Source organism: Equus caballus, chromosome 20 (genome assembly GCF_041296265.1).
Source record: "Equus caballus isolate H_3958 breed thoroughbred chromosome 20, TB-T2T, whole genome shotgun sequence".
Taxonomy (NCBI): Eukaryota; Metazoa; Chordata; class Mammalia; order Perissodactyla; family Equidae; genus Equus; species Equus caballus.
Genome location: NC_091703.1, coordinates 49,486,497 through 49,610,839, shown reverse-complemented (window position 1 = coordinate 49,610,839; position 124,343 = coordinate 49,486,497). Strand labels below are relative to the sequence as shown.

Genomic DNA, 124,343 nt, shown 5'->3' with positions numbered 1-124,343 from the left:
CCTGCCCCACTATTGGTGACAAGCTGATCAGCAGATATCTAAGAATGTCGTTCAACCTCTCTAAAAGACACGGATTTAACCTCTGCCTAACTTCCTATTTACAACTTAAATAGGTCTTCTCAACTCACAGTGACCCTCATGGTCCCCAGTTGGCCGAAGCTGCTGTCCACTTCCACATACAGTTTGAGGGCAGTCACATGGTTAATGTTCAAAGTCCTTCTTCATGGGAACTGTAGGAGTGGAGCTGCAAGGAGAAACCTCTGACGGCCAACCCTCCCCCTTTTCAAGACTTGCCCCAAGTTCAAGTTTATCTTTAGAACTCCTAATTCCCCTTTGATTGTCCCTCCTTCTGGTAAATTCTCTCCTCATTACAGATTCCCTATGCATGCCCATTGGCTGTTCAGTCCTATCCTCCACTTTAGATTCAGAATCATAAGACAAGGGTTTGAGTCCAGCTCTGATACCCACCCTCTGATCTTGAGATTATTTTGACTCTCTGGACCCCAAGACACTTCATCTGTGAAATGGGTAACATCGTTCTTACTCACCACTCACACTTTATGTCGGAACAATAGGATATTGGATTTGAAAGCATGTTGTAAATGGGGAGTCTTATCCAGTTATTATTACTTGTCCCAAATTTGCCCATCCATGAAGGCATAGCTATTGCATGACAAGTTTCCTCAGGGTCCTATGCTAAATAAATGTATGCTTGTGTAACAATTGAAGTATTTATTGAACATCTACTATCGACCCAGCACGAGGAGGTAGTATAAGAGATATGGATCGTGTTACCTGCACTTAAGGAGTATAACTATCATTTTGGACAGAAAAAAGATACAGCTAATGTTCAGAAAATAATAATACAAAAATATAAAACAGCAAAATGCTGCCTTGTTTGGCTTTAGACAATTTTTTAAAGCAAGGAAATAATTAAATGACCTGAAAAGTTAACTAGTTTGTGTGTGGTGTCTTACTATCAAAAAATGTCCTTTCTATATCTCAAGGTCCCCAAGGCCTTAGACAACATAAGACTCAATACACTGGTATTGATAATGATGATGTAAAACTTCGGCTGAGCCCTGAGGGACTGTAATAAGCAAGTAAGAACTGTGGAGAGTATTTTTCAGGGGGAAAATGACATGAATAAAGATTTGGAGACAAAATGAACATAAGGCATGTAAGGGATGGAGGAATACTGTCTCCAAGGACACAGAGTCCACGATGATGAGATGTGGTAGCCACCCTTTTTTGGTAATACTTGGCATAAGGGTTGCTTTTGACATATTATATGTGGGTTTATTTTTTTCCAGATCCACTGATCAAAGTTTGTGCTATTGTTGAAGTTTGACAATAAAATATTTGAGGGTAGGTGTTTCCAATTCTTTTCAAAAACATGACTTAGGTAGTTTCCTGAGGTAGCGTGAGAGAAGGAGGTAGAGAATCTTAAATATATTGGTTATTTGGGGGCTTTTTACTCTTCTTCATACACTACAAGCTCATTTTCAACCCCACACTTTGCACATGTTGTTCCCCCTACATGTAATATCTGTTCCCTGTCTTCCTAGTCTACTCAAATTCCGCTTGACCTTCAGGCCCCTGTGCAAAGTCTCTAACTTTCAGAAGATAAATCTGGCTCCTTCAATAGCTACTTGAGAAAAGAGCCTCTCTTCTTTCCACGCCCTAAAGTACTCTGAGGCATACTTAATCATGTTTAATTTACTTAATTCTTCCTCTTATTTACCTACACATGCATAGAATAACTTTTAATTCTAAAGAAAAAAGGTAGAGGTACCAATGCATAGGCAGAGAGCTATGCTATGGGATCATTATCATCACTTTGGCGGTGTGGTTTCGTCATCAGAGTAGGATGACAGCAGGATGCAGCAATGTGACCATCACAAGTGTTTCTGCAGAATAACGCTAACTGTGCTACTTAAAATAATAAATGCCACATATAGTCCAGAATCTCTTTGTTCAGGGACCCATTTTAGAGAATTCCTTTATCAATACTGAATGGGACTGAGTTACCTCATTGGGCAATAAAATAAGATTGTTTGGTTGCTTTCGTCCTGTTTTACCTCCTGTGTTCGAAGGCTGCCTACGGCACAGAGTGCCCCATTCTATCTTCCCAGGTGCTCAGAATCCTCATCACCCTGTCCCCCAGTTCCCGGCAATAGCATCCTACAATCAACACCAGTGGTTCTCAACCAGCCGCACATCCCAATCACCTGTACTCTTACGTTTGCTTTTTTGTACGTTAGTTGTTGATTGTGTTCTAGTTGTTCTTTGGGTACCATGGTCTGGGGCAACTTCCAGAGACTGTGATAGCTACAAAAAGATCTTTTCCAAGAGCATCCCACAGTAGTCAGAGTTTGCCAAATTTCGTAACCATGGAAACTTTCTTTTCTTTCACAGCATCTCATGGTACTAGTACTCGAAGGGACAACATCTGTGGGGGAATGCTGCTTTAGTAAAACTACACTAAAGAATCAAGAATTACATTTGTGATTGGGAATTCTAAAGGTATATTGCATCTAGAGAAACTTAACTTTAAATTCAAATGAGGGAGATTTTGGTTACTGTGGAAATACTGCCTAACACTGGAAGTGCCTCTTTGAAGAGGCTCATATTTCAGGGAATGAGTGAGAGGGTTGCAAGAGAAGCTTTCCCTCTAAAAGTAGAGAATAAAATAAATGACTTCTCAAGATTCCCCCTGAAATGAGGATTCTATGCAAAAATACAAAGTAAACTTCTTGGAGAAATTGTACGTGATTATTCACATTATTCATGTTAGCCTAATCCTTTAAGCAATAAAATATGCTCTACTGACCTTGCATTTGCTAATTAATGGTCGTTATGGCCATGAATAAAGCTTCTTAAGAGCGTTCTCATAACAGCTTATCATAGAAAAGTCTGAAAACATCCTCACTCCACATCACCCACAAACGTTTTAAATGTCTTTTGAGTTACTAGGATTAACTTCAAAAAAATCCCCTATGATTCCACAAGAAAAATTCAGGAGTAACTTGAGGCAGAGCCAGACCCAAGTCCTCATGTCTAAACCGAATAGACTTAACGCAATGGCTACTTAGCAGACATGGAAAGGAGAATGGCAAAGCGTCACCTCCTAAGAGGAGAAAAAACCAATGAATCAATATCAAGGATGAGAGTCTAATTCTGTTCAACCTTATCTAGCCTTAGAATTCTCTTCAAAAAGTATTAGGCAACAAATTTTCTCTTTCCCTGCTAAATTTTCAGTGGTTTACAGCAGGAGTTAGCAGAAAGCATGGGCACTGTGGATAGCTACTCAAGCAAAGTGTCAAAGAATTCTGCTCCAAATGATCTTCCCCACTGGCCTGCTCTGGTCTCTGACACTTTTACTACTTTTTCTCTAAGGTGTTAGTATCCCAAAATTTCTTTCTAGTTAATATTATCTGAGAACGTAAGACTCGAATTTATCAGCACCCATGAAAACATTAACATGAAGGAGTTACTTGAGACCTAGCAGAAACCAGTGGAGCTGAAAACAGGTGTCATACAGGTGATATCAATGATGACAGAGGAGGGAGCTGGAAACAACGTAATCCGTGCATATCCTTGAAAGAACATGGAAGGCCATGAAATGTCCAGAAAGTTAACAAAGAAGCGTTCAAGAACAAGGAAAAGGACGTCAAAGAAAGACGAGCAGCAAGAATTGAGCTACCTAGCCTCTAGGGGTAAAATGTCTTAAGTGGTAAGCTAAAATGTAAGCAAGGAAACACAATTTTTTAAAAAATTTGGAAGTCGTATGGCTGGCTTATATAGGTCTTTGTCAAGTGGAAGTTCACCCATTTTTACTCCTGTCTTCAACAACTACCCTCAGTAAATCTACAGGAGAAAAGGTCTCTGGTTAGATTCATTTTTACCTCAACTCCAGAAATGTATGCCACCTTCCAAGCTAGTGTTTTAGGGTGAGAGACCAACAGGACAAACTTCTTTCCACCTCAACCCCGACGATCAGCCAGCATGGGTCCCTCATTGTGTGCAGGAACAACGTTATTAAAGACCAGGAGGTGGAGTTTCCTTTGGCTCCTTTGTCCTAGTCTCTCCCCTCTCCTCTTCAACCTGAAACGCTCTGTTCCCCATTTGAGCACCGTAATGGTCTCATGCCATCCCCACCCCTCCCTTTCCTGTCAAATTCTTCTCTAAAAAAAATGTTGATAAACTTTGTTGACATAATAGGATGTTCACAATATATTTAGTGGAAAAAATAATTATCAAAGAGTTATGAAATACTTTTTTAAGAGAAAGAAAAGTATGGAGAAAAATACATAAGACAGACATCAAGAGATTGAATTTTTTTGTTATGAATGGTGATAGTATAGTTTTTACATACAGTGATGTTAGGAGTAATTTTTTTCTTCTTTTTATTTGGAGGGTAATTGATGATATAGACATTTTCTGATTATATAACATCAGTATATTACTTTTATATTTAGTGTCTGTATTTTTAATAAAGGATTTGTTGCAGATTATTTATAACATTAGTAAAAATTTTACACCCATCCATTCATTCATTCATGTAAATATTACTGACTGCAGATTGTGTGGCAGGTCCCTACTGAGTCCATGAGTTACTTCCGTTGGGGCTTTGCTATTAATGGGGGGTGTCATAGGAGCTGAGATCGAAGCTATGTCTGCAAGGGATCCTGCTCACAGCCCTGAAATCTCACCGCACAGGTCGCAGCTCACACCTGTGTTCCTGATCATGTGCCTAGCACTTGGCTATGTGTGGTCAACACAGGTCGGGCCCCAGGTGACACCTTGGGGATTTTCTCCCCAGTAATTGTGTCGCTTGTTCACTGAGTGTCCTGTAAATTCAATAAGCATAAACTGTGCTCTTCATAATGATTTTCTTGCTATGTCAGCAGCTGTAGGTACTTAACGTGCATCAAGCAGTAATATTACCAGTATTAAGGTGTTGTAGATCAAATCTGTATTCTAGTGAAAAGATTCAGATTATCTTGGCATAGATGAGAATATAGTATTTTTCTTTTATGCATTAAAAAGGAACCTGTAAGCACTTTGACAGGTAAAGCGGCAATCAAAAAATGAAATAAATAATTTGGGGGCTCAAATACCCCCAATCCAGGTCTCCAGAGGGGTAACCTTCATCTATCAGTTAGTGCTAATGAGATCCTTGCTTTCTCTGCAGGGGAAATGTTCACAGTCACAAAGAAAACTAGTGCTCACTGAGGCTGGCTGTCACACAGAAATGTACATACACTCCAGGTTGTTCTGCCACAGTTCAACATAATGCTAGAGAAGAAAATAAAATAGACATTTTTTCAACCCATGAAATATGGCAGGAAACATGGGAATGAAGGGAGGATAAAAGGAAGGAAAAAAGAATATTTTCCTCTGCACAACCAAGCCAGCAAGACAGCAGTCAATTCAACTCATTATCTTGTAAGTTATGTAAATAAGGGGCAGAGTTTTCTGTTGAGAAAAATAACCTCCGTGTCAATTTATTCCTCAGCAGTTCAGCTTGAAGCAAATTGACCAGTCTAAGGTATTGGCAAATAGTAAGCAATAGAGAGGTTTTCTTTAATATTGTCTTAGATCGTTAATATAATCTTTTTAAGTGTCAACTGTTATGTAACTCCTATTTCAACCGTCTCCTCTTCTGAACTTCTGAGTAATGTTTCAAATTAATTTGTGCCCACATTCTGTCCAACCCACTTCTCCCAGGCAAAAGGGATGAAGCATAAAGTTCACAAAATAATTACGATTTTAATTGCCAGCCCTCAATTTTTTTCACTCACAGAACGAGAGGCTCCTCCAACCCAGGTACCAGACAACATTGCCTAGCTCTGTCGTGGGGTTCATTCTTCTCGTCCTTCCCCAGGGGACCTCCCATACCCCGAAAAGCCCTTCCTAGGGAAACTGTTAAACAGCCCAAACCTCTGCTGACAATCAAGGCAGCACCTGGCCTAGAAGATTGGCTGAAAAGCATACAGCACACTGTAAACCCCAGAGATGGAACTGGAACCTCAGGATTCCCATCAGCATCGTTACAGAACACCTGACCTGCAAATCTTTCTCAAGTTGGAAACGTCTTTTCTCTGCGCCTTCACTGTGGACATTTCATTTCGTCCTCTAGACCTCAAATTCTAATGCAAAAAAAACTTGGGCAAAATAACATAACTTTGAAAAAAAGGGCCACAAGTCCCCTACTTACTTCCCAAATTCAAGCACTCCAGCCCTGAGCTCATACCTCTGTACAGATCACGTTGGCTGGGATTTGTGGTTACAAAGTTGCCCTCGGTAACAATAATGGTCAAGGTGAAGTACAGGCAGAATTTTTAGCAAATGTATCTATTCATTCCTTCTCAAAAAGAAGGAAACCACAAGGCTTATTTAAACATACAAAGTTAAAAAAAAAAAAAATCTAGAAGAAACAAGTGGGCTAAAGACGCACATTTACTTTGGCAAGAAACTTTGAGTATTTCGGACAGATCAGAAACTGCAATTTTACAGTCTGTCATTATTGTACTGCTGGGCACATTTCTTGTTTTATTCCTGATCTGAAATTCTGTTTCTGAAACAGTTTGAAGTATTAGTTGATAGATTTGGGCCTAAACGCCACAGGGGGAAAAAATCCGATTAGCTTTATCAATTACGTAGTGATATTCAGAGTAAAGATTCAGACAGAGCGGCTCTAACGTGCTCTTAGTTCCAACAAAGACAAAGAAAAAGAGAGAAGTCCCCTAGAAGTGAATTAAGAACTGTTGTCTGTGCCCCATAAATCATGCCCCAGCTGCTCTCCCAGTTCCCTCTAGCTGACCATTCAATTCAAAGTCGTATTTTCCAGACAGTCTTAGAATTTGTTGTTTTTAGTTATTTATCTGCTTGTTCAAACTCACCAATTTGAGGACCTGCCAAAAAGGAGTGTCTTTCCCCGGGCTTCTCAGGCTGGGTTTGCTCAGATCTTGTGGTGTCTTCCTATCGGTTCTCTCCAAACCAGCACTCCAGTTACTCTGCGCTCCAGCTGGTTTTAAACATTATCAAGTGAAAGGTATTCATTTTCTAGACTTCCCTGCTCTCTCCACCCCTCTGATGAAAGGACCAATCACATCTTTGGGAAAAATAATCTCATCTTATTGAATTGTGAGGAGAGATGCAATTTTTGGAAGCTTAATTTATTGATGATTAAAAAACCACCTGCAGCTACTTGGTCCTTATATTGATCAGAAGCCAGAATAATGCTGTTTGCTGACTGGACTTTAAGACACCATATACTTGCTTTTCTTCTTTACAGATTTAAAAATCTCAAATTAATCTTTAAATAGTCAAGAATTAAATCCTAAAGCTTTCACTAATTGTCTTCTTAAGCTATTTTTTTAATCAAAAGATACTCTTTAATTACCTAATAGAACTGCTTCAGAAAGATCACTAAAATGGAAAAAGAGAAGCTCACATGTAATTTTTAAAACATAAAAGTTAACACTTTGTCCTGACCTGGTTTACAGCCCTAAAGCTTTGTCAAGAATGAAAATGAGGTTTCAGTTCTTTGGCACTAACCAGCCACAGGATCTAGCGCCGGGAGTTGAACAGGTGTACGCCCTATAACTGGCACTCTGTTTAGTGTTTTACGTGCATTGTTCCATTACAACAATAATGCTATGAAGTAGATTATTGTTGTTATTATCACTATTTTGTTGGTAAGAATACTGAGATTCAGAGAAATTATGTAGCTGCACAAGGTTATGCTACTTCGCTCCTCGTAGAATCTTATTAAATGTTTGTTGACTAAACCGAGGAACAAACCCTTAACCCACACTTAACATTGCTTCAAGTAAGTTTGCATGGAGAAAAGTGGGAAAAGCATGGGAAAAGTGATTTGGGAGAAAAAAACGTAATGTATCAATAAATACGATTATTTTAAGAAAGCTTCCTAACAGATAACAAGATTATTTCAGACCAGCCCTCAAAAAGAAATAGTCCCAGGTTTTTCACTATAATCTCAGTTTTAAACATCCTACCCTATCAACATTATCACTGTACTTTTCCAATCATATGATCCCATTTTTCTAAATTTCAGCTTTATTAAGGCACAACTGACATATAAAATTGCAAGATATTTAAAGTACACATCATGATGATTTGATATATACATACATTGTTAAAGGATTCCTCTCCATTGAGTTAATTAATACATCCATTACCTCACTTATTTATTTACTATTTGCTGAGAACACTTAAGTTCTACTGTCTTAGCAAATTTCAATTATACAACACAGTGTTATCAACCGTACTCACCATGTTATACATTAGATCCTCAGATCTTATTCATCTAATAACTGAAAGTTTGTACCCTTTTACCAACCTCTCCCTATTTCCCCCAGCCCCAGTCCTGGCAAGCACTTTCTACTCTCTATTTTTATGTTTGACTTTTTTTCTTTCTTTTATTTTTAGATTCCACATGTAAGTGATACCATGCAGTATTGTCTTTGTCTGGCTTATTTTACTTAGCATAGTGTCCTCAAGGTCCATCCATGTTGTCACAAAAGAATTTCCTTCTTTCTCAAGGCTGAATATTATTCCTTTGGGTATATATACCACATCTTCTTATCCATTCATCCCTTGATGGACACTTAGGTTGTTTCTATATCTTGACTATTGATATGATCCCACTTTTTAGAAGATTCTCACCGTAAGTCATGCCTCAATTCATCTCCCATTCACTCACTTACCCTCCACCTGGAGAGAAGAGACCTTGTTTTCAAAAGCCTGGATTTGGAGGACAAATTTATCTTTCTTGGAGGTTTGTGATTTACTTTTTAAAACTTAAAAATCATTATGTCTCTCCAAAGAAAGATGCTGAGAGGAGAAAAGTAATTTAAAGCTGCTTACATGAGTTGGGGGAACAGTACAAAGAACACTGACTTCCTTAATTTTCGTGTGGATTCTCTACTAATGCGAAACCATGTCTTGTGTATAGATTCATGCTTGCCACAAAATGAAATCTCTGACTGTGGATTCAGCAGACCCAAGTTCCAGGATTAGTTGCACTTACAATCTATATGAAAACATAACCAATGGCCACAGAAAGTCAGAATTAAGTATCCAAGGAAAGGCCCAAAGGCTAGAACTTTGAGGAGGAAGGCACCAATCATTAGGAAGATGTTGACATCTTCTATGTAATACAATAGAGTCCAAGGACTATAAGGGTAATATTACCTATTTAAAAGAAAAGAATATCAATTTGCCCACTATAAGCCAGGAAAGCTACTGGGCACTGGGGATACAACAGAAAAATGGCAAAGTTTCTTCCTGTCTTTGTAGAGTTTCCATTTTAATGGAGGTGCAAGGTCACTACACAAAATTTATTAACTATTATTGGGATAAGTATCTGTCCAATAACCATTAATAGGAATTACAAATGTCTCCAACATTTTGTGGCAGCAATCCCTATTTTAGAGATGGGCAACAGGCCAAGGGAAGTGAAAAGATGTGCTTGAGAAGGGCTCTGAGGTGGGTAACAGCATCAAACCCAGGACAAGTGTCCTTTTACCAGAGTCAGCACCTCACTTCTGGTGGGACTCCTGATTCCAACCCAAGACAAGAACCTGTGAAATGCACATCTCACATATCACAGGGTCTCAGCCAAAACGATCAATGCCACCGCCAGGACAGTAGTAGTGCCAGCATCTGTCCACTGAACTGTGTATAGATTCATGCTTGCCACAAAATGAAATCTCTGACTGTGGATTCTCTCTTACATACTCCCAAATAATCTCTATTTCTCCTTTGTGAAACTGGTGACTATCTTTTTAATGTGCGTCTCTTTTGCCTGACAGAAAAACTCGTGAGAACAAGGATTATGTCTCCTGCTCACCAACGGTGCTTCCAGGGCCAAGCACAGTATCAGAAGCAACTCAGTAGGCACTCAGTAAATATTTGTTGAATCAATTAATGAAAAGCGGAAGGAGAAGAGTTCCATATCAGAATAGAACCAAAAGGCAGGGAATCGGGATGGCATTGCAGAGGTCCTGTACAGTAAACTTGAGTGTTGAGTTTACTTTTACCTCTTCTCTCTTGCTTCTAAATTTTCAGATTATTAGTCATGGTGCTATTTTTCTGATGCTTCAATACTACGTTTTACTTATAAGCTCTTTGTTAATCCTTGGGCTCAGATTTTGATAAAGGAAGATACTCTTGTCTATTCACCTCCTTTGTCTGTCGTTTTGACTACCACCAAGAACACTCAAGCAGATGGTTGTAAGCTAATGCTGCTTCCCTGGGATTTAACATATAAACCTGAGCATTAGGAAAGATGCAGAATTGTTCCTGTTTTTAGATAAGGAAAGTAATCATTGTAAAAATCCATCGCAGTGAATGTTCCTTCCACATAGGAAGAAAAAACTATGCGTCAACTAAACTGAAATAATCCAACTTGTCTTTTGAGCTACAACAAATAATACATCTTGCAACATTTTTTCCAGAATATTAGCCTGTGTCCAGCTCCCCAGTTCTGTGCTTTCAAAGGATTGCTTCCATCTTAGCTAGGAGCAAACTAGAATTTATCTAAATCATTTTAAGGAATGTACAATAATTATTTTGAATATCCCTGCCCCATAACAAATTACTTGATAAATAAATTAATTCAACATTTAAGTTTTATTATAGCTAAGTATTTTTAATTTTTCTTATTTCTTCTTTAGGGCCTTGCTTCTTTCTCTAGGTGGGAGAATCTTACCCCAGATATTTTTGAGGATTTCCCTCTCATTTCCTTCATTCTCTGCTCCAATGATACCTCTACGCTGTGTCCTTCCCTGACCACCTTATATATAATTTTCCAGCTTTCTGCCTTGAGAGAGTTTCCAGACTCAGGGAGGAAGAAGTCAGACTCCCTAAATTGAAGAGATGGAGGTGGATGGTAACAAGAAAAAGCAGGAAAATGCCATCTCTAATGAGGAGATAAATCAACCATTGAAACTGACCAAATCTGATGCAGATGTTAGAATTAGCAGACTAAGATATTAAAACAATTATTATGACTGTATTCCATATGTATGTTGAATGTTAACTAGAGACGTGAAAAATGGTAAAATATAAAAATGTCCCTAATGAAACTTATAAAGATGAAAACTACAATGTCTGAAATAAAAAACACTCTAGATGGGAGTAATAGCAGATCAGGCAAACTAGATCAGAAAAGACAGGTCAACTTGAAGAAAAAGCAATAGAAACTTAAAAATAAAACATACAGAGAAAACAGAATTTTAAAATTAAAAGTGAATCAGTGAGTTATAGGAAAAACGGCCTAATACACATTTCATTAGTTACTTTAGCAGAAAAACATTCCAAGAAATAACTGGATTGTTTCCAAATTTGATTAAAATTTCTAAACTCAGAGATCCAAGAATTTCAACAAACTGCAAGTATAAGACACATGAAGAAAAACTACACCAAGTCTCATAAGAGTTGATTTGCTTAAAACCAGTGATTAGGAAAAACTTTTAAAAGCAGCCAGAGAACAAAAGACACATCACACCCAGAGGAACAAAGATAGGATGACAGGAAATTTCTCACTAGAAACAATGCAAGAGAAAAAGCAATGGAACAATGCAGAAAAGCAATGTAGTAAATGGGGGGGTAAAAAACATTTACCTAGAATTTTATAACCAGAGAAAATGTATTTCAAAAGCAAAGGCAAATAGAGACATTTTAGAATATACATAAACTGAAAGAATTCATCAACAGTAGACCTGCACTACAAGAGATGTTCAAGGAAGTCTTTAAGGCAGAAGAAAAATGATGCCAGATTGAAATATAGATCTACACAAAGGAATGAAGAGCAACAAAAATCTAATTATATGGGTAAATACTTAAGATTTTTTTCTTATTTAAATCTCTTAGAAATGTAATTGTTTAAGCAAAAATAATAAAAATGTAGTATGGGATGCATAGCATATGTAAAACTAAAGTGAATGAAAACAACACAAAGATCAGGAGTGAAGAAATAAAAGCATAGTATTGTGTGGTTCTTATGCTATATGTGAAGTGTCTATCACTTAAAGGTAGACTATGAGCTGTTAAAGCTGTATATAATAATTTCTAAAGCAACCACTGAAATAACAAAACAAAGATTTGTAGCTAAAAAGCCAACAAAGGAAATAAGATGGTACCGTAAATGTACAAGAGCAAAGATTAGATGGTGTATTAGTCAGGGTTCTCCAGAGAAACAGAACTGTGTGTGTGTGTGTGCGCGCGCACGCGTGTGTGTGTGTGTGTGTGTGGAGAGAGAGAGAGAGAGAAAGAGAGATATTTATTATAAGAGATTGACTTACATGATTATGGAGGCTGAGAAGTCCCAAGATCGGTGGTAGGTAAGCTAGAGACCCAGAGGAGAAGATGATATAATTCCAGTTGAGTCTGAAGGCCTGAGAACCAGGAGAGCTGATGGTGCAAGTTCCAGTCCAAATATAAAGGCAAGAGAAGATTGAAGTCCCATCTTAAAGACAGTCTTCCTCTACTCCATGAAGGCCTTTTTGTTCTGTTGAGGTCTTTAATTAATTGGATGGAGTCTATCCACATTAGGGAAGGCTATCTGCTTTACTTAGTCTAAAGATTCAAATGTTAATCTCATCTGGAAACACCCTCTTAGACACACCCAGAATAATATTTAACCAAATATCTGGCACTCCATGACCCAGTCACGTTGACAAGTAAAATTAACCATCACAGATAGGACAGGTAGAAAACAAATAGCAAGATGAGAGATATAAACTTAGCTATATCAATAACCACATTAAATGTAAATGGTCTAAACACCAAAATTAAAAGTCAGATATTGCCTGATTGGATAATAAAGCAAGAGCTAACTACATGCTGCCTACAAGAAATACACTTTAAATATAAAGACATAAATAGGTTTAAAAATAAAAGATGAAAAGGAGATATACCATGCTAACACTGATCAAAAGAAGGCTGTTGTGGCTATATTAACATCACAAAGAGTAAATTGCAGAGCAAAGAAAATTACAAGTAATAAAGTAGTCCATTTCATAATGATAAAGGGATAAATTCTTCAAAAGGACATAAACACATAATTTATAAAGAAGTTTCTCAAATCAATGACCCAAGTTTCCATCTTCAAAAACTAGAATGAAAAAGAACAAATGTAAAAAGAAGAAAGGAAATAACAAAGATGAAAATGAGAATCAGTGAAATAGAAAACAGAAACCAATGGAGGAAAAGAGTCAATAAAACCATCAATGGTCATTAAAATATCTCCTGAAAGAAAGAACAGTCCATAGAATTGTGTATCCAATGGAATTTGCTTGAGTGAATGAATAGTAGGAGTATGTATATTTATAATTGTGTAAGTTTAGATAAGTGACTTAAAACTTTAACTGGATGTTAGGATCACTTATCAAGCTTGTTAAAATGCATGTACCTGGGCCCCATTGGGGATTCTAATTCAAGTCTTATCATGAATATTTAAAACCTCTCTGAAAACTCTCATGAACACATATCCACAATTAAGAACTATTGACTTTTGTCATATGAGACTATATTTGTCTTTGATTTATTTTCCATATTAATATGAAGAGATAATGAGTCAGAGTTATCCTAAAGCAAAGAATTCCTCAGAAATGAATGTGTGCGAGCAGAGGCAAAGCATCAGGAGAGTAAGAAACGGGAAGTACATGAGACCCTTTCCTTCCACATCACATCAGCCCCCAACCATAATGTAAATGCCATCTCTGAGCACCCTACATGACAGCCCAGTGTCCTCCAGGTAATCCCTCCAAACATGATAGAATATGACACACAAACTAAACACAAAACCAGCTACATCCATTATAAAACATCAGAAAGGGTCTATAGGCTCTAAAATAATGAGAACAGGGGACCAGCCAGTGGCACAGTGATTAAGTTCGTGTGCTCCACTCCGGTGGCCCAGAGTTTGCGCATTCAGATCCTGGGTGCGGACCTATGCACTGTTCATCAAGCCATGCTATGGTGGCATCCCACATATAAAATAGAGGAAGCTTGGCACAGATGTTAGCTCAGGGATAATCTTCCTTAAGCAAAAAGAGGAAGATTGGCAACAAATGTTAGCTCAGGGCCAATCTTCCTCACCAAAAATAAATAATAATAATGAGAATAGGACAAATTTCTTACCAACAGAAACAAAGATTAAATAGCACCTTATGGAGAAATTTGTCACTACTACCTAAAAGAAATTTTTTTCACCTGATGACTAAAGTGATAGTTAAAAAAAATAATAGTGATGATGGTAATAATAATAATTCCTACCATTTATTGAGTGGTTACCATATGCCAAATCTACACTATTTGTGTATGTGTGTGTGTTGAAGGAGAGAGACTATATTTGCCTAATAGTGGTGTTTACCTCTTAAGTATAAGTAAGGAAACAGTTGCGAAAGCTAAGTTCACAAGAATTTTTGATCCTAGACCAACAAGCCAATCGTGTCCATCAGAACAATATTTTAGGGTATTAAAAGTTATTATTGCGTGATTGAACCTCATAAAATTCTGTGAACTACTCTAGCTTATCAACTGAAGACCCGTTGGGGTTTAGGGGAAGTGGTGGGGGCTGTTCATATCTTCTGTCCAAAAATCCCCAAGAGGAACTTCTAAAAGCGCTCGGAGAAAGTGAAGTAAGAGCTACTGGCCCACCTTCACTCTGCAAGGTTTCCTGCCCAAGTGAGGCAGTGAGGAAGACGGGGAGTCAAACCAGCTGAGGAATTACTGGGCAAACTGAGGAGTTCTAGCGCAATTCCCTGGAAAGTGCGTAAATGCTGGCCGTTGTGATGAAATGAAACATAAGGCATGTGAGATAAGAAAACTTGAAGAAAGAGCCGTGTGGGTGTGTGTTTTGAAGGGCATTTATGAGTTCTTATTGAAATGGCTCTCTGGAGATTTACAGGGAGCTACGCACAGAAATATTTCCCTTTACAGAGAGTTTCAAAGAGGGTAAAAAGTGAGTGAGGCGAAGTAAATGATATTTTAAGACGTAGTTATTTTGGTACCAACTGAAATTTCCATTCAGATATAATTTGAGAACCCCTCAGGTGACATTTTCATGCAATGAAAAAATATAATAATACAATGGCAGAATTTTTAAAATCTATCTACCCTCAAAATTTATTTTAACAGCAAACAAAATTTTCCCAACCTATCTCATGTCAGTCACGGGCATAAATATGACAGCTGGTCAGCTCATAGCAGAGGGCATCAGGGACCTCTACATAATGACATATGAACAACAGATTTCATTTACAAATTCTATATAAACTGTTATTGCTGTTCATTATTTTCAACTCCCAGTTTGTGCAAACTTTTTTTGACTTATTCCTGTCTCCTAGTTATATTCTTTATATTGACTGTAATAATGTAACAGTATATATTTTAAATAATAAAAAATAGAAAAGAGGAAAAATCAAGAAATGTCTCTAAGGAGATACATACAGACATGGGTGAGTGCATCACTGAATCTGTCTGATCAGATCCATGCATCTATTTATTCTTACTTTAGACACAATTCTAACAAGCTTAGTTATCTGGCTTCCATGACTGCAGGGTGCTGTAAAGAAGAAATTAAAAGTACAGAGGTAGCACCGTGTCCTCAAAGTTCATCCACATTGTAGCATATGACAGAATTTCCTTCTTTTTTATGGCTGAACAATATCCCATTGTATGTATACACCACAATCGCTTTATCCATTCATCCCTTGATGGACATTTAGTCATTACCACTGCCTGGCTATTGTGAATAATGCTGCAATGAACTCTGGAGTGCAAATCTCTTTGAGATCCTTTTTGCAATTCTTTTGGATAAATACTCAGAAGTGGGATTGCTGGATCACATGGTAGTTAAGGACAAATACTGCATGATCACTTACATGAGGATCTAAAGTAGTCAGACCCACGCAAGCAGAAAGTACAACAGTGATTGCGGGGGCTTAGGGGAGGGGAAATGGGGAGCGGCTGTTCAATGGGTTTGCACTTTTAGTCAGGCAAGGTGAAAAAGTTCTAGAGACTTGCTGTACAACAATGTGCATATGGATAACGATACTGTTCTGTACACTCAGAGCACTCAGAGTTTTGTTAAGAGGAGACTCTCATGTTATGTATTTTTTACCTCGATAAAAAAAAATGGACAGAGGAAAACTCGAGATACCAGAGAAGGAAGCAGGAAGTGATTGCTACAGCCACTTTAGGAGACAGTCTGGCAGTTTCTTACAAAACTAAACATATTCTTATCATATGATCCAGTAGTCATGCTCCTTGGTGTTTACCCAAGTGAGTTACAACTTACATCCACACAAAAACCTGCACACACCTGTTTATAGCAGCTTTATTCATAATTGACAAAACTTGGAAGCAACCAAGATATGCCTCAGTGGTGAATGGATAGATAAACTGTGTGCTAAAAAGAAATGAGCAATCAAGCCATGAAAAGACGCGGAAGAAATTTAAATGCATATTACAAAATGAAATAAACCGACCTAAAAAAAAAAAATACATGCTGTATGATTCCAGCGATACAGCATTCTGGAAAAGACAAATCTATGTAGACAGCAAAAAGATTAATGGTGGCCAGGGGTTAGAGAGGAGGGGGCACTGAATAGGCAGAGCACTGAGGATTTTTAAGGCAGTAAAACTATTCTGCACAGGGGCCAGGCCGGTGGAGCAGCAGTTAAGTTCACACATTCTGCTTCTCGGCGGCCCGGGGTTCACCAGTTCAGATCCCGGGTGTGGACATGGCACTGCTTGGCAAAAGCCATGCTGTGGTAGGCATCCCATGTATAAAGTAGAGGAAGATGGGCATGGATGTTAGCTCTGGGCCAGTCTTCCTCAGCAAAAAGAGGAGGGTTGGCAGTAGTTAGCTCAGGGTTAATCTTCCTCAAGAAAAAAAAAGTAAACAAACAAAAAGAAAAATTATTCTGTACAGTACTAAAATGGTGGATAAATGTCATTATACATTTGTCAAAACCCATAGAATGTACAGCACAAAGAGTGAGCTGTAATGTAAACTATGGACTTTAGATGATAATGATGTGTCAAGGCAGCTTCATCGATTATAACACATGTACCACTCTGGTGAGGGATGTTGATGGTAAGGGAGGTTGTGCGTGTGTGGGAACAAGGAGCTATATGAGCACTCTGAACTTTCTGCTAAATTTTGCTGTAAACCTAAAACTGCTCTAAAAAAATAAAGTCTATTATTTAAAAAAAAAATGAGGTGATTTCAGGCCACCAGTCAGCAAGGGAAAATCAAAAATATATAGAATAAATAAAATAAAGAATTCACTAAAAAATTAAAATGCAGAGATACTCAGGGTCAAGATAAATAGCTCTGTATATGGTGATAGCACCTGGGAGCGTCAATGGATTATAGCACAAAGCAATAATGAAAAATTGATATTCATAATTATGATTTTAACTTAGTCATTACACTAATATTTACTAAGCATTTTCCAGGCAACAAATATTGAAGGGAGAGAACATGTGGCTTATGGTGATGCCAGTCATAGATGCTTACCTCTATGGGCTTTTAGCCTGGTAAGAGTAGAACAATGAAGAGGTGCAGCGCAACAACTACACAGCAACGGAGAAAAGTTTCAGCGCCATAAATTAGGGATATAGCGGTGCTTGGGAGCTCAGCCGGAGACAGTCAGACAGCTGAATAGGCAAGATGATCTCAAGTGCAAGAACTTGCTGGGGAGCTAAGATTTAAATAGGAGTATCCTGTAGTGATTATGAGCATGATTTCTGTAGTCCTACTTCCTGGGTTTAGATGCCAACTCCACTACTTACTAATTGTGTGCCTTTGGGCAGTTACATAAGATTACATGGGTTAATATAGTCAAAGTATTTAGAACAGGGCATAAAAAGGCTTGCAGTCAAAATTTAAATAGGAGATTAATGAGGGTTAATGAGTCCAAAGGATGTGTCAGGGAGGGGAAAGTCCCCCTTCTACCCTTCTTGGTTTCTTACAGCCGGACTAATAAAAATTGATAAAAGACCAGATCAACAGGAGGAAAACCCAGTTTAATGTGCATGTATTAGAGATCATAGAGAAACAATGCTCTGGGAGTTAACAAAGACAGTATAATATTTTTTACACAAAGAAACAATAAATTTGTGAGGAATGGCAGGACAAAGAAACTTAGGTTTGAGGTGCGTAATTAGTGAGGAATTTAAGCAGATTTAGGCTTGAGGGAGTAAACCAGCGAAGTCTGTCTGTGCAGCTTCCCGGCCGTGTAGCTCTGGTGTTAAGGACGCAGGGAGAGCACCTTTCACGTGGGAGATTGATTTCCTGCTTTCAGAGGAAACAGAGACGGGAGAGTCAGGATGCCCTTTTTGCTTCTCAAGTAACTTTAGTTTAAAATAATCAATACGCCATTGTGGGATATTCTGGGTGGCCTGCCCTGGGCCCCAACACGTGCAAATGAACAATATGATCCATGTGGTCAGACAAGAATAAACAATGATTGTATATATGCATCCACCCATCCATATCTGTTCACTAAAAATAAGTCTAACAGTGTATGGAAAAGCTCACAGTAAATGGTTAGAAAACAAACAGCCGTTGAGAGAATGCTCTTACAAATAGATGCACGGGTTCAAATCTCTGGTCTGGCTGAGAGATCTTAAAAAGATACTGAAACTCTCTAAACCGTACTTCCCCAGAGGCCAAATGGGGATAACAATATGATGCCTATGTTATAGAGTTGTTGTGAAGAATAAATGAGATTGGATCTGTAATGTATACTACTCAACAAAATTATTAATAATTTTCTGGCTAACTAAAGGAAGAAAACCTTTTTGATTGCAATCACTTTATTAAAAAGACCTTTGAAATTTACCTACTTTCAAGCCTTAATAGACTCCTCAGCTTCGTGACTTGTTGACTACCTAGAATATGACTTTTGTTAAAGAAACTATCTTTCTCTGCCTTTTCATATGCTGGCACTGCTTTCTGGAATGCTTATCCTCTGTCCTCCAAAATCAGCTGTCACCTGTATGTATCATTTCATTCTTATCATCACACTCCAACATAGAGAATCACTTATTCCTCACTCATTTCAGTTCTCACGGTTCCTTATACTGACACCATTATAGCATACATCCCACTGTGTCTTAAAAATATACTATCTACCTCCAGATAGATCAGATTCCACAGGTTAAGGGTTCAGTCCTACAAGACTGTTCCTCCTCTCCCCCTTCAAACACCAGTTGCAAGCCCAGGTTGTTATCTGTGTTTCCGACCAACTGGCTACAAACCAGAGGTTCCAATGACCCCCTCCAACTCAGAATGCAAACCTCAAGTTCAGGCTATATAACCCCTACTTCTGACCTACTGGCTATAAATTGGCGATTCCAGCAACCCCCTCCCCAGGTGAGATTACTTTGCTGGAGCGGGTTGGAGAACTCAGAGGAACATTTCACTCACTAGATCACCAGTTTATTATAAAAGGATTTAACTCAGGAACAGCCGGAGGGAAGAGATGCATAAGGCAAGGCACATTGGAAGGGGCACAGAGCTTCCACGCCCTATCTGATCACGCCACTCTCCTCAAATCTCCATGTGTTCACCAAGCCAGAAATTCCCCAAACTCTCCCCTTTTGGGGGGTTTTTATGGAGGCTTCATTACATAGTTACGATTGATTAAATCATTGGCCATTTGGCAATTGATTCAACCTCTAGCCCCTCTCCCCTTCCCAGAGGTTGAGGGTGGGACTGAAAGTTCCAACCCTCTAATCACAGGGTTGGCTCCACTGGCAACCAGTCACCATCCCTAAGTGCATCCAAATGTCACCTCATTAACATAACAAAAGACACCTTCAGCACTTAGGAAATTCCTAGGGTTTTAGGAGCTCCACACCAGAAACGAGGATGAAGACCAAATATACATTTCTTATTATAAATCATAATATCACAGGTCACAACTATCGTTTCAACAAGAGTCCAATTAAATTAAGCACCTGGGTGCTTTTCTTGTCAGCTCTTCAGGTATCTTACTAGTACTTCTTATTCTTTTTAAAGTAAAATATAAATTAACTTATTAAAAGGACTATACATATATCCTTATTAAATTTTCTTTGTTTCTAGTTAATATTCTAAACTGTAAGGATCTTTTTAAATCACTATATTGCAACCTCACTACCAACCCCAAAAAAAGGGGGTAACCCATAAATCCCAAAGGAGGTAAATGATTAATTAAACTATGGTATACTAGTATCATGGAATACTGGAAGCCATTAATTGGCATTTATGAAAACGGTATGGTAGCATGAAGAAATGTTTAAGATATAATATCATGCATCTAAATTAAACTTTAAAGCTTTTATGAATGCCAATATGTCACAAATACTTAAGTAAATATTTGTGGAAGAAAACACAGCCAAAGGTTGATTCCAGGTGGTAAAACTATGGATGATTTTTTCTCTATTCTTGTTCTCTTTTCCCAAATGTTCTATACTTCTGTACTGATCTTTAAATCAAAGAAAATATCTAAAGAAAAAAAATGAGGATGAAGATTTTAAGTTATTATTTCAAGGAATCAGAAGAAAATAACTTTTCCAAAGATTATTCCCACTTTCTGCCGCACTGCAGTCTTCCCAGCCCGGCATGCAGACTTTAGCTATATGACCTCGAATGTGCTTTCCAGCTGATTCTCACCTCCTATGGAAAACCTATGGTCCAGTCAATCAGGTGCTTCACTGTTTCCTAATTACTGGCATGCTTTTGTGCCTCTAAGCTTTAGCACATGTACTTCGGTCTGGAACTCTTTCCCCCATCACTCTTGTAATCTTACATGACATTGAAGGTTCATTTCAAGAGCCACCTACTTCATGAAGTCCTTTCAGCTTCCCCAGCTGGAGATGTTTGCCCTAACCCTTGTAACTTTCCTCTGGACTGTAGTCTGTTTTGCCTTACTTTTTGCTTGTGCATTTTTCTTATGCCCTGTCCCCATCCTCCCATCTCAACACACACATACACACTCACATGCTCACACGTTTATGGGCAGTAGTTTTGCTCTAGAAGAAAGGCTGCTGGAAGAGTGATTCAGCAGTCTGGTTTCTCTGTTAACTTGTAAGATGGTCCTACGTTGTTGAGAGTTAATATGGTTATTCCAAGTGGAAGAAAATAAATTGAAGTTACTTGGAATAAAATGAATAACAGAGAAAACTCATTTGATCCTCTCAGGGTACATTGTTTATGGAGAAAAAAATCAAGAGCCTAGGCTATAAACCAAGAGGAAAGTGGCCTGAGCCAGCCCTCTCACCCCCCTCCCTCCAATTCTCGGGCTTCAAATTACATGAGCACATGCCACCCTGACATGCCACTCCCACTTATTCCCACCAATACTGCTCTTTATCTCCAATTCTTTGATGATTCTTTCCAGTGTCTCATCTCTGATCTGCCCTGATTCTGTTGACCATTTCCAACTCCTCTTCATCTGCTCTTTCACCTCCAGCATTGATGACTGCCTCATTTGTCACTCCCTGACAGTCTCACCTGCTTCTACCCTCACACAGCAAAATGTTTCCTCAGGTGGTGCAGCTCTCAGCTGGTGATCTTAAATCACCCAGGCTCTGAGTGATTTGTGTCTTCAAAAGGTAACCCTTAACTTTGAACTGTACATCTCTTTCCTTTGAGAGACAGTTCCCAAGTCCCATAGAATCTGAGTCAGAAAACTTTCAAAATGACATTTCCTAGCAGACTTCTTCTATAAACCCTGGGCCAATCTCCAAAAGAAAATACATATCCCTTGACTAACCCCAACCAAGAATAAGACCCTGATCTTCTGGGGGTACCATTCTGCTCCTCTTCCATATGTATGGAGTCTTAATCCTTCTAGTTTCCAGGTACATGACCTTGAGCCCAAAGTCCCATTTTCATGTTTCCCTCTTCTCCCAACCTTTCTGGGGTTCCCAAAGAAAAATTAAGGTACTACTGTGACATTTCAGAGCTCCTGAAGTAAGGATGTAAGTTTAGCCCCACAATTGTTCAAGGCTATTTGTAATACAGAGATCAACTGGACTTCTAGAAGTTTGAGGCTATTGTATATTGAAGATATAGAAAATTGAAAAGGCAAATACTTGGAGTGGGAAAAAAAAGCCCTAATACCTACTGGAGTTCCCTAACGTGTGAGAATGAATTGTTTATTCACTATTGAAATTAAGAACCAAATCATATTCTTAAAAACTTGCTGAAATGGTGACATTAGATTCCAGATACTTAGAGATTCATATACTATTGTCTCTACTTCTTTATATATCCAAAATTTCCCAGAATAAAAAGTTTATATGTACATTAAAAAAGCTTATATACACATAAGCTGTTTACTTATTTAGGTGCATTGTACATCTAAGAGCCTTTCATGAGGAAATAATATGAGAAATACAAAATTTTATGCATATGTATCTTCATCTTAGCATTATTTGAATAGTAAAAAGTTAGAAGGAAATCCAATTGCATTCATTCATACTCTGCAGTTATTAAAATATGTAGTGGAATATTTAATAACACAAGAAAATATTTGATATATCACTAAATTTGAATGAATCAGATTATAAAAAATATATGGAATTTCATTTACTCAAAAAACAAGATATGTATATAGCAAAGATAGTGACTGCATATATGTATGGTCAACTAGGGCTGCCACAATAAAATATCATAGGCTGGGTGGTTTAAACAACAGAAATTTATTTTCTCACAGATCTGGAGGCTGGAAGTCTGACATCAGGGTGTGCCAGAATGGTCAGGTTCTAGTAAGAGCTCTCTTCCTGGCTTGCAGACAGCTGCCTTCTTGCTGTGTCATCACACACTGGGAGGGAAAGACATAAAGTTCTCTGGTGTCCCTTCTTATAAAGGTACTAATCCCATCAGACCAGGCGCCTGCTCTCCTCATTTAACTCCCTCCAAAGGCCCTATCTCCAAACACCATCACTTTGGGGAGTAAGGCATCAACATACAAATTTCAGGTGGACACCAACATTCAATCCATAGCATATATCAATGTTAAAAGTAAGTATCTGTAAGGTTAATTACTTCTTTTAATATGTTCTGGGTCTTCCATATTTGCTACAACAAGTATGTACTCTATGTAATCAAAAGAAAAAAATCCACAGTAAGTACTATTTTCTATGGCTTAGAAAGGCTTTTGCTTCCAGCTATAAAGGTTTAACTTGGAGAAAACCAATTCCCCCACTGAGAATAACAAGAGAAGTCTGTAAAATACAAAAAAAAAAAAGAAATATGAATGAAAGTATCAAATACTACCAAGAGAGCCAGGACATGACAGGCTGAGAGCACTGAAGTGAACCTGACATTTTTCAACACTTTTCCCTTCAAGGCATTTGCTAATTCATAAGTATGTGGATGTGGAGGCTCAGAAGCTGATCAAAAACTGGATAATAGGAGAAAATTTAAGGAGAATTTTCAGCAGTGACATATTAGCAGTTTAGGGCTACCAATGCAGGACTTGAGTGACCGAAATCCAATAGAGAGGAGAAGCTCAGAAAAGTGAACCTGTTGTCAAAAGTCAACAAAGAGTGCCTGCTAAGAGACTGAAAATCTCAGCAAAACTATTGGCAGTCCCATTGTGCTGAGCAGATAAACCCCAGAGTTACATGTCTGCTTATTTAGAGGAATACTGATCAACAATCCAAGGCTTCAGAAGGACTGCATCCTAGAAACTAAGGTGAGGTAGAAATAGATCAGGTCTTTAAAAAAACTAAATTAAAGCTTAGAATCAGTTCAAGCCCTGAGTGAATTAAGATGATCCACTCTTCTCTGGAGGAAGATAATCATCTGGAGCCTTGACAGCATTTCACACACAATGTCTGACATTTAATCAAAAATTACTAGGCACACATATCAAAAGAAAAGAAAAGGCATAGAGCAGATGATAAAAATATGTGGATAAGGATGTTAGAATTAATAAACAGTCATTTATTAAAAAACCTGTGATTTACATGTTCAAAATTTAATAACAAGACAAAGAATTCCACCAAAGAGCTAAAATCAAGAAGAAGTATAAAATGGAAATTCCAGAACTGAAAAATACAACAGAAATCAGAAATGCAATAAGTAAGTTAAAGAACAAATTAGACACTAACATAGCTTCATATATATAAAGCCGACAGAATTAAAAGGAGAAAGAAACAGTTTCCCAATCTTAGTGGGAGTTCTTAACATACTCTCTATTTTTGATTAAACAAGTGCAAAAAAATAAGAATATAGAACTTTACTGTCCAATTTAATAGGCACTAGCCACATACAGCTATTAAACACTGGAAATGTTGCTGGTGCAACTGAAGAAGTGAATTTTTAATTTTATATATTGTTTTAATTAATTCAATACAAATTTAAAAACTGATGGTCTATAGAAGTTTTTATGTTAAACGTGGTTCTATCATTTTGGTAAGGCTGCATTTCACTTTAACTGTTGCATTGAGGAAGATATTATTGCTGTAGGTAGTAAATGTGTCCGGTGCTTCCACCAGTTCTAGTGCTACACATAAAGATATCATCGATCTAATTGGGGTTAACAGGTTAAGTTGGAATGATTTTTTCTGCATATCAATGTAAGATTTTAATGTATTAATTTTAATATCTTATGCAGACTGCAGGAATTAAAGACTATATAAATTGCATTAGTAATTAATTAAATATTTATTTTAATTATAATGAAATTAAATTGTTTTTCTAACTTAAAAAATTAATAAGGATAAATTTTTAATTTTAAAATTAAAGCACCCTATAGATGTAGACATGAATGGAGATGCAGAAACTAGTACTATAACTGATATAACAACTTTGTAAAAATACTTGGAAAAGGGATGCTGTAAATTTCACAATAAATGGCAACTTTAACTTTTTATGAAAGAACAAAGCAAAATAACTCTTCGCTTTGTAAAAGAATTTTAAAAATAAAGTGAATACTATTAAAAGTCATGTTCAGCATATAAGAAGTTTACTTTCGGGGCCAGCCCAGTGGCACAGTGGTTCAGCACACACGTTCCGCTTCGGCAGCCTGGGACTTGCCAGTTTTGATCCCCGGTGCGGACATGGCACCACATGGCAAGCCATGCTGTGGTAGGCGTCCCACATATAAATTAGAGCAAGATGTTAGCTCAGGGCCAGTCTTCCTCAGAAAAAAGAGGAGGATTGGCAGATGTTAGCTCAGGGCTAATCTTCCTTGGGAAAAAAAAAAGAAGTTTACTTTCAACAGTCAAAAAGGAATTGGCAAAACTAGTCACTTGAAATCAGAATTGAAGGTTGGTCCAATAAAAAGTGTTAAAAATTTTTGATAGGAGCCAGCCTTTTAACTTTGTCCAGCTGTAAAACAACTTGGATTTTGCGCAAAATAGAAAACCATTTTTAGATGGAGACATGAAGAAATAAATTATCATTTGAGATATGGAAATTTTGCTAGAAACTTATGAGAAAAGCCCAAAAGAGATATTTTACAGAAAGTAAAAGATCTTTGATTAAGCCATCAAACCGTTGCCCACAAAATACAAGAGCTTTCTAAAAATATAAATGAATACTTGATTGAAAATTTGAAAAACTGCAACTACTTTTCTTTACCACTAGATGAGTCATACAGTATACCAGGCTCTGCCCAATTAATATTTTGGGTATGTATTGACTCAAAGGACTTCCCAATTTTTTTTTTTTTTTTGAGAAAGATTAGCCCTGAGCTAACATCTGCCACTAATCCTCCTCTTTTTGCTGAGGAAGACTGGCCCTGAGGTAACATCCATGCCCATCTTCCTCTGCTTTATATGTGGGATGCCTGCCACAGCATGGCTTGCCAAGCGGTGCATAGGCCCATGCCCAGGATCCTAACTGGCAAACCTTGGGCCACCAAAGCAGAGCATGAGAACTTAACCACTATGTCACCTGGCTGGCCCCAGGACTTCCCAATTTAAAAAAAAAAAATATTGGAAATTCACAGCCTAAAACTTTGAACTGGCACCATAGATACCTTTAAATCTTTTTTATCTGTCAAGGAAAAATTTTAACTAGACATGAAAAAATTAGTTTCTGTCACAACAGATAGTGCTCTGGTTATTTTAGATCAAAAATCCGTATTTATTGGAATTTTGAGTAGGAGACACACTTTCCTCATTACTTCATTCCAATATGTGATATATATTGAAAACATTTGTGCACAGCTTTCTGAAACAGTCTCTATGAAAAGTGTCATGCACACACATGTTTAAATTGTGCAGTATATATATGCAAATACTAAGATCCATCACCAATTTGTGGACCTACTGAAAGAAACAGAAGACAGTGAATTTAATTATCTTGGGTTCTTTGCCAATGTTCATTCGTTAAATTGTGGAAGGCTTTTACAACTATTTATTGTATCATTAACTCATTTCAAATATCCAATAATCAAAAGGAATGCCTTTCAAATATCCAATAATCAAAGACAAAATATCATGAGTTTGATTTACGTTCACTCACTGGTATCACACTTCATGTGAACGAACTAAAATTTCAAGTTCCAAGGAAAGAAAAAGCTTATTGTAACCTAGTGAGACAGATATGATAGTTTATGTTACATCAAAATTTTCTGCGATACAAATCAGTAATATTTGCTTTTGCACATTTTGCTAACGTGAATCAACATAGAGAAGATTTTCGTTGCAATTGACACTATTATATAAATGGGCTACAAATATTATAGGAAAATTTGAATGATACTTTGTTCATGTTGATAAATTTAAAATTACTTTTCAACTTTAACAATATGCCTTTGAAACTGGTATTAGTAGTACTGAGTTGGCACAAAAGATAGTAAATTTGTTAAATTTGAACAGATGTAGTTTTGAAAACTTTTTGCTTCAAAAATTAGATTATTCTAAAAGAGATAAACCAGTTTTCTCAATGTAAACATAAATATTAAAGGAAAATAACTTTTTTGGCATCTGATTCAGGTATTGAGACTTTCAAATTTCATTGAAACAATCTGGATATGTGAGTCTGTGTCTATTTTTTCGACAGTAAATTTTATGAAATCTAAACAGGAATCAAAATTTAGCACTTGAGATGTGCTGTACATATAAAATATATATCAGACATTGAAGGCCAAATGTGAAAAAAATATTAGTAGTAATTTTATACTTATTATATATTGAAATGATACTGTTTTGGATATATATGACTGAAATTAATTTCACCTTGGACTTTTACTTTGTAATGTGGCTACTAGAAAATTTAAAATAAGAATGTACGTAGATAGCATTATATTTCTATCAGGCTGTGCTGATATAGAAGATTTGAACAGCAAGAATGATCAGCTTGACCTGATTAACATGTATAGAACACTGAATTCAACAACTGCAGAACACACATATTTTCATGCATACATGGAACATTTATCAAAATTGATCATATGCTGGGCCCTAAAGCTAGTTTCAATAATTTTCAAAGAATTGAAATTACCAAAAGTATGTTCCATGTCTTATATTTGCCCTACATTTATAACAGTGGGAAAAAAACCCAGAAGAAATAAAAATACCCAATGCCAATATAATACTCAAGGAAACAAAAATATGACAGGTAGACTTACATTATGCAATCATTAAAATGAGAATTATGAAGAACACAAAGATTTTTGTGAAAAATAAACATTGCATAAAAACATAGAGCTCAAAATAGCATATATAGGGGCCAGCCCTTTGGCTGAGTGGTTAAGTTCACATGCTCTGCTTCAGCGGCCTGGGGTTCACTGGTTCAGATCCTGGGTGTACACCTACACTCTGCTCATCAGGCCACACTGTGGTGGCATCCCACAAAAAAGAACTAGAATGACTTACAACTAGAATATACAACTATTTACTGGGGCTTTGGGGAGAAAAAGAAAAGGATGATTGGCAACAGATAGTAGCTCAGGGCCAATCTTCCTCACCAAAACAAGAAAAACATACCTTTAAAAAGTAATAATAATAATATACACCTACACATATAAACAGTATGTATTTTGTTGTTTATTTTCTTAATTTTGGTAACATTGGTTTATAACAATATATAAATTTCAGGTGTACATCACTATATTTTGATTTCTATGTAGATTACATCATGTTCAACACCTAAAAACTAATTACAATCCATCGACATACACAAGTGTCTAATCACTCCTTTTGCCCTCTTCCTTCACTCCTTCCCCTCTGCTTACCACCGCTCCAATCTCTGTTTCTATGTGTCAGTTTGTTGTTGTTTTTATTATCTTCTGTTTATAAGTGAGATCACAGGGCATTTGGCTTTCTCCCTCTGACTTATTTCGCTTAGCATAACACCCTCAAGCTTCATCCATGTTGTCACTAATAGCCAGATTTCATCGTTTTTTAAGACTGAGTAGTATTCCATTGCGTATATCTACTACATCTTCTTTATCCATTCCTCCCTTCATGGGCACCCAGGTTGCTGCCAAGTCTTGGCTATTGTGAATAATGCTGCAATGAACATAGGGGTGCATATATCTTTACACATTTGTGTGTTCATGTTCTTTGGGTAAATACCCACCAGTGGAATAGCTGGATTGTATGGTAGTTCTACTCTTAATTTTTTGAGAAATCTCCATACTGTTTTCCATAGAGGCTGCACCAGTTTGCACTGCCACCAGCAGTGTATGAGGGTTCCCTTTTCTCCACACCCTCTCCAACACTTGTTATATCATGTCTTGTTAATTACAGCCATTCTGACAGGCATGAGGTGATATCTCACTGTAGTTTTGATTTGAATTTTCCTGATAATTAGTCATGTTGAACATCTTTTCATGTGCCCTTTGGCCATCAGTATATCTTCTTTGATGATGTCTTTCATATTGTTTGCCCATTTTTCAATTGGGTTGTTAGTTTTTTTGTTTTTGAGATATATGAGTTCTTGATATATTTTGGATATTAACCCCTTATCAGATATATTCTCTGGAAATATCTTCCCCCAATAGTTAGGATGCCTTTTTGTTTTGTTGATGGTTTCCTTTCTATACAGAGCTTTTTAGCTAGATGTAGTCCCATCTGTTTATTTTTTCTATTGTTTCACTTGACTGGTCAGACATAGTGCTTGAAAAATATGCTGCTAAGACCGATGTTGAAGAGTGTACTGCCTATGTTTTTATCTAGAAGTTTCATGGTTGAGGTAGGGCTGTATTGCTATAAACTTCCCTCTTAGAACCACTTTCGGTGTATCCCATAAATTTTGGTATGTTGTATTTTCATTTTCATTTGTCTCCAGGTATTTTTTTATTTCTTCCTTGATGCAATCATTGTTAAGTAGCATTTTGTTTAATCTCCACATATTTGTGGCCTCTCTGATTTTCTTACTGTAGTCGATTTCTGGTTTCATACCATTGTGGTCAGAAAAGATGCTTGGTATTATTTCAATCTTCTTAAATTTATTGAAACTTGTTTTGTGGCCTATACTATGTGATTAATCCTGGAGAATGTTCCATGTGCATTTGAAAAAAAAAATATATTCTGTGGGTTTTGGATGGAATGTTCTGTATATGTCTACTAAGTCCATCTGGTCTAAGGTGTCATTTAAGGTCAATGTTTCCTTATTGATCTTCTGTTTGGATTATATATCCCTAAGTGTAAGAGGAGTATTAAAGTCCCCTACTATTATTGTGCTGCTGTCTATTTCTCCTTTTATGTCTGTTAATAATTGCTTTATATATTTAGGTGCTGTTATGTTGGGTGCATAGATATTTACAAGTGTTATAACTTCTTGTTGGATTGTTCCCTTTATCATTATGTAGTGCCCTTCTTTGTCTCCTGTTACAGTTTCTGTTTTAAAGTCTATTTTTTCTGATATAAGTACTGCTACCTCAGCTTTCTTTTCATTGCCATTTGCATGGAGTACCTTTTTCCATCCCCTCACTTTCAGTTTGTGAGTGTCTTTAGGTCTGAAGTGTGTCTCTTGTATGAAGCATATGTATGGATCTTGTTTTCTTATCCAATAGGCCACCTTATGCCTTTTGATTGGAGTATTTACTCCATTGACATTTAAAGTAGCCATTGATAAGTATGTACTTATTGCCCATTTTGTTACTTTTTTCTGGGTGTTTTAGTAGTTCTCTGTTTCGTTCTTCTTCTCTTGCTCTCTTCCTCTTGTGGTTTGATGACTTTTTTAGTATTATGTTTAGGTTCCATTCTCTTATATTTTTGTGTATTTATTAAAGGTTTCTGGCTTGTGTTTACCATGAGGTTCATATGTAATAATCTGTGTATATAGCAATCTATATTAAGTTGATGGTCTCTTTAGTTTGACCTCTTGCTAAAAACTCTACTCTTTTACTCCCCTCCTCCCACATTTTATGTTTTTGATATCATATCTAACCTCTTTTTTTGTGGTTGTGTATCCATTAGCCTCTTATCATGGAAGTAGATGATTTTAGTACTTTTGTCTTTTGACCTTCATATTAGCTTCATAAGTGGTTGATCTGCTACCTTTACTGTATATTTGCCATTATCAGTGATCTTATTGCCTTTTTTTTGATAACTTTCTTATTCTTATTTGTGGTCTTCTCTTTTCCACTTAAATTAAGTGCCTCTAGCATTTTTTGTAAGCCTCATTTCTTGGCAATAACCTCCTTTAGGTTTTGCTTGCCTGGGAAACTCTTTAGTTCTCCTTCCATGCTGAATGATGACCTTGCCAGGTAGAGTATTCTTGGCTATAGGTTTTTTCCTTTAAGCACTTTAAAAATATTGTGCCATTCCCTTCTAGCCTGTAAGGTTTCTGCTGAGAAATCAGCTGATAGCCTTATAGGATTTCCTTTGTATGTAACTTGTTGCCTTTCTCTTGTGCCTTATAGGATTCTCTCTTTATCTTTAATTCTTGACATTTTAATTATAATGTGTCTGGGTGTAGGTCTCTTTGAGTTTATCTTACTTGGTGCTCTCTGTGCTTCCTGTATCTGGATGTGTGTTTCCTTTTCCTTAGATTAGGGAAGTTTTCAGCTATTATTTCTTCAAATAGATTCTCCATCCCTTTGTCTCTCTCTTCGCCTTCTGAGATATCTATAATATGGATGTTAGTGCACTGGATGTTGTCCCAGAGGTCCCTTAGGCTGTCCTCATTCATTTCAATTCCTTTTTCTTTTATCTGTTCAACCTGGGTGATTTCCTCCAGTCTTTCATCCAGCTCACTGATCTGTTCTTCTATGTCATCTACTCTGCTATTGAGTCCCTCTAGTGGAATTTTCATTTCCACTATTGTATTTTTCATTTCTGATTGGGTTTCTTTTTCATGTTTTCCATTTCTTTGTTGAAGTTCTCACTGAGTTCATTCATTCTTCTCCGAGGATCAGTGAGCATCCTTATGACTCTTAGTTTGTACTCTTTGTAAGGTAGATTGTTTATCTCTGATTCATTTAGTTCTTTTTCTGGGGTTTTGTTCTGTTCCCTTACTTGGAATGCATTCCTTTGTCTACTCATATTGCATCTTTCTCTGTGCTTATATCTATGTATTAGGTAGGTCAGCTACATCTCCTGATCTCTTATGTAGGAAACGCCTTATAAGGTCCAGCAGTATGCTTTCCTCTCATCACCAGTTCCAAATGTTCCAGGAGTGACCCCTTTGTGGGCTACCTGTGTCCTTCTGGGTTTCTTGTGCTGTGGGTTCCTGGGGATACTAGGCTGTCCCCCTGGCCAGTTGGTTGTAATGCTCAGTTGCCTTTAGCTGCTATGGACCCTTCACACACTTTATCAGGCTTTGGAAACCCCAGAACAGTTGGCTGCAAGGTCTAATAGCTCATTCCTGTTGTAGTTTTTCTGTTCAGTAAGCAGGTCCCCAGCATGGCTGGTTGCTAGGCTCAGGGGCTTACAATTGCAATAGGCCTCCAGCCTGCAAGGCTGTTGTCAGCTCTCAGGATTACAGCTGAGTGGGGCTGGCCCCACGCATAGGAGCACCCAATTGTGTTAGGCTTTGGAAGGTGGGGCCAATCCCCTATGTCCCTGTTTGAGAAGCACAAGTCTGTTGCAGCTGACAAACCCCATGGTCCACAAAGCCACACACCCCATCAACACGGTCCTGTCCCGTGTGTGCACCTTGACCCACTGAAGCAGACCCAGTCACTCCAGTGGAGAGGTCCCCACACATGCCACCAATGCAGGCCTGCTCCTCATGCATGCCCTGCCTCACAGAAGCAGACCCACCCACCAAGCTGCAGAGGTTCCAAGCACCTCACCTATGCAGGCCCACAAGTTTCCCAAGGGCTTGCTGTTGGGTAGGGCCAGTCCCTCGGATGGGCTGCCTGCCCTGGCTGAGCTGCACTAAATCAGTGCTCTAGTGGATGGGGCAGACCCTGGGCTAACAGACCAGGGGAAGAACACCAATAACATCTGCCAGCATCTGTGTCAGCACACCTGTACTAGGTCACAATCATGGCAGTTGCCAATGTCTCAGTCCCTGAGGAGGTCTCCCCTCTCACCCAGATGCACCCAGAACCTATCAAGTGAGTCTTTTTTCACAAAGGACCGTGCGCCTTTCTTTCTGGTGACTTTACATTGCTTTCTGAAACAAGTGAGTTTGTGCATGGGCCCTGTAAAAGCAGGCTTTGCTTTCCCTTATGTCTGAGACTTTTTCTAGGGTATTCCCCATTGTAGTTAATAGCAGCAAAGCCAGATATTATGACACTTTTCTCAGTTGTGCTGAGTCCAAAAGCTGCTTATTGTGGTAACACTCCTCTGCTCAGAACCCTCACTCCTCCAGGGAAGGCTTCATACCTGAAGATTGCTTCTGGCTGGCTGTCAGGTGCCACAGCTTGAAGGTGGATTTTTTCTCTCCAGAAATGAATTACTGCCTGTTCCACTTCAGTTAGCACTGTCCCTTATTGAGGGGATTCTTTTTATCCTATTTTCAGTTCTCTCTCAGAGGTAGTTGTTACAAGAGTAGGTGTAAATTTGTTGTGTCCATGGGAGGAGGTGAGTTCAGATTCCACCTTTGCTTCCATCTTGATACTGTCCTCAATGTCTCTTCTTGGATTCATCAGAGAAGTGAGGTCACAGGTCAAACTACTGATGCCAATATTTGGTGAGACAGACAGGAGAACACAGAGCATCACAAGTCCAGTCACAATCGATGGGAACCAGGACTGGAGTAAGAAAACCTGAACTGTAACTGACCAACAGCTGGAAGCTCACTATGCACAAGGCTGAGTGGAAAACTCCAGGGGACTCAGTTGTGAGGAGAGTTCCCACACTTGTGTAAGTTTTACCTCCAGGAGTTCAACACAATGAATACCAACAGTATATATTTTTAAAAATAAATATTATATGAAGGGAACTTAGAGGGTAGTTTAGATACTATTTTCAGTAAAATTGTCGAAGACATACTTTTTTAATAAGTTTTTTATTAGCTTGGAAAAATGAGATCTTACCTAATCGTATTCCTGAGTTACAAAAAAATTTGAAAGACACTGTATAGCTTGATGAGTAGCATTGTCATTTGAACTTTCCAATTAGATTTTCTTTTCTTTTTTTTTCTTTTTTGGTGAGGAAGATTCGCCCTGAGCTAACATCTGTGCCGATCTTCCTCTACGTTGTATGTGGGATGCCGCCACAGCACGGTTTTATGAGCAGTGTGAAGGTCCAGGTCCAGGATCCAAATCCATGAAACCTGGCCTGCCAAAGCAGAGTGTGTGAACTTAACCACTACGCCACCGACCTGGCCCCCCAATTAGATTTTTCTTTTCAAGGCTTAACTTAATTTCTAATTCACACTGGGGTAACTTCCAAAATGATCATTCAGGATTTACTCATAAAAAAATAGAACTTTTGGGGCAGGCCCCGTGGCCGAGTGGTTAAGTTCGTGCGCTCCGCTGCAGGCGGCCCAGTGTTTCGTTGGTTCGAATCCTGGGCGCAGACACGGCACTGCTCATCAAACCACGCTGAGGCAGCGTCCCACATGCCACAACTAAAGGGACCCACAACAAAGAATATACAACTATGTACCAGGGAGCTTTGGGGAGAAAAAGGAAAAAAATAACAAAATAACAAAATCTAAAAAAAAAAAATAGAACTTTCTATCACTGGAATATAATAATGGGATTTGCTTTGTAAGAATTCCATTAATGAAGTAACTATTATGATTCACAAATAGATAAAATGTGTTTTCTTTCGTTTCTGAGCCAATTGGTGGAGATTTGAAAGAGATTTTCTTCTTTTTTTCTTTTTTATTTCTTTTTTAGAAAATAAAATAGAAGCTACTTTTAGAAAAAGAAAATGAGCTACTCAGGTTCATTTGGGTTCAATACACGCAGAAATAGGATTGGAAAAAGCCATTATAGAAACTGACACTTTCCTTTATATTTGCACGTTCAGTACTTGTTTCGCAAAGACAGAGAATGTGTGAATATTGTCCACCAGTTGGCTGATTTAGAAGAACTGTGCTATACAAAGTCCCTGGTAGCCTAAACTTTTAATTGGATGCTAAAAAAATATCATTTGCAGTAATCAGAAAGTTCAATATTATAAGCAAAAAGGATAATAAGCAAGGAGCCATCAAAAAGCTGTATTTATTTAAAGAGAAAAGATTAAATTGGCTTACTAGGGAGAGTAAAGTGAGTTACAATAAACTTTCCCAGAGCACCAGGCTCCCATTAACGCATTGGAAGAGGCTTTGTGGCAAGAATCAAAGAACATTTTTCTTCTCTTCCTATAACTTCAGGATGGTGAAGAACACAGATGGCTCTATTTTCTAAATTTACCTGTATCTGGCCTTGCCAGTTTCTCAATATTTTTTCTAGCCTTATTTTTTAATTTATAATTTTATCTTATTGTCTTCTTCTTTTAAGGTACCTCAAATCCTTTGTGGAATAGCACGATCATTAGTGAAGAAAAAATTCACAATAAATAGGTGAAAAGATCCTGTAACATAACTTGTTACCTCTGCTTCTCAATAAACCATTCTTCATTTTCTCTCTTCTTATCTAGTAACTTATGTTACAAGTTAACGAATATGGCGATCTTCACCGTAATGGCTGACACCTCCTCTTTAATTCATTCATTCATTTTTTGGTCACAAAGATAGGAGCCACGCAAAGCACTCTCCTAGCCATTGGCCTCCTGCACTGGGAGGGTGCCAGCACTATGGCATACTGGCCCTATGCATTCCTTCCCCACTCTTCACTGCTCTTGGAGTCTGAGCATTAGGTGAGGAGGTGAGGGTCAGGCTGGAGCTCATTGAATAGGCAGTCATCACAGGTAGACTGATGGAACTGGAAATCTTACATAGAAAAGTTAGTAGACAGAAGAATAAAAGTGTGCTTATCAGCATATCACAAGATAAACTGAACCAGATTTCCAGTGATATAACACGAAAAAAAGTCAAAGTGGAGGCAAGGATCATTTTGCTGTTGACTCTGAATCAGAAGGCAATTATCAGAAGTCGCTATTCCTGTAAAGAATGTGGGCATGTCGTATAACTGTCCAGAATACTTTTTAGATGTTCTTGACTTGCACAATATCATCAAGAAAGTGATACATAATAATAGTGTTTCTATTTGTAAAACGGCATGATAGAAAGATCTAAAGGGGCAATTCTGAATCTCTCTCTGCTAGTGGCATGTACTCACTTTCACTAATTGCTATCTACTCTACAACCAAGACCTTTGTGGACTTCTTTTCTCAGTGCTTCCAGGCAGATTGTAGAAGCATAGACACCTTTTCACAGTGTCTCATTCATTTCTTTATGGTCTCAAAATTGACTAAGATTTGAAAAACAATTTTGTAGCTTCTCTTCAAAGGCATTTGTGAGTCTACAGTTAGAACAGTAATCTTGCATTCCTGAATCAGCAGACACCTGGTCTACTTTATCATAGAGTCAATACTCTCATCCCTGCCTTCTTGGATTTCCATAAAACTTGCTATAAATGTAAACAAGTCAACATGGACTGCTACCTGAAGAAAGCCAAGTAGATGAAAGCATTGATAACTGCATTAGGGAAATTGACAAGATGCTCCAATCTGTGCTTGTTCATTGAAAGGCACCAAACTTTCTCTTAAATCTTCGCTTATCCTCTTGACAGTACCCTGGCTAAAAACTGTCATATTTGGGAGGAGAGCAGAAGTTGCTTTTTGGTCCTCCAGACATATATACTGAATATCAGCTGGAGTTTTTCCAAAGTATAATATAAATCCTCACATCATTTATAATAGCAAGATTAATATAAATAGTGTGAATTAATACCAGCAAGAGCAGCTTAATGCAAAGAGACATAGTAATACCAAATCACAGACCCATAAAGTCAGATATAAAACTTGATTATTTCATCTGGTCCAAAACACTAATGATAATTATTCATGTAACTTACTTACTAAACATACTTACTAAAGTCATGGCCAATTATTCACTTTTATCCTTAATACTTTCAAGGAATAGGAGGGGTTGGTTGTCCTTATAAGATCTCCGTAACGTTTTTCAAAAGGATGCTCCATAGCTTACATACCCACATGGACTTACACCTTCCCAGAAGTAGCTAATTGAGGGGCCAGCCCGCTGGCACAGTGGTTAAGTTCGCACGTTCTGCTTCAGCAGCCCAGGGTTCGCCTGTTCGGATCCCAGGTGCAGAAGTGGCACCACTTGGCAAGCCATGGTGTGGTAGGCAACCCACATATAAAGTAGAGGAAGATGGGCACAGATGTTAGCTCAGGGCCAGTCTTCATTAGCAAAAAAGAGGAGGATTGGCAGCAGATGTTAGCTCAGGGCTAATCTTCCTCAAAAAAAAAAAGTAGCTAATAGAATGAAAAGTATTTATTCTTATACTGACACGTGAAGCCCACTAAAATCTGCTTTCCTCTAACCAACACATATTTCTTCTAGAAGTGTAAATGTACACCCATCTTGAAAGATACATGACTTCTCAAGATAAATGGGCCAAGATATATATTGAGTCTGACAGACACTGATGGTGCCATTGAAACTCTGCTGCAGGGAAAGCAGCATGCCTGGACACCCTCCTACAGTTGTTTCTGTACTATGCCAATATTACTGACTTGAAAATAGCCTGCTTTTCTTTTTCATATGTGTTTTGTTTTGTTTTGTTTTGTTTTGAGGAAGATTAGCCCTGAGCTAACATCTGCTGCTAATCCTCCTCTTTTTTGCTGAGGAAAACTGGCCCTGAGCGAACATCTGTGCCCATCTTCCTCTACTTTATATATGGGACTCCTGCCACAGCATGGCTTGACAAGTGGCGCATAGGTCTGCACCTGAGATCCCAACCAGCAAACCCCAGGCCGCTGAAGCAGAACGTGTGAATTTAACCACTGCGCCACCAGGCCAGCCCCCAGAAATAGGCTACTATTATAGCAGTAATGATATCATAGAATTAGTAACTAACTTTTTAAAGCCAGAAACTTGCTATACCCCTTGGTATTGATATCATTAGGGTTTTTGCACCTTTATTGAGGTATAATTGATATACACCATTGCGTAAGTTTAAGGTGTACAATGCAATGATTTGATACACATATCATTAGTTTTTTAACTGAAGATAACATAGCCAAAAACAAATAAACAACAACAAAAAAGTACTAAATTTAGAAGTCAGACAGATCTTTCACCTTCCGGTCTTCTGAGTCTGGAGGTACTTCATGACCTCACTGAATCTCAGTTTCCTCAGTAGAAGCTTGATAAATACATCCCCTTCTACTTTATTTCTTCAACCATGCAAAAATCCTAATGAAAACTTTTCTGAACTAGCAGGACATTAAGATCAGTACACTAATTAGAAGTTCTGTAAACTACATGTTAGAATAGAAAGTCCAATTATGTTTTATCTTTTACGGTAGGCTGAACAATCTCTTCCCAAAAATGCCCACGTGCTAATCCCAAGACCTGTAAATCTGTTACTTTATGTGGCAAAAGAGACCTTACAGGTGTCATTAAGTTAAAGACCTTGAGATGGGAAGAGTATACTGGATTACCCAGGTAGAACCAATATAATCACAAGGCTTCTTAGAAGAAGGAGGCAGGAGGATCAGAGAGAGAGAAGGAGATGTGCTGATAGAAGCAGAGATCAAAGAAAGAAAGATTGGAGGAAGGGACTGCCAGCCAAGGAATGCAGGCAGCCTCTAGATGACAGAAAAGGCAATCAAACAATTCTCCCCTAGAACATCCAGGAAGAGTGCAGCCCCACTAACACTTTGACTTTAGGACTTCAAACATCCAAACTATAAGATGATACATTTGTGTTACTCTAATTTTGTGGTAATTTGTTTTCGAGCAATACATCTTTCAACAGTAATTCCGCTCAAATAATTCCACATTGGATGATGCAGCATTCTACACATCTGGTAGTTAAGTTCTTTGGAAAGTGATTGGCAATATTTGTGAACAGACTCAAAATATTTGCACCATTTGACCCAGTTGCACCACTTTCAGAACTCTAACCAAAAGAAATTGTCGAAATTTGGACAAGGCTCATTCTGGTACTATTTATAATTACAAAACAATTTGGGGGCCAGCCCCGTGGCATAGTGGTTAAGTTCAGCACACTACGCTTTGGTAGCCTGGGTTCACAGGTTCAGATCCCAAGCACGGACCTACACTACTCATCAGCCATGCTGTAGCGGTGATCTATATATAAAGTGGAGGAAGACTGGCACAGACGTTAGCTCAGGGCTAATCTTCCTCAAGAAAAAACAAAGAAGGAAGATTGGCAACAGATGTTAGCTCAGGGCTATTCTTCCTCAGGAGAAAAAAAGAGTTTGGAAATAGCATAAATGTCCAATGATAGTGGTCTGGTTACATAAATTATGCATCATGTAAATTATGCATGAAACATTATACAGCAATTTAAAATATATTCAGTGAAATATTAATGACATACGAAAATAGTTACAGAATAACAAGAAAAATAGTAACAACACACAATTTGTATGTGTAGTACATCCTCACTGCATTTTTTTTAAATGTCTGGATGGGAATAAAATAAGAATCAATAGAAAATACAGTAAAATGTGACAAATAAAAATGGCAAGTAATAGGATATATTGGAGTATATGAGGAAGCCATTTGGTGTAAACCTAATTCGGCCTGACCTTGTCTTTCCAAAAGGGCCTGACCGAGGCCGTTGAGCATGCATTGTATATCTGCTTTAGAGATTCCCTATGGCAAGAGCAAAGGCCCTTGAGATAAAGGTGCAACTTCCCTCCCCCTCCCAACGCTGGCATCTCCTTAAAGATTAAGCATCTTTCTTTAGGCTGGGAACCAATTGCAGCGCTCATCTGTGACCCCCCAGCCCGAGGCAACACACCTGCCACCCCGCCAGCCAGCGTTCACTGAGACAGCAGACCTATCTGCCGTTTCCATCAATCGCTGTGCTGACAGAGCAGCCTCGTGACTATTATAAAAGAGACATTTCAATCATATGTGAAACATACTCTTTGAGGGTATATAACCACCCCTATACCCCCACTTCTTTGGAGTGCTCTGTTCCTTTGTGGAAAGACTCTCCCGGGTTATAATCCTAAGATTTAAGCTCAGAATAAACTCACCCAAATTTTCATTTATAGATTGGTTATGGGTTACTTTCGTCGACAAATGTAAAGAATGGCTATCCCTTAAATGAGTAATTTTTATTTTTCATACAAATATCTTTGTATATTTCCTAAATTTTCTATAACGAGCATGTATTACCTTTACAGTTAGTAAAAAGAAATGTTACACTATGTTGTTAACCCATGCCACAATTCAATATGGAAACAGATTACTAATGAGAAAGGGACCCCTCTGGCATATAACATGGAACAGCGAATCTAAAAGAAATCAAGGCGTTCACTCCAAGAATAAAACCAGGTCACCAACATCTCTCTGGAAGGAGGTTGTACACGCATCTGACACCCCCACTTCTACAGCTGATGTCTGAAGCAGGGGCCTTTGGATTGCCTGGCTCCGGTAGCCAACAGAGCTTGAATGACGAGTTTCACAAGACTGTAGTAAACAAAGAAGCAGGTCTTAACAGGTGCACCCCTGCAGAGCTTATGCCCCCAGGGCTCAGCACAGAGGGAACTGACAGAAACACTGATCTTCCAGTCTTTCCCTAAAAGGAGTTTGATTGCACTCTACAAGCTGCTGCCTGAGGGTCCAGCTCCTAATTAGCATACAACTAGAGTGTGGCTGTGATCCTCCCTAGAGCACAAAGGACCCAGTGGCCACTTCCACCACCTTCTCCCTCCTGCTCCTCTAGCAACAAAACCAAGTTGCCAGTATCTCCCTAAAAGGAGCTTGCCCACACATCTAGCACCTCAGTTTTTATGACTGCAGCCCAAGGGACAGGTCCTCAAATCACCCAGCTCTAATAGCCTACAGGGCTTCCATTCACATGTTCCACAGGACAATAGTAACAAAAAAGCAGTTTTTAAAGAGGAGCAGAAGCATCCCCTGCAGCTGTACACCCAAGCCAACCAGAGAAGGAGCAGGTAAGAACACTCATTTCCCAGTTACTCCATTGAATGGGTTTAACTGCCTACTTTCCCAGCTGCTCCCTGAGGGTTCAGCTTCTAATCAGCCCTATCTAGGTGCTCAATGTCATCCACCCCTTTGGGACACTGATAGTTCTTGACACACCCTCAAATATGGTGAGCCGCTAAGAACTAAGAAGGTGGCTTGGGGGATCACAAAAGTTTGAGAGACAACCAGCATCTCAGGCTGATTGACAAGGTTTATCCCATACATAGGACAAGTCTGTCAAGATTGAAAGAGGTTGCTGTTTATCTAATGCACAGGAACCAATACAGAGAGTCAAGGAAAATGAAGAAACAAGGAAATAAGTTCCAAACAAAAAAGTAAGATAAATCTCCAGAAACTGATCTTAAAGAAACAGAGATAAGTGATTTACCTGATAAAGAATTAAAATTAATGATCATAAGGATGCTCATGCAGTCAGGAGAACAATTCATAAACAAAGTGAGAATTTCAACCAAGAGAAAATACTAAAAAGTATCAAACAGAAATCATAGAACTGAAGAATACCATAACTGAACTGAAAATTTCAATAGAGGGGTTCAATATCAGACTAGATGAAGCGGAAGAAAAGATCAGTGAACTCGAAGACAGGGCAGTGAAATTCATCCAATCAGAGGGGCAAAAAGAAAAAAGAATGAAAGAAATAAAAAAGAAGCAAAATTAATCTCAGCAAAAACCTAGTAGGTCAGTCTTACTCCTTTCATCAAGCATTACTAAATCCATTGGACATTGGGCAATGGTTCAGATCCAGAGGATAGGAAATGGGCAATGGATAGGAGCTGAACAGAGAGGACTAAAGTCTGTATGTGCATGTATACATACACACAGTTGTATGTATATATATATATATATACCCTCTATTTATATACATATATACTCTCTATTTTTGTTTATTATTAATGTTTTAATTATATTTAAAAGACAGTAATTCTTTCTTCTTTTAAGGAATCAGTACTCTGTTTCCTGTATGATTAAAACTTTGATAATAAATTTTAAAATAACCTACCCTGTATCCTCAAGTCAGGGAAAATGTAGGCTCTAATTCACTGTCCTGTGAGATTTTTCTTCTTCCCCTTGCCACCCAAATTCAATTCTCTGGTGCTTATATTTCTTCTACACACATGGAAGATACAGCACTCAGTTCTCAGAAGAGAAACTATGAGAAAAACGAAATAATCACTAACTCCTTGGGATTATTTTATTTGCACTTTCTGAGTCATTTTGATTCGCACAAGTAAAAGTCAGGGTTTAAATTAGGCAATTTCTGGCTGGTCAAGTTATTCTGTTCCTAAAATGGAACATGGAGAAAGGAGGTGCGACAATAGTGTAAAATGACACATCATCAGCCACAATTAGACTTTTTCAATCACCTGCCAAGTGCTTGACAGGCCTGGACTTAGAGCTGCATAGCCCCTGTTAAAGGCTTCCTTGACTTCTGGTAATCTTCCTCAGTTACTGAAAACTATTGATCCTGTTTCCACACATCTCAATGCAATTTGGCTTCTCCTCAAGCATCCCCATGGACAGCAGAGACCAACTCGACCTGCTAAATAAGCAAAGTTGATCCCTATTAATATTTTCTCTCTTCTAAGTTAAAGAGTTAGACACCACCAACTGAGGCAACTTTTAATTTGTTCTTAAAATAGGACAAACGTTTCCAGATGACCCACTCATTTGAGTCCCTATATTTGGCAGTGATTCAGCAGCATAACTAGTATCAGGAGAGATGGTACAGAGCCAGACTTAGATGAAATATATATATATATATATACACATGACAGGAGAGACAAAATAGACCATATAGGCATTGAAATCCCTGATCTATTACTTTTTAGGTATTTGTGATTATCTATAAAAATGGAAATATAAAATACAGATATTCTGCTTTCAATATGTTAATCTTAAGAATGAAGAAGAAAGCTTCCATTATACGACATTGACATTTCTGGCTGCAGCATGTATGTAATTTGCGTAAAAATATAACAATAAATTTAAAAATCTAAAATGCCTACAGGAAAACAATACAAGGAAACAGAAATCACTCTCTTTACTTTTGGTTTTTGTTTTTGGCTTATGATTGGTTAATACTTTATGGAAGTCAAATTCTAGATAAATAACAGAAGAAGATAAATTTCAACAATCCCCAGCGTAGCCTGTGTCCCTCAGGACATCACTGGCTTTATATACAATACTTTCCATTGTTTTCTAATTGAGTCTGCTTCAGGGACAGCGTGTTTTACTCCTCTGTTTATGTCCTGCAGCACCCTGAACACTGCTACGTGCGTAGTAGCTAATATCAATTGAGAAGAAAGACCTCAGGATTCCACTGTAATGTAAACTTTAGTCCTTTTCACGGATACTATCAGTTAGGTTTGTCCTCTCTTTAAGGGAACTTAATTCTACTTAACTCTGTTTCCTGGCCTGCTGGGATTTGAACTTCATACATTATTGGTGAGGAAACAAGATGATGCCTTCAACCCTCATCATTACAAATGAAGAGACTTGCACTTGACACTACACCTGCTTCTCCAGAAATCTTCCAGGACATCAGTAAGGAGTCCAGTTGGAACAGACACCCTTCAGGTAATGCCCAACCCACAGTGGAGTAAGGAAGAATCAACATGCTTAGTCTAAGAACATCCCTCCCCTTGGCCTTCTACCTACCTAGCCTCCCCATTGTCAGGGATAAGGAGGCAGCTCCAGAAACTCCCTATAATCAAAGCCTTTCCCCTACTCCCTCCCTTGGGTCCACATTATTCACGTTATCCCTGTTTATGAGAATTATCTCAAAAGCCCCAAACCTCAAGGTCAGCCCTCATTTCCTACATTGTAGTTCCATAAGACTCTCCAATTCTGTCCACCCTTTCCACCTTCCCCTGATCCTGAGATCTTTCCACTCTGCTGTCTGGATTCATAGTAAATCATAGAGAACAAATCCCCTCTATTGTCATCCTCTTCTCCAAATATTCCCTCACCTTCTTTTTCAAACAGACACTTGGTCCTCGGGGACTAAGGACCACGGAAACTGCGTTCCCTGCAGTCAACTCTAGTGGTGGCTATTTTCCCCAAGACCTGGAGGGGACTAAGTGTCCTCCTTGCCCACCCCCAACCTCCATTGCTACTTTCAGACCATTCTCCTCCCATCTATTCTGGATCTCATTGTAACTGTCGTCTACTGACCCCAAGTCATTCCTCCTCGTTTTCCAAGGAAACTCTTAGTTCACTGTCATTCTCTCTGACACTACTTTGGTCCTATTCCTTAGTAATTTCAATAAACATGTAGTTGAGATTTCCATCATCTGGGCCCCTCCCATGCTCAGAGCCTACGATCTCACCATTGCCATCATTCACAGAGCTGCACACCATCCATAACCTCAGGCGTGTGCATCCCACTCTCTACCCTCTAATGTCTATGCCAACTATACTTCTACCCACTGACACCTACTATTCATTGATTCTTAAATGTCTACTGTTCTTCCCTTCTTGATGGTTTCACTTCCTTCCCTATCAGGCTGAAAATCCATAGTCAACACTTGAAATACACCCTTTACTCCCTTACCCCTCTCTCACTTGCTCCCATGTGCTTGGCAAACCACACACTTGGTAAATCCAACTCACCACCTTCTCTGTCTACAATCTCTGTACATTTATGACCATAAAAATCCAATGGCCCTTTTGGGCAGCCCAGCAGTCCAAAACTAACTCTCCAAAATAATTATTCCACACATTCTCTTCTCCCAAATTCCCATACCTTCTTCCCCATCTTGACTCTCAGCCAGAGAACTTTCTTCCTACTTCTCTGAGAAAATTGAAGCAACCAGAAAAGAACTTCCACAGATTCCCACCATCATTGCTGCCCACTCGTCAGCATCTATAGTCAATGACCCTGACTTTCTACCTGCTACTAGAGCTGCTACTATCGAAAGCCAGCCCCGACCCTGGGTGCTAGATCACAGCTATGAGGAGTTTTACATTTTCAACTCATATGAATATTTTGCAAAGGCCAGAAGCTTCTAAAAGAATTTAAAAATGACATTTCATAACAATTTGACAGTACAGGAGATTTTACTATTACTCTTACTATAAACAATTATATTAATGTACTGTACTGTAGCTCATTCAATCAGATTGAAAAGAAGAAAGACTCGTGTGAGCTTTACAAGTGACCATGGGCAGCTGTGAAGTAATGGAAAGAACATTAGTTTGGAGTTTAAATGCTAGGGCTGAATGACCTTGAGAAATAGTCCAGAGTCATAATAACTTGAGTTTAAATCATAATTCTGCCACCTACTGGCTTTATGATTTCAGTAAATTATTAAATATCAAAGGTCTTCAGTTTCCTGTGCATGATAAGACTGTGTCATATATTTTATTGAGGAGTAATGCATTGAATCATATAAACATACCTGGTATGTATTCTTTTCTTATTTACTTTTTCCCCCCTATTTTGATATATTAATTTTTTAATATATAAAACATTTACATAGTTCAGAAGTAAAATCATTATAATATTTCCATGCTGTGATAGGCAGAAGTGTTCACCCTACCCCGCCCCACACACACACACACCAGAAGATGTTCATGTCTTAATCCCCAAAACCTGTGAGTATGTTACCTTTCATGGAAAAGGGGACTTTGCAGATGTGATTAAGGATTTTGATTTGGGGGTATCTTGCATTATCTCAGTGGACCCAATGTAATCATAAGGATCCTTAAAAGTAGAAAAGGAAGTCAGAAGAGGGGCACAGAGGGAGATTTGACAACAGAAGAGGAGGTCAAAATGAGTCAGGGTGACAAGTACTCAACCCATCCTTGCTGGCTTTGAAGATGGAAGAGGAGTGCCCAGGAATCTAGGCAGCCTCAGGGAACTGGAAAAGGCAAGGAAATGTATTCTGCCCTAGAGCTTCCCAAAAGGAACACAGCCCTGCTGCCATCTTGATTTTAGCCTGGTGAGACCCATTGGAGAACCCTGACCTCCAGAACCATAATATAATAAATTTCTATTGTTTTAAGCTACTACATTTGTGGCAAATCATTACACCAGTCACAGAAAACTAATACATATGCCAATCAAATCCAATCCATTCCTCACCCCCACCAAGCCCTGCTCCCATTGGTAACCATATTTCCTACTTTCTGCTTTATCCTCCCTGTGGATATATTTTTTTTAATAAGCAAATACGTATGTGCTTATTCTAATTTTTCTTTCTTTCTTATGCCAAAGATTCCATCCCACATGTGAACTCTACCCCTTGCTCTTTTTACTTAACAATATGCATTCTTGCTCTTTTGACCCCTGCATAGTACTCCGTGGTGAGGATGTGCTGTAGCTCATTCAGTCGGTCCTTCAATGATTAACATTGGGTTGATTCCAGTCATTTGCTAATACAAATAGAGCTTCAATGAATAGCTTTGTGAATATACAGTCTAATATCTGGAGAGGTGTTTTATTACACTAGATTCCTAGAAATGGTACTGGGGGGAAAAAGAGTAAATGCAGGTATATTTTTGTTAAATATTGCCAAATCCTCTCCATTGAGGTCATACTATTTTTTATACCAACCAGCAGTGTATGGGAGTACCTGTTTCTTCACAGCTTCACCAAAAGCATGTACTGTCAAACATTTGTACTTTTGTCAATCTCATATTTGGCATCTTAGCTTAGTTTTAATTTGCATCTCCTTTATTATATGTGAAGGTAAAGCTATTTTTCATATGTTTAAGGATCACAAGGCTTTTTATCTATAAATTGTCTTTTTATGTCTTTATCCTGTATCTTTATATCTTTTTACTTTTTCTTCTCAATTTTTAAAAATTCTTTACATATAAGAGAAGTTAGTCTTGAACAGAGCTTCCTTCTATTCCTTCAGGGGAGTGCAATTTCTACAATAAACCAGGCCCTTTTTATCTATCTACTTCTGACTCTCTGATGCTCCCTTGTTTCAGCAGGAACTTCCGTTCAACTGATTCCTTTTTCCTCTGACCTCCAGGCCTCCAGAGATTCTATCCTTCCTAGAACCAGGGACTTCCCAAGACTGCCACCTCTGCTCCTGCTCACTTTCCAGGCCCTTCACTTTGACCGACTCCCCAGTAACCAGTTCTCTGTTTCACTGGGCTTCAGGCCAGGTCCTCCTCCCTTTGGAGTTAAATCCTAGTTGCCACGATTGGTGCTTTTCTGCCACTGGGCCCCCACTGCCCCCTCCTCTCTTCTGTGCAAATCCCTCCTGATCGTCTACCCTACTGCAGCCTCTGGGGGCAGCTTTGCTACACTCAGATGAATATTTCCCTACTGAGGCATAAACTGGAGTTTGCAATACAGTCTGTCTCTAATCATGTTATAAATGTGGGCTATGAGTGATTTCATTTGGTCTCCTTGTTTATCTGTATAATTTGGGGGAGAAATATGAAGACATTCATATTTACACCAATACTTACAAGACCTGGGTATGTATTAAGTTCTAAATAAATGCCAGCTATTATCATTAATGGTATTAAATAGAGAGTACTTTGAAATCTGAAGAATAAGTATTCAGAAAATTGGATTGCTATCGGTTAAAACAAATAAAACTGAATTCCTACCTAACATCATAGTGTCCAAGAGTGGACTATAAATCAAGGTTTCTCAACCTTGGCACTATTGACATTTGGGGCCAGATAATTCTTTGTTATGGGGGCTCTCCTGTGCCTCTACCCACTAGATGCCAGTAGTACCCTGCCCCTCAAATTGTGACAATCAAAATATCTCCAAGATATTGCCAAATGTCCCCCAGGAGACAAAATCACCCTCCAGTTAAGAACTATTTCTAGAGATGGAATAAATCCTGAATGTAGGTGGGGGTCGGCCCTGTGGTGTAATGGTTGAGTTTGGCGTGCTCCACTTCAGTGACCCAGGTTCATGGGTTCAGATCCAGTGCGCAGAGCTACACCACTCACTAGCTATGCTGCAGTGACAACCCACATACAAAATAGAGGAAGATTGGCACAGATGTTAGCTCAGGGCTAATCTTCCTCAGCAAAAAGAAATAAAATTAAATTAAAAAAAATAGCTGAATGTAGGAGAACATCTTCATGATCTATGGGTACAAAAGAACTTCTTTCAACAAAACTTCAAGAGCCAGACGTGATGGCCTAGTGGATGAAGTTTGGCACTCTCACGGCTTCAGTGGCCCAGGTTGATTTCTCAGTCGTGGAACTACGCTACCTATCTGTCAGTTGCCATGCTGTAGGGTAGCCTACACAGAAGAACTGGAAGGACTTACAACTAGGATATACAACCATGCTCTAGGCCTTTGGGAAGGGGGAAAAGAAAGAGGAACATTGGCAGCAGATGTTAGTTCAGGGAAAACTCTCCCTTCAAAGAAAATCTTCAAAAACGTAAACATGGGAGCTGGCCCTGTGGCTGAGTGGTTAAAGCTCCCTGCACTCTGCTTTGGTGGCCTGGGCATCACAGGTTCAGATCCCAGGTGCAGGCCTACTCCACTCATCAGCCATGCTGTGGAGGCATCCCACATAAAAAGCAGAAGAAGATTGGCACAAATGTTGGCTCAAGGCTAAACTTCCTCAAGCAAAAAAACAGGAGGATTGGCAACGGGTTTCAGCTCAGGGCAAATAAATCTTCCTCACCAAAAAAAAAAAAAGTAAACATAAGGCAAAACATTGTTCAATTTTTTGACATCACTGAGATTAATTTGTTGACAATTAGACTGTAAGAGGACAAGAACCAAATCAGAAAGACCAATTAGGTAGTTCTTAGCTAATTTGTTAATAACTAATTAGTTAATTGAGGTCCCCAATGTTACACAGCAGGCACCAGCGGAACCAGGACTAAATCTACATTCTCTTACTTCATGCACATGCTCTTTACCTCCACTTGCTATGTTTCTGGAGAGCTAACATAGGAATGTTGCAGGCTAGTGAAAAGCCTAAGATAATTGTTAGTTCAAGTCCTGAAAGGTTCCCTTAAAATTGGTTATGTGATTAAGTTCAGCCTCTAGACTTAGATATATTATAAAGTCGTAAATAACTTGAAAAACTGTGATGGAAAGATCAAAGCATAGTGGGACCATATCTTTATACCAACAGGAGCGACTCATAGCTGATGGGAGAATTAGACTTTTTCAATGATTAGCAGAAAATCAGGTTAGAGGATGGAAGGGTTAAATCTGCGCTTTTGTAGTTGAGTCATACAAAAATGGCAAAAGGGAGCCAATTCTTGGGACAATCTGAATAAGGCGCAGGATCTGAGCTGTAGGCCCTGTTCAAACGCCACAGACAGCAGCCTACCTCTCCAGTCTACGGGGACCGTCATGGAGCCTCGACTAGAGACCCACAGGGCCTGTGGGAGGTTGATTGTCATCCTTTATCCTGTATTGTGTGTGCTCCACTACCTTGCTCTTTTTTGCATTGTATTAAAAAACACATATCATAACATTTATCATCTTAACCATTTTTTAAGTGTATGCTTCTATAGGGTTAAGTATATTTACATTGTTGTGAAACAGATCTCCAGAATTTTTTCATCTTGCAAAACTGAAACTCTATATCCATTAAATAATAACTCCCCTTTTTCCCTCCCTCAGCCCCTTTCTATTTTCTATTTCTATGAATTTGACTACCTTGGATACCTCGTAAAAGTGGAATCACACAATATTCTTTTTTTGTGACTGGTGTATCTCACTTAACATAATGTCATCAAGATTCATCCATGTTTTAGCATACAAGGGGATTTCCTTCCATCTTAAGGCTGCATAGTAATCCTTTGTGTATATATGCTACATTTTGCTTTCCCATTTACCCATCAATAAACATTTGGGTTGCTTCCACCTCTTGGCTATTGTGAATAATGCTGTCATGCACACGGATGTACAGATATCTCTTCGAGACCCTGTTTTCAATTCTTTAGCGTAGATGCCCAGAAGTGGAATTGCTGGATCATATGGTAGTTCTATTTTTAATTTTTTGAGGAACATCCATATTATTTCCCATAGCAATTGCACCATTTTACATTCCCTCCAACAAAGCACAGGGTTCCAACTTCTCCACATCCCCAAGAACACTTGATTTTTTCTGGTTTTTTTGACAGTAGGCATCCTAATGGGTGTGAGGTACCTTGCCTTTTGAGTAGGCCATATATGCCCAGACGGGGCACAAATTTTCTGTATAGGAAAGGTTTAAGAGTGCTTTCTGGATGAAACAATGCTATATTTTCACTATACTTTATATGAGGTTGAGAAAATGCTAATTGTCCACAATTAATATGGGCAGAGTAGAGGTCTGATAGACTTTATGGAGTAAGGTTTGCATGGAGTGAAAATTCCCCCAAACCACCTGCTTCCGCCATCACTGGCTAACACCTCCTAGGTGGGTCTCACCGGCTGCCTATTTTCTGCCATGTGTCCTTGCAATAAAATGCTATATTCCTGAATGTTTATAAGTTGAGCTTCTTTTTCCACTGTATTATTTGGTAATCCATATGAATTGTTCAGTATTTCTTTAATCATTTGATCACAAACAATAAGCGTAGTGTTATGTTCGAAGCACATGTTTGAAGTGCTTCTACTCATTTTAGGAAATAGCTATAAATTGATGTCATTCCAAGTCATTCACTATAGGATTTCAGCCACCAGGTGGCACCTAAGTGTTTAATTTACTCAAATGAATTGTACGTACTGTTGGTTTGCCAAGTTTTGAATTAATTTGCCAGTGAATTATTTATGACTATATAGTTACAGCCACTGTATTGCTTTCCTATCACTGCCGTAACAAATGACTACAAATGTATTGGCTTAAAACAATACAATGTATTATATTACAGTGCTGCGGGTCAGAGGTCCAAAATGGGTCTCAGTGCATTAAAATCAAGGCATCAGCAAGGCTACGTTCCTTCTGGAGATTCTAAAGGAGAACCCATTTCCTTGCCTTTTCCAGCTTGTAGAGGCTGCATATATTCCTTGTCTTATAACTCTTTCCCCTATCCTCGAAGCCAACAGCATAGCATCTTCAAATCTCTGATTCTGACCTCCCCTTTCCACTTACAGGAACTCTTGTAATTAAATTGGTCCATCTGGATAATCCAGGATGATCTTCCCATCTCAGTTCAGCTGATTGGCAAATTTAATTCTATCCTCAACCTTGATACCCCCTTGCCAGGTAACCAAACATATTCTCAGGTTTCAGGGTACAGGACATGTACACCTTTGGGACCGTTATTCTGCCTACCACAGCTACCATATGTTCTGGAACTTTTAATATGTCTTGATTTTTAACTTTTTCCCCAGTCATGCCCAAGTCAAAAAGCATCTTCAACATTTTTTCTGGAATATTCAGAGCTAAATAAATGGATGGATGGATGGACGGATGGATGGATGGACAATCAGATAAATGTGAGTCGCTAATCAATGTTTTCCACACATGCGAACCCTTTTTAACTTCTTGACCTTTTCCTTCACCCTAGTTGGGTTTATAGACATGAAATGGACATCAGGTTAAGCTAAAATCATTACCATGGAATCAAACATCAAATTCCTAGCTTTTTAGTTTCAAAAACCTTAGTCTGTGGGTAAGAGAGAAAGATTTAATACTTTAAATCTTGTGTTTAAAATTGTACTTGAAGAATTTTTTTCCAATTTCAAAATGGATTTTTCTACCCACAGAACAGATTAGGATTCTCCTAGCTGTAGAAGAGAAAGGAGATAGAGAGGTAGGAAGATCATTTGCTGTTGCTGAAGGTGTCTGAGACAGGTCCTAGGCCCTGAGGTTAGATCCCAGGTAGGCAAAGATTGTAGGGAGGAAGCAGATGACACATTTAGGGGTCCAGGAAAAGAGAAAATGTGTCCACACTCCTACCTGGAATTTTGGAAGATGAAAGCCCTGTGAACATTCTCCATGCTATACTGGCAGGGAGAGTAGAATGGACACGGCTATGAGGTTGTCAGAAGAGAAGGATAAGGCAGTCTCACCATGTTTCCCATAACTTCAGAGAGTCACAGAATAACAGCTGAATCCTCTTCACACACCCAAGAAAAGGGAACAAAACTAGGGGAAAGAGAAAAGGAGAAAGAAAGTGGGAAAGCCATATGGCCAAGGACCTTATATATTCAGAAATCTCAGCAGATACCAGCATAGAGCGATGACTGTACCCAAGGACCAGATGGTACACAGTAGACGCCAAGATATGATAGAGAATGCCCAAGGAGTCATAATCTTCTTTCCATTGATGCATGAAGCTTAAGGAAGTTCCTAGAACTTAAATGCAATCTCAGGAAGATAAGAGTGGTGATGAGATAAGGAGGATATATCCTAAACTGATTGAAATTGACCCGGAGGGAATAAGTTTACTTTGAATGGACTTGAAATAGATAAATGTATTCATATGTGTACACATAATTTAAATATATAACATTATTATGTTAATATAATATATAAAATTATTATATATTAGTTTATAAGACATACATAAATTATGTATAATATATAGCAATAATATTTTTGGCTTAAGACAAAGCAAAGCTCAAAATGAAGATTAAGTTGCAATATTTTTAAAATCTATTTCTCGTACACTTGAGTATATGGCTTGAAACTGTATGTGTATTAGATGTAGATATATAATAGATGGACAGATAGATAACCAGAAAGAACTACCAAACCATATATCTCAATTTTTTTTCGAAGCTACTCAATCACATTGGCATGCTAAATGAAAAATGATATACTGGAGAAAGCTTTGTACTAGTTAGAAAATCTGAATGTTGATCCTCAGTCACTAACTAGTTCCAATTTTTGTTCCATAGCCTTTACCCTCTTCTCCATGGAAAGAAATATTGGTTTTTATGTGCATTTTTTCCATTTTTCTACTGGTCAATAAATATCAGCCATTAAGTCAAGAAGTTTCTTTGGGGAGTACCAATCTAATGCCCATAAACTTAAAAATGTGAAGTATACAGCCCCATACTGCGTAAGTCTTAATCCTATACATTCTACAATTGCCCCACTAATACTAAGTAAGAAGAAAAAATGAAAATGTGAGTATCAGGATTATCGTTTGAGGTGAGGTATTAGCATTTGATGCCCAAAGACAAGCTCAAGGAGAGTTATTTACTGAGATTAATGATAGTGTGGCTCTCTGACTTGGGGGCTGGGTGCTACTTTGTGAGCCACCTGTAACACTGCCCTCTCCAGCATAGGAAAGAAGTAACTATTAGATTTACCCAAAGTTGATCATGACTTGATTCTCTGCCCTCTACGGGGATTTCATAGCAGTGTAGGAAGACACTAAGGAGGTTCTAAAGGTGTTATGGCAGTATTGGCTACAAAATAGGACAAGGCTTAGGAAAGCTTTTCCACAATTGCAGTCAATCTCTCTCTCTCTCATTCTCTCTCTCTTTCTCATGCTTCTGAGGTGTTGATTATGCAAAAAGAAATAAAAAAATAAACACAAAGCTAACAAGTCTTCCATGAGCTATGGAGAATCGAATGAAACCCTTCTTGATAAATGAGTCATGGGAGAAGCTCTCACAGCTACAAAGATCCAGCTCTTAGCAAGTCTGGGTGCCACCCATTCCTAACTGGCTGACATCAGACCAAAGCCTACATAGAGCCACTGCTGGACAAGGCTCAGTTTTAATATAGTGAAGACAGCAGAAACTTGTGAAATCCAACAGAGAAAAGTATATCCTATGGACGTGGGATGGTAAAGACGGGGATTAGAAGGAAGAAGCAGCTCTTCCTTGAAGTATTCTGAGACCTCAGCAGAAGCTGACGAGGAAGGAGAGGAAGCAAAGCTGTCAGACTGGTCCCACAGGGAGTCAGTAGCTACCTGACTCCCAGAGTCCAGAGGGGCTGGGTAGCTGAGCTTGACCATGACAACGAGCACTGTCCAAGAGGTCTGGGATACTGCACAGGGTGCAGCGGCCGGAACATGGGTAGGTGGTGACAATCGATCCCAAGGGGCTGACCAAAGGAACAGGGCTCCAGCCAGGACATGGAACAGCCTCCAAGGATGAAGCTGTCCAGAGGGGGAATTAGGGCTCTGGTCCTGTAAGGTGGCCCTCAGAACAGGGCACAGCACAACAGGTGTTCGGGAAACCAGACCCTGTCAATATAGGAAATAAAGGAACCTGCAACAGGCTGAAGATCCCCAGGACTCAGGACTCATCCTCAGTTCACCTAAACCAGATGGGTGGCCACAAATCCCATGCCCGAATCCCTGGCGTGTATGAAGCCCTGAGCATGCTCCCCAAAATGATTGGAATTAGCTCAGAACTGGGCAGAGCCGAGCTGGTAAGTAAAAGGCTTCAGAATCACAGTGACAGAGGCCGAGAGGCAAGGGCTGTTGAACAGATCCTCTGCAGAGAGCTTGGTTCTGAGGTGACCTCACTAGACTCCAATAGTAGCTGAAGTAGGAAGCCGGGAGCCTGCAGCTTAGCCCACTGCTCCAAGGTCTAAAGAGAAATATTTGCTTATATTTGAGCCACTTGTCTTTGAGTTCCTTTTGGGAGTCAAGATTGGAAAGGAAAGAAACCAAGCAAGACACATGGCCTTAGGCCAGAAAGACGAAACTTGTCCTTGCAGCTCCCAGGTATGTGTTCCAGCCCAGTTCACCAATTCTAGCTCCCCCCTACGAATGTTATTGCACGTAGAAGTGCTCATGAGAAAGGGAAATGTCTGAAGCATCCCCTCTGTCGTTCTTCTTTATGAGCCTCTGACCACAGTAGATGGAGGAATTGGAGATTCAGGATTGCAACCAACCTTCTCTCTTCCTCTTTCCCTGAGTCACATGACTAGCAGCGCTCAAGTGATGTCTGAGTTCATAGCCATGTCTGGAGCCTGAGTTTCTCTTTGTTTTTCTTCACTATGTGGTCACTCCAACAATCAAGAAGAACACTGGACTGCTTTCATACAGGCCTCAGTGCTCCTTCCTGGACTGGCTGCCCACTTCTCAGGTGAACACTCACATCTCAAAGTGAAATCACCTTGGGTGGCAACACTCAAGGTCAGGAGCTGTGCTTTCTCTTCACCCTTTACAAGGTCCTAGCAGCGTGTAAGGTCATTTATTGGCACGCCTCTGATACCATCGTCCCCCCTTATCCATGGGGGATACATTCTAAGACCCCCAGTGGATGCCTGAAACTACGGACAACATCTAACCCTATATAGACTACATTTTTTCCTACACATACATACCTATGATAAAGTTTAATTTATAAATTAGGTACAGTAAGAGATTAACTACAATAACTAATAATAAAATAGAACAATTATTATAACAATATACTGTAGTAAAAGTTATCATGGGTCTTAGCAACCTCAGCATCAACTGTTTTTCTTTCCTTAAGTGAAGAACTTTTACCTTTTCACTTAAAGGGAGCACTTTACAGCTTCTCTTGGCTTATCCAAATTGCCAGAATCGCTACTCTTGTGCTTGGGGTCATTATCAAGTAAAATAAGTGATTGAACACAAGCACTGCAATACTGAAACAGTCGAACTGAAAACCGAAACAGCTACTAAGTGACTGATGGTGGCTAGTGTACACGGTGTGTATCCCCTGGACACAGTGTTGTATCCCAGGCAGGACAGAGCGGGATAGCGCAAGATTTAAAGTACCATGCAAATACTTCAACGTACTCTAAGCAAAGAATATCATGTGTGCATCAATAAAAATAGTAGCCTCTGAATGGTGCTATTGGTCACATGCTCTGAAACAGACCTTGAGATGGAGTGCTGCTTGCATGAAGTTTATTGTAGAGTGTCCCTGGAAACAGCTGTGAGGGTCTGAGAGCAGCAGGAGAGGGCGAGGGGAGGATTGAATTGTGATGCAGTGCCAACAGAGGCCTCATCTGATCCCGTAGGAAGCTCTGGAGCTGGGGTGGTCCTTCAGCAATGTTGCAAATTTAAGCAAGGGGGCTGGGCCTCCATACACAGCATCACTCAGTCCTTAGATGCAAGGTGACTCTGGCATCACCTGGAGAGAGGCAGCTTCCTTCAGTCCTTGGAAGGCAATTCTTAGAGAGGAATTCGGCTGTGAGCCATCGGCCAGCAACACTTCTGGCACCTGGAAGAAACAGTGTCTCAGCCGTGCATCACAGTATCCACTGAAAATGGTTTTTTCAAGATAGTTTCCTTGAGAATATAAATTGTGGCCCATTTTCACAGACAACTTTGCAGTACTGCATTGCATGTTATATGTCTATATCCACTCTACTAGGTGGTCTGATGCTTTTTGTAAATAGTAAGCTTCAATGAATATTTGGATTAGATTTGTCTTCAATAAAATCTGCTTTATTATTGGTATATTATTTTATTAATATTTCATACTTTGTATGATACTATAATGATGGATACATGTCATTGCATGTTTGTCCAAATCCATAGAATGTATTACACCAAGAGTGAACCCTAACGTAAACTATGGACTTTGGGTGATGATGTGTCCATGTAGGTTCATTAGTTGTAACAAATGTACCACTCTGGTGGGAGATGTTGATAATGGAAGAGGCTGTGAGTGTGTAGGAGCAGGGAGTATATGGGAAATCTGTACCTTCCTCTCAATTTTGTTATGAATTTAAAACTGCTCTTAAAAAAAATTGTCTTAAAAAAAAGTTCTCTGGGCATGTGTATTAGTTTCCTAGGACTGCCATGACAAAATATCACAGACTGAGTAGCTTAAAAAGAAATTTATTTTCTCATTACTCAAGGCTAGAAGTCCAAGATGCAAGTGTCACAGGGTTGGTTTCCTCAGAGGCCTCTCTCCTTGGCTTGTAGATGGCCATCCTCTCCCTGTGTCTTCACATGGTCTTCCCTCTGCACTTGTTTGTGTCCTAGTTTCCCCTTCTTATGAGGACATCACTCATGCTGGATTAGGGCCCTACCTTTATGACCTCATTTTAACTTAATTACCTCTGTTAGGTAATTACAGTCACATTCTGTCTCCAAATACAGTCACATTCTGAGGTACTAGGGGTTAGGACTTCGAAATACGAATTTTCAGGGGACACTATTGAGCCCATAAGAGCATGTGGAAAGGGATCATGCTTTTACTACCATTTTATAGATAGAGAAACCGAGACAGGGATGTCGAAGGGCTCGATGCACAGCTCACGTCACCTACCTCAATGGTCTATTTTTTTAACTGTAATGTGAGCATAGGGACGTTTCTCTCCATAGACCCCTTTGTACACTCTCAGCAGTTTTAGCAAACAAAGTGTTTTTACCACTAATCTTCCATGAAGCTTGCTTTGGATTGTTGAATTAAGTTACTAAAATCGTTTGAGGATGGAATTTATCTTCTCCATAATTCATTGCTCTGAAAATTATTGTTATCCCATACAAAGTTCTTCATTTTCTTGCACCAGATTCTAGATCCAATTTTAATTTTTATTCCTGAAGCAGATCCCTTGGTCTGAAATCCTGTCCCCTTTCCTATCTTGTGAGCAGGCCAAAACACTAGAAGGACACTGGAAGGCCTCCTCTCTCTCACTCTTCAGTCTAATAAAAGTCCTAATATGTAAGTCCTTGACACTAATTCTCTAGTCCACACCACCACCCTACCTGCTGTACAGAGTCAAATCACCTGCAAAGGAAAAGCAATGTACTCACACCCCAACCCCAAACAGACAGAGGGACAGGGAAGGGGAACGAACATTTCTCAACCGTCTACCCTGTGTTAGACACTGGGACAGGTACTTTCGTAGACATCAGCTTCTTTACTCTCCACAAGGATGAGCAAAGTAGGAGACTCCAAGAGACTAAAGAACTTGCCCAAGTCTCCCATTAGAACGTGGAAAGGACAGAATTGAAGACACATCTGTCTGTCTCCAAAACCTGTCTTCTTTCCATTTGGCATCACAGAGCCAAGCCCCAATCCACGCCTTCTCTACCCTAAATTCCCCAGGCTCAAAGGCTGAGATGTTCATGATCTTCACTCCCTGACTTTCAAAACCCATTTATGTGTCTGAACAAAGGTTCTATCCACTGTCTTAAAAATGTCTTCTGTAGACTTGATTGTTTCCTGTTTAATGAGTTTCAACATTCTTCATTCGTTTTATCAGCTAAAATCTGTTCTTTGCTGGCTCATCGCATCTTGTACTGAGGATTCTCAAAACTCAGCAGGCCCCCTCACAGAGGAAGTTGTGGGAAAGGGGCAGGATACGAGTTCCATTCTCTGCTTGCCTCTTTCAGGGGTCATTAACTGACTGTTTCCCAAAGATCCTGTAACTCTTTGGAAACCAACTGCCCACTCCCTAAGCAGATTGTTACCTCTCGAAGAGCGGGGTTGGGAAACCAAACACTAAGTAAAAGCCACCTTTTCTGTTTGAAATGCAAACTTTCAGCCACGTCTCTTAATAGAATGAATGGGCTACAGGAAGGTGGGGAGACATGACAAAATATCACCTGGCCACACGATGCAGGTGAAAAATGGATTTCTCAATGGGAGTACAGCCATGGAGTCATTGAGCTGTGTCCAAAGGTGAGAATTACCTGGAGAGAAAAATTCCTAGGTGAAAACTTATCTTCAAGCTGAGATGCTCAGGGCTAAGATATTTCTGCCTGAGATCATGCTGGATGATGATATATTATACTCTCATCCCATTTTTTCCACAAGTTCTGTGGTTTTAATTCAATTTTTCATAGCATGGTTGTTTTTAGAAACATGTATGTCCCATTATGACAGAACTCAGCACCATATTTCCCTTAATATGCACTAAAAAGATGGAGAGCTTGGAAAAACACAGAAAAGAAGGAGATTAAGTGCTATTAGCATAAGGAAATTATTAATTTGACCTTTTTGCAGTACCAAATACATATATCAAAGTAAAGGCAAGTATTTGCCTTGGAATTACATCTTGTTCTGGAATTTCTAGATCTTGGATTGAGAGAAATAAAAGTTGTTTTTACAGTGGCAAGAGTCAGGAAGGAAATGAGGGTCAATAAATTAATGCTCAAGAAATTTTATAAATCTGGAAGTTAGATTCATGTCCCTCACTACCTACAATTTATTTTAGTTTTATGAGAGGAGCATATTTTCCAATTGACTGGAAAATTTCATCACTTAAATAATTACTATTTGGTTTGAAACTATTCCTTGTCTTGTTTCTAAACTGCCAGTACTAAAGGTTTTGAAAGCAGCCCTGCAAAGAGGTACACACTTGTTTGTGTGAGTGTTTTGTGATAAAGGGGTGACTAAATGGATTTTATGACTTCTGCTTTGATCAGACTGCTCTACCCACACCCACATGGCCATCTTCAGCCCTACTGACTGGCTTGCTGTTTAAAACTAAACTGGTGATAGAAATTTCACTGAGCATCTCTGCAAAGACAGTAGTGCTGTTTGCTAAATATTTCCAGGTTCTCACCTTGTAAGTACACAGTAGGATTGCATTCCTGGGCTTCCTCTGGGTCTGGTCAATGAGTTGAAGTATAGTGATAACAGAGTTGACACCCGAGAATATTGTGCTACCAATGGGAACTCCATCTTGAGTGAACTCACACATGAACACGTTGTAAAAGGTAAATATTTTCATTTTTATTTTTAAAATAACAACCAGAATCTTTTTTATATATAGTGGTTTAAATACACACACACAAATAATAATAACACCCACAAGAATATTTTTCCTGTTTCACAAACGAGGAAACTAAAGTCCTAGGAGCTAAATTATTTCACTCAAGGTCTCAAAAAACTGCAATAATAAACACATCAAAAAGTCCTCCTATTTTTCTTCTGCTTCCTATCCTTAGGAAACTTACCATGATTTAACTGTCTCCAAAGTAGATGAGTGTTTCCCCTGCCATCCCACCCTCCCACTCCTACCCCTGAAGCTGGATCCAACCCTTGTCCTGCCAAAGTGCCCAGGATCCAGGCAGACTGATGGAGACCCGAGGCCCTGGAGTCACCGAGCAGGCCTCAGGAGGGAACGGAGACCAAGTCCGGCAGGGCCCAGTAGCCCCAGGCTTGTGGAAGAGGGCATAAAATGACTTGCAGGTTGAGTCTTAATCTTGCTCAGGTTGACCAAAAAGCCAAGCTCTTGCGGGTCATGGGTAGGTCAAAGGGTCAGCAGATCCCCCTCCTTAAAGCCCAAATGTTATCCTCAGTTTTTCCTCCGCAAACGTTTCCACACTCACAGCTTAGGGGTCGCTCCTGGCAGGAAGAGAAAGTCTCCCAAGGAAGCGGGATGGTCCCTCCTCCTTCCAGCCTCCGTCTCCTGGAGCTCAGCTCTCAGTCCAGGACACGGAACATCCGTGAGAAACGGGGCAGCCTAGACAAAATGGTTGAAGCACTGGTTAACAGTAAGAATACCAGCTGGCATATATTGATACCGTGATTTGAACCAGACACTATTGAACGAGTTTTTAATGTGTTAGCTCATTGAATCCTGCACCCATCCCGGGAGGAATGTGCTATTATTAGCCCCATTTTACAGATGAGGGAATGGAGGCACAGAGGCATGGAGCAATTTTCCTGAAGTCACATAGTAGGAAGCTATTCTCTCAGCTTTGTTTTCCTGTGCCCTTTGCCTTCTCCACGCTGCTCCCGTCACCCTGAACTCAGTACTCAGTGCTGGCTCTCCCCACTCCACTGTCTAACTGGGACTCTAGAAGAGCTCGGCTACTCTGAATTTACAACTTGACATGGAAAACCGTGGTGTTTCTCTCCTGGTATTTGCTCAGTCGGTCTATTTCTCACTGTGAAATGTAGAGTTCTTTTAAGGGAATTTCAGGCATAAACAAACACGTGGAAGAGATTTTAGGGGAATAGAGGAGCCTTCCGGTGACCCTGAACTCACACACTGGTTGAAACAGGCTCTCCTTGGGTCCTATGAAAGCCCGCCCTTCGTATGGACAGCAGAGGGCGCTGTCAGCTGCGGTCTCATAATAAGGATGCTGCCCCCGCCCTGCCCATGGCTCCTGAGATGGGGTCCCCTAATTAGAATCTATACTTGAAGCAAACTGCCTGGTTTTCACGCCTCTGCTGTCTTTCCCTGATCCCAGGACCTCCTGAAAAACCTGTCCCGACCCTGTTTGTAAGAACAACCCTAGCTGAGGTCCCTTGGGTATGTGGAGCTTCCACCTATTGGTGGCCTCAATTCTCTGCAAGTCAACTTCTGACCTCCCGCCCCATTTCTCGCCACTGGAATTCTGCCTTCCTCCTGAGACCCCGTCAGTCTTCAGCTTTTTATTCTGGTATAAGGTCTGAAATATTGCCTTTTCCCTGTGGTTTGGCTCTGCCCTGGGCCATGACCTTGCCTTCAGCTTACCAAACACCCATGTCCCTGAACTGTAATTCTGCCCTAAACCTCTTGCTTGGAGCCCCAATCTCTGCTGAAATGCCTCCCTCGTGCTGCCAGCTCTCCATTCTGGACTTGGAAGGATTACTTTGAGAATTTCTGGTCCCTGTCTTCTAAGCTTGTTGGGTCCCCAACATGGTCTGCACCGTGGCAGCTATTGTTCCTGAGCCCTGGGATACCACATGCATCCAGATGGACAAAGTCCAGCCCCCATCGCTGAGAAAATTCAATAGGCCCGGGGCCACCAGAGGAGGGTGTGCTGAAAGTTCATCCTCCACCTCATAGCTTTAAAAATAGAAGTTGAAAGTTGAAGAATTACGTGGATTTCTTTGGAGAGTTATTAGTGCATTCCCACCTCCTTCCTCCACTTCCTCCTAATGTTAGTCTAAGCTTTGTACACCTCCCCAGGTCTAGTAAGTAGTGTAGTCCTGATCTTGGCTTCTACTGGTTTTCTCCAACTTTTACTACAGCCAACCAAGTATGGCCGACTAGCTGGAGATAAGACCTCAAACATACTTCTCTTCTCTAGAATGGCTGGATACAGTGTCCCCTGGAGGAAGGGCCTCCTCTACTTGAGACAGTCTAATAAACTTCCTAATAGGTCAAATTGAGACCTTAATGGAAAGGTCAGCTTTAATAGGTCATCTGAATGTTATATGTTTCATCTGAATGAATGTTTCTTCCACCATGGAAGAAGCCTATGGATTAGGAAATGGGCAGAGGTTGGGAGGGTTAATGTTTTTGAAGTTCTAATATAAAAATCCGAATGTGAGGATGATTAATTAAGAATAACATGCCTGTGTTTTCCTCTCTTTGTTTTCCCAGCACCCAACACACGCTAGTCAGTGTATATGACAGAGCCGTCTCTCCCTCTCTCCCTCTCTCTGGGACCATGTACCAGGGTCCCACATCAGCTCAACATCAGGTTTGTCGGATCTGTAACACAGGAGGTCCGTTCAGGGTTCTTCCAACTCAGTGTCTTTGGTTCCATGAGATTGTTTCCACACTTTGCTTTGCCCCATTGCTCAATATATGGGCAATGACTCAGAAAAGAAGGAATATAAAAGAGGATGTGCCTGCTGCCAGAGTATTAAAAAATATTCTGAGCCTCGTCAATATCCATGCAGAAAGGCCTTGAAACCTCTCCAAGACAAAAACCACACCAAGATCGATCCCCCCTGCTCACATTTCCCTATTATCTCTCGGGCTTTTGGTTGCCATTTTGTGACTTATTCTCCCCATCATGGCTGCCTAAAATTTGTTTTCCCTGGATTTCACCTGTGTAGAAATACACCTCACATGTTGGCTGTGAGTAGGCAGCTAATTTGCCACAACCCCGCCCACACCCGCTTAGGAATGATTCTGGGCCCCAACTCCATTAGGGAAGGACAGGCTTATTGCTTTGTGATTTCAATCAATTGTCTTCCTTCTCGACAATCAGGCTATTGTAAGTGTCACCACTCACTGACAAGATGCAATTAAGGTGAGCACTGTAGACAGCAAGGTGTATCTTGTGTCAGTGCAGGTGTGATGACAGCATCCTCTCACTGACGACAGAAAAAAAAGTGTGCTTAAGCTTTGGTCATATAAACTGAGATGACTGAGATTTTAAAGATGTGCATTTTTTCATTTACATTCTGGGCAATAAAGAAGTTTCCATTCTTAGAAAGATATGTCCACCTGGTCCCCTTCCACTCACTCCAGCATCACATAGTAGGCGAGAGTGTGCTCACAAGGGCCACTGTGTGGTTTGTCACAACTTGCAAGTGAAGCTTCTCCGTGGGTTTTTAATACTCACATCTCATCCTCAACGATTCATTAATTTAGATCCATTGGTTGGGCTTAATGATGCGTTCTACATGGGAAAAAAAATAACATATCAGTGATGTGAATGAGTGGTGGCACTGACAAAAATGCATGTATGTTTATGTTTATGTATGTGCCTGCCTAGAAACTAACCTGTAAAAATAAGACATAAAGAGAAGTACCCAAATTGAGGCAGCCACACAGAATTAAATTATCATATTTCTCTGAATCTACTGTTGTAAACTACATCATTATTTTTATGTTCCACTGAGAAAGAAAAAGAAAAACATTACCAATTAAACCATGACATGCCATTGATTATAAGATACACTCCAATATCAGAAACATTAAAAGGTGAAGAAAATGCCTATCTTAGAATAGATACACTATGGTAGTAAAAGTCACGCTCAATACTAGCTAGCCATAAATGCTAACTCTCAATGTGTCCAGTTTTTTATTTGTTTGTTTTTAAGGAAGTAGCTCTTATTGAGAAACTGTTGGTTGAGTAAATGACTTCTTTCTAATTAATACAGCAATGATGGCAATTTTAGTTAGTACCTTAAAAAACAGATAGCTTGGTCAAAAGTCATCTTCAAACTCAGTAAGTAAACAGATACTTCAGTCCAAGGGAGTGTGGTTTACTGAAAAGTCCTGAGCAAGGAGAATGCTAGATCTCATGATTAGCTGGGTGGCTTTGGGGAAACCTTATAAGTACTGTGGGCCTTGGTTTCCTTACTTATTAAATGAGTAGGTTGGACTAGAATCTCATTTCTAACTCATCTCTTGTTTTGCAGCTCTAACATTTTATTAATCTATGATCCTGGGTTCATGTTGTCCCATCTCAATGGTCCAAATGTCAAGTTGAAATACATCCAATGTGGAAAATTCTCCTGATGAGATGTATTCTACTGACCTTAAGCATTAGCAGGATACTTCAAATTTGTTGAGTGAAGAAATGAATGAATGAAAGTATGTGCTAATGATTCTCTTTGCTAGCAAATCCTGAATACTAAGCCATAATACTTGTTCCTGCACGACTCTGCTGAGGACACTGACCCTCCAGTATTGAGACCAAAAGGGAGAGGCTTACCTCTGCTACCCTTGATCTCCCCTTCAGTGAAGACATCCTCATCCTCAAAGCATCTCTTATCTGAAGAAGCAATGACAGTGAAGAAATGAAACATCCCCAAGGCCCCGACCCATGTCCTAAAAATTTGAGACCAGTAACCCTGGCAGAAGCAGCATCAGATGGCTGAGCACAGTGCTTTTCAAATAATAAGACTTAAATAAAAATTGAGATGTAGTTTTAACTAGATTTAGGATTAAGATTAAAATGCCGGTTATGATTTCTATTCTTTTCACCAGCTATACTCACATGCAGCCTCCTGTTGAGTTGATAAACAGCAGGGAGTGGCAGAGTATGGTTCTCTCCTTGCCTTTCTAGCAGCTGATGCCCTGAACCACCCCGACAAACTCAACTCTCCTGGACTACGCTCTCTGGTCAAGGCTGCTGCATCCTCCTGCTTCCCTCAGCCACATGCAAATCATTTCCAAGGAGTGAAACAAATTCAAATTACCTTGTGATCCATAATGGTTCCAAACAACAAGATGAAGAACCCCTGTGGCAAATTCAATAGAAGTATGAGGGACAGTTTTGCAGACAATATCGTAGCTGTTATTTTAATACCTCTGTTCTGGATACCTTCTAGAACAGTTATCAGGCATTAGAAACTTCACTTTCTACTGACTCTGATAAAAATGCATTGATGACTATTATCTTTGAGCGTACCTCAAAGAAAGAGGACCACCTTCATGTCTGTGTATGAGAGTCATTGACATTGAATGAAGGGCAAGAGATGGAGGATAAAGTTTTCAACCTTATTAAGTCTGTTCACTTTCTCTAAATATTAAGGTAGCTATTCTTACTCATGATGACAGTAGCGCGTAACACGAAATCTTCTAATTCTAAGTCACAATCATTGGAGTGTCTTGAGAAAATGAAACCTGTATTCTAGTTTACTTTCAGTTGGAATTAAAAATCAAGAAATAGGCAACCAGAGCTTCTGAGCTGGCGGAAGATGTTTCTGCATAAAAGAGAGAGACCAGAGAGACCTGTAAGGCCAGAGTCTCTTCGTGTTTAAGTTATTTGGTCACATATAAAGTTATGATAATTGATAGTCAATCTTTTTAAGTTTTGGGAGTTGAGGTCCAAGAAAAATCTAGATCCCGCCATGAGAGTGGAAGGAAGCATTAGGTTTCTAAGGATCGTTTCAAGGTGAAGAAACACTGATCGGAACACTGAAATTTTTAAATGTGAGTCACAGGGAAAGCTTGCTAAGAAGAGTGGGGTGCATGTAATTAAAAATGTTTTAGTACTTTTTTTTCCTGTCAAGAAAAGATAAAAAGAAGTGATCTGAAAAAGAAATAAACTTTCTGGGCTTTAATTGAGTTATGAAGTAAAAATAGGATTGAGATCATTAGTCACCAGAGTAACTTCAAGAGTTGGGGAGACTTACATGAGTCCAAGAGATTTTGATTAAAAAAAAAACCCCTTAAGTCAAAGGTTTCTCTTGAAAGCTATTCAAGGGGAAGAGTTAAATAAATGTTCTCTACAGTTATTAAAGAATTATGAGTAAGATATAGAATTGATCTCAGTTGGCATTTCTTTAAAGTATGCTTTATATTTTGTATCAAGTTTTTAAATGGTGTAAGAGCGACATGTTAATAGGAGTCCTTTGCTGCTATATTAAGCAGCTATATTTATTTTATTTATAGCAGTGGTCAGGGGCCAGCCTCGTGGCTGAGTGGTTAAGTTTGCGCGCTCCGGTTGGGTGGCCCAGGGTTTCACTGGTTCAGATCCTGGGCATGAACATGGCACTGCTCATCAAGCCATGCTGAGACGGCGTCCCACATAGCACAACCAGAGGCACTCACAACTAGAATATGCAACTATGTACTGGGGGACTTTGGGGAGAAGAAGAAAAAAAGATTGGCAACAGATATTAACTCAGGTGCCAATCTTTAAAAAATAAATAAATAAAGCAGTGGTCAGAAAAAATTTTTTTCGAAGAAATTTTTCTTCAGAGAAGCAGATAATAAAAATTTTAGGCTTCGTAGGCTATACAGTCTCTGTTACAACTCCCTCAACTTTGCCATTGTAGCTCAAAAGCAGCCATAGGCAAAACGTAAACAAATGAGTATGGCTGTATTCCAATGAAACTACTTACAAAAACACACAGCAGGCTGTAGCTTGCCAACTCCTGATTAAAAACGTAATTAAGAATTGGAGCCTACCAAATTTTCTACTCCCCCACAGGTATGGGGAGCCATCTGGCTAATGACAGCTTCCCAAAAGTGCAAGCTTAGTTGTCAAGATGGAGTAAAACAACTTTTAGAGTGATAATCTTGCCTAACCAAGTATTTAAGCCAGAAAAGACAATAGAGATCATTTTAGATCCATTACACATGGGAAAGTTGAGGAGCAGAGAAAGGTGACATTTCTAAGATCAGATAACATGTAAGATCCATTTCAGTGGATAACAACCTATATTTACTTCACAGGGAATAGCAGGGAAGCGGGATGAGAACTCCTGACTGCTTAACTCTCAGGATGCCTGGCAAAGGCCATCATTTCTTACTACGGAAAATGACTGTTATTTTACTGAGTTCCCAAACTCTTGAGAAAGATAAAGACTGTGATTGTTTTGCGGCTTAACATGTGAGTGTAGCCTCACACATCCCTGACCAAAGATTAGTCCTCTGTAAGTGAAGGTCAACTTCTTCTGACATTGATACTTTAAGAGGGATACAGACGGACCAGTGGGGAGAGAAGGAAGGAGATCCCCACCCAACCTGTCCGATCAGCTAAATCCAACTTGACAATCAATAGAGCGAGAGATGCCATGGCTAAATGTCTCTAAGATTTGCAAGGAAATGCAAGGAACATTTTGTGTTCTATATTTTTAAATCATAGCCATTTTTTGTTATATAGCCAGAATAGCAAATCAGAAATAACATTTTATAAATGAAATACTATTAATATTAATTAACAAAATAAGTACCCCTCTTCGAACTTACCTGGAAGGCATTGAGCAGGGCAAAGATTATATGGAATATCAAGGAAGTGCCTTCTATGAGGGTGGCTATTCCAAAACCCCAGGTCAATCCCAGCAACGGGGTGAGAATGGCAACATTTTTGCTGATCCTCATAATTATGGCCACATCTTGAGACTTGGAACTGCCAATAGAGGGCCTCTGAGTGTTGAAAGCAACAACTAAAACCACAACAAGATTCACAGCCACAATGACCAAGGCTGGGATGACAAATGCTAAAAGGGCTTTGGAATTGTCCCAGTTAAGCCAACAGGCATCAGGTCTCACATAGCCTTTCCTTGGCATTGTGATAGCAACTGTGGTGACAGAGATGATCAACGGGCACCCATAGCCAATGGCAAAGCCAATGACCATCAGGCGGGACTTGATCATCCTACGGAAAATGACCAATATTCCATACATGATGAGCAGTGCTTTGAAGAGCATCCAGAAAAACAGAGAGAGGTAGAAAAAGTGGCTTAAAAATGTCACTGCAACACACCAGTTATAGTCTTGGGGCTTTTTGTTAAAGTTAGAGGCTATGATGAACCACACGTTAGCAATCAGGAGTGACACGGCTATGTTCACAATGCACACATGACGCATGTATGATATCTCCGTCACAACGACCCGGGACCACACTGTGGCTTCAATGATCAGACAAAGAATCAAGCTAAGGATGGAGATGCTGAGGCCAATGCAGGTGATGTAGTCCAGGACTTTGTTGTCTATAGATTTGGGGGACATTAAAATGGAAAAAGACATCACCACATTGGTGTAGTTACACCGACATTTCACTTTGTTCCTGACATCCAGCGTCGTTTTACACACACTCTCATCCCATTTCCTTTTCCTAGAGTGCCAGCCAACACACTGGGCCCTGGCATTCCGGGATTTGTTGATCTTCTCAAAGGTGAGTAATATTTGCTTCAGTCTTTCTGGCAAAATCACTGAAAGGACCAGACCGTTTACGGGCCTGGGAAGACTCACATTATGCGAGTGGGCTTCTTTCAGGATGGCCCCCAAGGTAGGAAAAGCTATGCTGATGGCTTGGGATGTGTTTGGTGGCAGGTTCCACAGCTCTTCCTTGGGAATTTCAATGATTCCTAAGATGCTCTCTGTTGAATTGCTCATGCTCATGGAGAAATTGAAACTTTTCTGTGTGGTATTGTGGTTGATGTGAAACCCTTTCGTCTGAATGAAGAGTTCATCCACGATGTTCTCAGATTCGTTGTGGATGTGGAGTTGCCTGGCAAAGAAATTCACTGACTGCAACAAATCCGAGCTGGCATTTTTGTAAGGAATGAAAGCCCAATTTGAAATGGCTGCTGTGTCCAGGACGTGGTTGGCCACTTTGCTGTAGCTCTGCAATGGAGAAAAGCAGATATTATACTCAGGGTTCACACATTAGTGCACAAAGATGATTTCTAAAATCTGAAATATTTGAAGATCAAATGATCTGATCTTATTTGACATATTTCTCTTCAAATTCACTGTTTATTAGAATCTCATGGTAGGAAGCTTGCAGAGAGGGAAGAAAAGTTTAAAAATGCTAAAAATAAAATAAAATATAATAAAATGAAAAGCATCACAGATAAAGTTCACCCGATTTCTTACGTGCTCGGGGCAGCATTTCTAAACTGCAGTCTGTGTAACCCAAGTTTTCCACAAGATATTAATGATTGTTTAATGGAGAGGATTAAGGGTAGATTCTGTGGTAACAGTGTTTGAGAAATACTGGGTATCCTACCCCTGTATCTCCCACTCTTATAAAGAGTACCAAAGTTCGTTCACTCGTTAAAAACTCTAAAAGTTCCTGCCATAAGGAAACCTGCTTAACTTTGTTTAACCCAGAGCACCTACATCTGCTGCTCTAGGGATCTCCCTTTTAAAAATGGAAACCCCAGGGGCTAGCCCAGCGGCGCAGCAGCTAAGTTCATGCACTCCACTTCAGCAGCCCGGGGTTCACAGGTTTGGATCCCGGGCATGGACCTATGCACCACTCCTCAAGCCATGCTGTGGTAGCATCCCACATATAAAGTAGAGGCAGATGGGCACGGATGTTAGCTCAGGGCCAGTCTTCCTCAGCAAAAAAGAGGAGGATTGGCAGTAAATGTTAGCTCAGGGCTAAACTCCATTAGCATTTCTCAGAACAATTGTATTCTACAGAATGAAATTGTAGAAACACTAGAGTAGACACAGTCTTGCTTTCAATATTTTCTTGAAAATATTGCCTGTTCAAAAATATGTATAAAACCTGTTCTAACTTCTTGAAAACTTCCATGAACTAGAATGAATTGATATGCAAAATTGAAATAAAATGCCTATTGTTGTTGCTGAGGTTGCTGTGGTTGCCATAGTTGTTACCCTGAAAAGTACATTTGAAATTCTTAAAATGCAATATTTTGAAAACAACGTTGTCAGTTTTTTAATGGAATTAACAAAGAATACCTTCATTTTCTCTCGGGTAACGTTATCAGACAGGTCTGTAGAAATATTTCTTAATAACTCCACTATAAATGCAATATTCCCAGCCGTGGCTTCTGATGATTTCACAACATCAGTTATGCAGGCGTAATCCAGTGGACAGTTCCTGCGGATTCCCTGAGCCACACTCTTGATGGGCTCTGGAGCTCGAAAGTCAAGAATGCGCAGAGGTATGGATGGTGCTGCTACGGAAAGGCGTGATGCACTATTTGAGTCCTGTTTTTTTAAAAAACGTTGTTTCATTCAAAAATGATTAAGCACCTAACATATATCAAACCAAAGGAGCTAAAAGCACAAAAAAATCCCCTTGGCAAAGACAGACAGAGAAGCAAGTGGTCTTAAAATGTGGTTTAGATGCTGAAAAGTGTGGAAAGCATAAGGTGGGGTCACAAACACACAAGAAATTCCACCAAAACTCCCACAGAAATCTGGATCCTGACCTTTCCTATTGGAATTTGCTTTCAGGACAGTGATTTTAACTCAAGTCTTAAAACAAGGCAGTTTTCTCCAGAGATGAGGAGAAGTTCTAGAAATAAAATTTGCCTAATTATTTTAAGATTTTTTTAAAGAGGAGACACATGGAATTTCAGGGGGTGTAGTTTCTGGAAGTTAGCAGGTAAAACACAGAATGCTAAGGAATTGCAATTTCAAAAAGTTTAGGGGCCAGCCCCATAGCCAAGTGGTTAAGTTCCTGCACTCTGCTTCGGTGGCCCAGGGTTTCACTGGTTCGAATCCTGGGCGCGGACATGGCACTGCTCATCAGGCCATGCTGTGGCGGGGTCCCACATGCCACAACTAGAAGGACCCACAACTAAAAATACACAACTATGTACCTGGGGGCTTTGGGGAGAAAAAGGAAAAAATTAAAAAATAAAAATAAAAAGTTTAGAGTTCACTAATTAGAAAAGGTTCTTTGCTCATTTCCTAATACTTCTACCTAGAATTCCTCAGAATGTGACTTTGGATAAGTCAAGCAAAAATTTAATTCACTTGGGGCTGGCCTGGTGGTGCAGCAGTTAAGTTCACATGCTCTGCTTTGGTGGCCCGGTGTTCACCGGTTTGGATCCCGGACGTGGACCTACAGCACTGCTTATCAAGCCATGCTGTGGCCAGCATACCACATATAAAATAGAGAAAGATGGGCATGGATGTTAGCTCAGGGCCAATCTTCCTCAGCAAAAAGAGGAGGATTGGTGGTGGATGTTAGCTCAAGGCTAATCTTCTTCAAAAAAAAAATTTTTACTTCACTTAATTCACTTTCGAATTAAGGATGTCTATGTGATCACCTACGCTAAGTGACAGAGACTGCACTGGCAATCCCTTTATCAAACCACTGTCAAAATTTTTGGAAATGCAGAAATCCATGTGCTTCTACAGGATTGGAGGGAAGACAGAGAGCAGTGGTGGTTAAATGAAAGGATATAAGAGAGGTGATTTTTACTTTAACTGAGATTTGTTGAGTTTATTGGATTTCTATTCCCTCTGGGCCACACATTTCTCCTTTCTTTTGGTCAAGTGATTGAATATATTAGAAAAGATATCAAAATGAGTTTGATTCTTGACAAACCCAGTTGATTAATTGATTAGCATAAGTGGCATGCAAATTTATCTTTACAGCTAAAACTTTAACCTCCAAGCATTTACCATTGTGCAAATAAGTTTCAGATATTTTTTTGAGAAAAGATTCTGAGAGGAAGAAATAGACAGAGAGGGGAGGGAAATGTACCTGAGAATTTGGGCAAGGAAGGGAGCATAAGAGAAAAATTTAACCCACTCTGTAGATTTTCCTAAGAGGAAATATGAGACTTATGGTCATGCTGAACAGAAAACACTGAAAATGGCTCTACAACTCCTGGGGGATGGGCTCCTGTAGTCAATAAAATGCAAATGAATCACCTCAAAGAGTGTTTCCACAGAAAGGCTTGTACAGGTTTCGGTTGATTTTTGCCACTTGTTTTGATTACATACAAATCCTATTTCTCCACGAAAATGCTGAGCACACAGCTGGCTGCAGTTGGAAGAAGTGATGCAAGGTCCATGGCATTTCTCTGACAAAGGAAAAGAGAGAGAGTGAGAGAGAAGCCTAATTAGCATTTCCACACTCTGACAGAGACACCTAACTCATTCTGGGGGTTTGGGGATTGCTTCCCCGAGGAAGTGACAAGCCAGACCTGCCAGGAAGACTGTGAAGCTGATGTTTAGGCAACATGAACAGCACATGGAGAGGAGGAATCAATGGCAAATCATTCAGAAAGGCTGGGTCAGAGTATCAGAGGAGAGAGGAGCAAGAGATGAAGATGGGAAGGAAAGCAGGGCTCAAGCTGTAAAGGGCCTTGAATGCAGTGCCCACATGGGGGTTACCAGAAAACATGATTGGATTTGTCTTTGAAAGATAATAAACAATAGCGTAGAGCAGGAAGTAGTAAACTTTCCTGCAGCGGTCGAGATAGAGTTGCCAGATAAAATACAGGAAGCTCAGCTAAATGTTAATTTTATTTTAGGATATAGTCAATTCTCACTATTTGCAGTAGTTATATTCTATGAAGTCACTGCCACAAATACTGAATTAGCAAATACTTAACCATCACTCCTCCGGGAAAGACAAAGTCAGGTTCCTGCGAGCTTCTGCTCATAAGATTTTCATCAATGTATAAGCTTCTTTCTATTTAAAGACAGCTTATTTAATATATGTTGTTGATTCATTAGCAGTGAACGCTCAGTCATTAGCACCGTAACTCGTGATGGCCCATGAGCAAAGCTTATCTAACACATGCATTTTCTCCATTAGGCACATCACAGCCTTCTTTGGAACACTGAAAAGCACTTCAGCACTACACTTGGGGGCTGTTTTAAAGAGCAATATCACCAACAAAAAGCACAACAATGCAAAACACGTGGCACTACATAGGCCACGAAAAGAACACTTGTTGATAGGAGGAGAGCTGAACAGGAAGGCAGAGCGCCCCCGTGTTCAGCCAGGAACATGCACCTTAGCTGACTCGATGTTTTTGCTGTTCTGTGCACGTCTGTGAATGATCCAAAAAGCACTGTGAGTACTGATTTGGGGGTTACAAATAAATTTCAGTGACTAAGAGAATTTGCAAATATAGAATCCACAAATAATGAGGATTGACTGAAAATATTCAGTTAAACAATGAATATTTTTTTAGTGTACATATGATTCGTGTGATATTATTCATGGTTTACCTGAAATTGAAATTTAATGGAGCATTCTAAATTTTTATTTGCTAAACATGACAACCCTATGCAGAGAGTAAATATTTTCAGCTCTGTGGGCCATATGGTCTCTGTCGCAACTACTCAACTCTGCCTTTGTAGCATGAGAGCAGCCAAAGACAATATGTAAATGAATAAACATGGCTGTGTTCCAATATAACTTTATTTACAAAAACTGGTGGCAGACCTAATTTGGCCCATGGGTAGAGTGGATTGACTTGAGACAAGGAGCCTAAGAATGAAACCATTGAGGTATTCCCAGGAAGAATTGCCTTAGGATGGTGGCATTGGAATGGAAAGAAGCAGATGATGCTGAGAGCTATTAAGGTTTTGAAATCAATAAGATGAGGTGACTGACTGTGACTCAAGGAATGCACCCATATTTACGGCTTGGACAGCTCTGTGGATGACTCCACTCACAGAGAAAGGAAACAAGTGGGTTTGCATCTTTCTTTGACATCTATCCAAGTGTATCAATTTTTTCAAGTTATTTAAGCTGAGTGCTTCTCAACTTTTTCATCCTTGTAGTTTGGAGATGATGCCATAGTGTTGTTACAGACATTGAATGAGACAGCATCACATACAGCACTTAGATCAGTCTTGTCATAAATGTTCAATAAATGTTAGCTACTTTTCTCCCCTCTTTCCCTTCTCAATTCCACATCTATCTAGAGATTTATTTGCTGCCAAAAATATACTTGGACATGACTGTGCAGAATCAGTTATCCTTACTATTTGGGTGAGAACCACATAATCTCACTATCTTACTACTAATGACGCCCTCCATAGTTTACCTCTCACTTCCTGAGAGTGACCAGTCTCACCAACACAATATCTATCTTACAATCGCTTCAGCAGACCTCTCAGCACCAGCGTGTTACACACATTTAAGCATCCTGAAAATATCTTTGAATGAATCCTATCCTCTTCCCTCTTCTGCCTCTTTTTTAGCTCATTGGTTCAAACAGATTTCCCTTTTGGGCTTTAAAATGACCACTTGTCTTTGAAAACTTGTGGTCTGAGGACATGCTTGCAGTATCCATGTCCTCCATTTACTCTACCCAGTCTCCAAATGGAAGAAAACTGTTCTGTAACCACATACCTTGTATCCTTCCAGTCTTGGGTTTCCCTTCAGGACGTTGAAGTTTATCTCCATCCTGTAAAACATAAATTCCCAAAAGTCCTCTTTACCGTGGGACTCTCCTCTCTCATGTCAACTTAGAGGCTTCATGTGCATATGAAGAGAAAATATGTTCAAGACTAGAAGGAAAACTGCACCAGGTCCCTGTGCCCATATCACAGGAACATGCTGAGGGAAACACAGATGTGAACACAGACGGAGAACACTGCCCTCCATGAGAGCTAGAAACGTGATGTGGTCACTTGAGCTCTGAAGGGCAGGGTAGAGGATTGCGTACATCTCTTGGAAAGTTTAAGTATCCAGGGAGAATAAGGATTACAGCTCTAAGCTGTTCTCTGTCTGTGTTAACTATACCTATGAAATGGAGCGAATATGGTCCACCAGATACTGTATACCCTCAGAGAGGAAGAAATGAGCAGATACTAGGAATAATCATTAGGTTGCAATAATAGAATCACAAACTCTTTTGTAGCTATAAAGCACTGTGAAGATTATCTTTAAAAAAACCCACCCTTCATAATATAGATAAGGAGATTAAGACTCAGAGAAGGGAAGCAACCTATACAACTAGCGAGAAACAAAGTTAAGGTCTGAACCGAAATTGCTCAACTGCCAGGTTCATGCTTCCTTCTCTCAGCAGCTGCCTGTCTACATGCTCTGTGGCTTGCAAAGTGAGTTTTCCACTATACTGTTGCACCCTGTTGCACTGTGCAACTGTCCTATTCCAAGTGGCAGTCACGTCTCAACTTTTCTCTGTTCCCTTCTCTAGAAAACTACTATTAGCAAGAGTAAAATTGTAGTCAATTTAAAATTTCTTTAAAATGACATGTTATTTACCGTGTATCTAGTCAGCTAGGAGAACTGATGGGTTTCACATGGGACCACATAAGAATGGATCAAACTTACTTTTATGTGGATCTTGGATGCATAACAAGAATATTCTGTGACCAGAAATAACATTAAGTAGCAAATCATGGTGGCCTGAGACTTCATTTTCACACATTAGGATCTTCACCTGCAATAGAGAAAGAAGGTGAATTTAGCTAAAGGTGATAATGCCACACAACTAGCACAGTACTTAGCAGACTAACCAACCACTTAGTGACCCCACTGGGTACTCTGAGATATTCATGCCAAAACAACCTGCCCCGTGAAAGATCACCAATACAGATTTTCAAGCCAGCTAACATATAGAAAAGGAAAGACTTTCTACCAACTGTTGACCTTTCTAGAAATAGCAGACAGGAATGATGGAAGCACCAGGAAAGATGTATGTAAGTTCACCAAAGCATCATTTCCTATTCAATCCACAAGTTTCTTTAATAGTAAGCAACACTTATCAAGAACTTCTTTTTCCCAATCACTGTTCTAAGCTCTTTCTTTGTATTAACTCACTTAATCATGTGATATATGATACTATTACTATCTTCAGTTTATCAATGGAGAAACTAAGGCACAAAGAATTGAGCAACTATGAGCCCAAGATCATCAGATAAAAAGAGATGGAGCCAAGAGTTTAACCCAAATGGTCCATCTGGAGAGCCTTTCTTCATTTCTATAGCCGGCTGTCTCACTGATGGCACTACTGACATTTTTGGCTGCATGATTCTTTGTTGTTGGGGCCTATCTTGTGAACTGTAGGCAGTTTAGTAACATCCCTGGCCTTTGCCTACTAGATGCCAGGAGCGGCCCTCTCTCCAGCTGTGACAGCCAAAATGTCTCCAGACATTGCCAAATGTGCGCTGGGGGAGAAAATTGCCTCCAAATGAGAACCACCGTCCTATCGTGTACTCTAGGCATATGGAGTCAAGTACTTAAAATGAAACAAATACACACATTGTCTGCTGCAGGAGCAAGCATGAAGACTCCCTTTTATGGAGGGATAAACTACTGTACAGAGAAACCAGAGGCACTGGAAGATAACTCTATTCTTTTGCCACTTCTCTGTTTCTCCCCCTTTACTTGATGGTTCCACCTTTCAAAGACAAATCTCCAAGAAAGTATCTTTGCAACAGTTGAAATTCATCAATGCCATCAAGATCAGCATCTTCACACTTTTCTCATAGAACAGTGGCACTTAAAACCCCTTATTGGTAAGAAGGTTCTTTAGAATGGTTTTCCTAGAAGTGCAGATGCAGCAAAATGAAAATATCATAGATTTTAGAGTCAGCAATAGCTAAATTGTAATCTTATCTCTGCCATTGATGATTTGTCCCTCACTGAGCCTGTTTTCTGGTGCATTTCATAAAATGTAGGATGATCATTCATTCTACCAACAAACATTTATCAAGTGCCTCCTATTTGCCAAGATGCTAGGGTACAAAGGTAAAAGATATATACCAGATGCTAGGGTACAAAGGTAAAAGATGCTGTCCTTTCCATAAAGGATGTCCAGTGGGGAACACAGACAAGTCAAACCAATAGTGAGAAGAGAGATCATCTGCATATTGTACCTGGTGAACAAGGCCAGGCAGAAACTAAGCCCTCAGCAAATATGAATTCCCTTACACTCTAAATTCCCTTGTGGAGATGAACTAACTCTAATCTTTCCAGCCCCTGGAGGCAAGCTGTGGCCAGGGAGCAGACAAAACTCACAGATCTGGGATCAAACCCTTCCTGAGTGGAGTCAAGACTAACATGGACTTTCGTGACTCGAGGGAGCCGTCTGCTGAGATGAAGAGCCGCAGGAACTGACAGGCAGGCTTCCAAATTGTCTTTGACTGTAAAATTGTCTTTGACTTCCTAATCAATGAATGGGAGGAAAGTGTTTTGATTTATACCATCACCTTGTAGAGCCAGTCCAAGCAGGGGAAAGGGAACATGGCAGAATGACAGGCAAAGTGTAGTAATGGATTTGCATAGGTATTGGGCTACGCGTGTGGAATTCACGGTCTTACAGTGTGTGTGGAAAGAAGTTCTCATATACGCAACAAATAGGGAGATGGGCACATAAGCAATTTGCAATGTTAATTTTGTTTAGGATAGATTTTTAACTGATTATCACAAAAGGATGTACCAGAAGAACCGGTATAAGTTGTCTTAAAAGTATCCATATATTTCACATATGCCTGTGGCTTTAGAAAATTTTTGACCATGACACAATAAGAAACAGATCTTACATTGTGACCCAGTGTGTATAGACATGTATATGTAGGTATATAGGCAGCCATATATAAAACTGAAAAAATATATAATTTTTATGTTTTAAAACTTTCATGCAAAAATACTTGTCCTGCCTACCTACAGCAAGACGCTGATATGTCCAAGATTTTTATCCTGTATTCTACTCTATTCTATCTAACATTCTCTCAAAAAGTGGTTGGCACTCACTAAATTGAATTCACAACCCTCTAATGGATTATAATCTGCAATTTGAAGAACAGGAATATAGATTATAAGATTCATTTTCATTATCAAGTTGAAAACTGTTCATTTCCACTAAAGTGGTCTCTTTGATCCTTTCTCTTTGCTAGTCTTCACGATTCTATTGAAATCTCCTTCCAAGGTACACGTATTAGGGAGGAAAGATGCCTACCTTCAGGATTAAATAATAGGACTGATGCTGAGAGTAAACGGAATTCTCCCCTGGAGAACATTGTTTGAAATGCACAGTTAAATGGGTGAAGGCAAGCCACAGGGAGGCATTTATAAGTAATGATACCTGCTAAACCTTCAGGAGAAGGGCCACTTTTACTGTTCACAGTTTTCAATATAGGAACTTTGCTTAAAGCCAATCTTGCTAGAAGAAAGTCAGGCATTTGGCACAGTCATGTGATGTGATTTATGGTGTCCAAAAATGTTTCCCCAACCCGTGCTGGGGCCTCTAATTCCACAACTCCTGACAGTGTTCAGGGGAAAAGGGATCCAATAGTCATGGCACTTTCTGTGGATCATTGTGCTCTTTGTGGAACATTATGAAATAACGATGCATTTCGTGTATTCATATAAACTAAGAAAAATTTATTAGCAGAAATATATATATGCAATATGAAATCATAAGCATGACCATAAGAAACACAAACTTTGAACTGAGTACAATTGGCTGTTTGGGAGGTTTTAGTTAATTAATTTGCTACTTGATAATTCATGTTATTATAGTCTGGTGTAAGTAACCCACACACCATTTGGTATGATAATTTTATGGTAAATTTCCTTCACTTACTACAAATGTCAGAGGGAGAATATTCAACGGTGTTATTCGAGAAAAGTCATAGCATTCTTACTTTTGCCCAGTTTGATTGGAAGGGATGGCTCAGATGGTTAAATGTTTTCAAGTTAGCCCCAATTGGGTTGTTTCTCTTTACACCAGAAAGAGCGGAATGGGAGCCCTCCCATCAGAACTCAGATGTTGGCTGAGGCCAAAAGCCCGAGTGCTCTGCAGGGCAGACAATGAGCAGAGCTTCAGGGCTCTGAGAATGAGGAATTAAAAAATAAAAAGAGGGGCTGACCCCACAGCATAGGGGTTAAGTCTGGCACGTTCCACTTCAAAGGCTCAGATTCATGGGTTCAGATCCTGGGTGCAGACCTACGTCACTCATCAGCCATGCTGTGGCAGTGACCCACACATAAAGTAAACGAAGACTGGCATAGATGTTAGCTCAGAGCTAATCTTCCTCAAGTGAAAAACAAGTAAGATTGGCAAAAGATGTTAGCTCAGGGCTAATCTTCCTCAGCCAAAAATTTAAATAAATAAAGAGAAGCATTGCCAGCATAATTCATAATCAGAGGTTGATAGTTCATGGAACAGAATGGAGGAAGCACACTTTCTTAGATTTACCATTGATAAAGACTTAATAATTAAAGTGAATTTTGAGTTTTGCATAATTTTGAACTGAAAACTTGCTGCAAATACAGATAAAGTACCTCTCCAGTACCTAGCCCAATGCCTGTATGTAGTAAGTTATCTCTTGAAAGAATGAGGGAAAGAAAAGAACAAGGACACAAAATCTAAACATCAAATTAAATGTGGCCAGAAGAGTGTGAACTGTCCAGAAGAAGAGCAGCAACACACGGACAGTACAGACAAGAAGAAGCTTCTAGATGTGAACTTAACCAAGGCCAACTCGCCTGGCTGAGGGGTTTCCTAGTTCCTAGCAAAGAGTGGCTGGAGTCAGTGCCAGGTCCCAGCCTACACGGAGAATCCAGACTTATTCTGTGTCCATTATGCTTAAGTTACCTTTATACCACTTTTGGACTTCTCGTTCACAGTGCGTTCGGTTTATCAACACAGTTGTGTGAGTTCATAAAACCCCCAGTTCTACAAACCCCTTGGGGATGGTGACAGAAAACATTTAGTTGGGAAGAACTGCTGCTGGCTATACCCAGTGGGGGAAATAAAAACAATAAGGCGTAACCCTGACGGAATAGTGCCCTAACAATGCGTATTTATGCCTGGGATTGATGCGTATCATCCACCGCTTGTTTGCCAACAGTTTGCAGCAGGCACCAAAAGCTAAAGAAAAAAAAAAGATGGAAGAGAAACTTAATGCTGAGGACCTTTCTATACACTGACTTAAATATTCTATGAATTCAGGAAATTTGCCTGCTTTACGCTTAGTAGGCAAACAATACAGGTTTGGTGTCTATTGTATTTGGTCAAGTTATTGTGTCCTGAAGTGAGTTTCTATGGAACACTCATCTCAAAAAAGACTCAGGCGGTCTGTGGTCAGATGGGTTTGGGAAACAATGTGGAGCAGCACCAGCACCACACCCCCTCACAAACGTACATACAGCAAAGGGCTGAGAATTGCAATAAAAAGACTCTTTCCCTCAGGTTTTACCAAATTTCCTTGATCCTCAAAAGTGCTTTGGGGGAATTTAAGACGCTATCCAAGGGACAATATGTTATCTTGGAGGGGAGCACACCCATCTATCCAGACTCAGGCACCTCACGGGTGTGTTGGGCACCTACCACATGCCAGTCCCTGTGCTCATACCTTCATAGGAGCTCAAGTCACTCACACTGTGACCCAAAGTAGCCCTTCAGAGAGTGACAGTTCCGGCCTTAGTGAATCCTGAAAGAAGGAGGCAATGGACAGGTAATCTGTAACCATGAAAAGAGTCAGAATTGTCCTGAAATATGATGCTCAGAGTGAAGAGGCGAGGAAAGGCAAGCATAGATGGGATGGCGAACAGAAGTTTGGCTTGATCACAAGAGAGAAGACAGACTCAGACAAGGAGAATAAAAAAGAGGATTAATGAAATTATATAGTATTTGTCTTTCTCCGTCTGATTTATGAGTGGAAGATAAACAAACAAACAAATAGATACAGAGAACAGATTGGTGATTACCAGAGGGGAAGGGGGCTGGGAGGGCTAAAGGGGTAACGGGGCCCATGTGTGTGGTCGACAGACGGCAACTAGACTTTTGATGGTAAACACGATGCAGTCTGTACAGAAGTCGAAATGTAATGAGGTACACCTGAAATTTAGACAATGTTATAAATCAATGTTACCTCAATAAAAAAGGGGAAGAGAAGACAAGATGCAAAAGAACTCTTGCCTGAGGCTCTCTGTGGTGATTAGGTAAACAAAGAGTTAGCTGGCATTTACAAAGAAACTCCCTCCAGTTTCTATGCTAGTCACCCAATAAAGGCAGCTCTGGGTCCTGTTCCTGAAGTGTCTGAAAGATGACGTTTCAGAAATAAAAGCAATCAGCAACCTGAACGACTGTTCCTCAGGACCTATAAAGGTAATGTCCCGAGTCCCTGCTTTCACAGCCCACCTCTCTCTGTGCATCTTATAAAAGTGTGAATTACCCACTGCCATCCACTTTTGTTTTTCGCTTGATAATAAACAGCAATTCTAGGCTGCTGAACTGGAAGCCAGGCTCCCTACTCTACCACAGCGATTACGTTAAAGAGGCTTAAAGAAAAATGTAGCTAGACCCATCAGTCCCAGAAGGAATGTGTCTCAGGGTTGGCCTCCCTGGGGTGTTCACAGCAATGGGCCCTGCCCACAACCCAGCCCGCGCTCTAATCCCTAATGACAAGTGGTCAACAGAGGACAAGACGTCATGCTCTTAGCCCCAGAGCTGAGAGAGATTAGGCTGCACCCACTGGACTAGACAAAAAATCTGGTTGTCACTGTTAGGAGGTGAACATAGAGGGACGTTTCTCTGTCCCCCCACACCCAGCAGAGCGGAAGGTGCCTAACAGACACTCAGTAAACATTTCTGGGATAAATGAATGAATAAGGGAATGACCCCTCCAGAGAATGATGCCAGTGTCTGAAGCTTTTGTTTAAAATCACAAGGCAACTTTTCTAGCTTAGAGGGGCAGGTGAGCATCTTTGCAACGCTAGATAATTTTGGAATACACATAAGTAGAAATGCTCCTGGCCTCCTAGGCACCTCCTGTTTGTTGTATTACCTGGAGCCTTATGTGAAAAAAGGATCATGAGCTCTCATTTAGGTTCAGCAAGAGACAACACCGTGCTAGATTAGTGATGTCTGCCGTGAGCATGGCAGTGCAAGTGTCTCTTTCCACACTGTCGCCACAAAGTGAGAACTCGTAAAACATTGTTTCCCTGGACAGACCTGGAAGACCCTGGCTGTTCTTAATCACCATCTCCTATTTGTCCCATCTTCCTTATACCTAGAGCTGAGCTTCGAAATGAGCAGGAATTCAAAAATGCAATTAGTATGCCTGGGTCCTGAAGCTTATTTCCGATACATGCTAGAAGGAACTGCAGGAGATGGCTCACACAGTCTGAGGTACCTGTCTGAACACGCTGTCTAAACACCTGTCTAGACACATTGAGCAAGGGCTGGGATCAGGAAGAAAGGTACAGCCCGGGAACTGTAACTGCAGTCGGGAAGGAAGGCTGGCGTCAAAAAGTGTGATTTCTCAAACTCTTAGTGCAAAACACCCTCAGGTGAGCTGGATGGGAATGTCTGTAAACTGAGTAGACACTTTCCCAAAGTGTTCCTCTCCACTGAACTTCACCCCAAGGTGAGAGGGAGGGCCTATCCTCACTCGTTTGCTAACCTTCTAGGCAGCAGCTCACCTCGCACTCCTGGGCCAACCCCATTGATGGGAAGGACCGGTTCAGGAAGGTTAACTGGAGGATGGGAAACTTGCAGTCAGGTGACGCACATTTCAGGTACGTGTGTGTGTGTGTGTGTGTGTGTATGTCTGTTTTCCCCTCAGCCGAATTTCACAACTGTATGACTCGTCTACACAGTCAGATGGTTAAACAAGTTGTTTGTGTGTTTTCTTGGCCTCAATAGCAGAATGTATTCTGTCACTCTTACCAGTTCTCCCTTGCCATGGATGAGCTATTTCAGAAAGAGCTTTGGGGGAAAGAAAGATACAAAAGATCTATTACAATCAGAACCCTCTCATCCTCAGCTACTTTAGACAGCTGCCAGCTAAGCTCTTTGCAGCTCAGCGACTTTTCTGAGAATTGCAATCTGGACTCAGATTCTGATAAATCAGAAGAATCATATAATTTCAGAGTTGGAAAGCATCCAGCATCTCACCAACTATCTTCATACTTACATGATTTTAGAGAAATTGATATATGGGGTAATTGCTTTGCTTTGTGAAGAAAGCTCACTGGTATGCCGGTTCTAAAAAAAATATCACCTGTTAATTCAGCATGTTAGAGCTCCCACAAATGTCCTCAGAGTATAAGGAATCTAGGCCATCAAATGGCTTACTGTTGGCCATTCAAAACGAGAGGGGATGGCTTCGCAAAAAGGTTTTGCTGGCAGTACCTGGAAGAAATGTTTCCTTTTAAGTTGATGTAAAGACTGTTTTGTCAGCCCCACTAAAAGAAGAAACTACTAAAGAGCGCTTTATAAAAAACATCTAGCTTTACACTCAGCCTGAAGGAAGGGAACTGAAAGCTAGTTTGCTCATCCAATTTATCAAGCAGGGGGACGATCGGAGAACAGAGCGTAATTGCCTGACAAGAGTTCTTTGCCATTTCACTCCTAGGAGTGAGCAATTAGTACCTGACGAATGACTTTTTAAGGAAAAACAAATGTAAAAGAGACTTAGGAAATCCTCCAACCATGAGCTAGCCAATTTGTAAATAATGTCAGAGAAGGTTCCTGCAGAATCAAGCATTCCAGAAAATACCGTCATAAATCATCCGTCTTCCCCATTCTGGAATGTGTGCAAAAACAGTCCTGTTGTCAGTAGGAAAAAGGTGTTGGCAGGGTAGGTGTACTCACGGCATTCAGGAGATCCAGCAGCCCAGAGGAAGAGAATCACCCAGCAGGGAGGTCGGCACTGAGCTTCCCACCATCGTGCCCCACCATCACGCGTGCCCACCCTGGCCCCTCCCACACTCTCCCTTCAGTGGCTGTGATCCAGCTTCTTCATTTTTGAAAGTGAAGTCCAGGAGGCCCCAGTGCAAACCAGCTGCCTGTTGTAAGAAGCCAATGTGAGAACTGTAAAGCTGCCCAGGGTTTGAAGGCTTGTGTAAGTCTATGATTCACTCCGCAATGGGTCCATCAAGCACGCCTAAGAGAAATTACAGGTTTGTCTTGTCTGAAGCAAATCTATTAAAATGAGTCATTTGTTTGGCTTTTAATTTCCTCATCTTTATCTCAGATGATCACAGGAGACTCTGAGTTGCATCGACTGCACTGGTGTAATTAGAACTTGGGGGATAAAGTGCAAGGTTGTGGCACTATTGTAGATGATGATAAAAGGCTATCACATTTTTTCTGTACTGATGTAGAACTTGGAAAAAAACTGGCTAGGAAATTGATCAGTAAATTGTGATCTAACCCCTACCTTAGCACCAAAGAGATTTTTGTTTTATTTTTTGTTGGCTGGTCCAAGGAGTTCTTGTTGCCCCTCTACTTTGGGCCATGGCCGTGGGCAATTCAGACACTGAAGACACAGTCTCCACTTGCAAGAAACTTCACATAATCTGACTTCGGATAGAGTGGCCAGTTTGGATTGTCCTCAACAAAAGTAGTCCCACACATCCCAATTCTAGTGTCTTCTACTTATATACCTTCCTGGCCCCAAAAATCTAACACAAACCTCCATTCAAACATTACCAGGGGAAATGTTGACAATAAGTGAAAGGCAGTTTTGTTACAGGTTTTACAGTGATGAAGATCAAGGAGGCAATGTTTGTGGAAATAGGTCGGTTCCATTTAGGTCACTAGTTAAGTACTGAGTCATTCGGGAATTGAAAAAGCCAGTATCATCAAACCTTTGGTTGTGTAAACAAAGAACTTTATTGAATATATTCTATGTGCAAGGCACCGTGCTCTGCACTTCGGGCGTACAAAAGTGAGCAACATAGTGAGTAATCCTGTCCCCAAAGGTTTACAGTCTCATCTGGGAAAGAAAATATATGCACACAAAAAGACCAAAAGTAAATAATGTAACACAGTGAATACCGAATATAAAGTGAATGGCACAGGTTATAAATATCATAGGAAATCAGGTGGGGAGAATGACAACTTCTGATTGGACTAATGAGAGAGGAGCACACCGAAGGAACACGTGAAGCAGAGCTCGGACACAGTGTGCCCTGAATACAGCCCCATGATGCCCCATGATGCACCCTCTGTCCCGGGCAGGGAACGATATTTACAACCATGGTAACACCGAATGAAAGGATCGTTCAATGGCAAGCCCAGATTTTGCTGGCTGATAGCCCTGATATGGACTAGGCTGAATCAAATTCTTCACACTTTTATTTAGAAGTCAACGAACTAACTCTCATGAGAGTGTCTACATCCAAACTAATGCAAAAGGCCATGGCTGTGGGTTTGCTTGTGTTTGTGTGTCTGTGTGTGTGCATGAATTCACAGGTACTCGAATAGAAACAGCTAATCTTTTAATGGCCGATTATTCTTTGTCAAGTACTGGTCCAAGTATTTTACCTATGTTTATTCATTTAGTCTTTACAACAACTCTGTGAGGTAGGCTCTATGATCCTCAATTTACAGAGGAGAAAATCAAAGTCCAAGGAATTTAAATAATTTTCCCAAGGATCATCATGTATTAGGTGTTCTACCCATGAATCTGCCTTAGACACTGTTAGCACCAGTTTCTCTTTGAGCCACCTGGCCGATTCACTTCCTCGGTGAGGTGTGAACAGGACAGTGAAAGTGCCTCCACCCAGGACCTTCCACAGTAGCCTAATCCATGCAATTCATTGACATCCTTCAGGATGGGGCAGACTGGGTTGTGGGCTCCAGGAGAGAGGACACAGCTTCTTCAAGAGATTCCCCAATAATTCAGGAGCCTCTCTGTCAGCATCCATGGGCCTTTCTTGGCTAACAAGAAGCCCAAAGGGGAATGTCTTTCCCGCCGTCCTCTCTTAGGGAGTGAGTACATCTGAGTGGAATATATTTTCATACTAGATGTGACTGTTCAATGCACAAAACAGATGAAAGGCCAATCTCTCTTCTCTCACTTGTGCTCAGAGTCCGCATCTGTAAAATGAGACAATTGGACTCAGCCTTTTCTAAAGTTTTTCCAGATTCATAATCCTATAACTCTTCAGCTCCATGAGATTCCTTCCTCACTTCAGTATATTGACTCAGGGTAAGTGGCATTTCTTTGGACTGAAATCTCTGCATTGAGAAACCAGGACTGAGTCTGTCGCACTCTCTTCCCTTGAAGAGACGCAACAGATACACTGGAGATGTCAAATTAAAACCACTTTCTGACTCCATTTGAGAAGGATGAGAATTGCTGTCCCAAGATGAGCGATGCCGCTTGACAGATGACTCGTGCTCCAGGTTGGTGTATTTTTCTACCTTCTGATGACCTCTTTATTATATTTTTGCTTTCTCAAACTTCCCTACTTAGAGGAAGTTTTTTGCAGTAAAAAAAAAGAGAGAGACCTCACTCATTCACAAAGTGAGTCTCACTTTCCTATTTGAATGGAGCACCATCAATACTGGTTTCTTTGTAGAATAATTGAGGGCTAGCCATTGCCCCTTTTCCTTTATCCACTTATTTTCTTCTGCTACATCAGCCTGTCTGCCTGCTTTATAAGAGAGCTTCTTTTTTTTCTAGAATGGCTTCTACTATAATACTATTCTCATATCAGGTGGCTCCTGGTTTGAATGTTGAATTTGTTTACATACAAAGTTAAGAAAATGGGCAGCTCTCTACCTGAAATACGACATTTCCCCTTCCTCATCCCAGGTGCCACAAAACCATATTGTTGGTGGGGGTTAATCTTACATTGTCAGAGTAGGCAGAAAGTCCCTCAGTGGCTCCATGGTCTTGAGGAGAAAGGCCAGGACTGGCAGCCAGCAGACTCGGGTTTCTAGCTCTGGCTCAAGACTTGATTAGCTATGACCCATCATTCCAGGCTTCGGTCTCCTTAATTTAAAAGAAGCATCTTGGGGCTGGCCCGGTGGCACAGCAGTTAAGTGCGCATGTTCCATTTCAGCGGCACGGGGTTCACCGGTTCGGATCCCATGTTCGGGTGGGGACATGGCACTGCTTGGCAAGCCATGCTGTGGTAGGCATCCCACATATAAAGTAGAGGAAGATGCGCACGGATGTTAGCTCAGGGCCAGTCTTCCTCAGCAAAAAGAGGAGGATCGGCAGCAGATGTTAGCTCAGGGCTAATCTTCCTCAAAAAAATAAAAATAAAATAAAATAAGCATCTCTCTGGTTCAAAAGCTCTACACTTTTCACTCTGTTCACAGCCAAAGAAATCACATCTAGGCCCAAGCCAAGCTGACCATGCAATCAATTTAAATGTGGAGGGGTGGAATATGCTGGCAGTTGGATTGCTTCTACACAAAGAACCAGCAATGACCTACTTAGAGTCAGCCCAACTGTTGGTGACTACTCATGAGGGCCCCTCCCTCAGCAACCCGCAGAATCCAGCCAGGTGACATCCAGCCAGGCGACCTTTGCCATGATGAGCCAGAGGCCAGAGCTCTCTTCCTGAGGACAAATGTGACCCAACAGCATGGAGCCCAGCATGGTATAGGTATATGTTGACAACTGATGGCAGAAAAACATTGAGCAGCACAGAACGGCTTAGACAGAGGAGCTTTCCATCCTTCCCACACTCCCACCCTCCTCCATCAGCACCACAGCGTGGGAGGCTGCCTTCACACTCCCCAGAGGCAAGAAGACAGGAATAAGCACATTTCTCCTGGGGGCTCTGTCATTCCTGGAATGTATGACCTTTTCAAGAACAGAAAATCACAGCTTTAATGTACAAGCAACAAGACCCAAAGCCTCATGACAGCTGCATCATACGCTCACTCTTTCTTTTCTTCTCCCCAAAGCCCTAGTATGTAGTTGTGTATCCTAGTCACAAGTCCTTCTAGTTCTTCTATGTGGGATGCCACCACAGCACGGCTTGATGAGTGATGTGTAGGTCCACATCCAGGATCCGAATAGCGAACCGCAGGCCACCAAACCAGAGCACGTGACCTTAACTACTATACCACCGGGCCAGCCCCGGCTCACTCTTTCTTGAACAATAAGCCCCTTTGGGTAGAGCCCCCTTGCAAATAGAGACTCTCTTCTCTTTTCTTTTCTTTTTCTTTTGTTTTTGAGAAGATTAGCCCTGAGCTAACTGCCGCCAGTCCTCCTCTTTTTGCTGAGGACGACTGGCCCTGAGCTAACATCCTTGAATCCAGGGAACAGGATTGTCGTATTGCCTACAAATGCTGAGTTACCACCCTTTCCTCTTGGAAAATACCCGTTTCTTTGTACAAGGCCCTGGGCTGCTGCGGATCTCAGCCACAGAGGCTGCTGGAGCCTGGACGGACTGGAGCGGGAGAAGGAGGCTCTCTCTACATATGTGAGTGCCTCTCTCTGCAGCTCTCTCTGTTGCTGTCTCTGTCACTCTGTATGTGTCTCTCTGTGAGCCCCAGTCCCTGTGTGTGTCTCTCTCTGTTTCTTTCTGTGTCTCTGGGTCTCTCTGCACCTCAAAGCCTCTGTCTGCATCTCTCTGTCTCACTGTGAATGCGGGTGTCCTGGTGTGGGTGTCTCCCTCTCCCTGGCTGGTCGTCTCTCTCTAGATCTAGAGGGACAGAGAGACAGAGGATTGGAACAACTGTCTGCACATGTCTGTACATCTGGGCAGCTCTCTTTCATCGCTGAGTCATCACGCCCCTCGGTCTGCGTCTCTGTCCTTCTGCTTCCCCCTCTGGCTCCCTCTCCAACTGTGCGTCTCTCACTGCCTTTCAGACACTACCTCAGATGTAAATTAGCTTCTACATTATCCCTGAGGCCTCTTGCAGTCAGTGTTTATCATCATTTCTTAATCCTTTAACACTAGGAAAAAGAGAGGGGCGACAGTGGGAAATCTGGAGATATCGTTACCATCATAGAGGATGTCCTGGGGAAGGGGAGCTGGAGAGGAGCGGGAGGGGAGGGAGCAGCCATGGAGAGCCGACCCCTCTGCTCACTCCACTCTTAAATATGCTCAGGCTGGTTTACAAGCATTATCAGACAGGCCTGATTGTTTTAAAGGGACAAGAAAAATTTTAATAGTGCAAGAATTAGAGATGTGAGTACATCTCTAATCATAGCTAGAGGAGAGTCGACTGAGTATGAAGAATCATTTCAACTAAGAAAAAATCATTTCTAATTAGAATTCATCAAATTGTGACTTTTTTAAAGAAATGACATGTATATGGGGACCCCCTTGCTTTGCACTCACCTACCAACTTAGAAGTATGGCCGGTTCGTTAGCTTGGCCCTTTGGTGGGATGACCAGAGAAATCAGAAGAAAGGTTCTGTTGAAGACAAAAGCATAATTACACTTATCACTATGAGTCTGTTTTTAATTATCACAGTAATCTGAAGCACATGGAGAATTGTGACCTACAGCAATTAATTTTATCCTTTCACTTCACCCTTCTTCTTCTTCTTCTTCTTCTTCTTTTATTTTTGGTGAGGAAGATTGGCCCTGAGCTAACATCTGTTGCCAATCTTCCTCTTTTTGCTTGAGGAAGATTGTCACTGAGCTACCATCTGTGCCAACCTTCCTCCATTGTGCATGTGGGACACCATCACAGCATGGCTTAATGAGCAGTGTGTGGGTCTGTGCCCACAATCTGAACCTGCAAACCCTGGGCCACCAAAGCAGAGAGCACAAACCCAACCACTATGTCACCGGGCCGACCCTATCCCTCTCTTTCTTTATGTTAGAACTGCTGACAACACTGGGACAGACTGGTGTGAGAGACCCTCCCCTTCCCTGGCCTGGATCCCTCTCCTGAAGAAACCCCTAGTTTGGGAAGAAGCTGGGGAGAAGGCAGTTGAGTGGCCTGGAGGGAGAGATGAACATTAAAATGTCTCCCAGCCCTCAAATAGCTCCTTCTCAGTTGGCCTGCTGAAACCCTCAACATGACAGTCATCACCTGTGATGCACCTGAAATATCCTTGTGTTTTAGGTATATGTTGGCTAAGACGGGCAATATGTTAACTCACTGGTAGAAATATTGCCATATGAGCATGGCCGAATTCATCAGATCAGATCTAAAATGAGCACAGGCAAGCACATTCATCATCCGGGGTTTGGGGAGTTGGGACTGACACTCTCCAGGTAGGAATCATGAGGGGACAGAGGTAGGTATGGAGTGTAGAAGATTGGTACCTGGGGATCAGATGCCTACAAAACAGGAGAGGACAGACGACAAGCCTACTTCCTCTGAGTAGAGCTGATAAAACGGACTTGCAGCGGCCTCAAGTTGGTGGGCAGAGTAAAGGAAGGATCACAAGAAGTTAGGATAAAAATACCTGGTATCCAGACCAGTGGTTCTTAACCCCGGCAGCACCTTAAAAACACTGGGGAGCTTTAAAAAACATTAAAAACTCAAAAACCTTTAAAAATTTAAATTAAAATTTAAAAAGTCCTATCCCCAAGAGTTTCTGGTTTAATTTTTCCTTGGGTGGGGCTTGGATGGTGGTATTTTTAAAAAGCTCTCTAGGTCTTTCTCGGGGCAACCAGCATTGAGAACCATTGACTCAGACAGTCAACAATGGATAATGAAGTTCTGGATATAATCCTGGCTTACCTTTCAAGTGAAAACACAAAGAGAAGTGGGCAAAATGTTTATTTCTCGAAGGCACTGAAGAGCGGAATTTCCCACTGGTGGCTGAAAGGATGGATAGTGCAAACACACAGGAAAAGGAGCCGTGCTGAGTTGGAAGGGGTTGGAAGAGTCGGACCTCTCTCCTGAGGGCACGGTGGCAGACCAGAGTAAGGTCGTGGGGGAATCCTTACATCAGGAAGGCAAATACTTGCAATACTAAGATATCTCAGGAAGGCTTGAAGGAGTGGTTCGCAACCTTGACTATATTAGAATCACCTGGGGAGTGTGTAAAACTCCCGAACCCCACGCCAAATTGCAGACCGATCTTATTAGAATCTCCGAGGGTGGGACCCAGGCAACACGTTTGGAAGCTTCCCTGTTGATTCCTTGTTGGGCCAAGGTTGACAACCACTGCTTTAGAGAATTATTGAGGTTTATTCTTCAGCTGGAAGGGATGCAGAGGAGTCAGCAGGGTGCTAGGTGTGGAGAACAAGGACTGCGAACAAGATCAAAGCTTCGTTAAGAGTAAGGCAAAGGGGGGGTGTGGGAAGATAGAGGGAAGAAAAAGGAGAGATGAGGAGAGCGCTGAAGAAATCAAAGGAGAGGACCCATCAAGGCAAGGATCGTCAGGACATCGGGAGGGGCAATGCACTTACTCAGGGCCACAGGGCGCCAGCCCCCAGTGACCCGTCCCCCACTCTGTGCAGACCTCCTTTAACACCGGTCCATGCTGAGCTATGTGGCTCCCATCAGATGTTGGCTTGGGAAATTCTATAACACCTCCTCTCTTGCTGTTGGGTATGCTCCCTGGGCCAACCTGAAATCCCCTTTTGCTTCCATTTAAAAATTTTCCAGTTTTTCCCTCACTCAGAATAGCTTTCCATACAATGTATGGTTTCTAAATTATAGGAATCGAAGATAAGTGAAAGAGCATGCATACTATCCAGGGATGGAAACGTCTTCAAGACACCGCTGAACAGGCTGCTTCTTTTGAAACTCCAGTAACCATGGCAGCTGGCCCCTCTGGAAAATCAAGCTATTAGGAAGTTTCTAGTTAGGGTCAGAATTTGTTTCCCTGGAATTTTCTCAATTTGGATATGGTTCAACCAATTGGAGTCACAGAGAACAAGTGCATTGTCACTGGAACCTGAGACTTCTCATCTCCCATTTCTCTGTTTCGTCACCTGATCCCCTGCTACATGGTTTGAGGCTGACCCTTCTAGACCCTACCACCTGTCACTCTCCTCTAAATGTAAGTCTACTTTCATCTCTGTGGATGTGGTCCCAGTACTTCAGAAAGAATCTGAACAGCTCAAAGAGGCGCTCACTCAGCACTTCTGAAAAATCCATACCACAAGGTGTTTAAGGAAATAGTTTTAGCAACACTCCACGTGCCAGAGACTCCAACATTATTGTTATCTTGTCAAGCTTTTAAATGCAAACCTGAATACGAAGGCTTTACCTCTGATATTCTGGAGATCCGTTTTGCAGAGGTTACTCGAACCTTTAAGGCTTCTTTTATCTGGATAGTTAACAAAAGGAATTAAGAATTAAAAGATTATAAGAAGTTGACCCACGTGCCTGGGCCTGGCAAATGCTGTGGTGAGGGAGTGTAGTACCAGCCAGGTCCTGTTGGTGGGATGTGGAGGGTGGAGTGGTCCTAGAGAAGGTGGGGAGAAGGAGAGAGAGAAGAAAGGTGGAGCTTGCACAGGAGACTCAGATTCAGAGGCCTTGAACGTGAACCCAGCGGCTCAGAAAGACAGTTGGCCACAGGTTTGAGGATTCCTGGACACAGCTTTGGGAGTAGTTTTTGGGAGTACTTGAACCGTTGAATATTTCTCACAGTTTGTCAAATCTCCTTTCTAGAGGGCTAAACCACTGTTAAAAAAAAAAAAGAAGAAGAAGAATCCTAACAACATAGCATAGGGCTGTGGAACCAAGAAAATAAGAACAATAAGTAATAATTATATTTTGTTATATAAGGTTAAAGTCCTTTTCATGCCTGTCATCTCATTCTATCCAGAAAAATAACTCTTTAAGATAGATATTATTATCCCCAATTGACAACTGAGAAAATTAAGACTCCGAGATTAAGTAGCACGCAAAGTCAGTCAACTGCTACAAGGAAGAGCTGAGACTTGAGTTCATGTCCCTGACCGCAGACCATCACACCATTTTCCCTAGACGTTTCCTGCTGGACAGAGGCGCTCTCTTCTTATTTCTACCCTGTCTTCCCTCCTGCTGTATACAGCATTATTCACCTTCCAGGCCTCGTAGAAGTTCCACCATCACGGTTAACATACGCCAACGTCCTCCAGCTCAGGGTGACTTAACCCTTCCTAGAAAATGCAGCGTTCCTTGTCACACACAGGCTCCAAAGAGGGAGGAGCCCTCCCAGGTTTTCAAGGTCTGTGTACTCAAGGGTCCGTACGTGAAGACATACTGGAGCATCTATTTAAATTTCTTTTTTCTCATTTTTTTAATTCTATGTTTCATAATGTGCATAATACATACTTTGTAAATTAATAATAAACACATCTGGGAATATATGCTCACTGTTGTTTACGGATCCTAAAAGTTTGAAGACTACCAGTATATTACAACTTTTTGTCAATTAATCACATATGGTCATGTGACACCTTTAAGTATTTGCCTTTTGCAATTTTAAATATAAGAGGGTTTGATCTTGATCGAAGGTTCCACGTCTTAGAGTTCTTTGCACCTAACACTGGTACACTGATTTGTAATAATGCTGCTGCTGCTGCTTTGGCCACAAACACTAGCTGGTATTAGATTAATGGAAAGACATAATCATATGGTATACAACTGCCTAATACCTTAAATGCTTTCTTTGTGTTTTCACTTGCAAAATAGCATTTGTTCTTTACCATAATCTAGTGGAAAAGGCAGAGGAAGCATCATTTTCTCTGCATTCCATTTGAGGAATCTGGGGTTCCTGAGAGCTAAGGGACTCCCCAGTGGCACACGGCTAGTACATCGAAATGTCAGGACTGCAAGACTACTGCTCTGTCTTTACCTCTCAATAATTTGTATTAGGTTCACATGGTATCCTCGTAAGAAAACGGAAGAACCATTGTGAAATGCCTCTTTCCCAAAGCTTAGATATTAACTTAACAGTAGAATAGCACTGATAGTAAAATGAAGTAATTAATTAAATAAAAAATTAAAAATCGACCGTGCCGTGAAGCTGTTGGCATCTACATTTGAGAGGATCGTTTGCTTTTCTTGTTCCCAGAGGCAGTGCAGTACAACCGAAAGTGGATCATCTTAGCAGCCTGAGAAGCATTTGATGTTCTGTTCATTTGTTCAGTTTTTGTTTCCACCACTCACCACCTATACGCTCTCATCTGCGTTTGGATAGATTCCCTTCTCTGAGTCCATTGCTCTTCAAGGTAGAAGGCAGGAACACACTCTCCCAGCCTTCCTTGCAGTTAAGATGCAGCCATGTGATCTGGGCTCAGCCAGTCGAACATGCCAATGCAAGAAGCAGGTGCCAGTGGGCCCCAACAGGCAGGGTGGAGGTGATCCCTGAGGCAGCAGTGGCAGCAACGCTAGGTGAGCATTCACAGTCTGACATTGGCCTGGTAAGCTGTGCTATCTGTGCCCAGCAAAGTGAGGAGGAACAATGGTGTCTCTTGTGGAGCAGTTCTGTGCTGTGAATTGGGAACTATTTCTGGTGTGTAGCCTTCAAGCCAAAGAGAGACCTTCCCAAAGATGACATTATGAGATTTACTAAATTCCTTTGCTGCTACAACTGGTTAGAATGGGTTTCTGTAGAGAATGTGGGTAAGCTACTTAATCGCTCTGAGTCTCAGTCTCCTCATCCATAAAACAGAAAACAGAAATACCCAAGATTGTGGACCCAGTGCACATGAAATGCTTAGCCCCATAAGAGCTTGAAAGAGGACAGATATTACTTGCAAACTAAAGAACAGTGATGCCCTGTTAAGCGTCTGCACAAACGATTGAGATGAAAGGCTCTCAATAAGTGATCTTACAAGTGAGTATTTCACAGCCAAGTCCTGAAAATGCAGAAAAAACAAGAAGAAGAATTTATAATACCTTCGGATCCAGGATTGTTCCAAACACCAAGATGAAGAAGCCCTGAGAAAGAGAGGAGGGAAGAAAAGCCATTTACAAAATAATAATGGTAATAATAACAAGAAATACCAGCATTCATTATCAGTTTCTATTCCGGAACAGATAAAAATAGTAAAAAGAAAGCTGAAATGAATACAATTTTATTAAACTTTGCCTCCTTTTAAGGTCACAACACTAAGATTGACCATTCAACAGATACTGATTGAGGATCTTCCATGTGCCAGCCACTGTTCTAGACACATGGGTACCTCAGTAAACCAAATAGACCAAGGTCTCTGCTTCACACAGGAATACTGTAGGGATTTGTTTTTAAGTTGGGCAAAATCAAAGTTTCTTGCATTTGTCAGAAGCTGTGCATCTCACCAGAACACGGTGGTCAGGCAAGAGTTAGAGAAGATGTTAGGCAATGGACAGCAGCCTTACAATCCCTGAACAATCAGTAATGAGAGAAACTTTCACAGAAAAAAGCAAAAGCAGCCATGCTTAGCTTCCATGAACACCCTCAACCTCCTTTCCCATCCACAACCAAAGACTGATACAAAACTTGCAAAGAAGAATCAAGTACGTGAAGATCCAAAACAGACTGAGTTTTTAAGCACATACTGGGTGCTCAGTTTAGGTGCTCCAAATATGATGATATAGAGGGAATTAATTAGCTCTCATATCTCTTATCATCCATACAAAGACAGACCCCATTAAAGTCAAAAAGGGGCCATTCCTCCACCATTAGAGTCCATTTGAGTTTTCAAGTTTTTTTCATATATATTGGCACAAAGCCACCCTGGAAGAAGGAAGGAAAAGCATTCATCCCATTTGTCAATAAGGAAGAGGAAGCTCAGAGATTCAATTTGCAAAATGCAATGGACAGCAGCATCCATCAGATAAAATTTCTTTTGAGGATGTGGTTACTCAGGTCTCGGCTCACCTGAGAAGAGAGAGAAGCACCTTTGATTTAGGCATCTCCTTGTTACACTACTCTGGTTTTACAATCGAACGTAAACTCTTACCCAGCACAGGCCTGCTAAGGCACATGGGTTTAATGCAAATAGCATCATAAAGATCTAACATAAAAATGTTAGAACCCAGTGGTCATCAGCAGGACCAACATCAAACCTCTGCTACCTCGATTTGTAAAAGGTCAGCTCAGAGGTGGGGGGCTTCACAGGGACCAGCACGTGGCATGCAGCTCATCCATTCTCCAAACACAGTAAAGTACACCTCTCCATTCTGCCAATCCATTGAGCGCTCCAAAGCTTGGTGTGCTTCAGTCAGAGTGCTCTTTTGTTTAACACTCTGAGCCTACAAGATAACTATCGCATTCTATCATTGTGTCTACTAAGAAAATGTCATTGGTGGCATGGTCCATTAGGTTACAAAGTAGCATTTGTATAAAGATGCTTGGGACAAAGACATCCCAGTCTGGTTTTGATATTAGGAATACATTTTAAATCAGAATCTCCATGAATTTTGCCCACGAATTAAAAGTTTAAAAGATCTAGCAACCACAATTCTAGCCTGTTTCCTCCACAAATATATGTTCCTTTGGCTAAAGAACTAAGAGAAATTTCTCTACTTGTAAGATTTTCAGTTTCTCGAGGTTGCGCTAATGATATTCATATCTTCAACATTTAGCGTAATGCTTGGCACAAAATAAATAATAGATCTGGTGTCTCTGTGTATTTGTGTATGTGTGTGTCTGTGTCTCTGTGTGTGTTTAATTGCTGTATTATGAAACCTTCATCCGCATAGCCATGAATACCTAACAGGGAAATATTCCATTAGGGTCACTTCTCATTGGTCCATGCCATCTTAGGAAAAGTTACACAAAATATCATTCAAGGGGCTGGCCCCATGGTGTGGTGGTTAAGTTCAACAGGTTCCACTTCGGTGGCCCAGGTTCACAGGTTTGGATACTGGGTGTGGACCTGTACCACTCGTTAGCCATGCTGTGGCAGTGACCCACATATTAAATGGAGAAAGATTGGCACATATACTAGCTCAGGGCTAATCTTCCTCAGCAAAAAAATTTATATATCATTCAGAAAATGTGGATGGGGGCCAGCCCCATGGCTGAGTGGTTGAGTTTGCATGCTCCACTTCGGCAGCCCAGGGTTTCACTGGTTTGGATCCTGGGCACAGACATGGCACCGCTCATCAAGCCATGCTGAGGTGGCATCCCACATGCCACAACTAGAAGGACCCACAACTAAAAATACACAACTATGTACAGGGGGGCTTTGGGGAGAAAAAGGAAAAGTAAAATCTTAAAAAAAAAAAAGATAGAAAATGTGGATAAATATTAGTCATAGAGTTTAGCATTTGATTTAGTATCACTGATAGCAGCTTCTTTGCATCTCTTTTAGTAGATGAAGCACAATTTGAGCAGATAAATCTCAAGGTGTTCTCCCAGGTTTTAAAATATGTGCTTTACTGCTATAGACTGAATGTTTGTGTTGCCCCCAAATTCATATGTTAAATCCTAACACCCAATGTGAAGATATTTGGAGGCGTGCCTTTGAGAGGTGATTAAGTGTATTAGTGCCCTTATAAAGGAGGACCGGAGAGCTCCCTGCCTCCTTCCACCACGTGAGGTTATAGTGAGAAGGCTGCTGTCAGTCTATGGACCAGGAAGTGGGCTCTCACCAGACGCTAAATCTGCATCTGCCTTGATCTTGGACTTCCCAGCCTCCAGAACTGTGAGAAATAAATTTCTGTTGTTTATAAGCCACCCAGTCTATATATAGCAGCCCAAATGGACTGAGATATTTACTTTTCTCCCACCGAAACAGCTATGAAGTGTCCCCCAAAACTTACCCAACCCACGACTACTGTCAGTAAATACAAGAGAGGATACCAACCAGAAGTCATGGATTGATAAGGTGAGTGGTCAAGGAAACAACTGACTACATAATAATACTTCGCAGTAAAGGGGGTGGTTGAGCTTTAAAGCCCGTAGAGGTGCTCCCACAGGGCTAGGACTAGGAAACTTTCAAAGGGTCTTTCTCCTACATCTTTTGGACCTCCCAGTATGTTTATGAGGTTCTCTTCTCCATCTGATCCATCTTCCTCAGGTGCCCCTCATCTTGGTTCATCCTAAGACTCTGCTTGTCCTGCTTCCTCCTGCTCAGTTGTTTGCGTCTCCCACGTTGGCAGATCTGTGGCTCTCCTTTCCTCCTGCACTGAGCATCCTGAGGATGCCCTAATCCTCTGATATGCTAGTAAATAGCAATAATCAACTCTCCTAATTTGTAGCACTTGCCAATCTCCATGGTTCAACACTTCCACCATGGCCGATTCAAATCTACCAACATGACATCACTGAACACTGAGTTAAGAAGAGGTGGGAACAACGTTATACAGTGTTTCCACCACACAGATCCAACAGATGCAAATAATCTCAAGAGTATGGTAAACTGTAGGCAAACAATTAGGAAGTGATGCGTTTTGAAGATGTATGACCTTTGTTTTTTATCTAATTTATTTAATTACAAGTCTATATAATTTAATTTTTAATGATGTCTGTGTTTACAACCATCTTGCAAAATTTCTGAAAATGTAACAGTCAGCTCTCATGAGCCAGCACAAGCCAGCTCCAGCATACCACCACCTAATGCCCTCCCCGGTGTCTGGCCTTCATCCAAAGCCTGCTCTCAGCTTCTCACTGTCCCATTAGTACTGGCACTTAAAGGTGCCCTGTCCTCCTCCTTTCCAGGAGTCAAGGAAGAGATTGAGTTGAAATTACAAGCTGAGCCTGTTATGACAGGTAAAGGATCTCATGGTACCGAAATTCAAGTGCTCACAGCCTAGTCCAAACAAAAATCACAGTTAAGGTGGCCCCAAGGGAGACAAGGACAGGAAAATGCTGAGGAGGGAGACACGAACACCTTAAGGCTTCATGACAAAGAGCCGTGGGGACTGCTGAGCAGAAATTTAGGAATGCCAGGTTTTCACCCCAGTTCTATCAATAACTCGCTGTGTAAACTGGGTAAGGCAATTGGTAATTACTAAGAGCTATACAAAAAACGCAGGGTACAATTAATATTTTCTATACAAATGCAAAAAGAACAGGGATTCAAAAGGTGAGGCACCCTTATTATTATTAACAATTATTCCCCAAGGCATCAAAATGTTCATTATAAAATGAAACCATTTATACTTAAATTTTGAAGAAGAAAAATGAGAAAGCATATGACTTAAAATCTCTATTCTCCATTAGGTAACACATTTATTTGAAAATAGTCTTGCTTTCAAATAAGCGTATATTCAGAATAAAAGGAATATTTTAGAGGTCTTTAGAAAAACAAAAGTTTCTTTTCAATTAGTTGCTATCTATATGTGTAACATTCAATATAATAAACTTTGGCTCATTGGTAGACTGTGACAGAAAAAAATTAAAAGAACAAAATTTCACTCAAGAAAGGAATTGTTGAATATATAACACTGTAAAGCCATTAAAGAGACATTTTTATATATAGTAACATGGTAAAATACTAGGATGTATTTTAAGTGAAAAAGTAAGTTGCGTAATAATATACATTGTTTTTTAACCCCAATATTACGTGAAAATATATTTGTATATAAGCATAGAAAACTTGGCAAGGATACAGGTGAAACTATGAACATTGCTTAATTCATAGAGGTGAGATAGGAGAGGAGAGGAGAAACTGTTTAGCTTTAACACCACTCTATATGGCTTGCCTCACTAAAATAAGATAGTTTCCAATGGCAACTAAAAATTCTAAAAGGAAGGAAATACAATAAGTGTGCACCTTTTAATACCTCCAGTTATACACGTAGATTTTGGGCAAGTGGTATTGTTTCATTTCTAGACAGGAACAGCTCAGCCTACTGTTAGGCTATTTATGATCTTTAAGTCATTTCAGTCCTTGGTGCTTTCTCATTTATTATTTTATTTCATTTTCCAAACATTCTGATAAAGTGGGCCATATTATACCCATTTTATAATTGAGGAAAATATGACTCGGAAAAGTTAAGCAAATATCCCAAGAGAATGTTACATGTTAGTAAATGAGAGAGTCAAGATTTCAATTTAGACCTTTCTGGAACAAAAGTTTATTTTCTGACTCGATATGCTATTCCAAATCCATCATCTTCTATAAAGAAATACGATGCCTCAAGCTCCTGATCACAAAACTTCTTCCTGAATTCTCTCACTTCCTGAAGTCAGAAGTGTCTGGACTTACCTGGAGTGCATTGAGCAAGGAGAAGATAACGTGGGAGGCCAGGGAGCGATCATTGATGACTGTGGCTATTCCGAACCCCCAGGTGAGTCCCAGCAGTGGTGTGAGGGTGGCGATATTCTTACTGATTCTCACAATGGCTCTCACTTCCTGGAACATAGAACTGCCAGTGGCAGCTTGCTGGGTCTTGACAATCACCAGTGTGACTGTGATGAGGTTTACTACCACGATGGCCAGAGCTGGGACCACAAAGGCCAGGAGGGCTTTGGTCATGTCCCAATTGAGCCAACAGGCCTCAGGTCGTAGGTAGCCTTTGCCAGGCTCAGTGACTGCAACTGTGACAACAGCAATGACCAAAGGGCACCCATAGCCCACTGAAAAGAGAGATGCCACCAGGACTGACTTGGGCAGTGTATGGAAAACCATCAGGATGCCATAGAGGATCAGGAGAGCCTTGGCAAGCATCCAGAAAAACACGCAAAGGTAAAAGAAATGCACAAAAAATGTTGCTGCCACACATCCATTGTGGTGTGTCATTGGACCACTAAGAAAGGAAGCCACGATGAACCACACATCTGCCATCAGCAAGGTGGCCGCCACGTTAGTGATGCACACATGGCGTAAATATGTAATCTCTGTCTTCGTGACTTGGCCCCAGACCAAGGCTTCAATGGACAAGCAAAGGATCAAGCTGCAAACAGAAATGCCCAGGCCTATGTACGTGATGTAAATCAGGATTGGGCTCTCCAAGGTGTGGCGTGACATAAGAATTGAGAAAGAGGTAAACAACTCACTTGGCCTACATTTGCAAACAGCTTGCTGGGAGTTTTCTTGAAGCATTTGACAGGCCTGCTGGTCCCATCTGCTCTCCAGAGAGTGCCAGCCAACACACTGCGTCTTCCTCTCCTCTGACTTACTGATCTTTTCAAAAATCAGTGAGATTCTTTTAAGTTCCTTGGGCAAAATGACAGACAGGACAAGTCCGTTCACGGTGACATTTTCCAAAAGACTGGCTTCTAAGATAGCCCCAAGAGTTGGAAATGCAATGCTGACAATCTGAGTAGGGGAAGGCACCTTCCGAAGTTCATCTCTACTGATCAACACGCTCCCAGTGACCTCATTGCTGGTGTCATTCATTCTCATTGAAAAAGTGAAATTCTTTCCAGTGTTGTCTCTGGATATGATGGTGCCCATAGTATGAATGAAGACATCCGATATGTCAATGGGATGTTTATTTATAAATAGCTTTCTTGCAAAGGAATTGATTGAGTGTAGCAGGACACAGCTGCTGTTTCTGTCAGGGATGAAGGTCCAGTTTGAGATGCTTTTGCTGTTAAGAATGTGGTTGGCCATGATGCTGTAACTCTGCCAATGAAGAACTAGCATTAGAATTGCCCTCCTCCTGCTTATGCAATGCCTTCCTATGAGGCAGGCAAGTAGGCAGACTTCGCTATGCTCATTTCTGTCATCAGTTCCACTTCACACCTTGGCAAAACTAGCAATTTGCTTACCCTGGCCAGAGTACCCCCTGTGTAATTAACATCTATTAAATCCGAACTGTATGCAGAACCCAGTACCGGAACAAACCAAATTGGAAAATGATCCAATTCCAAAAGAGGCTGAACCTACTTTTTACTATCCTGTGCTTCAAAGATCAAAAATGAAAGAAATGGATCCAGTTCCATTTCACATTTCTGCAGCAGACATGTATGATTATTTTCTTTGCATTCAGTTATTTCCATTTTAGCAACTTGTTCTGACTCACAAATAAAAGTAAGAAAATCTTTCTCTCTGCAGGACCTAGAATGGTTCTTAGAGGTTTTCAGTAGCCAAAATATACATTGGGAAAGCTTACTCCAACATCCAATCCAGCACCCAGTAAGTGCTCTCACTAAATGTTTGTTGATTGAATGTGTTCGCTTTTTCCATTCATTTACTCATTCTTCAATGATGATTTATTGAACACTTTCTCTACCAGGCACTGAAGATATTGAAGGGAAAGACATGGTCCTCAGACCCCAAAAAGCTCACAGAATGCTCCAACTAACCTGCATTCCTTTTCTACCAAAATAACACTCTACTGAATAGTCAAGGCCACTCACCCGCATCTTTGCCTCATCGACATCTGTCAACAGCGCAGTCGATATGTTGTGTAAGATCTGCACAATGACAGCGATGTTTCCCGGGATCCGGGGAGACTGCTGAATCTTCCTAATCACACAGGAAAAATCCCTCGGACACTTTTGCATCAACATTTCTGTAATGGTCTCCGACTTCCTGGCATATTGGTCCACTTCCACAAGTCCTCCAAATGGTCGAACCAAATACAAATCCGCCTAAAAAATGTCAAAAAGAAAGAAGTTTTTATGATGTTACTTTTGTTTGAAATGTAAAAGTACCTTTACTAAAGTTTAGGGCAGACTTATTACACAATTATGCATCGCATAATGTTCTTCTATCTTACATTTTCAAAGTCACATCTGTTGTAGATTAACTTGCCCAATATTAAGGTGTATGAACAGAAAATGAGAGTCCCAGCTTGCTAACTGGCTACTCCTTAACACTCTTCCTTCGAAATAGCAACTGTTATCTTTAGCATAGCACCTCGGACTCCTTCTGTGTATATATACTGCATGTACTTCCTGTGCTTAGAGGTAAATTTCCAGAGCCATTTAAGCTTATTTCTACTATTCCTGATGGGCAAAGCATGAGACGCGAGCATATGTTAAAAGTAGAAATTCTGGGGCCAGCCTGGTGGTGCAGTGGTTAAGTTCACCTGCTCAGCTTCGGCAGCCTGGGGTTCTCTGGTTCAGATCCTGGGCGCAGACCTACACATTGTTTATCAAGCCACGCTGTGGCAGGTGTCCCACACACAAAATGGAGGAAGATTGGCACAAATGTTAGCTCAGGGACAATCTTCTTCAGCAAAAAGAGAAGGATTGGCAGCACATATTAGCTCAGGGCTAATCTTCCTCAAAAAAAAAAAAAAAAAAAAGAAAGAAATTCTGAGGGCTAGCCCAATGGCGTAGTGGTTAAGTTCACGCACTCTGTTTCAGCAGCCCAGGGTTCATGAGTTCAGATCCTGGACGTGGACTTACACACCTCTCATCAAGCCATGCTGTGGCAGCATCCCTCATACAAAATAGAGGAAGATTGGCAGAGATGTTAGCTCAGGGCCAATCTTCCTCAAGCAAAAAGAGGATGATTGGCAACAGATGTTAGCTCAGGGCCAATAATTCTCAACAACAACAACAACAACAACAACAAAAAAGAAATTCTGAGCTAGATTTGGATAAATCCGCTGGAACACCAAGACAGAAGAATGACTGAAAATAGAGATAGACAGTGTCTCCCACAGATTCTGGCTATGGGTCTCACACTTTAGAGCAGGAGTAGTGAACTGTGGCCTTAGACCAGCTGCCTGTTTTCTGTAAATAAAGTTTTTCTGGGACTCGGCCTGCTCGTTCCTGTAAGTATTGTCTGTGGCTGCTTTCACGCTACAGCAGCAGAGCTGAGGACCTGCAACAGAGACCACACGGCCCACAAAGCCTAAAATATTTACTATCTGGCCCTTTAAAGAAAAAAGTTTGCCAACCCTTGCTTTAGAGGACCCCTTTCTGGCCCTCGTCCAGCCTGGCCCTTCACATGCGACAAGGAGCCCACAGGCCTAGAGGATATGCCTACCCGGAACCCAAGGCCCTGCTTATAAATATTCAGATTCCCTGCTGGACAACTCCACTCCCCCTTCCAGGGCCCACATGGGGTTGTTCCCTAAGTCTGTGCTGCCAAGAATGGACCACACCACCAGTTGCTCACCCCTAGCCTGAGAGGTGGCAAAGGGATCCCTGCTTTCAGGGTTATGGACGTGTGGCCTTGGCTTTCCACCACCCTCGAGGTACAGGATGGACTCTGGGCTGGGAAGATAACAGAACATATTTTACGTAGCAGTTTGTAAGCTTGACTTAAAGCACTTAACTATTAAGATATATGGTCTGTGGGTCTCCATGAGTATCTTTGTCCCAGTCCCTCAAATTAGGGGTGGACCTGGTGACAGACACCTGGGGTGGGCAGCCTTTTGAAGTCTGGTCAGGGATTTCAGGTGTAGCATCCACTGGCGCTCCCCCTGGCCTCCCAGGAGATGGGAATGTACGTAGGACAAGAGAAATGCTAAAGCATTGACTCCTCTGAAGGACTCAGGAGCTGAAGTTCAGAAAGGTCAAACCCCTACTAGAAGATGAGAAAAAGAACCCGAAGGAGAGGAAATAACAGTTGACCTGATTTTATTTATTAAAATTTGATTTTAAAAAATGAGGTGCCAGCCTGATGGCGTAGCAGTTAAGTTCACATGCTCCACTTCCGCAGCCCAGGGTTCACTGGTTCAGATCCCGGGTGCAGACCAATATACCACTCATCAAACCATGCTGAGGCAGCATCCCACATACGAAATGGAGGAAGATTGGCACAGATATTAGCTCAATGACAATTTTCCTCAGGCAAAAAGAGGAAGATTGGCAACAGATGTCAGCTCGGGGCCAATCTTCCTCACCAAAAAAAAAAAAAGTGTAATTGCTTAAATATATGTGGAAACATGCTCATTTGTTTGACAGTGAAGTCTTTCCCTTTAGATCAGCTTCCGTCTCCTTCCTGAGCACAGAAATCACCTGGGGATCTTGATCAAATGCAGATTTGGATTCAGCAGTTCTGGGAGGGACCTGAATTCTGCATGTCTAAAAGTTCTCTGGATCGCCCAGTGCTGCTGGTCGGTGAAGGACACGTTGAGTATGGAGGCTTTAGGGTATTAAAGCTAAGAGTGAAGTTGGAGAAGTGGGTCATGATAACTCTAGACAGTTCTTCTAGCTCTGACCTAAATAAGCAGGTTCCTTTGTGCCATGAAAGGATGCGGGAGACTGGAGCACAGACTCCTGGATGCCCAAAGTGAAGTCCATTATCACACAGAAAGAGGACAGGTAGGTGATTATGTATTCATGTACATATTCATGTGCTTACCTTCCACCTGGCCTCAGGCCTTCCCTCTCTTATTGAGCGCAATATGCATTGCTAATTGGGGACTCCACTTTGCACGTGACAAAATGGATGTTACCTCAAAGATGTTGAAGGCAGTAAGAGTCCGGCAGGTGTCTGTGATCATGTGCCATTTCTTTTGCCTGCATGAAAACCCCATATTTCCCTGAGTGTCTGGAGGGCAGGGTTGAGTGCAGCGGGAATTGTCCACACAGACACCATCGCATACACCTGCGAAAATAGAAGGCGTCAGCATGAGATGGAGAGGTCTGGGCTCTGGGCTACCCCCTCCAGTCACCAAGGTGTCAGCACAGTGAAGGTTCACAAATCCTGTGGACATCAGGTGTCTTTTCTTTGTAAAGTGGAGGAAGATTGAAACAGATCAGTGATCGTCGTATATTTCAGTGACAAGCTCCTATGGTTTCAAAAAAAATCTCATCCTTAGCTCAAATGTATCAAACAGACAAAAGTGGAACTGTCCCAGCTGAAGTGAGAGGGGAAAGCCCATAGTTGGGTACGTTCTCACAGGAAGCCCACGGCAACCCCCTGGGTACCTCCTGAGATGCCGACAGCTCCCCAGAGGACAGCTTGGAAGCCACCGCCCCCGATGCTCCCTCAGAAACCTCCCAGCTCCAGCACTGTGTCATCAAGGACTTCTCCCAGCCCTGTTCTAGCCTCCACTGCAGTCTGAGTTGGCTCAATCCAAAGGATTTACGGCAAAGAATCCTCAGGCCAGGATGGAGCAGAGCATGCAGGAAGGAGAGGGGAGCAAGAGTCAAAAGCACAACTGAATAGGAGAAAAATTACAAAAGAGTCCAAATGCAAGCCACCGAGGAGTCCCTTCTGCCACGCCATAAGACAGAGGGCTGAGAACGGCTCTCTGTTGCAGTAGGTGAACAGTAAGACTTCCACTTGATCAGTCGCTGCTGCCAACGTACCGTGTGGCCTGGCAGACACCTTCTCCTTGTTTTTGCTGGCAGCCTAGAAAGGGAAAATCAAAATGCACATCAAAATCAGTGGATATGCCAGCTCAGCAATTCACTTCAGTCACAGACAACCACACCAACAGTCACTGACAACCACCTCCGAATCAGCTCTGAGCCCAGAACCCCACCAAAAGCTACGACCACGAAGCATGGCCCCATGGCCCCATGGCCCCATTTCCCCTTCCGCATGGACAGCTTCCTCTCCTGCTGGTACTCAGCAGGAGCCCTCCTTCCAGACCAGTAAAAATGACCTACGTTCTATCCAGGAAACACAGCAGGAGAAGAGGTGGACTTACAGGGAGGTTCACAAAGGTTGAGCTTCAGAATCCCTTGCTTGTACGGGCCCCTGCAAAGCCCTGAGAGTCTAGCAATGTTTTCACAGGATCATGTTTTATTAAATTTTCAAAAGCAAAATAGTTTAACTGCCATCTGTTCAGACCTTTATTTTTTGCCTCACCAACTCCCCCTCCTTCAAGCTCTCCCTCATTTTGGAAAGCACCAGAGAGGCTGTAGCTATTAATGGAAACAGCACAAGTAGAAGTTCAGTTGAGGATACATTTAGTTTGGCTTTAATAGGATATATTTATGTAATTTGCAGTCATTTCCTCATTACAACAAGGACATCAACACATAAGTGGCATTAATTCCAAGAGTATTACAATCTGCCACAGAACAAGAGAATCCTAAATGTCATGGATACCTTGCAGCTTAAACCTGTTAGAGGTTTTCCAAAACTTGACACTAGTCTTACGTATTTACATGGCATTACTAATAATGAACTGAGAAGCTGAAAGATATTTTTCTAAATTAGCAATAATAAAAGACAAATTTTATCAGCAATGTTAGAAGAAAGACCAAATAATCTTTCTATTCTCTCTATAGAAAAAAATATTACAAAAATTATTGTCATGCAAATATGCAGCCAAAAATGTAGGGAAAAACTGTGGGTAGTTCATTAATAAAAATATTGTTATTTACTGAATTTATTACTGAATAATGCTGCGTAGTTATTGAATGTAACACTCTTCAGCATTTCTAAATTTGAAATTTGTTGTGATTACTTTTCTCATTCTAAGTAGATATTCAGTTTTCCCTTAATTTTTATCTTCACAATTTTGTATTCTTTTTCTTTTTTTTCTTCCTTTTTTTTTTGGTGAGGAAGATTGGCCCTGAGCTGGTATCTGTACCAATCTTCCTCTATCTTATATGTGGGATGCTACCAACCCATGGTTTGATGAGTGGTGTGTAGGCCTGTGCCTGGGATTTGGATCTGCGAACCCTGGGCCACCAAAGCAGAGCACATGAACTTAACCACAATGCCACTGGGCCAGACCCTTGTATTCTTTTTCTTTAAGGGAGCACCCCCCAAACCTGGCTTCCTGCTATCATGAGCATTCCCATCTCTCCTGATTAGAAGCCCCTCTCTATCCCCTCATCTATATCATACTGGACTCTTCACTGAGGAGCAGTGTCACATTGCGGACAAGGGGTGCTCTCTGGGAGCAGATGGCTGGGGTTCAAATCCCAACACTGCCACTTGAGATCTTGGGAAAGTTCAACTCTCTGAGCCTCAGTTTCCTCACCAACAAAGTACGGGAGGAACTATCATCTTATAATTGTATGATACCTTAGAACATTTTTATGAGGAATAAATGAGATCATCTACGGAAAACACTTAGAACAAGGCCTGGAATATTGTCAGTGATATTTAAGATTTAACTATCATTATTCTCTGAACATGAATTTACTGAATGTCTATTACATACAAAGCTCAAGTTCACCTCTTCCAAGAAATTTTGCCTGATCCAGTTCTAAATGATACATCTTTTCCTATCTGGCTCCTGTAGGATTTATTATCCAACCACTGTACCACTCATTCAATGCTTGGCATATACCCACCTGACCTGTTATCTTGCTATCTAACCTTTTTTATATATGCCCATTATTTTCTCAATTATATTATAAGTTCCTTAAGAACATGGATTGTGTACTGTGCTTATTTATAACCAAGTAGCTAGTTCTATGTCTTGTACATATGTATATGTATGTGTATATACATATTAGCATGCATGTATACACTGATGTAGGGGGGTGGCAGTTGCTGAATCTGCCCATTTCTGCACCGGAAGTTCACTTTCTAGTGGCTGAGAAGAGCCTTGGTACAATTACTCCACTTGCATTCCAAAATCTAAACCTTTGGGGAAGGAACTGGAAATTCAGTGACTCAGCTGTGTGACTAACAAATGGAATTCACGTCCCTTTCTCCTTCACAATACTGTTTCTCTCTATGCTATCAAGAAACAAGGCTAAATCTTCCATTTTCTCTACCAAATGAGAATTCATGGAGAATCTGAGCTGAGCAGTTGGGATCTGTCCAAGGTGAAGAAGATAACACTGAGGGTTCGTGGAACACAATATCCTTCGAAGTCCCGATGTAAGACGACATCGCATTTCACAATCAAGAGAGTCAAGGCTTATTATATCCATGGAAGAGTTAAAGGCCTTCCGCTGAACAAGAACGCTATAATAAAATTTCTAGAGTTTCGGAAGACCTTATAGATCAACCAGTCCAACCCCCTTATTTCACAGATAAGGAAACTGAGTTAAGATAGATGAGGTGACTTCACAAGGCCATGCTGGGAGTTCATCTTAGAGCGGGGACTAGAATTCAGCTCTCCTAACTCCTGCAACACTTCTCTTGCCACCAAGCCAGCCCACGTCCAAGTGGAGAAGGCAGAAGAGGTTGTATGGAAGCATAAGCATCTCAAGATGACCTAATCACATCTTGATAGGGCCACGGTCTCCTAGACATCACAATAAAGCACTTAAAAGTGGACAACTCCGGACAATTCTTGGCCCATTAAACAGACTCCAGTGAAGTCACATTATATTAATCAGATATGTGGGCAGAAGGCCATGGTATGCTATTTACTAGGAATTCTGGAAACTCTGCCTTCTTAAGTGAAGGACTTGATTCACTTCTTCCCAGATAATCTGCCAAAGCACAACCACATACAACTCCTTCTGGTCATTTCATTTCTAGGGTGGCATCCTCTATGGGCCACTTTAGCTTCAGATGCCAACAATCCTCAGCCTAATACTGTGAAAAAGACACATGCAAACCAGTGACCTGCTAAACCTGCAGAGCTGCCTGAGGGAGTGGGCGGGTCAGGAGCGGGGTGGCCGGAAGCTCAGCGTCCGGCACTGTGCAAATTGAGAAGAAAAGAATGGAAAGTTCCTGGTAAGGTTATCCCAATTATCAAGAAAACAAAGCCAACCTCCCAAGCTCTGCCTCCTCACCAAGTCCTGTCTTGTGGGAAAATGTGGATGAAAAAACGAAGAGAGGAAACAGTACCAAGCTGTGGGGTTGGGCTACCTCCCGGACAGGTTCTTTCTGGAGGAGTCTCAAATCTCTCCCAGTGTCGGAGAGAAGGGCAGTCATGGAGAAAATTCCCATCTAGGGGCAAACTACTTAGAGGGTAAAGTGAATGTCATTTCGAAACTCCTGGAAAGAATTTCCAAAGTCATTCTTTCATAAGGAGGCTCTTGTTAAGAAGGCACATATTAAAATGGAAAGAGCAAGAACAGAGGATCTGAAGACAGGGGTCCTGGACTTGGCCCTGTAGCTGAGTAGGTATGTAACCTCAAGTGAATCTCATTCCACACTGTGGGCCTCAGTTTCACTATCTAGAAAAGAGGGAATGGGGCTTCACCAGTTGATCTCAAAGCTCCCCTCCAGATCTTGTGGTCAAATAATAATCCTCTCATCCCAGGAATCTCAAAATACTTTTATGTCCTTCCCTCTCTCAATAATTCTGTATACCTAATTTTAAATAAGTAACTAATAGGGAAATTAAAATGACTTATGGTATGAGGAAAAATATTCCAGAGAGAGCCATAGGACTCACTGCCCCACAAATAATACATTGCTACAGACTCCACCCCAGTTAGACCTTGATTAACCATTGACTATCTGAGTCACTCATTGTTCCTTCCAGCCCACCCATGGTGTTCACTATCAAGTTTCTCAATGGAGGTACCATTTTGGTGGGACAACGCTTCATTGTGCCAGACCATTCCTTGGTCCTGCCCACTAAATGCCATTAAATATCTCCCAGTCGTTGTGACACGCATCACCACCTCCACATTTTCAAGTGCCCCTAAGGAAGTGGCACTGCCCTGATTACAAGCAACTGAAAGCTTCACCGTCAATGGATGTGGAAAGAAGAGCTTATCACCCTTAAATCATTTGAACTCATGGCATCTCAGGAACTTGGAGAAAAAGTTGATGGGAAAATAGTTGGCAGCTATTGGCTAAAATGGGTTTGGGCACCTGAGGTTGCAGTTTCCTCTGGCTGGACCATTCTACCAACTACTACCTTCTCCCTACACTGCAGCTCAGATAACTGAGAGCTGTCTGACTGATGGGTTTTATTTTCCACCTGCTCTCCCCAAGAGTTCATCCTCCCACCTCCCTTTTCTTACCTGGCATAATGCCCTGCAGGACTCTGTGGGCAAAAGAAACACTAAGCAGTACAGCAAAAGCGTATGAGTCATCATCTTCCACACGGCTGCCTTTCTGGCTTCTACAAAAATAAATGAAAAGACAAAATGTCTCCTATCTGAAGCTTTCAAAGTTCATGCTACTGCAGACCCAGTTGGCTTAGGAGACTGGGTTCTGTCCTTGGTGCTGTCTCCTCAGACTTCTCTGCCCCAGAGGTGGCGTCGCTGAGGTCTCCCATCAATTTCACCAGGAGGCTGCAGGTGTGAGCGCCCGCCGGCGCTGGGAGGCGCAGGTAATTGCTCTGATAACCTCCGCTTCTGCTATGGCTTGCACATGACACCTAATGTGGGAGTCCCTCCAAAGGAAGCTGCCTGCTGGGGTGTGATAAATAACAGCCCGTGTTTGGGCAGCGGGAGAGATGGTTCACTCTCTGGGCCGGGCAGGGTTGAGAAACGTGTGGGTGGTTACAGTGGAAGGCAAGCTGGGGTTCCTATGTGCCAAGTCAGCCTAGAAATATCTTTTGAAGGAGAGTAAGCACCAGGTTTGGTCTATTATCCCTCATTCCCACCCGAGTTTGGAGTTGCATTTTCATTGGTAGGTAGAAACTTCTTCAAAACTGATCTTAGATATAGCCTGTTACTGTTATTTCTGCCAAAACTGATGTCAAAACTAAGATGATTCCTTGCCACCTAGAATAGTGCTAGACACACGGTGGGCACCAAATACACTCAATAAAGGAAGAGGAAAGGAGAGAGGGAGGGAAGAGGTCGGGAAGGACTGACGATTTGCTTCAGGGTCTATGCTCCATAGGGGACTCACCTAAGTGAAATGTTTAATATTAAATTTTAATACCTTTCATCCTGCGTGAAATCCTGTTTGAAAGGTTTTTGTTGTTTCTTTGCTTTTAGATAGAAGGATTCAGAAGGTTTGGACGTCATCAACAAAGGCCGGGAGCTTTGGCAATTGGTTAACGTTTGCTATTTGATCATGTTTAGCCAAAAAGAAACAGCCTTTATCCCAACTATGCATAATTCTATAGCAAACAATGCCATTATTTTAAAGACGAGGCAAAGATGCGTTCTTTAATTATGTTTCCTGCACTGAAATACTTACCTAGCTGAAATTCCACTGAAATCCAAAGTTTATTTAAAATGTTTTGCATTGCCTGTTTCAGCATGTTAATGCAGTTTTCTGAAGGTCCATAGTTTTTAGCAAAGGGGTCACTTTGTTACTCATCACTTTTAAATGTATTTAGCAGCAACACAAATGGATGCACAATTTCAAGTAAATTGTAGTCATGTTTGGAAAAAATTAAAACCACTGATGAATTTGTTGACATAATTCTCATAAAATTTGAGCATAAGTCCATGTTTCTCTGAATCACATTAATTTTATATTAAAATTCTCAACATACAGAATGTTGTTTCTCTTAACTAAAACTAGTTTTAAAAATGATTAAAGAATGACACAAGATAACAAACGTTCATAGAGTTAGCACTACTCAGCCCAGACACTTAAATAGATTTTTTTAATTTTTTCTTATTTTTCTTATTTTTTTTGCTGAGGAAGATTTGCCCTGAACTAAAATCTGTTGCAAAATAAAATCCTCTGCTTTGTACATGAGTCACCATCACAGTGCGGCCACTGATAAACTAGTAGGATACGTCCACCCTCCGGGAACCGAACCCAGGCTGCCGGAGTGGAGTGCACTGAACTTAACCACTAGGCCACCAGGGCTGGCCCTCAAATAGATTTTTTTTTTTTTGAGGAAGATTAGCCCTGAGCTAACATCTGCTACCAATCCTCCTCTTTTTTGCTGAGGAAGATTGGCTCTGAGCTAACATCTGTGCCCATCTTCCTCAACTTTATATGTGGGACACCTGCCACAGAATGGCTTGATAAGCGGTGAGTAGGTCTGCGTCCAGGATCTGAACCAGCAAACCCTGGGCCGCTGAAGCAGAACACACAAACTTTACAGCCACACCACCAACTCAGCCCCTCAAATAGATTTTTTTTTTTTAAAGATTTTATTTTTTCCTTTTTCTCCCCAACGCCCCCCGGTACATAGTTGTGTATTCTTCGTTGTGGGTTCTTCTAGTTGTGGCATGTGGGACGCTGCCTCAGCGTGGTCTGATGAGCAGTGCCATGTCCGCGCCCAGGATTCGAACTAACGAAACACTGGGCCGCCAGCAGCGGAGCGCGCGAACTTAACCACTCGGCCAAGGGGCCAGCCCCCCTCAAATAGATTTTTTAAAAAGGAATGAGGGAGGAGTCGAATGATTAAATGAGCTCATCAAATCAAGATGAAAACTATTCTGTTTGCTTAATATTTTAAGGCGCTGTATTGAAAAAATCCTTTCTTTATTTTATTGTCATTTTGTTTTAAATTTTAAATATAGTTATGTTTTAATTCTTACCAAAATGCTTTTTGATTATTACTAAAATTATGTTTCTATGTACGGCAAAGTGAGGACTTTGTGTTTTACGTGGCAATGACCTTCACTAGACTTTGCAATTTGGCCCTTTTGACCGTTATGCTGCTACCTGGAGCCCAGCATTTTCTAACACCTTCTTTATGGTCAGGGCTGTCTGGTCGTGGAAGAACTGAGGACCACAACGCTGGAGTGCTGTCTTTCTCCAAGCTTTTTCTCAATGCATTTAACTAGAAGGAACATTTTTCTCAAGTTGGCTTTTCTTGTATTTCACTTATAAAACTCATTGCTCTCTAAATAAAGTGGCGTGTTTTAATCTGGACTTAAGTAAAATCACTTTTCTTCCAGATTTGTTGCTATGAAGCCATAGTCATTTGCTCTTTTTCCAGTTCCGTGAAAGCAGAAAGTCTAGAAGCAGCCAAACAGTTTAGTGGCAAAATAGTAGCACGAATCCAGTCTTTTAACCACCCACCCCCTCATCCACCCGCCTCAGTCTCCTTCCTCATTTTCTTTTGAAAAGCCACAGGTCCCTGAGGGTTCAGACCTCCTTCCCCCAGCTCAGCCCCACTCCTTTCTGAAATTCAGGGGTAGCTGGAGCGCAACTCTGGAAATGCTGATTTCACATAACCCAAGCCAAAAATTTCACTACAAACATTCATTTCAGAAAAGGCTTATCTCCCAAGAACATGCAACCTGAAAAAACAGTCACCGCATGTGATTCACACCAGAAAAACATGAAGCCATTACATCCGCACCAAAATTTCACCAAGTAAAATGTGCCAAATACAAAGTCTTGGCATTTTTTTCTTAATTAAGAAAATGCCTCCTCCCTCATAAAAAGAAATAAAAGAACGGTGAAGTATTCCAGTACAGTGACTAGATCTGCAAAGAGATAATATTTCCAACCCTCCATCCCAGAATGTTTTCCCATTCTCTGTTGTCTGCTTCCCAAATCTCAAAAAGGTGCTTAAGATGTTAATCTATGTGTTTATTCAACGAACATACAATGAGCTCCTCGTTTCCAAGCCATGTCCTAATAGCTAGAAATTAAACCGCCACCAGGATGACTTCTTTCCCTGTTTCCTCACACCTCCGGGAAGTCACAGTCTAATGGGGTCTCTGAAGCACCGCAAAGGGGTTGGTGAGTTGGATGGGGTTTGCTCCCTAGAGATCTGCAGACTCTCAGAGTCAAAGCTAGTCAAAAAGACATGACAGGAAGCATTCCAAAGTTCCAGACTCCACAAAACAATTCTCACCTTTGTTCACAATTTTATTTCGAAATCTCTCTTCCTATCTCTATTAGAATTCCTCCACCCAAATGTCATATGGTTGACCAGCAGCAGGCACAGCTCACTGATGAAAGACAAAGTGGGCAGAAAGAAAACACGGCAGCTGCATGCTGGGACATGTTCTGTATATGGCCCCATCAGAAACAAACATTTGCTTGATTTAAACATACACTCGCACACACAAGTGATAGAGACCAGAGCAATTTTATAGGGTGGTTTTGCTAAAAAGCTCTACAACTTTAACTCTTAAATCTTGATTAGGAAAAAAAGAAGGTAGTGGAATAGCAATCACAGCAACCACAGAGGAAAACAGAACTCCAGACAGAACTTTATCAGCCACCCAGGAGTATTTCAACCGCCAGCTTTGTCAGCTGACAGTCTGCGGCTGCTACTTGCATAATTAGGTTTTATAGAGATTTGCTGAGGCTTCCAGTGAGATCCACAAAATGCGATTGAAGTTCCCAGACAGACTGTGGGAATACACTTCAGATGATCTCAGGGGTGGATGCTTCCATAGCATCATTTAGCCATCCCACTGTTTCGTCTCTAGTCAGTAGCCAATCGCATCCCTCCTGCCTGAATGCAGACATTATGGAAGGGAAGAGGAGAATAAAACAGTCACCGTCTGCTTACTCTGTGTCTGGTGCTATGTCTACACTAGCGCTTGTAATGCCATCAATTGTGAAGTGACTTCCACAATTTTCCAAAATTGAGGGTCTAAAAGTTGACCCTGACCAACCTCACAGGTACTAAGTGACGTGTTTGAGATTTTAATCCAGGTCTGTGATTTTTTTCCCAGTATGTCCTGTGGCTTTTCTGAAATAACAAATAGGTGATCTTTGAATGGGATTATTTCTTCCAGAACATTTTCACATATAACCTTCACCTTGACATCATAAAAATGTTATGAGTTAGGCAGAGAAGTTATCATTTTGCCTTTTTTATCAAAGAGAACGTTGTCCAGAGAGTAAGTGGCTTACCCAAGGTCACACCTCACGTTATTGGAAGAACTAGACTCTTCTGACTCCTGATACAGGGCTCTTTTAACTACATCATTCTGTCCCTATCCGCGTTGGAGATGTAAAAAGGCTGATGACCATCTCTAGAAAAAAAAAAAATATATATATATATATATATATACATAGAGAGAGAGAGAGAGAGAGAGAGAGAGATCTAGGTTTAAATGACCTTAAAGAAATTTACAAACTGAGTAGAACTGCCTTCAGAATCCCTTCTGTCTTTATCCTGTGTCATCTCCCATGCTGCGCTCAGGGTCCCACTTTTGGCTCCAGTCTAGTATCTCCCTCTTTGGACAAAGCCCCTCTCCCCTGAAGCAGACTTTCCCACATCAAGGGCCACCCTTCTTGAGTCTTAGACTTCTAGAATTCCTCTGACTGCCAAGAAGGAATAGCTAACTAATCAGATAAGCTGACAACCAGTCATGTGAAAATGAATACTAATGGTTTTGTGCTTTAGTCTTCCCGGGTGAGTGTACATTTTAACAGGGATTTTCTGGAGGGAACCTCTCCAACGGTAGGAAGCAAAGGCACCCAAGTCAATGGGCCAAATTCTTGGGAGCAAAGGATGACTCTCTCTGCCCCAAACCACACCCACAGAAACACCTACCCATACATTTAGGCAAGCCCTTAGTTTTCTCCAGAAGTGCAGTTTTTTAAACTCTAAGTCATTTTCATTGGTTCCCCTGAGCCTCGGTCAGTTCTCTGAACCTCTTTTGAATTGGATACTTTCCTCTCTCTGCCTGCAGGTTTCATGCAAAGCTGAGTAATGGCTGATTACTCATACCCGAGAGGTAAACAGTAAGCAGGGAGGAACATGTGCGGATGGCATCCATGTCGGGCGCTTGGGAAAGGTGTGCCCCGAGACTCACCTACCTCATGAGTCACCACAAAACCAAAGAGAAAATGTGATCTGACAGTCAGAGGTTGCCAGGATAAATTAAAGAGATTCTGAAAGTATGCAAAATTGGACAGGAATGCTACGAAATCAGGTAAACCCAAATTATTGTTGCGCTGCAGCACCTCTGAGACTCTATTACACAAAAATAACCTGAAATGCTGAAAAAAGCATGATATGCAAGTTTGCTGATGGCGCTTGTATGTACAGTAGCAAAAACAGAATGTGGAAACGGTATAAATGTCAAACAAGAATAAAGCAGATAGTAAAATATGATAAATTATGATGAAGGAATATTATGCAAACATTAAAAACAAAATTTCTGAAGAAGTTTGATAATATATTAATACGACATAGTAGTATCATAGTATATAATATAATTTGATAATATTAATGGGAAAATTGGTCAATAAGATGCTCTCTGTATAAGATGTACATCCATAGAAAAACACTAGTGGGATTTCTCAGTTAAGATGCCTGATTGGAAATGAATCATAGAATGTTCCCCCAACACTAACAAAATATTGAAAATCAGCAAAAACTTCACAAATTTCAACAAAATGAGTAAAGGGGGAGGACTTAAGAGAATAACTTCAAAAATTCTTAAAGGAAAGAAATTGAACTTGTTGAAGCCGAGCAGACTGTAGACGCAGAGCGCAGCTCCTAACCTTTATCCTCCTTTTCTCCTCTCCTTTTAGTCAAACTATAGAGTAGAAAAGAAATCTTCAGAAATCTCATCGATACCAGAAATCTAGAGAGAAACAAAATGTGAGAATCCTTTTGTTTTTCCTTTTCTAACTGGAGAATTTTTCAATTGGATGTTGGGGATACTCTGTAAATGGGGAAAGGAACAGTGAGACTGACTGACGGACATGAAGACTCCAGAGCTATCCGCGGAGTCAGAGAAACACTCCAGAGCCCAACAACATCTGCTATTGGTGTGGACCATCAGGAAAATGGAGTCAATTCTGGTACAGGGCATTTAACAAAATCTCGGTAACAGAGAACTGAGCCCAGGTGGGCAGGTGGCTCTTCAGTTGCACCCCACCCCCCACCAGACTTATTCTCTGTCCTTCTACATTCTACTCTCTGCCCCAAGTAGCTGACTTCTGCAGACTGTCTTGCCTCTGGCTTTCACTTGGATTCTTCCGATGGAAGTCATCATCAGGAAATTAGAAGGTGAGAGAATAGGGAGTTTTGGGGACAGATTCCCCTTTTTCTCTCCCTCTGTTGTCACAATCCTAGTAGTGACTGCTCTCCTCTGACTGCGTTTCCTGTTGGGCATTCTCTCTTCCAGGCTGCAGTGCCCACCAGGCTCCCAGAATTCCCTCCTCTTGCCTCGTGAGATCTAGGGAGAGACTGCTATGGGTCCTCTGGTTCTTCCCTTAGCCCTGCCTGCACCTCTATAAAGAAACTCTTTATTAAATTCTCTTCAGTTTGTTCTTTTCAGCTAGATGTTTTTCAGGTAAATCCTTTCATGAATGCTGGCTATTTCTAGCCAGGAACTTACCTGACACACAGGGAATAAGGGCTGCCACTGAGCTCCTCCTCCCACCATTCCCTTAGACCGCAGAAAAGTGAACAGAGCACAAACCACCCACACCTCGAGCCATATTGTGGCAAAAAATGAAGTAATGTCACACATGGAGTTAGGAGAGGCAAGAAGTCACCTGCTGTGTATCAGAGCAATTTAAGCATGAGCAAGATAAAAGGAAATGCATTAAAACATCACAAACATATTATGGAGAAACGTTTTGAAGAAAAACACAAAGAACAAGCTTATGAAAGATGGTCATAAAAGATCTCTCTCAACATAAAAGATAATCTCTCTCTCACACACACACTCACCCAAACACACACAATTACTTCAAGCTATAAAACAAATTAATATGACATGATTTTTTTATTACACATGAGCTTCAAAAAGAAATGATACAACACATTAAGATAAAACCCCAAAGATTAACATAATATCAAGAAATTCATAAATTAGGAACGTCAGACAACAAAAAATAGCAATAATAAAAAGTAAAGTAATATGATAAAGGAAAGACCTGAGATAATCAAGTAGAAATGCTGATAAAGACAAAGAAATGCAAATAGAGAGAAGGTAACAGAAATGGAAGACAGACAAAGAGAATCCAAAGTAAGCATAAGGGCAGCCCCAAAGAAGAGCACACACAAAGCACAACCAAAAATAAAAAATTGTCCTCAGATATGACACAAGAGCATTTCCTTGAAATTTAGAGGTTTCTTTATTTTTATTTCATTTAAATAAGATTAAATTTAGTAATTTCACTTAAAAATAGGAAATACAGCATAATTGCCTCTTCATAAATGAATTACTTTCTGCTTTTCTTTGTATCTATTAACCTATCTATCATGTTCTTATATATGACACGTATACACAGAAAAATATCTGGAATAATATTTAATCATTAGCAACGGTCGTTTGTAGGTAGCAGAATGGGAGTTGGTTTCTTTTAGTTTTATCCTTTAAATTTTCTCCTCTCTTTGAATTCTTTTATAATAAGCATATAATTATTTCTACTAAAACAAAAGAGTAGTTTAAAAAGGAGGGAGTAAGCAACAGACTGGAACCAAATGGCAATATGTTAACAGCAGGTCATTCTGGAGGTGGGAATGTGGATGATTTATTATTCTCATATTTGTACTCAAGGTTTTTCTAATTTCTAAATGCTATTTTTTTAAAAGGAAACATAAAACACTGAAAAGACACCAGAACGCTAGCAACTACAAACAAAAAGACAGTAATTTTCCACATACTCTTCTTTCCATATTCTACGTTTTCTACAAATAATTAGATTTATAATTAGAAAAAATAAACTTTTTAATGTTGTGGTAGGAAGAGCATAAAATAAGTTGAAAGTCAAAGGATCTGTGTTTCCCCCCAATTCTTTCATGATCTGTTTTATGAAATTTAGCAAGATACTTAACTCCTTTGGACCTCATTTCTTCATTCATTCATTCAGAAAATGTTTACCCTTGGTCTGTTTCATTTAAGCAAAATTTAGGCTCCAGAGATGGGTATGAAAACAAATAAAACATGTTCTGGCTCTTCAGGAACCTACAATCTAGTTAAGGAAGACAGAAAATATAAATGGTATAAATTAATGCCATAGGCATCCTCCTTGAGGTATGCAAAATATATTTTAGAAACTGAGGGAACATCGCAAACAAGGTGGCATTAGGTGTGGATCTTGCCAGGAGGCAGGAAGAACAATATTCCAGGCAGAGGAACAGCAGATCCAAAGCCAGAAGTATGAAACAGCCAGGCATGTTCAGGGATAACTGGGAAGGTCACGAAATTGGAGCATCAGGTATGTGATAGGAACTTGAACTATGTAGCTCCTCAGATAAAGGTATCTTGATGGCAAGGTGAGGAGTGTTCTGTGCCACTATAAAGCAATGGGATTCTTCCCTAGATGATGAGAAGCCAACATATCCTTTAATGGCAGGCTCAGATTTCCTTTTAGAAAGATGATTCAGCCAAGAATGGAGAGGGTAGGTTAGAAGGCAGAGACGAGAGCCAGGAAGGCAGTGCTCCTTAGTCCAGGTGAACACTAACAAGGACCAGAGGCATGGGCATGGTGAGGTCATGGATTCAAAAGACATCGTGACCAAACAGGCAAGCAGAAGGGGTGAAAAGGAAAATACTATTAAAAGTTAGGTTTGGAAGAGTAAGCAAAAGTTTAGGAAAGAAAGCACATGTGAAAAGCGGCAAAGAAAAAGATGATGTTGACCTTTCTAGAGTAAGCATCTGGGTGAATTTTGATGACATTGATCAAGAAAGGAAATAAATACAGAAGGAGAAGGAAGTCTGCAAATGGAAAGAAATAAGTGAGAGAGTTGGCTGATATTTACGCAGCATATAGCTGGAAAAATTAGTCTCAAGATTAAGCACCGTATTTCCATTAATGCAAGTTTTCTCCTGAAGCATGTCTACCATCATTCAGATTTCAATAGACTTCAGAATCTTTTTTATCTATGGAAGTCATGTTATTATCATGATCACAGAACATTGGGCCAACACACTTCACACTTCTGCAACAGCCAGCCCAGAATTTCATCATTCACATGAGTGAAGACTCAGAACTGAAACAGCCCAGCAGGAAAATGTCTAATAGTTATAAGCAACTGTTATAAGATAAAAATATGTAACAGTTTCATCGCTTAAGAATGATTTCTGAACTACGGATGTCTCTAAAAGCATGAAATTTGAATATATAGTATAAATCCTCATAATTATGCTCATTGATGAGTAATAATTCTATTGCCTTTTCACAAAATGAGAATATTAAAGTGAGAAATTTTAAATAGCATCCCTGCTGGGACCAGCATGGCAATCAAGAGATTAAAAATGTGGCCCTCTTGACTCAGTACCTTATTAATGACATTAAAATATATATACCCACTCAACTAGAGATATTTTTTAATTAAATCACGAGTTGGAGTTTCAGATTACTCTTGAAATAGTTTCACGATTTTTTTTGTGAACTTTAGCTCCATCTCATTTGACAGTTGGTAGTCTCTTATTTATATTATATATATATGAAAATAATTATTCATAACTCATACATATGGAAGAGTCATGAATAATTATTTTTTAAATATAAAACATAAAGAGGAAAATGTTCCAAAGTAGATCTTCAAAAATAAAACAAACAATATGAAAACAAGGAACCATCTAACTCTTAAACCTGAATGAATACTGCCCTCCTGTTCAGTTCTACGGATTGGAAAAAGACACTTTTCCTCCTTGGTTCCTTACATTTCACATTCTTTCTTGTGTTACATTCCTTTTCTCTATATTCACTTTACTTCCTGCTTGAATGCATCTTTTCAAACTTCTTTTACTGAAGATCTCTGAGCGGTAAACATACTGTTATTTTACTCTCATTCTGGATAATTAAATGAATGAGTAAATGATCAAGGCATCAATGTTTCTATTCAAAGGGTGATTTGTTTACATTTTGGTCCTTGGGCAGGAAGAGACTTTTGCGCCAAATAAGTTTTGAAACGGCTTTGATGGAGTGAGACCCCAGAAAGAGGACAGCAGCCACAGAGAACTAAGACAGAGGGCTCGGAAAGAGACAGAGCATCTCAGAGGCATAGCCAGCGTTTTGGAGGGAAGCAAGGCCTTCTGGATAAATCAGTTGAGGAAGAGTCAGTACTCTAAGTCTAAATCTATGACAAGTACACAACGATCGTGATGACTGTGTGTAGCAGTAGACATTTTACAGTCATGAAACTGGGTAGGCACAGATGTAACTGGTTTTTGCACTCTAACTGAATTTAATCAGCACTAGGAGCCCTTATCTGAACCAATGCTGGAAAATTTGCCCATAAGGTAAACTCATTGACTTTCAGTTTAAAGCATGTCTCTTTCAATCAACTGAGCATCTGTTCCTTCTTTCTCTCTTCTTTTCTCCCCGAGGATGATAGCCTGGCATGAGAGAGAGGCGTGCAAGGATAAGCCGCCAGCCACGCTAGCTTCTGCTGGTCTTTGGGCCTCAGTGCTCAGCCCTACTTTGCCCACATGGAAACATCTGTGTCCTACTCTCCTCTCTGGTAGTCGGGTCCACAGAGATCACACTAATTATTTTCTCAATGGTCAAAGACAGTCCAGGTCAGGGTCAGTCTCTGCAACTTCCAGGGGCATGGGAAACTGGTTCTCTATCTTCATGCATTCTTCCTCCTCTCTCTTCCTGCTCTGATTCCTTCAGACATTCCAGAGTCTTTCTCTCTCCTAAACTCCAGTTCTTGCTGCAAGAAGCCCCATTTTCTTTTTAGAACCAGCTGGAAACATGTCATGGTTCAGCTATTCTGCATCAGCATTATGCATCTACCGCTTTCTCTCACCAATGCCATCCTCCCAAAGCACAGAGACTCCCTGGTCATCGGCAATCCAATGTCCCTGGAGGTAACAGGACCTCCTGTGGGTGACTCAGGGTGCATGGAGCACTGAATTCCACAGCCTTAGGGACTATCACAAAAGATGTCCATGCCCAAGCTTGCACAGAAGTGACAGTGTCACTCTCTTCCAGCTACAAGACACTTTGAGACTGCTTAAGACTCAGAATTCTTGCCAGGTCCTTGTCCAGAGGCAGCCCCTTCAATGACAAAACTGAGATCGAATTTCCTGCAACACAATAGTAGGGGGCGGTGTAACCCAGAGCCTACTAACTGATTTAGACAATTTCTTTATGGAAAAGTGAAATTTTAAAGACCAGATGTGTAAGGGAGTAACTGTATGCCCTGCTACAACTGGACCATTATGCCTAGAAGTGACCTTTATTAAAGGTATTTATCAGTATACATTACTTCATGCATAGCAACTTGTAAGGCCTGCTCTGATATAAAGAGTTTTTGTTTTTGTTATTAAATATATTTAATTTGTATGAGTTTTTTAGACTCCTTAGGTGATATTAGTATACAAAATTGAGAACAACCCCAGGTGCTAGTAATACATTATTGAGAAAAACCCAGCTACATAAAGAAGAACAAGGCCAAATGAAGCAGATACACCAAGAAGAACAAAGACTAAAAAGTTCTGGTGACACTGGGGGTTCTGTATTTCATGCCATGGGCTCTATGAGGTACTCTAGCATCGTTATTATAAAATCACCTTAGGGGTTTAAAGTAATGTGACTTAGGAGCTTGTTCAGTGTGATCAAAAGACTCAGGAATAATATGCAGAGGCAATAAGAGTCTACAGCCTCAATGCTAAATAAAACCAGAGAGTTTATTGGCTTGAGAGAGTGAGATTATGTTAAGAGAAATATATTTTTTAAAAAACCAGAAGCCATGAGTTCCCGTGATAACACGATTAAAGATAACTAGACCACATGCTAAACTATGGTTTTGTGGGAGTAACCCCTCTGTTCTAAAGCAGACTGTTTTTCTACTGGTGAATTAAGTCAAATCTTGCACCACGCAGGGGCAGAACCAAGCAGGCACGGGGAGGTGGCGGTGGGAGTGATCGCTCCAGTGGCGGGAAGTATTTTGTCACTGACAGGGTCTGGCATCACCAGAACGTGCAGATGATAAAAGGCAGACTGATTTAGTTTGCTCTATTATTCTTTTTTAGACATGTTTATAAATGCTATTTATAGACACTGCACCCCATTATCACGTGGACCAGGGTCAAACCGCATCTACCCCCAACCCCTGTGCCCCTGTTCCCAAGTCCAATTTTAGAAAGACCAAGCCATCATCAGGCTTGCAGCTGTCCCCTGATTGCATTCTCTTTGCATAAGAACCTTGGTTTCGGTTTACAAATTTTCATTTATTTTGCAAATAGACAAAGATGCTGTAACTCTGTATTATACAACTACTGTCCAAAAGGGATTTAGGCCTGTATGATCTAGGATCCAATCCCTAGAGACACAAAACAAAGGCTTTGCAGTCTTTTAAGGCTAACCATTTGCCCAGAAATCTACTTGAAATCATTTCTCTGAGCTACAAATAAGTCGATTTTTCAAACTATAAGAATGTGAATGAACAATGAAAGAGGAAATTTAATATAGCAAAAATAATGTGAGACAAACTCAAGCCTCCCTCTTAAATACTTGGTCAAAATGGAAAGGATAAAAATTTTCAAGCAAAACTAAACTTTCATAACTCACGCTACTGACAAGGAATCCTTCAGAAGAAGGAAGGAGTCGAGTGAAGCATCAATTACAACAATATTTTAAGGAGTGGGATGAAAAACAATGGAAATGTGGACGTCTGGAAGTCCTTTCCCCCAGTGCAAAGAATGACACATGCAGACAAGCTTATGAACCAAGAGAAATCGCCCCAAAGTTTACATTCCTCTTGAGAAAGTCTGATCTGAGGAAAATAATGTCCAGGATCAAGAATTCTTAATGCCATAGGTTAATCGTTGGAAGTGGAGGGGTATTTTTTGGTGAAGGTGTAAAAATCTTCCTCTGTATTCAAGGAGACAGATGATGCCTTGATTATAAGTCAAAATTGTAGATAAAACATTAGGTAGTTTGATGAAGGAAAATAATGACAAAGAACAGTTAATTAGCCTCTGTATTTGCACTTAATCGCTTTTAGGTCATCAGAAAAAGAAAATAATTCTTTTAAAGATTCCAGTTTCCTGGACTCTGATATTTGCATGGGATCAGTGGAGTAGAGAGAAATAAATAAAAATAAGAATATTTTCATATCAGACGAGTGCTCTTATTCAGTTATGTAAAGTGCCCCCAAGTTACCAAATTCCTCTTTAACACTTATTCATTGTCTGTGTTATTAATCAAACCCCAAATTACCAAGCCTCACAACTGTAGAATCATAATTGGCTGCTCTTCTCTGAGCTTCCTCTCCAGAGGAAATCTCTGGAAGGAGAAGGAGGATGTGGGACTACTCACTGTGGCTAGCCAACAACAAAGTCACCAGCAAATTTGCCCTGCTCCCTGGCTGCTGGAGATGCAGGTGTCAGAAGCTTTCCTCTGTCATATCTTGCCACTAGTCCTCGGGCTGGGCTCCTGTACCTCTGAGCAGTCAATTTAGCCCCAAATGGCAGATCCCCAGGCTGAGGCAGTCAGGCTTGGCCCTGCCCTGACACAGGCAGCCAGCTCCATATGCAGGGACCTTGCAGCCTGATAGACAAGTCCTACATGGGAGTAGCTCCTGCAGTGGGAGGGGCAGAGTGCCGAGAACGGATGAGTCACACACTAGGTGACACACACAGACTCTCACAGAAGAAAAGGCTTCCCTTTTTGGCAAGGGATCCAAAGCTATAGTGGTGGCACAGGATCTGTGGTACTTGGCCATAGCTATTAACACTCCTAGGAATATCTACCTATGCCAGATAATGGGATATGGAGAGCACAAGTGCCTAAGCTTGGAGCTCTGTCTTTGGTTGGCTTTCTGGCCACTGGGATTATGGAGTATGGTTCCCTGATTGTTTCTGGTTTTCCCGAGTTCCAGGCACAAGGCAGCATTACAACTACTAACCTCCCTGTGGTTGGATGGGGTCATGCAAGTTGTCCTGCCCTGGTGACCAGCAATTCAAAATGGTAGCTACTCCATTGTCCTGCATCCCTGTGACTAGCAGAGGGCCCTACTGACCTGTGATGGGCATGAACAAAAAATCACTCTTATTATTCTTAGTTGCTGAAATTTTGGAGCTATTTGTTACTTCAGCATCACTCAGCCTCTACTGACTGACACAAGGATAGGGGCTCTCAGAAGGCAACACGGACAGTGAGGTTTCCTTCTAACTTTGAAATACTCAAAATTCCTTTATAATTTTTTTTTTTTTTTAG

General features: G+C 40.6%; 2 protein-coding genes across 28 annotated transcripts; both read right to left on the bottom strand.

The window, feature by feature from the left end:
• Positions 1-59,024: 59,024 nt before the first annotated feature.
• ADGRF4 (adhesion G protein-coupled receptor F4) lies at positions 59,025-83,073 on the bottom strand. 4 transcript variants are annotated; one of them, XM_001502766.4, is made up of 10 exons: positions 82,753-83,073; positions 74,478-74,586; positions 73,533-73,587; positions 71,090-71,241; positions 69,158-69,409; positions 66,692-68,071; positions 64,192-64,233; positions 63,705-63,764; positions 62,607-62,663; positions 59,025-59,779 (listed from the first exon to the last, which is right to left on the bottom strand). In XM_001502766.4, the coding sequence occupies exons 2-9, from the start codon at positions 74,562-74,564 to the stop codon at positions 62,616-62,618; spliced, it is 2,076 nt and encodes a 691-aa protein (XP_001502816.3). In that variant the 5' UTR covers positions 74,565-74,586; positions 82,753-83,073; the 3' UTR covers positions 59,025-59,779; positions 62,607-62,615. The 4 variants fall into 4 exon arrangements, with proteins under 4 accessions (XP_001502816.3, XP_070100794.1, XP_014589969.3 ...); XM_070244693.1 differs by lacking the exon at positions 69,158-69,409 and having other exon boundaries at positions 82,753-83,027; XM_014734483.3 differs by lacking the exon at positions 64,192-64,233 and having other exon boundaries at positions 82,753-82,992.
• A 683-nt stretch (positions 83,074-83,756) lies between these two features.
• Positions 83,757-123,690, bottom strand: ADGRF2 (adhesion G protein-coupled receptor F2). 24 transcript variants are annotated; one of them, XR_011429786.1, is made up of 11 exons: positions 123,444-123,676; positions 109,391-109,491; positions 104,858-104,900; positions 103,999-104,150; positions 101,000-101,233; positions 98,901-100,262; positions 93,658-93,699; positions 89,136-91,096; positions 88,197-88,272; positions 85,745-86,142; positions 83,757-84,984 (listed from the first exon to the last, which is right to left on the bottom strand). XR_011429786.1 is itself a non-coding variant. In XM_070244698.1 (11 exons), the coding sequence occupies exons 3-10, from the start codon at positions 109,463-109,465 to the stop codon at positions 88,225-88,227; spliced, it is 2,016 nt and encodes a 671-aa protein (XP_070100799.1). In that variant the 5' UTR covers positions 109,466-109,491; positions 114,111-114,232; positions 123,444-123,690; the 3' UTR covers positions 83,757-86,142; positions 88,197-88,224. The 24 variants fall into 24 exon arrangements, 16 of the variants coding, with proteins under 16 accessions (XP_070100799.1, XP_070100797.1, XP_070100803.1 ...); XR_011429783.1 differs by having other exon boundaries at positions 91,037-91,096; XR_011429782.1 differs by having other exon boundaries at positions 85,745-86,138; positions 91,037-91,096.
• Between the last annotated feature and the right edge of the window lie 653 nt (positions 123,691-124,343).

Coding starts and splice junctions, on each gene's coding strand:
- ADGRF2 (XM_070244698.1), bottom strand. CDS start 109,465: ATGATGACTCATACGCTTTTGCTGTACTGCTTAGTGTTTCTTTTGCCC. Junction 104,151..104,857: donor GGTGTCTGCCAGGCCACACG/GTACGTTGGCAG, acceptor CTATTTTCGCAG/GTGTATGCGATGGTGTCTGT. Junction 101,234..103,998: donor CTGCCTTCAACATCTTTGAG/GTAACATCCATT, acceptor GACATTTTTTAG/GCGGATTTGTATTTGGTTCG.
- ADGRF4 (XM_001502766.4), bottom strand. CDS start 74,564: ATGAAGTCTCAGGCCACCATGATTTGCTACTTAATGTTATTTCTGGTC. Junction 71,242..73,532: donor CAAGACTGGAAGGATACAAG/GTATGTGGTTAC, acceptor TTCCTTTGTCAG/AGAAATGCCATGGACCTTGC. Junction 62,664..63,704: donor GGAGATCAAGGGTAGCAGAG/GTAAGCCTCTCC, acceptor TTTCCCATGTAG/AACGCATCATTAAGCCCAAC.